The sequence below is a fragment of the Lynx canadensis genome, chromosome C2 (genome assembly GCF_007474595.2).
Source record: "Lynx canadensis isolate LIC74 chromosome C2, mLynCan4.pri.v2, whole genome shotgun sequence".
Lineage (NCBI taxonomy): Eukaryota > Metazoa > Chordata > Mammalia > Carnivora > Felidae > Lynx > Lynx canadensis.
In genome coordinates, this window is record NC_044311.2 from 7051570 (window position 1) to 7192764 (window position 141195).

The 141195-nt window shown below is 49.6% G+C and overlaps 4 protein-coding genes and 2 long non-coding RNA genes across 12 annotated transcripts; 2 read left to right on the forward strand and 4 right to left on the reverse strand.

Moving 5' to 3' along the window:
- Positions 1-1267: 1267 nt before the first annotated feature.
- On the reverse strand, positions 1268-10285 carry LOC115524004 (xin actin-binding repeat-containing protein 1-like). Its single transcript, XM_030330319.1, has 2 exons — positions 10237-10285; positions 1268-3691 (listed from the first exon to the last, which is right to left on the reverse strand). The coding sequence occupies exon 2, from the start codon at positions 3522-3524 to the stop codon at positions 1953-1955; it is 1572 nt and encodes a 523-aa protein (XP_030186179.1). The 5' UTR covers positions 3525-3691; positions 10237-10285; the 3' UTR covers positions 1268-1952.
- On the reverse strand, positions 3627-10290 carry LOC115524003 (xin actin-binding repeat-containing protein 1-like). Its single transcript, XM_030330318.1, has 3 exons — positions 10237-10290; positions 4107-7431; positions 3627-3691 (listed from the first exon to the last, which is right to left on the reverse strand). Exons 2-3 carry the CDS (start codon positions 7428-7430, stop codon positions 3683-3685), a joined length of 3333 nt encoding a protein of 1110 aa, XP_030186178.1. The 5' UTR covers position 7431; positions 10237-10290; the 3' UTR covers positions 3627-3682.
- A 15523-nt stretch (positions 10291-25813) lies between these two features.
- LOC115523944 (tubulin polyglutamylase complex subunit 2-like) lies at positions 25814-27239 on the reverse strand. Its single transcript, XM_032594645.1, is given in 2 exon segments — positions 25814-26911; positions 26913-27239. Coding segments are annotated over 2 exon segments (837 nt in total). The 5' UTR covers positions 27227-27239; the 3' UTR covers positions 25814-26388.
- A 26602-nt stretch (positions 27240-53841) lies between these two features.
- Positions 53842-58610, forward strand: LOC115524135. The gene is made up of 3 exons (XR_003971952.1): positions 53842-54742; positions 56325-56472; positions 56903-58610. It is a non-coding gene; the product is annotated as an uncharacterized LOC115524135 (long non-coding RNA).
- Positions 58611-81770: 23160 nt separating this feature from the next.
- Positions 81771-96866, reverse strand: CX3CR1 (C-X3-C motif chemokine receptor 1). Of its 7 annotated transcripts, none has more exons than XM_030329168.1 (4): positions 95714-95797; positions 88536-88761; positions 85027-85107; positions 81771-84455 (listed from the first exon to the last, which is right to left on the reverse strand). In XM_030329168.1, exons 2-4 carry the CDS (start codon positions 88578-88580, stop codon positions 83376-83378), a joined length of 1206 nt encoding a protein of 401 aa, XP_030185028.1. In that variant the 5' UTR covers positions 88581-88761; positions 95714-95797; the 3' UTR covers positions 81771-83375. The 7 variants fall into 7 exon arrangements, with proteins under 7 accessions (XP_030185028.1, XP_030185029.1, XP_030185030.1 ...); XM_030329169.1 differs by having other exon boundaries at positions 88536-88790; positions 95714-95785; XM_030329170.1 differs by lacking the exon at positions 95714-95797 and adding an exon at positions 95404-95706.
- Positions 88074-111460, forward strand: LOC115523291. The gene is made up of 3 exons (XR_003971695.1): positions 88074-88317; positions 96300-96314; positions 111450-111460. It is a non-coding gene; the product is annotated as an uncharacterized LOC115523291 (long non-coding RNA).
- Positions 111461-141195: the final 29735 nt, after the last annotated feature.

A 141195-nucleotide genomic window follows, 5' to 3' on the forward strand; every position in this document is an offset into this window, starting at 1 on the left:
TCACACCCACTTTTCAGATGAGAAAAATGAGAACGGTCCTGCTGTAAGCTGCTGTAATCAAGTGAGATTGCACAGAGGGCAGAGGAGAGGGACATGTGGCCAGGAACCCAGAGGGATGTAGCTTTTAGTCCCAAGTGGGTAGACCTGCTATCTTAATTGCTCCCACACACCACTGTCTTCCACGGGACTGGCTCTTTCCGGTTCAGAGCTCTGCTGCCCCAGGGGAACTCACCATATGAGAAGAGCAGGTAATACCGGAGCTGTGACAGGTGTAGAGGGCTGAATCCAGGGCTGGCGGGAGGCTAGGAGCCTACCTGCTCAACTGAAGCAACGTGTGGACAAGTTCCCACATAACCTTGTGGGGGGCAGGATGTAGGGGGAGGCAGGTGGATGGAGGGGTATCCAGGAAATTCAGGAGCTAAACTGATCCCCATCTCCGGATTTTTGTGTGTGCTCTTCCCTCTGCCTAGCGTGCACCTCCCCTGGATTTTCACATATGTGACTCTTTGTTATTTAGATCCTAGGTGAGTTTTTCCCCCTTAGAGAGGTTTACCTTGGCCACGTCCTCTAAGGCAATCACCTGTTATTGTCACATCACCATATTTTAAGACTCCTCCCCTAGAGTGGGAGAGTGGCCTAGTCAGGTGCATTGCCCTTACTCCTGATCGGGTTTTTCCTGTCTATTCGTGGTCTCTCTGTCTCCTCATTCTACAGGGTCAGTTCCCTGCGAGCATGACCCCATGAGACCTCACCTGAGTGCAACAGGTGCTCAGTACTTTTTGAAAGAGCACAAAGGGCCCTGCACTAAGCCATTCTGGTTTTCCAGGCCAATCTCCAGGCACTCCCCTTCCCAGGAGCCCCTGCTCTGCACACAGCACCTGGTCTGAGCAGGGGAGAGGGCCCAGCCATCTTGGCCGCTCGAGTTCTCCTGCGGTGAGACCCTCCCTCCTTCCCAGGCCTGACCGGGCTGCTTTCCCACTCTGGAGCAGGATTCTGGTCAGATTCCACTCGAGGATGATGTCCGAGAAAGATCAGAGGTAGAGGGGAAGCAGTGTCTGTATGGGCTGGGGAAGGGGGGAGGGGAGCCAGTGTGCGGGGCCTCTGTTTCCCAGCCAAGATGGTGGAAGAAGGGGTGGCTTTTCAGAGCCTTCCAACCCTGCTATTGCCAGGAAAATGGGGCATGCGGAGGTCGTGGCTGTTTTCCCCCCGCGGCGGGAACCCAGACTCCGGGGCAGACGCGCAAACCGTCAGATGGACGCACGCAGGCGACAGAATAAAACTTGCGTTTATTCCGACTGTATCGTTTCCGTCTGGGGTACAGAGTGAAGGGTGGTGGGGGCAGAGAGGCAGTACATTTGGTTTTACGGACGCGGCTGATTGCTGAGCCTCTTGTGTGTGATCTTTGGGCTGCCGGGATGAGCCGCTGACTGAGGGAGATAGTGACCAGAGGGCTGCAACAGGGCCCTTCTGGAGCCCTCAGGCCAATCCTGAACAGCAACCGGTCCTGTTGCCCAGCTGGCCCTGTCTTGTCCAAGAATCAAGGAGCAGAGGGCTGAGAACATTTTGGCTCCTAATAAAAGAAAGAACGGCCGAGGGGGGAGGATCACTCAGGGGCTCCGTGTCAGGCCTGCAGACTCATGCGGACGGGCGGGCCTGTGGGAGAAGCAGGTGCGTCTGTCCATGTTCCGTCCTCCAGAAGCAGCGACCGGCCCCCGTGCCACTCCCATGTCCGTGCCGCTTGGCGGGCCTCTTCCCAACCTTTCTTCCCTTTGCAAGAATTGGGCCTACTGATGGAGCTGAGGAAACGGAAAACCTCCCACAGGTCTCCGAAGATGCCCTTTCTTCTCGGTCCTGCCTCAGGTGTGCAAGGAGGTTGGCACCCGCCTCGGTCCTGGGGCCCCGGAGGGAAGCCCCCCAGTGCGGGTCGGAGGCTATGGTGGAGGCTCAGGGGCTCACTGGGCTTCGGGCTGGGAGTGGCCGCAGGGAGCACGCACCCTGCCAGCCTCTGCCAGGCCCCCGCTGAGCCTGGCTGGGCTGTGCAGAAACTGCCGGAGCAAGGGGGAAGCGTGGAGCTCGAGGTGGGGTCCTGGGGCCCTGGGCAGCTCTGCCTCCCCCGTGACCCTGGTGGAGGGCTGGAGGGCTGGGTTCCTGCACTGGTCCACCCCTTCGTACTGCTGGGTAGCCGTTCTTGTGGCTCCATAGCACTGGGGGCCGCCCGCTCCGGTCTGAAGCTCCACAATGCTTCTCTGCCCAGCGGGCAGGGGGCTTCCTAAGGAGGCAGGGGCGGGCTCCGGCTGCCCAGAGCACGGGGTGACCTCCTTCTTTCCAGCCTTGTCTTGGAAACCCTTCTGGTGGAGCTGGGCCTGGCCCACATCCTGTGCCAGGTGAGTGCCCCTGGGGCTGGGAGCCTCTGGAAGCTTCCTTGTGGCTGACTCAATGGAGATAAAGGTCGGGGAGCAAGATGAATCTCTGCTGGAAGGGAAGACCCCAGGGAGGCCCGAGTCTTCTCTCAATGTCTCTGGCCCCCTGGGGGAAGGAACCACTGGGGCTGATTGACCCCCGGCCTCTGCGTGATTTCTGACCTTGGCCTGACTCTGGACCTCAGAGTCCGGAGCATCTGGGTTTGGGCATGCATCCTGGGTTTGGTTCTTGACTGCAGTCTGCCCTCTGACCTCCTGGCCTGAGCAGTTAGGTCCGGCTTTCCTCCTGTCCGTGTTACCGATCTTGCGGGCACCGTGGTCCTTCAGGGGTCCTTGGGACTGGCCCTTGGTGTTTGTCTCAGGCTGGAGGCCAGACATGGAGCTCAGGGCCTTGTGTATAGCCTCCTCAATGTCCAGCAGCCTGGCCAGGGTCTGTTCCCTCAGCCGGGCCACCTCCGCGCCGACCTTTGTCAGTTCCCCAAAGGCCTGCACCACTGAGGCCTCAGGCTTTCGGGGGGCAGCACGAGCCTGAGGAGCCACTCCCAGCTGGGGCACGGTTTCAAAGAGCCTCCTCAGCGCCCGCACGTCCACACTGCTCGCCGCCTCCTTCTCCAGGGCTTGCACCTGGCTCAGGAGACCCTGGAGCTCTTGCTGGCTTCCCTGCAGAAGCCCCGCGTTCTCAGAGGCCCCTTGCTGGGAATCTGCCTCGGGCCTCTCTCCTGGGGGGCTGGGACCCTGCAGCGGTGAGGTGGGGTGACCGTGGAGAGCCGAGAGCTTGCGGGGCTCGGCGCTCTGGGCGTTGCTGCCTGCAGCCTGGCTCTCGGTGGATCTGGAAGCCGGGGCGCCGGGGCCGTGTTGGGGGCTGGGCCGGCTCTGTTCTCTGGAGCAGCAAGCCGGAGGCGTGCATCCCTGGCTGGCGGTGGTGGGGCCGTGGGCTGGCCCGCCGACGGCTGCGTCTCTCTCACCTGGCTTGTGGTCTCCTCGCCCGGCTTCTCTGGAGGAGCTGGGAGACAGAGCTGAGGGCTTGGGCAGCCACTGGGGAGGGGGGATCTGGCTTAGGTGTGCGGGCTTGGGAGGCAGCCGAGGTTTCTTCCTCGGGGGCATCTTGGGCTCCGGGTTTGGGGTCTTTGTCTGTGCGTCCCCAGGGCTTCTCTGGCTGGCGGGGCTGCTGTGGGAGTGGAGAAGGGGGGCGCTCAGGGCCTCGGAGTCCTGCTGGATAGAGTCCTCATCGCGGCGGGCTTGGGCTGCAAAGTCGGGTCCTGTCACAGCAGCTGAGAGAAGAGGAGGAGGAGGAACAGAGGCATTATGGGAGTGCAGGCTGGCACCTGCAGGCCGAGGCCCAGAGGCCAGAGTGCGGTGGGCTGAAGAGGCACCCTTTGCAGCTTGGAGGCCCCCTGGGCCGACTCTTGCCATTGCCTTCTCTGGAGATCCCCAGGCCGTCTGCGTGCAGCCCCCAGGCTCCTCCCACCCAGGCCCCCGACTCAGCCTTGGCCCTTCCTGGAGTGGGCTTGGAGCCTGGGCCCAGGGGGCAGCGTCCCCGCCCCTCTGTGGGAGCTCTCTTTCGGAAGGCTGGACACCCTTTGACGGGTCAAAGGTCCTCACGGGGTGAGCGGTGTAGACGCCATCCTGAATAGTCACCCACCCCCCCGGCAGCCCTCCGGGCAGTGCTTCCTGTTCCCCACTGACCTTTCTGGGGGCTGCTGGGATCCTGGGGTCACCTCCAGCCTTAGGCCCAGCGTTGCCCTGGGCAGCCACGGTGGCCGCAGCCGATGCCTGCCGCTGACCATCCTGACAGGGTGCGGAGGTGGCTCCAGGGGTGGAGGCTTGCTTGTGCTTGCTCAGAACGTGCCGGTGCAGGCTTTGGGCCTCGGCGGTGGCCACCGGCAGATTCTGCATGGCGGCCCGGAGGTCTGGGGTGCCAGGCCCCGGGGGCCTAGCTGTGGTTCCTTCCGACTCGCCCGCAGCTGCCATCCCTTTGTGTCCGGTGCGGCTATCTTCCCGCTTCCCTTCCCCAGCCAGAGGGACCGCCTTCCCCGGGCCCCTCAGATGCCCCATCGCCATGCTGGGGTCCAGAGGGGGCACGTGGATGATGTTCTCAGCTGGGGGCGGCTTCTGGGCCCCCTCGCTGGTGGGCACGGAACCTGGATCAGCTGGTGGTTCCCACCGCAGACTGTGCAGGCCGCTTAGGTCTCCTTTGTCGATGCAGCTGGCCAGCAGCTGCACGCTGCCCCTCTCAGGGGCCCTGCCGGTCAGCCGGGGCTGCAGGGAGTAGGCGGTCAGCGAGACCAGCCCCTGCTCCGTCTCCTGCATCACCAGCCCGGTCCTCGCGACTGAGGCCCCCAGGCCACAAGCCAGCAGCTGCTGGAACTCGGGATCCGCGTCTTCGACATCCCCGCTGCCGCCCGGAGCTGGCAGCCTCAGTGGCCTCAGATGGAGCTGGCCCGCCGGGTCCTCCTGAACGAGCAGCCCCCGCTGGTCCACATCTGGCCGGCGCAGCACCTGGCGCACAATCCTGGGAAGCTCGCCAGACACCAGCTCCTCCTTCCGGACGTGGGGTGCCCCCTGCCCTGGGCCTGGGAGCACGTACCTGGCCAGGCAGAGCTCCCCTGGCCCCCGGGCCTCCATGAGGATGCCTCCATGGTGCAGGATGCCAGGCACAGTGTGCAGAGCCCTCAGGGTGCCCTCGGCCGCAGTCTCCTGCCTCTCCAGCGCCTTGTTGCCCGAGGGGCCCGTGGGCTGCTCCTCCTGGAGGTTGCCCCCTCGGACGCTCTCGGCCGCCAGGGAGCCCATGGGACAGTTCTCAAAGAGCCAGGTGAACTTGTGCACAGAGCCCGCAGGGATGGGCTCGGGGAGTACTCTGGGCCCCTGGTCTTCCCCCTTGCCTGCCTCCAGGGCCTGGAAGACCTCCTTCTGCCGAGACACTTGCCCCGAAGGGATCTCCACGCGGCTGCAGTAGCGCACAGGCCCTCTTCCACAGGGACGGCCCGAGGCCTGCAGAGGCTCCGTTTCAAAGACATGCCCGTCTGTCTGTCCGGCCCCAGCCTGCATCTGGCTGACCTGCAGGTGCCGCTCCCTGGAGCCTTCTGGCCTGTCCAGGGGTTGGGGTGCAAACATCCAGGTGCAGGACCGAGCCTCGGCCTCCGTTGTGGGGTCTGTGACCTCTGACCCCTGCTTCTCTGCCAACTCACTCATCGGGCAGGTCTCAAACAACCACCGGATGGTCCGCACATCACCTTTTGGGAGTGCCTCAGGCCGGGGACCTGCCTGACTCTTTCCTTCTTCTTCCTGGCGTTCTTCCCGTTCCCGCTGGTGGATGACCTCCAGGGGCTGGGTCTCAAAGAGCCACCGGGCCGTGCCTACATCTCCGGCCACCACTTCCTGCCGGGTGATACCCCGCACCACGTCCACGGTCCTGGGGCTTCCGCCTAGCTGGTCCAGGGGCCGTGTCTCAAACATCCACCTGTAGCCCTGCACGTCGCCTCCAACTATCTGCTCTCTGCTGACAGAGGTCAGGGCATGGAGGTGGCCTTTGCCATCCTGCATGGCATACACCGGGGACCCCACGTCCTGGGACTGCCCAGCAGAATCCATTCCTTCGGCTCGGCTCACATTCCTATGGGCCGAAGTCTCACCTTGCCCAATGCTGTCCAGGGGAAGGGTCTCAAAAAGGTTCTTGAAGGCCTTCACGTCCCCCTTCACGCCATCCCTCTGGGGAGCACTCTGAGAGAGGGACAGAGCTGAGGAGCCATCACTGTACAGATGCTCAGACGTGAGCCCTTCCTGCTCCCGGGAACCCACTCGCTGCAGGTGACCCACTTGGACCTTGTCTCTAGGAGTGTCCAGGGGCTTCATCTCAAATAGCCACAGGGTAGAGCGGACATCGCCAGGGACTACTTCCTCTTTGGGTGGGAGCTGTGCCCCAGACTCCTCGTCCCCCTTGAGAGTGTCTAATGCTCGGGTCTCAAACAAATGCTTCTGTTGCTGGACGTCTGGACCAGGAGGCATAAGGTCTGGGGACGCCTGGAAGTCTTTCTCGTCCACCAAGATCTCCCGAATGGCGTCCAGGGGTTGTGTCTCAAAGATCCAGCGGGTTGCGCTGACGTCCGGCCGGGCCCCCTCCTCTAGGGAGATCCCCCGGATCACCCGCACCCGGCTGGGGTCCCTGTTGATGGCGTCCAGAGGCTGCGTTTCGAAGAGCCAGCGGGCAGACCTCACCGCGTTGCTTTGGATCTCCTCCCGGCACGCAGCCTTGACCTCGTGGATGGCACCCTCGGCGTCCCGGATGGCACACAGTGGCTCTGTCTGGAACAGCTTCACTGTCTTTTTCACATCGCCCTTCAGCTCCTGGATCTCTGAGCGCAGCTCCAGGGGGCTCTGCTCCTGGATGGAGGGGCGGGAGCCCAGGCGGTCCAGCGGCCGCGTCTCAAAGAGCATCCTGGTACCCTGGACATCCCCGCTGGCTTCGGGCTCCCTCACCGGGGCCTCCAGCGCCTCGGCCTGGCCGGTCAGCTCATCCAGCGGCTTTGTCTCAAACAGCCGGCGGGCCGCACGAACGTCCCCTCCGGATGGCGGGGGTCCTGCAGGCTCCCGGTCTGTGCTGTTGGCAAAGGAGCCTTCCTCAAATTTGCGGGAGGTACCCTGGACGTCCCCGCCCGACACGGGCTCCCTGGCAGGCGGCCTCTCGCGGTCCCCGATGGCATCCAGCCGCCAGTTCTCGAAGATCCAGCGCATGCACTGGACATCACCCTCGGTGGGCTCCTCAGAGTCCAGGACCTCGGCCAGGTCCTCAGCCACAGCCTCGGCCAGATTCTTGCGGAGCTCGGGGTGGATGTGCCTGTAGAGGCGGCGGAGCTCGCTGGCTTGCCTCTGCTGGTGGAACTTGGAGAAGGACTCCTTGGGGGGCGGTGGCGGCAGATCTTCCAGGCCTGGGGGTGCGGGGAGGGGCAGGTCTTCTGCAGCTGCCATCGGAGTGGCCGGCGTGGGGGCTGCCTGCGTCTGGGCTTTGACCATCCTTCGGAGGAGAAGGGGCAGAGATGAGGAAAGGGCCGGGAGCCGGGAGAAGTCACAGTGGGCGGGGCCAAGGGGCAGAGCAGTCCTGCGCTGACCCGTGTTTAGGGACCCCCCTCCTCTCCAGACCTCACCGGGGTATCGCCCCACCCCCTGCACGGCTGGCGTGTGACAAGGCTTGAACTTCGGGCAAAGCTTCTGCTTTCCCAGAATTACCCGGGCTGCTAGGAAGCAGGCGGGGCCCTAGTGGCCGTGAAACTCTTGTCCTGTAGCCCTGTAAGGGATGCAAACTGGACACGCCCCCTCCTCGCCTTCCTTTACCCTAGTCCGGTTTTCCCCCGTGAGCTGCCAGGTGAATCCTGACCTACAGGGTCCCAGTCCGGGAGAGGCAGGCAGGTCCCTAAACTGGGGACTCCTTTCCAGGGAGAAGAAATTCCCTTTCACAACACCAGAGGGCGCAGTCGCCACTCTCACGGGAGCCCTGCCCAGCCTTTAACCTCTTGGCTCTCCATTCACGCTCCGGCCCTTCCAGGCCCCACCTGGGGCCTGGGGCCTGCCAGGTAAGGGCTTTGTGTGCCATACCCCGAGACTCAGAAGGTCTGAGCTTAGGGGGACCTCAATCTCGAGGGTCTTCTAGCCCAGCCACTCACAATCAAAGACGAGGAAACTGAGGCATAGAGACAGTCAGAGCTTTGCTAATGAGTTCGGTGCTCCTAGACCCTTTTGGGGGCCTAGCTCCCAAGAAATAGGAGGGGAGGGGGCGCGAAGCTGTCTTCCTGGCTGTGGTCCCTCTGTTCCCCCACAGGCACCCCCAGGAGAGCATGGGGGTGACACCCACAGGGAGGGAGGGCAGCGGACTGAGGGCTAACTGCAGAGACAGCCTGCCCTTGCTCACGCAGACTCTTCCCCAGCTGCACACAGCCGGCCCCAAACTCCTGTACTTCTCTTTCTCCCCCTTTCACATCAGTCAGCTTCCCCCAAGGCACTGTTTCCCCCTAGCGCCGCCCCCCCTCCCCACGGCCTCCCACCCCTCCAGCCCTTCTCTGGTCTCTGTCCTCTGTGTGTCTTATCTGTCTTGTGACAGGTGTACTGACAGTCCTCATAGGCCAGTAGGGAAAGAATGAGAAGCACGTCCCCCCTCCCGCTGCCCCTGACCCACCGCTCAGCTCCACGCTCGTGCTAAATATAGCGGAGGTCCTGGCCTCGGCATGGCCCTGGGCTCTGGCGGGAGGCTCAGGCTCGCCACTGGGCCCCTGGGCTCCGTCACCCACCTCATCTTCTCTGCCCGGGGCTCCCTGATCCTGCCCCCTCCTCCTGAGGGGATATCAGGCCCCTGGCCTGCAGGATGACCAGGGCTGGGGCCTGGGGGTGGGGGGAGGGGCAAGGACACAGGCAGCGGGGGGGGGGGGGGGGCAGGACATCCTCTTCGTGGCTGCCTCAGAAGACGTGGTGGCCTGAGACCTGCCTGTCACCCTCCTTCTGAGGTAGCCATCCGGCACGCCCACCAGACATCAGAGCCCCGAGGAGGGAAACGTCGAACAAAACCTGTAGCCGGAGTCTCGGGGCACGCTCCGGGTGGTTCCTTTTGTTTCTGAGTTCTGATGGGAAAAAAGGCCACCCATGCTTCCCTGTCCTGTCACTACCCGTGCGGCCTGAGCAGATGGCACGTATAGGTCACCAATTCTGCCCCACCGCCGACCCCAGGAATCTGCAGAATCTCTGCTATGGTTACAAATTGTTAGAATCATCGGTCCAGGGATGTCAGAACTAAGGACACTCAGAGGTCAAGGAACCTAACCCCCTCATTGTTTAGCTGGGGAAACTGAGGCCCAAAGACAGGAAGGAGCTGTTCCAAGGGGCTCCATAAGACAAGATCTGAAGCAGGTTTTCTGACCCCTGGCCCTTTCACCCCTGCCCCTGCCTGGACTGAAACTCCTGGGGCTTAAGTTTCTAAAGGGCAGGGACAGGCGTGGGGTGTGGTTGGAATCAGAACCGGACTATCAGACTTAGGGTCAGACCTGAACCCCAGAGCCTGGCCTCCTAGGGCTGGGCCAGCCTCTCAGGGTGACCCCACCTTTTCTCTCAGGTCTGCTTGTCCTTGACTCAGCCGCCTCCACAGGCCTCAACATCTGGGAAGACTCAGATTTGGTCTCCCCCCCCTTGTGTCCCCAGATCTGCCCCAAGGGCTTTCCTACTGGGCAAGACCGTGGCCTGGGGCAAAGTCGGCCTCCCACCCCAGGCTTTAGGCCATGATATGTGGGGAGCTGGGCTCAGGCCAGCCCTGGGAAGATATTCTGGTGCCAGATATGCCAAGACTTTCGCCCACAACAGCTGGGCATGGGGTTTGTCCTCACTAGGTGGAATTGGGCCTACTTCCTACCCTCCAGCCCCCATGTCCTCTCACCTCTCTTGGGTCCCTCCTTCCTCCAGACTTTGGGCCTGCCTGGGGCTCCCCTGAGAGGAAACCCTGAAGCCTGAGGAGCTCCATACCTGTGTTTTAAAAATCGCAACTCCAGGCCACCTCCTCCTGAAAGCCTTTCTGGATTATGCCAGACTGGTAAGAACCTGTCTCTTCTGTGGGACTCAGGCCTGTGGCAGCCACTCTGAGACGGGCCATGGGGCTCATGCTAATTCTCCTTTAATTTCCTCATGGAATCTTTATATCAGAACCCCCCCCCCCCCCAATTCACCTACGACCTCCTTCCTCTGCCCAGAGCTACCCCTGATATACACTACCCTGAGAGCCATCCCAGAGGGGATCCCAGCCCAGAGAGCCAGCCTGCCATGGAAACACAGGGAAAAGACTCACCTGGAGATCCCACTTGGCTGAGGGGGTGCTTGGGGGTCTGTCTTTCCCGTCCGGCTTCTTGTTCACGGCCGGTCCTGTTCTGCTGGCCTCGTCCGATGCCGTCTCACTGCCCTGGCTCGGGTCTCTGTCCTCTGCCAGCCCTAGCCGCTGCCTTTATCTTGCTGGCGATGGGGTGGGCCAGGTGGGGGTGGGGGCGGGGGGGGGGCGGAGAGAGGCTAAGTTCAGAGTATGAAGTGGCTTAGTTATTTTTAGGGCTTGTGGAAGTTCCCCTTCCATCCCAGGGAATCAGTTACATGTCCTTTCTGCTGGGAGGGGAAGAAGAGTAGGGACAGCTTCATTCATTCAAATTGCATCTGAGGACTGGGGTCAGTGACTCAGCTCTGGGGCGGGGTGCAGGTGTCCCAGACTATTTTGAGGGAATGAATAAAGAGGGGCATCTGACACCTGGACGGCCCCTAATCCCATGTGCTGCCCCCCCCCCCCCCCGCTCCACACTGGCCTCTGACCACTGCTGATGTGTGTGTGTCCACTGTGCAGGGGACTGGAGGCCTCTTGCGGGCAGGCCTGTGCCCTCTCCTCCTCTGCTCCTGGCCTGGACACTTCTAGGGGTCAGCCCAGCTCTCCTTCTCCCCCATTCCCTCGGTGCCAAGGATCTCCTCTCTCTTCTCCTTCCTCTTCCTGCCCCACAGCACCCGTCTACACAGTCCGGAGTGCAGCTGGATTGGGGGAAAGACATCTGAATTTCCAGGCTTCGACTCTTCCCTGTGTCCCTGAATTATCAAAGAATTCCGCGGGATGGTTCTGTGGTTTTCATAGCAGATTATCTGGGTCCTTGTTTACTTTTGGGCTCTTCCCTCTGACTCAGGGCCCAGACTTTCTGGGAACGGAGGGGAAAGGGAGGGGTAGCACACGGCGAGCTGACTGTGGGGTTATTTCTGACCCTGGAGTCATCAGCTTCCCAGTCACAGACAGACTGGAGTGGGGTGAGGGGGTGGGGTGGGAGGGGGTGTCATGCCTCCCTCTTCTTGGCCTTCCAGAACCCGAGGTGCTTAGCAGGGTTCGGAGATCCTGACATTTAGACCAGGAAGGTGAGGGGTGTCAGGGGGACCATCCCGAGCACACAAGAAGGAAGCCTTTTGCCCAGGCTCTGGGTCTAAGGCCGTGCAGGTGCATTCTGTTACCTGGCAGAAAAGGTCTCCCTTCTGACATCCTGGATGCCCTCTGGTGCCAGGGAGCGATCCAGGCACTGCTCACTTTTTCCACCGTGTCAGCGTGAGTCATGCTGCACTAACCTGGGGGCAGAGAGAGGGGCATCTGGGGACCCCTTTTCTTACATCCACTCCCTCTTTTGGCCTCCCCTGTCCTTTTCTACCCCTCTGCCTGCTCCCCGGGCTTTTCCTGAGCCTCTGGTTTGTTCTTATCTAATACACCGTGCTTTTCAATGTAGTCACCACTAGCCATAGGGGATTCTTGCTTATGTTTAAATGGAGGGAAATGAAGTAAAATTAAAAATCCAGTTACACCATCACACGAGCCACATTTTGAGTGCTCTGTAGAAACATACTGGACACATCCTTGTGGAAAGTTCTTTTGCACTGCTACCGACACTGAAAATCTCATAACAGCGCATGTTCCCCTCTTTGCCTTGGCTGTTAGGAAGCTCCGAGCTACATCCAGAGTCTAGCATGGAGAGCTTGTGCGCTGCGTCCTGCGTCATGAGGGTCTGTCTCTGTGAGGTTCCCAGAATAAAGGACTTTCAGTTTTATTTTATTTACTTTTTATTTTTAATTTATTTTTAATTTTTTTTCAACGTTTATTTATTTTTGGGACAGAGAGAGACAGAGCATGAACAGGGGAGGGGCTGAGAGAGAGGGAGACACAGAATTGGAAACAGGCTCCAGGCTCTGAGCCGTCAGCCCAGAGCCTGACGCGGGGCTCGAACTCCCGGACCGCGAGATGGTGACCTGGCTGAAGTCGGACACTTAACCGACTGCGCCACCCAGGCGCCCCTTATTTACTTTTTAAAAAAATGTTTCTTTATTTTTGAGAGAGAGAGAGAGTGTGCACACAACGGGGGAAGGGCAGAGAGAGGGGGGACAGAGGATCTGAAGCAGGCTCTGTGCTGACAGCAGACAGCCCGGTGCAGGGCTCAACCTCACGAACCACAAGATCATGAGCTGAGTTGAAGGCAGACGCTTACCCGACTGAGCCACCCAGGCACCCCAAGAACTTTCAGTTTTAAAGCTGGGAGCCTCCAAGAACACCGTCACAAGCTGGTCACCCTATGTGTAATGATCCCACAGTGCCACATCATCAAGGTGTCAGTTACAAGGCCATCAAGTCACGATTTATCAGAGCATCTTTGGTGGCCACACTGCACGCCTTCCTCAAACCATCCGGGGAATGAGGCTGGAAATAAATAAATACACGGAGGTTGAATGTCTGTGCTGATTAATTGATCTTCGTCACAAGGGGGAGGGGCCTCGCGGGGAGGGTGGAGAGGGCAGGCTGTTTTCAGGGGCCAGTCCCTCCTTCCGGGGCGGGGGGGGGGGGGGGCGCTGCTCCTCCGTCAGCCCCTCCCTCCAAGCGGGATTGGCCGGAAGTTCATGGTCTCCCTGCAGAGCTGGCACGCGGTGGCAGAGCTCAGATGAGCGGCTGGTGGCAGACTTGGGGCAAGTTTCAGGAGGGGCGGCGTCCAGGAATGATTACAAGGCAGACTGCCTGAGTTCGAATCCTGCCCGTGACACCCACCAGCTGTGTGAGCTTGGCGAGTTACTTGTCCTTCTCTTCCTCAGTGTCGTCATTTACAAGGTGGGGATAATCATCGTGCAGGCCTCGAAGCGTTGCTGTGAAGAATATACACATTTCTCTCTCTCTCTCTCTCTCACGCGCGCGCGCGCACACACACACACACACAGTGCATTTAGAGCAGTGCCTGGCACACTAGAAACTCAATAAATGAGTAAGCTCATTAAGCTTTCCCCTGGATCCCTGTCACCCCAGCTTCTCCGGATCCCAGATCCCAGTGTGTCCTCCCTGTCTGAAGACGAGTGCCCTTCCAGGCACCGGCTGGCGGTGTGGCCTCCCTCTAGCCGGGAAGCACGCAGTGGTGCGAGGGACGGCTCCGAGCAGCCCCGGGTGGCTGTTCCAGAACTTCAGGAGACAGGTCCGCTCAGCCTCTTGATAAAACCGTCGGAACCCAGAACGGGGGTTTTCTGCTCTGGGGTCAGCCCCAGGGGAGGGCCGGCTTGAGGGGCGAGTGGCCACCCTCCTGCCCTAGGAATGCGGCTACCGCGTGAGAGGCAGCGGAGCGTGGTCTGGGGAGCGTGGGATCTGGTGTCACACAGCTGGGATCAAATCGCCAGCTTGTCGCTTCCTATTTACGTGACCTCTGAACGGTCTCTCGGTTCTCTGCACCCTAGCGTCTTAGTTGGGGATCTTCGTTCCGGACCATTCCCAGGACGCAGCAGCTCGTTGGCCGCGGAACCTGTCATGGGACCCACAGTGCGGTGGGAAATGGACCCGGTGAGGGCAGAGGTACCGGCTTGGTGTTGAGGGGCCCAGGGAGGGAGAAGCAAACTCCAAGTGGGAGTACCCAGGTGGCTTCACGGAGGAGGCGGCCTGTGAACCGACTCCCCCAAATAAGGAGGCACTTGACGGGAAGAGATGGGGGGTGTTAGAAGCTGCATGATGTCCCCCTCAGATTCATTATTGAAGCCTTAACCCCCAGACCTCAGAATGTGACCGTATTTGGAGACAGGACCTTTAAATTTTTTTTTTTTCAACGTTTATTTATTTTTGGGACAGAGAGAGACAGAGCATGAACGGGGGAGGGGCAGAGAGAGAGGGAGACACAGAATCGGAAACAGGCTCCAGGCTCCGAGCCATCAGCCCAGAGCCTGACGCGGGGCTCGAACTCACGGACCGCGAGATCGTGACCTGGCTGAAGTCGGACGCTTAACCGACTGCGCCACCCAGGCGCCCCCTTTTTTTTTTCTAAATTTTTTTTTTCAACGTTTATTTATTTTTGGGACAGAGAGAGACAGAGCATGAACGGGGGAGGGGCAGAGAGAGAGGGAGACACAGAATTGGAAACAGGCTCCAGGCTCTGAGCCATCAGCCCAGAGCCCGACGCGAGGCTCGAACTCACGGACCGCGAGATCGCGACCTGGCTGAAGTCGGACGCTCAACCGACTGCGCCACCCAGGCGCCCCGGAGACAGGACCTTTAAAGAAGTAACTGAGGTAAAATGAGGCCAATGAGGGTCCTGACCCAGTAGGACTAGTGTCCTCTGTAAGAAGAGAAAGAGACACCAGAAATGCACGAGCACAGAGGAAAGGCCCGGTGAGGGCACAGTGAGAAAATGGCCATCTGCAAGCAAGCCATGGAGAGAGGCCTCAGGAGAAACCAAACCGGCCATTGCCTGGATCTTGGATGCCCAGCCTCCGGAACTGTGACAAAATTAACTTCTGTTCTGTAAGCCACTCAGTCTGGTATTTTGTTCTGGCGGCCTGAGCTGACTGAGTTAGTGGGGAACAGCACAGTGTACTTGGCCGTGAGGAGAAGGGTCCTCAGGGGCGGTCAACAGCTGTCCGGCTTGGGGCAGCGGGTCGGCGATGGGAGTTGGGGGGAGGCCAGGGTGAATGGGGGACAGGGCGGGGGGGGGGCGGGCGGACAGGCTGACTTTGGACAAGATATGGCCTAATTGTAGTCAGGGAGCTGGGAAAATCTGACTAAGCCCAGGGTGGAGAGAGGGGTGTTGTTAAAGGAGTCCCCGAAATCACGGGGTCAAGTATAACCCATTTGTGCACCGTCTAGCTCTGCTGAGTACAGATTAATTTGAGCAGGTCTTATAGGATATAGTTGGTAGAATTCTTTAATATTTATTTATTTTTGAGAGACAGAGAGAGGCAGCATGAGGGGGGGAGGGACAGAGAGACAGAGACACAGAATCCGAAGCAGGCTCCAGGCTCTGAGCTGTCAGCACAGAGCTGGACGCGGGGCTCGAACTCATGAGCTGTGAGATCGTGACCTGAGCCAAAGTCAGATGCTTCACCGACTGAGCCACCCAGGCGTCCCTTAGTTCGCAGAATTCTAAAGATGGAATGGTGAGCCTGGGTGGCTCAGTCGGTGAAGCATCCGACTTCGGCTCAGGCCACGATCTCACACTTCGTGGGTTCGAGCCCTGCATGGGGCTCTCTGCTGTCAGCGTGGAGCCCACTTCGGATCCTCTGTTTCCCTCTTTCTTTGCCCCTACCCCTCTCCCCACTCATGCATGCTCTCTCTGTGTGTCAAAAGTAAACATTAAATAATAAATATGGCCCCCCAAGATTCCTGTCCCCTGGGATTCATTACACACTAAGCACTGCTGTGAAGGATTTTGCATGTGTGATTAAAGTCCCAAGTCAGTTGATCTTAAGATCATGATAAAGAGATCATCTGGGTGGGCCTGACCTAATCAGGGAAGGCTCTTCTTCGCGGAAAGTTTTCTTCAGCTGACTGCAGGCAAGGGGACATTTGACACACCTTCCCCGACTTGCAAATGGAGGGACCATCTGAGAAGGAATGTGGTGCCTTAAAGAACTGAGAGAGCCTCCTGGCTGACAGCAAGGAAATGGGGACCTCAGTCCAGTAATTATGGGAGCCGAATTCTGTCACCGTCTTGAATGAACTTGGAAGAGGAGTTTTCTTCAGTGTCCAGGCGAGTCTCAGCCTCGTTCCAGCCTTGCGATTCCCCGAGCAGAGAGCTCAACTCTGCCGTGCCGGACTTCTGTATTGGCTACAGAACTGTGAGCTAATAAAGGGTGTCACTTATCCTACAAAGTTTGCGATATTTGGCCTCACAGGAATAGAAAAGTAATCGAGGGCAAACTGGAGTACTTGAGGGAGGGCGGGAGGCCACGCCTGCCTACTTGGAAGAGGCACCGGGTCCGCCCAGAGGCTGGCTTAAGCATTCTCCACCGTGTGGCTGGCTGGGGGGGGGTCCTAGGAAGCTGTGCTCAGTACGGCTCAGGTCAGCAGGGAGCCTCAGAGCATCTCAGCCTCCAGAAATCCCGGTTAGGGGAAGTGACAGCAGGAAGAGCCCAGTCTTTCATCACCCCCCAAATCACACGTGGGGAGCTAGAGGCTTGCGGGAGAGCCGGGGCTCCGCGGAGCAGTGAAGGAGTGGGTTCAGAAAGCCCACCTCTGGAACCCCAGCTCCACACTTGCCAGCTCTACGGCCTCGGACAGGTCGTATCAGCTCTCTGAGCCTCAGTTTTCCTGTCTGTACAGTGGGGATGGGCTGGTGAGGGAAGGGCTTCCGGGCAGAGGGAAGAGAGTGGGCACAGACACAGGTGTGGATGGGCGTGACATGTGCCGTGTGAGTTGAGGGCAGGGTGGATGGCGGAATGGAGAGTGGTCTTGGGGGGTGGGCGGGGGCCGAGGGGTGAGTGTCAGCCAAGGAGGTTGGGCCCCATTGCGAAGGGTCTATTTCAGGGACAATTTGGATCACAGCAGGCGGGTGATGAGAGCTGGTGCCAGCAGCCCAAGTTCCAAGTGACGGAGATTTTGCTGGTGGCAGAGAAGAGGGGACAAAGGGGCTGCGTCAGCGTGGTGCTCAGGAAGTAAAACAGACGAAACGTGAAAGAACTTAAAGGTGCCTGAGTGTGCTAAAAGGTGTGCTGTCTAGGCAAAGCGACAACCGTTCGGTGTGCTTGGCCGTGAGAAGAAGGGTCCTCAGGGGCGGTCAACAGCTGTCCCGTCTGGGGCAGCGGGGAGGCGATGGGAGTCAGGGGGGAGGCCAGGGTGAAAGGGAGACGGAGGGGACCGGCTGACTTCGGACAAGATGAGGGCAGAGCCGGTCTTCAGGGGCCAGGTAGTGGGATCCGGACCTCTGGGCTGATGACAGGAGACCTGGCAGCCATTTGTGTGCAGAGGGGATGCAGGAGTGCTCCCCCAGGGCTCTGCGAGGAGCAGCAGGTTCGGGGACAGACCTGGGAGACGCTGCAGAGTGAGGCAGCAGCCAGGGAGGCAGGGCAGAAACCAGGAGAGGAGTTGGTCTTGGAAGACGCTGAGGGAGAAACGCATTTCAAGGAAGGAAGAGAGCAACGGTGTTCGGTGCTCCCAGGAGTAAGGAAAGGAGCCGGAAGGGGCTGCCGGATTCGCCAAGGATGCCCTTGAGGACGTTGGCCGGAAGCCGCCGCGAGCCAAGCCACGTGGAAGCACCCGGAGAAATGCTTCTGGTCCATAAGTCCTCTGGTCCTCACAATTCTCGCTGGTCAAGTAGGAGCCAATATAGGAGTCAGGGTTGTCGTTAAATCGGGGTCAGGAAAACACCTCTGGCAAGAGAGGCGCAGAGTTGCAAAGGCAGGTGGACAACCGGAGCTTTGGAAATGGCCGGCAATGCCTCCAGTGCCCAGAAGGTGGCAGCACCTCACCAAGTGACACATCGTCTCTCTCGGAAGACTGCATTTTATCATCTCATTGATTTATTCTGCAAGAATGCTTTGCCCTGCTGCTAGGTGCTGAGCTCTTGGCCAAGCACTGGAGATTTTATCTCTCTCTCCCCTCATGGAGCCTACATGAGGCAGATAAAACACACAAGTGATTTATCATCATAACTATCAATTCACCCTCTGACTTCAAAGCCTTATCTCAACCCTCAAAAAACTTCAAAGCTTTATCTTCTCCAAGTTACAGGGCAACCTTTCTAGAGTGTGACATATATCCCTTCCTCCTTGAACAGAAGGTACCAAAAGTCCCTTGACTCTCCCTCGAGTGCCTACTTCTGGTGCCCTCACCCCCAGTCACAGGGCGGCAAGAGAGGGGTCTGCCCCCCGTGCTCAGACCACCGCAAGGCTTCCCTCTTCGCCTGGGATGAGACGGAAGCCGGCCAGGCCTCCCAAGGCTCTGAGTGAAGCAGCCCCACCGGCGTCCCCAGCCCCGCCCCACAGCGCTCTCTCCCTCCTTCCCTTGCCTGCCCTCAGGACGCACAAAGCTCTCTCCCACTCAGGCTGGTAGGGCCTGCTGGTTCTGCCTGCTGAGCTGCTGAGCACACCTCAGCCTCCTCCACTCCCTCGCCTCCCTTAACATTTGCCTCAGGAGCAATATAAACGGACCCTGGCCTCACCTTTCTTCACCTCCTGTCCCTGTTCTGTCCTGCACCGCGAGGGGACTGTGGCTGTGTGAGGACACCCCAGACTGCAGGCCCACATGGCCTCCATAAACTCCCCTCTCCACGGCCACTCCCCAGGCCTCGCCATGTGGGCCCCGGCAGAAAAGTCTGGTCTCAGGCGGATGGACCTAGAAAAGAGGCTGGGATGATTGAGAATAGCGGGGTCCCGGGTACCTTGAGATGGAAAAAAAAAAAAAAGACCTCTTCGAATGAAAGACCCAAGGGGGCTGCCAGGAGCCCAGTGGGAACCCCAAAGAGAGAATATTTGTGGGGTAAACTTCTAGGTCCAGTGGCTAAAGGGGAATTATCCAGAGCAAGCTGAGAAGTACATCCACGTGTCAGTAACTGCAGGAGGTATGGAGTTTCGGGGAGTCCCCAAAGAACCTTCAAAACACCCCGTGATAGAAAGAGCCGGCCTTGAACATCTGCCAAGCTCAGGAATCAATGCTTTAGGAAAGTACCAGAACAGCAATCTCTCTCCTGCCCTTTTTCCTTGAAATTGGCCTCTGGAGGGGTCAGAACACCAAGGGCAAACTGGGCAGATGTGGGGGGCGGCAGGGAGGTGAGCAAGGCGGCACTGTGGAAGGCTGTCCCGATTCCGCTTAGAAACTCAGGTGGGGAAGTCAGGGAGGGATCGGTAGTGAGTTATTTCTCTTTCTTCTCCGGACTCAGCCTCTTTACCCTTTACCCAACCACTGTCACTCCAGGCTCACGGTGCGGGAAGGAGACGGAGGGAGAAGAAAAGCGTTGGCGGGGGCGCCTGGGTGGCGCAGTCGGTTAAGCGTCCGACTTCAGCCAGGTCACGATCTCGCGGTCTGTGAGTTCGAGCCCCGCGTCAGGCTCTGGGCTGATGGCTCGGAGCCTGGAGCCTGTTTCCGATTCTGTGTCTCCCTCTCTCTGCCCCTCCCCCGTTCATGCTCTGCCTCTCTCTCTCTGTCCCAAAAATAAATAAATGTTGAAAAAAAAAAAAAAAAAGAAAAGCGTTGGCGGATGCCCAAATGCTGGCCCTTCCTCTTGCGGACTGCCCTGTGGGTGCACTGGAGACACCACCCATGGGTGGGTCATTCCCTCACCAGGGCGACGTGACCTCAAGACAAGTGCTTACCCCTTCTTCGTGTCTGTACGCACGTCCTCCTGAGTGGGCTTGCACGCAGCCCAGGGACCGGGCTCTCCTGGCCGCCCTCTTTGAGGGCCCCCTATCGGACCCAGGGTAGGAGGAGGGACAAGTCTTGCTTCAAGAAACCCTCTTTCCAGTGTAACTTCCAGTCCCAAGCTTCTGCCTGGTGGCACGTGTTGGGCTAAAGGTGAAAAGCCAATTTGGTCGCCAACTTTCTGTAAGTCTCGGACTTCATTCCAGACTGGGGGTGGGAGAGGGAGGGGGCTCTTGGCGGCGTTTTTCTTACCTATGGAGCTCTGACTAAAATCTCTGAGCTAGGAAATGCCCTTTGAAAAAGTCTTGTTACATGAACGGTTTTGCATCTGGAGGCATTCAAAATGCACCTCCATGGCATCAAGATGATTTAAAAAACTTTTTTTTTAACATTTATTTATTTTGGAGAGACAGAGAGACAGAGTACATATGGGGGAGGGGCAGAGAGAGGGGGAGACACGGAATCCGAAGCAGGCTCCAGGCTCTGAGCTGTCAGCACAGAGCCCGATGCGGGGCTCGAACTCACGAACCGCGAGACCATGACCTGAGCCAAAGTCAGACGTTGAACCTTCTGAGCCATCCAGACGCCCCCATGTCTTCTCTCCTCTTAATCTGCTTGTTGTTAGTTAATGCACAGGCCCCAGCACTGACCCTCGGCCAGCAGAAGAAAATTGTTTTTGTCCCGATACACTCTACTCTTGACAGCAAATGTAGGGATGGGCGTCTAAGATTTTCTGTCCGGTGCTGGGTTGTATCTTCTGCTCTGCCGAAGTTCCTGCACAGCAGAGTTCACTCATTCTCTCCCGCTCATGCGTGGTAACTGGCTTAGAAGAAGAGACGAAGGAAAAGAGAGCATATGAGAGATTATTCTGGTAAATTTAGTACTTATTTATAGAAACCATGGTACCTCCCTCCACTTTAGCCACAGCCAAGGAAGGGCTCTCGGGCTGCCCGGGAGCAGCTGCGTAAAAGGAATGCGCTCTTGGTTCCAAAGCGATCACGGCCAGGAGAGTGGATGCATGAAGTTTGTTTTTGTTCAGTCTGGTCTAATTGCACTTGTGTGGAATGTAGAATGTCACCAGGTGGCTGATTACAAAGTGACTGGACCAAAAAAAAAAAAAAAAAAAAAGCAATAGCTTCTATATTAGTCAGGCATGACAAAATGCCATGGGCTGGATGGATAGCTTAGAGAACAGGACTTTTTTTTTTTTTTTCCTCACAGTTCTGGAGGCTGAGACGTCCAAAATCAAGGTACCTGCAGATTTGATTCTTTGGTGAGGACCTCCTACTAGCTTGCTGGGTCCCCACATGGCAGTGGAGGGGGGGGGGGGTGTAAGGAGAGTCCTAATCTCTCTTCCTCTTCTTAAAAGGGCACTAATCCTGTCAACGGGGGCCCCACTCTCATGACCTCATCCAACCCTAATTACTCTCCAAACACCATCGGGCTGGGAGGGTGGGGCTTTCGCATAGGAATTTGGGGCGGGGACCCAGATAGTCAGTCCCTGAAGTTTCTCTGTAAACAAAGAGCAGCCGGTTAAGAACTTCGTGAGAAATACAGCACAAAAGGTTTGTGTTACAATGTGTCACTGTTGTGTTTTCTTTGCGCCGTTCTTTGTTAGATCTTTGCCCGCTGACCTCGAGCCTACCTCCCCATTCCCCTCCTGCCGGAAACTTAACCGGCCCTCCCTGGGAATTGCCTGTTGAGTTCTGAGAGAGGGATCAGATGTGGAGGGGGGAATGTATCTCACAGACAATTATGCACCACCAACAACACGCCTTTCTGGGCCACTAGATTCTAGCCCTGTTCATTGTGTTGGAGTGACCTTGAAACCCTTCCTAACAGGTGAGTTACTGATACATAACTGCTGCCCTGGCCGGTAGTGATCTTAATCGACTTCCTCCCCGCCTTTCGTTCCTTTTGTAATTCATGTCGGAGTTCCTTCACTCCGGGTAAATTTGTGCCGTTTGGAGTTTTCCTTTGAATCAGTCATACCGTCTGCTTGATTCCGTCAGTTGATACGAATAAAATACATCCTTCAACACGTGTTCATTTGTTACAGCTGCATGAGTCATGAGACCTTACCGTGTCCTGAAAATTATCTTTTTATAAAAATGCTTATTTATTTTTGAGAGAGCACGAGCATGAGTGGGGGCCGGGGACAGAGGATCTAAAGTGGGCTCGGACAAAGCCCGATGTGGGGCTCGAACTCACAAACTGTGAGACCATGACCCGAACTGAAGTTGGACACTTAACCGACTGAGCCACCCAGGCGCCCTCCCCCGCAAAATTATCTTTGAACGCAAGGAAGCCTTCGGGAGAAGTGGCAAGATTCCACTTCCAGAGAAGGTCTGGCTGAATCTCTCAGCTCCTTGTCTTCTCCATCTCTGGTTATAGCCACTCATCCTTCCAGTTGCTCAGACTCCAAAACCTTGAGATCATTCTTGACCCTTTCTTTGCTTGTACCCCCTCGTCCAACCTTGTGGTGGGCTGAAAAATGGTCCACCTCCTAATCTCTGGAACCTGTGAATGTCTTACCTTATGTGGCAAGGGGAACATTGTAGATGTGAGTATATTAAGGATTCTGAAATGGGGAGATTATCCTGGATTATTTATTTATTTAAAAGCTTACTTTTGAGAGAGAGAGAGTATATGCAAGCAGGGGAGAAGAAGAGAGAGAGGGAGACAAAGGATCCTGAGCGGGCTCCGTGCTCACAGCAGAGAGTCCGATGCAGGACTTGAACTCATGAACCGCAAGACCATTACCTGAACCCAAGTCAGACGCTTAACCGACTGAGCCACCCAGGCGTCCCTATCCTGGATTACTTCAATGGGCCCAATCTAATCACAAGAAAGGCAAGAGGCTGCAAGTCAGAAAAAGGAGGTGTGGGCACAGAAGCAGAAGCCGGACTGATGGGCTCTGAAGACAGGAAGGGTGGGGCCATAAGCCAAAGAACACGCAGTGACCTTGAGAAGCAGACAAGGCAAGGGAATGGATTCTCCCCTCCGGAGCCTGTGGAAGGAACCAGCCCCAACGGTACCTTGATTCTAGCCCCAAAGACTCTCTTCAGACTTCTGAGCTTCAGAACTGGAGAAGAGTAAATTTGTGTTGTTCTAAGCCAGCAATAGGAAACTATTCCAGAGCCTTTTCTGCCCTCTGGATGCGGGAGATGAGAGTCCAAGGTCTGCCAAGGAGACCTTCTGGCTTTCACCCTTGGTATGCTTTAGAGGCTCCCGCCAGGATCAATTTCCATCGCATTACAGTTGCTACAGTTACTACTCCGAACCTCTAAAGGCCTGACACTCCACACCCATCAGGAGATCCCCTCCCTCCATCCACCATCCACCAGCTCAGCCCCCGGGACCGTTCAGACAATTGCACTGCCACAGCTCCTCAGGGGCCATCTGTACCTACAACCAGCAAGGTAATCAGCGCCAAAGTCCCATTTCAGGTTTGCTTTCTCAGGCTGCCCCCAGCAGGTCAGGTTCCCCCCACCCCCACCCCCCGGGGACTCAGACTCTGAGATGCAGATTTGCATACCGGAAGCCTTCTGGAGAGCTCCCCGAGCCCAAGAGGTGTGGGGAAAGGATGGGAAGAGAAAGACTCCTTGGGGGGGTGGGGGGGGGGGGAGACCGTGGAATTGCAATGCACAAGGCTCACAGCTGTCAATCCTGCAGAGGTTTGAAGCTGGGGTAGCCCTTCCGTGTTGTCTGCGCAGGGGCCCAGCTTTTCACGTTCTTTCATCGGTGGTGTTGCATGTACGTTGGCTCCAGGAAGGGGGGTGCAGCCTTGGGCAAGGTAGTTTTTCCCAGCCCCAGGCAATCCTTGGAAAGAGAGAGCCCAGCTCAGGTCAACCTTCTCAGCAGCTGGGTGAATGAGTTCTGGCAGGGGTGAAGGGGGCAGGTCCGGATGCCGTCTATCCCAGTGACCTTTTACTGTTATTATTTTAAGTGTATTTATTGATTTTGAGAGAGAGAGAGAGAGAGAGGGAGAGAGATAGCATGTGTGCAAGTGAGGGAGGGGCAGAGAGAGAGGGAAAGAGAGTATCCTGAGAAGGCTACACAAAGTTAGCACAGAGCCTGATGTGGGGCTCGAACCTGAGATCCGTGAGACAATGACCTGAGCCGAAGTCGGACACTTAACTGACTGAGCCCCCAGGTGCCCCTCAGTGACCTTTTATGGCCAGCTATCAGATTTTATCACTATCCTGCTTAAAACCCTCCAGTGACATACAATGAAATTCATGTGCAGTAGGCCCTACATTCTCTGGCCACTAATTACCTTCCTCATGAGCTTACCAGGCTCCCTTTGGCTCACGAGGCTCTGTCATATGAGCCTCCTTTCTATTCATTTGCTCAATATTTACTGAACATTTACTCTGGACTAAACAGTGCTCTAGGTCAGGGGTTCACAAACTGTGCCCTTAGGCCAGATTGTGACAGTTTGTTTTTATAAATAAAGTTTTATTGGAACGCAGCCATACCTATTTGTTTCAGTATTGTCTATGGCTGCTTTCATGCTACAACAGCAGGGGTGAACAGAGACCATCTGGCCCACGAAGCCTAAAATACTATTTGATCGTTTACAGAAAAAGTTTGCTCACATCTCTTCTTCGAGTTCAGTGCTGACATACATTGCAAGCCTCAAATTTGAGCCACATATGTAATGTTAAATTTTCTAGTAGCCACATTAAATGAGTTTATAAAAAAGGAACAGGCAAAATAAATTTCAATGATACATTTAAAAAAATTTTTTTAAACGTTTATTTATTTATTTATTTATTTATTTTAAAGTTTTTATTGTACTCATGTCATTAGCCATTTACTCACTTCATTAGCCATCCACTTATGCTGAGTATGATGACAAGAAAAAACGAAAACAAAAGGCAGCCCATAGTTCTTTCAGTCCTTCCTTACTCATTAGTAAGCTGAAAGAATAAGAATGTGTACATACGAAGAAGTGAATGATTGAGATAGGTTTTTTTGTTTTGTTTTGTTTTGGCAGTGTTTCCAGTGTTCTAGTAAGGACAAAATACATATACGTACAATATGTGCACATAAACTATGAAATGCAAATTATCTAATTTTGATGATTCTACACGAGTTCACTGCCCTTCTAGTTGTAGTTTAAAACTGGAGTTGCATAATACAAAGATGAATAAAGTTAATGCTAATAATTTAGAATTTAAATTTTTCGTTACTTAGAACAGTATTAAGTAGAAAATAAAAATCCACCATAACAAGATGTGAGAGACCATGGAAGAAAGGGAGAACATTTCAGTGCCTTTAATGGTACTATTTTCCTAATTTCTGGACATCTTCTGTGCTGGGTCCTACACATCAGCTAGCTGCCCGAGTCTTCATGCTCTCCTTTCCTCACCAGAACCCCCATCCTCTGCTATATCCTAAGAGGGCTCCTGCTGATGTGAAGGGCTCTGCTGCCCTCTTGGGTCTTCTGCTGCCTCACCTGTGGAAAGCAGAATGGGGCCAGGCCTGACTTCAAAGTATCTCAGGGGACTCAACAAGCACTAGAGGAAGGGTGCTTGCCACAGGAGAGGATGACAGGACTTCTCAATCCCCTTCTGACCCTGACTTGTTTTGGAGTAGCAGCCACAGGCTGGAATCACTTATCTGGTGCTATTGGTTCTCCCTTTGGTTTGATCGGTTTTGGAAGAAAAATATTTCTTTTTTTTTTTTTAATTTTTTTAACATTTTTTATTTATTTTTGAGACAGGGAGAGACAGAGCATGAACAGGGGAGGGTCAGAGAGAGGGAGACACAGAATCTGAAACAGGCTCCAGGCTCTGAGCTGTCAGCACAGAGCCCGACGCGGGGCTCGAACTCACGGACCGCGAGATCATGACCTGAGCCGGTCGGCCGCTCAACCGACTGAGCCACCCAGGCGCCCCTGGAAGAAAAATATTTCTAAAAGACTAAGACTTCAGCTCTCATCCTCGACAGCTTGGTCCCTCTTTGTCCCTTTCTGCCACTCCATGAATTGTTGGAAGCAGTTAGAAGGCAGAGCAGGTGGAAAGCTCTTGTCAACGGTGGTTTTACCAAAATTCTTTATGAAGAGTCCTGTAGACAATACTTGGGAGTTTTTGTTTTTAAACGGTTCAAGTACAGCAGATCACTTCCTCTTAAAAAAAAATTATAGCAATCTGAAAAGGGAGCAGAGAATTACTTATGAAAAATAAAAAGAACATGTACGATTGTATCCTCAAGAATTTTCATGGACCATTATGACCCATCAAATTAAGGTATCCACATTTTCTAACAAAAATGAATCAAGAAAGGGCAGCATGAAAATATTCTAACGCAGTGCTGCCCAACAGAACTTTCTGTGATGATGGAAATGTTCCATTATCTCTGTGTTGTCTAATACAGAATCTACTAGTCATATGAATACTCACAACATGGCTAATGCAATTGAGGAACTGAATTTTTCATATAAACAGCCACATGTGGCTAGCGGTTACTAACTGAAGAATACAGTTCTAATGTCTCATGGGTCAAAACCAGCGATTTCCTCAGGGGCCTTCTCTAATCACGGCTGAGGGATGCAGAGGAGTGGGGGTGGGGAGAGGGGAAAGCCCTGAACAGATTATTTAGCTACTTAGTAAGTTCTGAAGCTCTCCACAGCTTTTGGAGGCTGGGGGTGAGGAAAGGACTCTGGGGGAGACCTGAGAATGCCCTTGAACTCCTGGCTAACGCCAACAGGAGTAAAAGGACTAGGATTTGGCTCACTTAGACGGCAAAGAGGCCTGTGGTGCCACACACAGAATCGGAGGCTTGGGCCATCTGTGCATGGAAATCATCGCTGTGGGGCTGGCAGGGATGTGGAGGTGCTCATTTGCGGACAGGGTTTCCAGGACTGAAAGAGGATTTAGAGGTGGAAGGAGGACCTGAGGGCCCTTTCTGGCCACCTGCAGGCTGGACAGGCCCTTTCTCTTTGGGGCTTAAGGTCTTGTCCTTGCTCTTGAACACTCTGCTGGGATCCAGCTTGTTCACGAAGGAGTTGGTCTCTTCTGCGAGTAGGTTTGTGTTGTAGGTGATGGGTTTATACGTGTTGAACCATTGCTTGGCCTGCGGGCTAATGCCGTAGCTGGTGAAGGCGTACTGCCACTGTGGCAGGCCCAGGTGTGTGATGAGCAGGCGATAGTAAGCGGTAAAGGTATCTGTGGGAAAATGCCAGTATAACGCTCTGTCCAGGAACCAAATCTCGGCGTCTTGCGCCAATGCTGGCTTCCCTCTTTTGTAGACAGGGCAGACTTTCCCATTCCCGTCGCAAGGATCCAGCTCAAACATCACACTTCGAGAATCAAAGTGAGGCTTCTCTGGCTGGTTCTCGCTGGCTCCAAGTGCGTCATCCTGAAGACTGGCTGAGTTGAGTCAGTTCTGAGATGCTGTTAATAACCATACTGCCCAGCGGAATGGTGTGCTCATCCAGCTTTACGCTCCACGTCATGTGGAAGCCGTTGGTCGTCAGGTGAAAATTCTTCACATCCTCAGGTAGCGTGCAGTTATTTTTTTGTTCCCATGCGGAAATCATATGACGTTCAGCAGGAGGCTTTTCTATGATAGTCACGTCTGTCACACCTGGGGAAGATTCTAGAATGCGGGTGATGCCCAGGGTCAGCTTCTCCAGGTGCGGCTTGCTGCAGCCTGGGGGCGGCGTCTCCTCCATGACTCGCGTCCCTGGCTCCGCGCGCTGCGGGGGCAGCAGCGGGGACGGGGACGCAGCGGGCGAGCGGGGTGGGCAGGACGGCTGGACGCCGCGCCAGAAGCTCGGAGGCACGGCACGCCGCCTGGACAGAGCGACTCCTCCGCCCGGGCCCTTCCGCCCCGCCGGGGCCGGTCGCGCAAGCGGGGGCCAACGTTTATTTATTTTTGAGACCGAGAGAGACAGAGCATGAGCAGGGGAGGGGCAGAGAGAGAGGGAGGCACAGAATCGGAAGCAGGCTCCAGGCTCTGAGCCATCAGCCCAGAGCCCGATGCGGGGCCTGAACCCACGGACGGTGAGATCATGACCTGAGCCGAAGTCGGACGCTTAACCAACTGAGTCACCCAGGCGCCCCGCAATGATACATTTTATACAACCCGATATGTCCCAAATACCATTTCAACATATAACCAATATGACAAATTATCAGTGAGGAATGTTACATTCTTTGTAATACGAAGACTTGAAAATCCAGTGTGTATTTCACGCTCATTGCACGGCTCACTGTGGGCGAGCCACTATTCTGGTGCTTCTGGTGTTGGATGGTGCAGATGACACAGGGGTGAATAAAGCAGAGAGAATTAGGCTCACATTCCTAATGGAGAGTAGAAACCATAAGCAACCAGATAAAATCAGCAGATGAACAGAACAGATAAAATAGAGTTTACGCCTGATGGTGTGGGTGTTGGGGCAGACGTTGTCACAGGGAAGGTCACACTGAAAAGTCACTCACTGGTCTCTGTAAGGTGCGTAGTGAAGGAGTAACCTCACCCAAAGAGAGGTCTGGCCTTTGCCTCAGCTCCTAGGAGGGATCTCCAGTCCCCCAGGATGTCCTGCCTGTAGAAATGTCTTTGTTTGCCTGGGAGCTTTGGACAAGGGACAATCTGACAATATGACTTATGGTGGTGGCTTTGGGCCATGCTGTCAGCTCCGACCTCCAGAGGAACTGGAGTCTACAGTATTAGCTGACATCTGGAAAGGGCTGGGGACGGAAGGCCAGCAACCTGTGTGGTGTGGGACCAAGCTCCAATAAGTACTCTGGACACCAAAGACTAGGGTGACTTCCCTGGTTGGCATTAGCCTATGCCTATTGTCACGGTCTGTGGCTGGTAGGAGAGAAGGCCATTGCCTGTGGCTCCACAGGAGAGGACAACCAGAAGCTTCATGCGTGGCCTCTGCCCCGTGCATCCCTTCTCTAGGCTGACTTTCCCTGTGTCCTTTCCCTGTAATAAACCATAACCATGACAACGTTCAGTGAATTCTTCTAGCAAATTATCAAACCTGAGGGGGGTTTTAGACAGACGTTTGGACTTTCGCAAGTGAAGTGGTCTCTTGCGGGTATTGATTCCTATCACAAGTAAACGTGCCTGAAACAGTCAGCAAGCACAAAGGCAGTACCTTAGGCCAGAGGCATCCAGCAGCTTCGGTGAGTTTAGAAATTTTAAGTGCAAGGATCCTACTAGTTCCCTTGATGAGGCCTGATGACTGAGGGTGACAGGGACGGTGATAATTCCAAGACGTTTGCAAAGCTGTGCTTAAGGCTCGTGTGATTTTTCTTGTGAATGGGCGTCTTGGTTACTGGAGATGGTGGAAGGTGTGAAAAATGGACGTGACCGGAACCATTTTAGAACAGAGCCAGAGGGACCATTACGGAGAGACCGCCTTTCCTGTCTGTTTAAACTGGGCCAAAATCTTTGGACAGGGCAGAGCGGCAACTCTTCTACAAGCAATTGTTTGAGAAGTCAACAGGGCAAGGGGCATCCCGATCATGAAACCTGGGTTTGGACTTTCTGAGCGCAGACTGGCTAACTAATGCAGGCTGAGAACGTTTTCATTTGTTAATACTAATTAATAGCCCATCGATGTGTTAGTACCAACTGACAATTTCATTTTCTCTCTATTTTATGTTATGTTATGTTATGTTATGTTATGTTATCTTATTTTATTTTTTTTAAGCTAAAATAATATCTTTAGTTTTTAATTGTTTTAATTGCTTATTGTCAACTTGGCTAACATACAGTGGATACAGTGTGCTCTTGGCTTGAGGAGTAGATTCCCGTGGTTCATCGCTTCCATACAACACCCAGTGCTCATCGCACAGGTGCCCTCCTCAATGCCCATCACCCACTTTCCCCTCTCCACCCCCACCCCCCAATCAACCCTCAGTTTGTTCTCTGTACTTAAGAATCTCTTACGGTTTGCCTCCCTCTCTGTTTGAAACTGCATTTTTCCTCTTCCCTTCCCCCATGGTCTTCTGTCAAGTTTCTCAAATTCCACATATGAGTGAAAACATACGATCTCTGTCTTTCTCTGACTGATTTATTTCCCTTAGCATAGTACCCTCCAGTTCCATCCAGGTTGTTGCAAATGGCAGGATTCCGTTCTTTCTCATTGCCAAGTAGTATTCCATTGTATATATAAGCCATATCTTCTTTATCCATTCGTCGGTTGATGGACATTTAGGCTCTTTCCATCATTTGGCTGTTGTTGAAAGTGCTGCTATAAACATAGGGGACATGTGCCCCTATGCCTCAGCACTCCTGTATCTCTTGGGTAAATTCCTAGCAGTGCTATTGCTAGGTCGTAGAGTAATTCTATTTTTAACTTTTTGAAGAACCTCCACACTGTTTTCCAGAGCGGCTGCACCAGTTTGCATTCCCACCAACAGTGCAAGAGGGTTCCCGTTTCTTCACATCCTCCAGCATCTGCTGTCATCTGAGTCGTTAATTTTAGCCATTCTGACCGGTGTGAGGTGGTATCTCATTGTGGTTTGGATTTGTATTTCCCTGATGATGAGCCATGTTGAGCATCTTTTCATGTGTCTGTTGGCCATCTGGATGTCTCTGGAAGTTTCTATCCATGTCTTCTGCCCATTTCTTCACTGGATTATTTGCTTTTCAGGTGTTGACTTTGGAAAGTTCTTTATAGATTTTGGATACTAACCCTTTATCTGAGATGTCGTTTGTGAGTATCTTTTCCCATTCCGTCGGTTGCCTTTTAGTTCTGCTGATTGTTTCCTTGGCGGTGCAGAAGCTTTTTATCTTGATGAGGTCCCAATAGTTCATTTTTGCTTTTATTTCCCTTGCCTTCAGAGACATGTTGAATAAGAATTCGCTGCAGCTGGCTCTCTCTCTCTTTTTGTTTAAGTTTATTTACTTATTCTTGAGAGAGAGAATGAGAGAGAGAGAGTACATGAGTGGGCAGGGGAGGGGCAGAGAGAAAGAGGGAGAGAGAATCCCAAGCAGGCTCCACGCTGTCAGTGAGGAGCCTGATGAAAAGCTCGGACTCACGCATGAACCGTAAGATCACAACCCGGGCCAAAAGCAAGAGTCAGACCCTTGCTGACCGGTTGCTTTTATCCCACAGATGGCACACTTTTCTGACAATTGCCAAAATCTGTGCTTCTTGAACTTCAGTTCTTTGATCCCAAAGAAGCACTCATTTGCCTCTGACGGTGGCTCTTTGCTCTCAGGTTGGCAAAGGTACACCCCAAGCGGGAACCTCATCCTCCAACGGCTTTTCTCCCAGCGTGAGGGCAGGGGAAGTCTTCAAGCCGTCGGGAAAACAACAGACAGTAACAAGAACGTATCGATAACCCACTCTGAGTGGTGAGTGAATGGGGTCTGGCTGCAGGGGTTCAGTGGGAAAAGGTCTGTGGCCCCTGGAGACAAAAAACAGTTTTTCCAGAATCATGGACCTGACAGGCCAGACGTTGCCGATAGACCATGTCTGCCATTGTGTAGAAGTATCCCCACCGATGCCTATGCCTAAGTTGAGTCCTCTTAAATGCACTAGAGGGGGCGAATGAATCCAAAAACCAAAAAATGGGGTCTTCCCAGGGAGCCGGGAAGAACCACGCAGCCACCTTGGGTCTCCCAAAGCCCCAACTGTTCATCTAACGTGCAGCTGCTGTTTCCCAACTTAATTTCTCTGGTTCCGGAGAGGACTGTTGCCATGTTACAAGGACATCGGGGTGGCAAGAGTCTGGGAAAGAGGGGTCATTTTTCTGCGGAGGCAGAACGGACTTCCTGCACCTGTGCCGCAAGCTTTACAGAGTGTGTAGCTCGTGCTTTTGCAGAGAAGTCAGCCCGGGCGTTTTCCCAGTGCTCAGGTTTCGTCCTTCTAGAGGAGCCTCAATTGTGAGGACAACAGCTTCAGAATGTAAGAGAACAGAAGCAAGAAGATGGTGTCCTTGTGGCCCCCTTCTTAACTTTGAAGACTTCAGACCGTGTGTGAAGTTTGCAAATAAATGTCGTTGGCTAAGGTTCAGGGCGTGACTGTCCCTTTCGTGCACAAGGAAAGGAAAAGGTTTTGAACCCTCCGGTAGCTTGAAAGCAGGTGGTGCTTGCAAAGCTTATTGTAACCTTTCATTTCATTTTATTTTATTTTATTTGCTTTTTTAAAAGTTTATTTATTTACTGAGAGAGAGCACGCACCCACACAAGTTGGGGAGGGGCAGAGAGAAGGAGAAACAGAATCCCACACAGGCTCCACACCATCAGTACAGAACCTGATGCAGGGCTCGAACTCACGAACTCTGAGATCATGACCTGAGCTGAGATCCAGAGTTGGACACTCAACCGACTACACCACCCAGACACCGCTTGTTTTAGCCTTTTAAAAGCCTGCTCATGGGGGCACCTGGGTGGTTCAGTCGGTTAAGTGTCCAATTTCTGCTCCCGTCATGATCTCACAGTTTCGTGAGTTCTAGCCCCGCGTCGGGCTCTGTGCTGACAGCTCGGAGCCTGGAACCTGCTTTGAATTCTGTGTCTCCCTCTCTCTGTGTTTCTCCCCTGCTCGTACTCTGTCTCTCTCTCTCTCTCAAAAATAAATAAAGATTAAAAAACTTTTTTTTTTAAATATTTTTTTCAACGTTTATTTATTTTTGGGACAGAGAGAGACAGAGCATGAACGGGGGAGGGGCAGAGAGAGAGGGAGACACAGAATCGGAAACAGGCTCCAGGCTCTGAGCCATCAGCCCAGAGCCCGACTTGGGGCTCGAACTCACAGACCGCGAGATCGTGACCTGGCTGAAGTCGGACGCTTAACCGACTGTGCCACCCAGGCGCCCCTTTGGATGTAAATTTTAAAAAATAAAAAATAAAATTAAAAAAATGTAAAATAGTAAATGAGAAAAATGTAAAATAGTAAAAAAAATATTAAAAAAATTTTTTTTTAATTTTTTTTTTCAACGTTTATTTATTTTTGGGACAGAGAGAGACAGAGCATGAGCGGGGGAGGGGCAGAGAGAGAGGGAGACACAGAATCGGAAACAGGCTCCAGGCTCTGAGCCATCAGCCCAGAGCCTGACACGGGGCTCGAACTCCCGGACCGCGAGATCGTGACCTGGCTGAAGTCGGACGCTTAACCGACTGAGCCGCCCAGGCGCCCCTGGCATATGGATTATTTAAAATAAAAGTTACTTAAGAAACAGCCGGTGCAAGAACACTCAGACCCTCCTCTGTCCTCTGAAAAGCAGGAAACAAGTCTCTTATGTAAAAATTACCCTCCCTGTGCTAAGAAGTAAAAAGGCATCCTTATCCTCAGAGACGGGAACTTGAAAGCTGAGAAAACTGTAGAAACAAATCTTGTTACTTTTTTTTCTTAACCTACCACCTCAGCCTAACTTCTGCTTGGAATTCCCTACTAACTAACAGCCAAACACCTGTTTTCTTTATCCTGTCAATTCCTCACAAGTTTATTGTCTCTTTGTCTAAAATGTATGAAAACTGTCTGCCTTAGTTATTTCTTTGGGTCTCAAATTCATTACTGGGCCTCCGTGGGCGTATAATAAAACTCTGGGCTTTTTTTCTCTTATTAATCTGTCTCATGAAAATGTAATTCTGGGGGGCGCCTGGGTGGCTCAGTCGGTTAAGCGTCCGACTCTGGCTCAGGCCATGATCTCACGGTCTGTGAGTTCGAGCCCCGCGTCGGGCTCTGTGCTGACCGCTCAGAGCCTGGAGCCTGCTTCGGATTCTGTGTCTCCCTCTCTGTCTGTCCCTCCCCTGCTTACACTCTGTCTCTCTCTCTCTGTCTCTCAAAAATAAATAAACATGTAAACAACAAAAAAAAAAAAAAAAGAAGAAGAAGAGATACGTCACAGATTTTTGGGCACCTCAATTAAATTAGGGGAGTTTTGTTGGAATTCTTCCTCTTCTGTGTCAAGGACAGACCGTGAGGAACATAAAAGATCGGGTTCAAATTGGTCAGGAATTATAAGGCGAGGTCTCCATGGGAGGCAAAACACATTAGCCCTTTTAATTTAGACAGAAGATCTCTGCCTGGGGACCGGGACTGCACCGCAGTGGAGTGAAAGGTCCCAGAGCCATTTGTACTGGTTGTGATACAAAATCTCTCTGAACTTTGTGAGATACCCCCACCATGGAAACTTCCTTTTCACTCTGAGGGATTTGTTGTTTTATAAGGGTGGGGTTTAAATTAGAAAGCATAGCTCAGTAGAATTTGACAAGGCAGGGGCGCCTGGGAGGCTCAGTCGGTTAAGCGTCCGACTTCGGCTCAGGTCATGATCTCGCGGTCCGTGAGTTCGAGCCCCGCGTCGGGCTCTGTGCTGACGGCTCAGAGCCTGGAGCCTTTTTCCGATTCTGTGCCTCCCTCTCTCTGACCCTGCCCCGTTCATGCTCTGTCTCTCTCTGTCTCAAAAATAAAATAAACGTTAAAAAAAAAAATAAAAAAAAAAAAGAATTTGACAAGGCAGCCCATTAATTTTAATTTTAGGTTCCCCTCGGCTGTTTAGGGGAGTCATTGGTAATAGTTTCCCGGAGATCCCCTCAGAGCCGGTCACCTGTGGGTGAAGCACATACGGGGTCCTTCCTTTGAAGGTAGACGTGAGGACATTTGAGAAGAATTTACAGAGGACCTTCGAGGACAGTCTCTTTTCCAGAATCCCAGTCATTGTTTTGTAACTGAGGCATTATTCTTTGGACCAGCATTTTTTTCTGATGATGGACCCCTGGCTGGCAAGGGAGCAGGGTGGGGTGGGGGGTGGGGTAGAGGCAACGGGGGAGGCCCCAGGTATTATTTTGAGATTTTGGCCTTGATGCTGTTGTAGCTATTGGTGGATTTTTGCTTGTGATCTTGCCCAGGGTCCTTTCAAAACGCTCAGCTGTGGTGGTCTTGAACTCAGTCAGGCAGTGGTTTCCCACCTTATTTGCAAGCACTGATTTCAGGAGATAATCCATTTACAGGAAGAGCGGCTAGGGCAGGCCGGGTGAGTTTATTTATTGCACGGAGCCCCAAATGCCGTAGAAAAAGGCCTTCCGAACACGCTTTAAAATCTGCCACAGATTTCTTTATTTTGTCTGCATGTTTGTATAATAGACCAATCGGGGTGAGCAGGAAAGCCTCTAGGAATGGCTTGTAAAACTCCAGTTTCTATTTGGCCGGCCCTTTCTGGTTGAGGATCTCTCATTAATCACTCGTGGGGTTTTGCCATCTGCTTCCTGGACCCATCTGGGCTTCCCCAGCTCCTGCCACCAAGTGCACAAGCTGACAAAGATCTGGCCGCCCGGGGCCACAGGACTGGATAACGACTCTAAACTTTTCAAAAAACTTTTTTAAAAAAAATATTTACTTATTTATTTTGGGGGGGGAGAGCAAAAGCAAGGGAGGGACAGAGAGAGAGAGAGAGGGAGAGAGAATCCCAAGCAGGCTCCACACTGTTAGCACAGACCCTGATGCGGGGCTTGAACCCATGAACTGTGAGATCGCGACCTGAGCGGAAATCGAGAGTCGGTCGCTTAACCGACTGAGCCACCCACCCAGGCGCCCCGGGAGCAAAATCTTTTGAGTTTCCTCCATAGGTAGAGCAAATTCTGTAACCTTGGCCCTGGAGTTCAGTCTTTGACCAAAGAATGATGATGAAACCTGGGCGGGTTTGTCAGTGATGTTGGGCAATTCTACTTGAAAAGGTAGCGGTCTAATCTCTTGAAAAGGTAACGGGAGGGGCGGAGGAAGGCGGTTCAGACAAAGAATTAGTAAAATGTGAGCACTCAGGGAGGGCCTGGGGGGCAGTAGGAACCAGGCCAGTCCCAGCACCTTGCGTTTTAGATACCTCTTGCAACTTTTTCATTAGCCTTCTGTAATGAGTCTTTTAGTGAAGCTATTTTGGGATCTTCAAGCCAAGTTTCTGCGGACCAGTTAAAGTAGCTATCCCATTTGGTTTATTCAACGTGGGATCACCTTGTGCGTTTCTTCAATGAGCGATCGTGTTTAACTGGAATGTAGCCCATCATGGCCGCCGCAACACTACATTACTTTCAGTAAAATTTTGCCATTTTGCCAGATAACTGCAGCTTCCGGGACTGTAGTTCCCGAACACAAAGTAAGCCCAAGTGTCAGAGGGTGGCACGCACGCTTAAGTCTTCAGATATAAGGAACCCTGCTTAAACAAGTTTTGTTCACCTGAGGTCTCCTGCTGGACCCAGTCCAGTTCTTCAGTTGGACCCAGACTAACTCCCACCAGAGCCTCAAACCATTCTTAATTGGCGAGCGCTGGAATTTTCCACTCAGAAACCTGGGGATTGAGATCTGAAAGGCTAGGAGCTTGGTTCTGGGCGGAGCTGTGTGCCCGCTCCCTTGGCACCGGGAAGAACCCTCTGCCAGCTCAATGTGCCCTACAAGGGAAAGCCAGTTCCATCGGGACCTTGACGTGGATGGCAGAGCTCAGAACTGAGAGGAGCTTACCCACCACAACCCCCAGAAATGGCGAGAAAGATGGCGAACTCAAAGGCCTTGAAGGGGCCCATGTCTGCGTTTCTCAGTGACCCCCAAACTCTGCCGGCAGTCCCCCTCAGGTCTTGTCGCTGTTATCAGATCTGTCAAAGAACAAAAATTCAGGGTCACCCGGAGCTTGAATTGCTGCTTGAGGGTATGGAAGACAATGGCCGAGAACAAGCGAAGGGGCAGAAGTGAAGGATGCGTTTCATATAGGCAGACAAAAAACCCTTTAAGACTAAAAGCAAAGCCAAGCCAGTTACCAGACATCTTGAGAAGATAAACACTGTGAACGATGAAAAAGTTAAGGGAGCGAAGAAAGCTTTTGTAGATACACGAAAGGAACTCATTTCTCAACAGCCGATTCCTCACGAACACAAACCAGTTCATACTGGTCACGAACACAAACCAGTTCATGCTGATGAGGCAATTAATGGTTCAGTTGGAATACGCCAGTGGTACATCCCATGTCCCCCAGAGGCCCCGATACATTAAATGTTTTCTATGGTTTTGTTTTTAAAAGTCTTGTGAATGTACAGGCAATGGCACATTTTAAAAATAAACTACATAAGCAGATCTTTGCTATAATCTAGGAGAGGGGAATGTCGGAGGTCCAAACGTGATAAACTTCAAGCCGGAAAACAGAAGGCACTTCACAGAATCTGTTCATTGCATCAGGTGATAGATCCTTGTTTATATCCTTCACTTTCTGAGTGGCAGTGAGTATATGTTTTAAGGGGAGCATGGAAATATGGACAGTTTCGTGGCAGTAAAAAATGTAAGACAGCGCCTGGGGGGCTCAGTCGGTTATGTGTCTGACTTTGGCTCAGGTCGTGATCTCACGGATCATGGGTTCGAGCTCTGCCTTGAGCTCACGCTCAATGTTCTCTCTCTCTCTCAAAATAAAACACATAAAAAAGTAAGGCAAACAAGTAATGAGCCCTTGGCCAACTTTTTTTTTGTTTTTCATGTTTAATGACCTGAAGTCCACTTTAACATTCCTCTCATAAGAGGAAAAAAACCCGAAGGATTCAGAATCGGAAGGAACAGTGAAAACACAGAATGTGATTACTTGAGGGTGGGGGTTTGGTGGGTATTAAATCACTTTCTCCCCCGAAAAAAAAATTCAACTGAGTAACCCTGAGACCTCATCAGCTTTATCCAACAGTCCATGAATACAGCAGTATCCCACCTGATAAATAAGCTCTCCGAGGAGCTGTACAAAGTGCAAGGCTTTTATAGGAAGGAGGGCAAGATAAGGAGGTTATTAGCGAAAGAAAAAGAAAAAAGGGATTATTTCAGGCAGGGTTACCCTCCCTTAGGGGAAGGCAGAGGTCTTACCGGGCAGATGACCTCACTAATGTTAACCAGGAAATGCCAGACTGATTGGTTTAAAATTCCACTGCTGGGAGAGGTTGAAACTACAATTAAGTCTTGGTTTGTTGTCCTGTGGGCAAATGACTCTAGCTTTGGGTCTATTATTTCTTCTGCTTTTTAACAGTTGTAAGAATGATCAATGCACAAGGCAGATGTTCAAATCTAAGGTGAAGTATTCAACCAGGGGTAATTAAAAGTAAACCTCTCTCGGGGCGCCTGGGTGGCGCAGTTGGTTAAGCGTCCGACTTCAGCCAGGTCACGATCTCGCGGTCCGTGAGTTCGAGCCCCGCGTCAGGCTCTGGGCTGATGGCTCAGAGCCTGGAGCCTGTTTCCGATTCTGTGTCTCCCTCTCTCTCTGCCCCTCCCCCGTTCATGCTCTGTCTCTCTCTGTCCCCCCCCAAAAAATAAATAAACGTTGAAAAAAAAAAATTAAAAGTAAACCTCTCTCCTAGAATTTCCTTTCATCTCTCTCCTGAGATGGACTCATTATTTCTTGCCCTTTTCTTGCTTCGTTTTTTCCCTTATTTTGTTGGCATACATCCCAAGTACTATGACAGGTGTGTTTATGCTACCCTCACGTTGTGTTGGTAGTTGAGCTGGGTCTAGAATTCTAGAATTTTGAAGGCTTGGGGTTTGGCTTCTAGGCCCCAAGGTTACTGATGAGTCTGATACTCCTTTGCAGGTGACATTTACTGCTGTTACAATATATAGTTTCATTCCAGAAGCTTTTTAGATTGCGTCTGAATTCCTAGTTCTGAAACCTGACCATTTGTGTCTGGTTGTGGGTCTTCCATTTGGTCTATTCAGCACTTGGAGGGTCTTTCCATCTGATGAAGACTGTATCTCCAGCTACCTACATGAATTAACCTAGCCCTTCATTCCAGCCATGAGTGGGTAACCACCAGCTGCCAGACATCTGTGTAAAATCAACAAACTGAGGAAGGACCAAGATGAACAAAACAAAAAACAAACAAAAACAAAAACAAAAAACAGATATAATTCGGGAAACCAGAAATTTTAAACTGCTGTCTGCTTCCTAAGTTCATGACTATCCAAAGCTCAAGTGGCCCAGTGTGCGATTCAGTAACTGTCCTTCTTTTCCTTATTCTATTCACTTTCTTCCTCTAGACAATGATTTTATAACTTTGCCTCTCTTTTCAGACCTCCAGTGTGGCCTCCCAAATCCTCATCCGCAAATGATTACCTTGATTTCCCTAAGAATTAGAAGAGTCAGGAGAGAATTCCCATGAACTCCCAACACTGCATCTACCCAATTACCTGGTCCGGTGCCTGCCCTCTGCCTTTCTCTTACTATGGAGTAATTGTCCCTGCTCTCAGTTGAGCCCAGCTGCTTCCCCATGCCCTAGATCCCATCCCTTCTCTTCATCGTAGGGACGTAGATTCACCACTGTCTCCCTCTCTCCTGCCTCCTGGTTTCTCTCTCTCTACAGTATCATTCCCATCAGCATGCAAACATGCAGGTGTTTCCACATATTAAAACACAACAAACGATCCTCCACAACCCTCGTCTAGCTACTGCCTTTCTTTCATCTTCCCTTTGCAGGGAAACTCGAAAAACTTGTCTAAACTAGTTGCCTCTGATTCCTTATCTCCCATTCTCTCTTTAATCAAAGATTTTGCCCCCATCATTCTACCAAAATAAATCTTGTTGAGATCAACAATGGTGTCCTTACACTTATTTTTAAAGTTTATTTAGTTATTTTGAGAAGGGGGGGGGCATGAGAAAGGGAAGGGCAGAGAGAGAGGGGGAGAGAGAGAGAGAGAGAGAGAGAGAGAGAATCCCAAGCAGGCTCTGCACTGTCAGCTGGAAGCTTGACGCGGGGCTCCAACTCACAGACTGCAAGATCACGTCCTGAGCTGAAACCAAGAGTCAGATGTTTAACCAACTGAGCCACCCAGGTGCCCCGACAATGGTGTCCTTATAACTAAATCCATTGGTTGATCTTCAGGTCCCATCTGACGTTGGGCTCAGGCAATCACTCCTTTGAACACTGTCTTCACTTGGCTTCCAGCACTCCACATCCTCCCAGTTGACCTCCGACCTCACTGGCAGAACCTCCTCTCTCTCTGTTGCTGGTTTATCCTCTCTTAACATTGGAATCTCCAGGACTAAGTCCTTGAACTCTTATCTACACTCTTCATTAACTTCTTCTTCTTCTTTTTTTTTTTTTTTTTAACATTTATTTATTTTTGAGAGACAGGGCATGAACAGGGGAGGGGCAGAAAGAGAGGGCGACCCAGAATCTGAAGCAGGCTCCAGGCTCTGGGCTGTCAGCACAGAGCCCAGTGTGGGGCTTGAACTCACAAACTGTGAGATCATGACCTGAGCTGAAGTTGGAGACTTAACCAACTGAGCCACCCAGGAGCTCCTTAAACTTCTTTGTAAAGACCATTTATATACAATATCTACAGCCCTAACTTCTCTAATCTCAAGACTTGTGCATTTAACTGCCTATTTAACATATGCTTTTAGATGTCAAATAGACACCTCATGCTTAGCAAGTCCAACACTGAGCTCCCGATCTCATCGTCTCTCCTCCCAAATGGCTCCTCCCATAGTCCCCCCTCCTCTAGAAGAAAATGGTAATCAGGTCTCCTAGTACTCTACCTAAGAACATGAGAATCCTCTCTTCTCACACAACACATCTCATGCATTATACATTATACATTATATACTATACCCATTTTATATCCAGAACCTGACGTCTTGTAATCTCCTCCCCCTGGGCCATATTACCTAGAAGACACCTGGACCTTCTGGAATAACATCCTAACTAGAATAACCACTTCTTTCTAGTTTGTCGGGTACTTTTCTGATTTTCTCATTGCAAGTTCAGTCTCAAGAAACCCCCTCAGCCCCAGGGCAAGCCGGGATAATTTTTCATTCTACTTCTACCTGGGCTCTGCTTCTTCAATAGCACCCCTATAGTCTATTCTCCATGCAAATAGGGTGATTCTACTGAGAAGCAAATTTTGTCGTCTCACTTCTCTTCTCAAAACCTTTCAGTGGCTTCCCACACCACTCAGAGAGAAAGTGGTTGTTTTCAGTGGCCTCTGAGACTGCGGGATCCACAGGCTTAAAGGCAAAGATGGAGAGTTCCATTTTGAGCAAGTCGATAGTCAGGTACTTGCGGCATGTGGCCATTGGCACTGTCCAGAACCGAAGGAAGAATTGAGAACATATTCTGTTTCGAAAACAAGGCAGATGGTTATGGAAAAAGTTGTAAGTAAGATTTCTAGGTAATTAGAAATATTTGTTAAATTGAAAAACAAAATTATAGTAGGACTGAAAGACAAAATTACATAATCTGTCTTTGGGGATACTCATGATAAATAAATGTCATACACATATAATTCGCTTACATATTATTTCAAATACAAAACATAGAAGTTATAAAAATATGTATCTTTGTAACACAATGCCCTGAACTCCCGGAATCTTCAGTGCACCTCTTCCCAAACCAAGGACACACAAGCCTCCAACTCGGAAATCAGAAATCAGCATTGAGACAACACTGACGTCCTATTCAAGGACCATTCAAATTTCACCCACTATTCAACACTGTCTCTTTCCTGTTTGGTTCATGCTTTTCACTTGATAATCACATGTCTTTGTCTTCTTTAATCTAGAACAGTTCCTTTGTCTCTCCCTGTCCTCACAACCTTGCACTTTTAAAGACTACCAACCTTTCAATCTGCACGATGTAGCTCGACCTGGTCTCCTCAGGACAGGACTCAGACATGCATTCTTGGGAGGAATATACAGAAGTGATGCCGTTCCCTTCCCGCTGCATCACATCAGGAGGCTCCTGACATTGACCTGTTCTACCGCTAGTGACATTAATCTTGATCCCCTGGTCAGTTTGGTGTCTGCTAGGTTTCTCCACATTGCATCATCGTTTCCCTCTTTGTGATTGAGAAGTATTTTGTGAAAAGATGCTCTCAAACTATGCCAATATCCTCATCTCACTAAACCTCCATTCATTTGATTGATACCCATTGATGGTTCTTGCCTGAATTAATCACCCATGTGGTCGGTGGTTGTCAAGTGGCCATTTTCTGTTACCATCATTCCTACTGCATTTATCAGTTGTCAATTCTACTATAAGGAAGAGATTTCCCTTTTCCTTCGCTTATTTATATCAGTGTAGGATCGTGGATTCTTATTTTATTCAATGGATTTAACTCATCAGTATCATTATTTTTATATCAAATCATTCCAGATTTGGACGGCAAGGGAGCCTCGTCAGAATCAGCTTCTATGTCCTTTGGATATGTATCCATAATTTTTTTTTCGTTACTCTTTGCTTTCTCACAAGAAAGTTTTCCAAGCTCATCTTATGAATTCCCCACCTAAGACTTGGAATCCACTGTTTCTCCAAGAAGTCCTGGAGTGAAGAGTATTTGGAAACTGAAATCCGGATACTTGGATGCTTATGATTCTAGGAGATCATCAATTATAGGCCTTCTCAGTGTACAGAGTGGGAACATATAGGCATATACACATACATGTGTGTGTGTACCTTACACACCACTATAAGTATTTCTACATCTATCTATCTATCTATCTATCTATCATCTTAAAGGCCCATGAGTTTGCATTGGTATCTCCAATTCTAATCTAATACCTCAAGATCATTTTTAGCCTTTCTCCTTTCCTTATCTGTAAATCTTTTCTCTATCAGCAAGGAAGCTGTCTCTCACTTTCTTCAATATGGTTATTTATATACTTAGTCTCTTTGTAAGTAATATCTGTACCACGTTGGCCACCTCCTTGGCTCCCAAGCCCCTCTGCTGCTACCTCTGTGGTCAATATCACCTCAACAGAAGGAGAAGGAAGGGAAGGGAAGAGAAGACTAAATTATATAGAAAGGAGGAAAGGAAGGAATATACATTTTTAGGATTGTTTGTTCTAGCTCTGTGAAAAATGTTGGCGGTGTTTCGATAGGGATTGCATTAAATGTGTAGATTGCTTTGGGGAGTATGGACAATTTGACAGTATATGTTCCCCCAATCCATGAGCATGGAATGTTTTTCCATTTCTTTGCATCATCTTCAATTTCTTTCATCGATGTTTTAAAGTTTTCAGAGTACAGATCTTTTACCTCTTCGGTTAGGTTTATTCCTAGGTATCTTATGGGTTTCGGTGTCATTGTAAATGGGATTGATTTCTTGATTTCTCTTTCTGCTGCTTCATTATTGGTGTATAGAAATGCAACAGATTTCTGTACATTGATTTCGTACCCTGCAACTCCGTGTCTCAATTCTAGCAATTTTTTGGTGGAGCCTTTCAAGTTTTTCTACATAGGGTATTGTATCATCCAAAAATAATGAAAGTTTGACTTCTTTCTTGCCAATTTGGATGCCTTTTATTTCTTTTTGTTGTCTGCTGAGGCTAGGACTTGCAATTCTGTGTTAAATAACCGTGGTGAGGGTGGCCATCCCTGTTTTGCTCCTCACCATTTCCCCACTGAAGATGATATTAGCTGTGGGTTTTTTCATAAATGGCCTTTTTTATGATGTTGAGGTATGTTCCCTCTAACCTTACTTGGCTGAGGGTTTTCATCACGATTGGATGTTATACTTTGTCAAAAGCTTTTTCTGCATCTATTGAAAGGATCATATGGTTCTTATCCTTTCTTTTACTACTGTGGTGTATTGTGTTGATTGATTTGCAAATATTGAACCACCCTGGCAACCCGGGAATAAATCCCACTTGACTTTGGTGGGTGATTCTTTCCATATACTGTTGGGTTTGATTTGCTAGTATTTTATTGACAATTCTTGCATCCATGTTTATCAGGGATATTGGCCTATAGTTCCCTTTTTTATTGGAGTCTTTGTCTAGTTTTGTTATCAAGGTAATGCTGGCCTCAGAGAATGAATTTGGGAGTTTTCTTCCCATTTCTATTTTTTGAAAGTTTGAGAAGAATAGGTATTTGCTCTTCTTTAAATGTTTGGTAGAATTCACCTGTGAATTTTCGTTTTTTGGGAGATTTAAAAAAAAATTTTATTTTAGAGAGAGAGAGAGCATGAGTTGGGGAGAGAGGCAGGGGAGAGAGAGGGAGAGAGAGCGAGAGAATCTTAAGCAGGTTATGCCTTGTGTGTGGGCTCAGCGCTTGATCCCATGATCCTGGGATCATGACCTGCCTGAGCCAAAGTCAAGAGTCAGACACTCAACTGACTGAGGCACACAGATGCCTCTGTTAGGAGATTTTTGATTACTGATTCAATTTCTTTGCTGGGTATCAGTCTGTTCAAGTTTCTATTTTCCTTTTTCAGTTTTGGTAGTTTATATGTTTCTAGGAATTCATCCATTTCTTCCAGGTTGTTTGCATTTCTGTAAGGTTGGTTGTTCTTTCTCCTCTCTCATTTGTGATTCTATTTATTTGGGTCCTTTCTTTTTTCTTTTTGATAAGTCTGGCTAGGGGGTTGTCAATTTTATTAATTTTTTTTAAAGAACCAGCTCCTGGTTTCATTGATGTGTTCTACTGATTTTTTAGTTTCTATATCATTTATTTCTGCTCTAATCTTCATTATTTCCTTCCTTCTTCTGGCTTCAGGCTTCATTTGTTTTTCTTTTTCTAACTCCTTTCCGTGTAAAGCTAAGCTGTTTATTTGCAATTTTTCTTGCTTCTTGAGGTAGACCTATATTGCTACAAACTTCCCTCTTACAACCGCTTCTGCTACATCCCAAAGGTTTTGGACCACTGGGTTTTCATTTTCATTTGTTTCTATGTATTTTTTAATTTTTTTGATTACCTGATTGAGCCATTTATTTTTTAGTAGCATGTTGTTTAGCATCCATGTCTTTGTGGACTTTCCAAATTTTTTTCTGGTGGTTGACTTCTAGTTTCATAGCGTTGTGGCCAGAAAACATGCAGGGTATGATCTCACCCTTTTTGTATTTGTTGAGGCTTGATTTGTGACCCAGTGCATGATTTATTTTGGAGAATGTTCATGTGCATCTGAAAAGAATGTGAATTTTGCTGCTTTAGGATATTCTGAATATATCTGTTAAGTCCATCTGGTCCAGTGTGTCATCCAAAGCCATTGTTTCCTTGTTGATTTTCTGTTAGATGATTTGTCCATTGTTGTGAGTGGGGTGTTAAAGTCCCCTGCTATTTTTATATTATTAATAATGAGTTCCTTTATGTTTGTTATTAATTTTTTATATATTTGGATGCTTTCATGTTGGGTACATCAACTTTTGGGGGAGGCATGCATAAATATTTACAGTTGGTAGATCTTATTGGATTGTCCTCATTATTATGATATAGTGCCCTTCTTCTCATGTTACAGTCTTTGGTTTAAAGTCAAGTTTGTCTGACACAAGTATTGTTACTCTGGCTTTGTAAAAAAAAAATTTTTTTTACTGTTTATTTTTGAGAGATAGAGACAGACAGAGAGAGAGACAGAATGTGAGCAGGGGAGGGGCAGAGAGAGGGAGACACAGAATCCAAAGCAGGCTCCAGGCTCTGAGCTGTCAGCACAGAGCCCGACATGGGACTTGAACTCATGAGCTGTGAGATCATGACCTGAGCCAAAGTCGGATGCTTAACCAACTGAGCCCCCCACGTGCCCCCACTCTGGCTTTTTTTTTTTTGACATCCATTTGCATGATAAGTATTTCTCCCCCTTACTTTCAACTCTGCCTGTGCCTTTAGGGTTAAAATGAGTCTCTTGTACGCAGCATATAGATGGGCTTGTTTGAGAACATGCTTTTTAAAAATTCTCTTTTTTAACATTATTTTTTAATTCTTCTGGAATTTTTTCTTTACAGTATGAGGCAGGAATCTTTTCCAAAACAGAGCAATCAATCATATTGTTGAAGAGTGTGTCCTTTCCTCTGCTTTAATCACAATTCCTCTGGCTGCGGTTTGTGTAAGGACTTGACTCGAGAATGCAAGGACAGCTCATGAATCATGTTGGCACCAGAACTAGAAAGTCAGGAACTGAGGATCCTCTCTATCTTTCAAGAGCCAAGTAGTTTGTCATCTTTCATGGGCCGCAGGACTTACTCATCATTGCTTCTCTCTGTCTCCTCCTCCTTACAAGCAGCTTCTTCTTCTAGTACATGTACCCTATGACCACCAGCCTCAATCTGTCTGAATTGGCCACTGGACTGCACACCATTATTGACTATAAGGTCTCTACAATGCTCATATTGTTAGACTAGTTTCCTGGGGACACCCCTACAGGGCTGTAGATAATATGAAGCAGTTTCTTTAAGAAGGATTAGTCATATGGGGGACACTGAGCATAGTCATACATTAAGTTCTCATAAGGAAGGCTTGTGTGTGTGTGTTTTAAAATCAATTTATAGATTTTAAGAAGTGAGGACATTTGGTAAAGGTCTTGTGAATCTGAAAATTAAGGATCAATTTGGGTTCGTGGATCATTTTTGAGAAACACTGATTTCAGTTCAGCATTTCAGCTCCTTAGATGAGTAAACTGAGGCCCAGAGAGGTCAAGGGATTTGTCCTGGTCCACGTGGTCTGTCAGTGGCAGAGCTGGTATGAGAACCAGGGTTGGCGATGGAGTAGGGCAAGCAAAACACCCAGGATGTGCAATTTAAGGAGGTTCTCACTCTCAGAGTCATGCCAGGGCCCCAGGTGCCTCCTGGCCTCACCCTAGGCCTAGCCCTGATTAACACTCTTAGGGTCCTGCTTACCAGGAGGGACATATCAAGCATATCTGGTTTGAAGGGTTTCAGTGAGGGGGGCTTATGGAGAATTTTCCTGCATTGCTACCTCCAAGGAGAAGTTCCTGAGGAATACAGGTCAAACTGGTTTTCCCAACATGAAGAATCTGATCGTTTGGATGGCTGCTCACTGAAGAAGCCTGAATTATCCTCTGTACTCAGAGTATGGAGGGCCCCCAGATCTGGGTACAGAGTTCCTGGCCTGGGCTATCTTTAGCAGGTTGCTGAGGGTTGCAGTATTTCTGAGACCTGGTGATGGATGCTTCTCTGTTCCCTCTTTCATAAAAATAGGCTTTCAGTCCAACCAGTCTTGTAGACTCTGTTCTTGCAAAAATGGAACCTGTTGAGTTATGGTTTCTCTTGTCTCCTGTCTGGTGTCTGCTTCCTTCATGCAGAACTGCTTACTAAGGGTCTTACCACTGGAGGATTTTAAGAAAGTTAGTGCTGGCTTTGTTGTTGGTTGAGACAAAAAAAAATCACCAAGATGGTCCGTAAGACAAGGAAGAAATAAGAGAGAGAGGAACAAAAGAGAAATACCCCGAACCACTTTGTGACCCTTCTTCTGCTCCCACCTGGTCCCACGCACAATCTTTCCCGCCTGGACTTCTCTCTTCTCTCATCCTAAAGTGGCGTATTCCCAACAGGGCAGCTGGAGTGATTTGTTAAAATATAAATCAGACAAGGAGATGAAATACAAGGCATTCAGATCGAAAAGGAAATGAAACGATCTCTATTTGCAGATGACATGATCTTATATTTAGAAAATCCTGAGAAATCCACTAAAAAACTATGAGAACTAATTAATGAGTTCACCAAAATTAGATCAGCTATAAAATCAATTGCATTTCTATGCACTTGTAGTGAACAATCCAAAGATGAAATTAAGAAAATAATTTCAGTTATAGTAGCATGAACAAGAAGTAAACACTTAGGAATAAATTTAACAGAGGAAATGCAAAATTTATAATCTGAAAAACTACAAAACATAGTTGAAAGAAATAGAGAAGATCAACATAAGTGGAAAACATCCCATGTTCATAATTCAGAAGACTGAATATTATTGAGATCATAATATGCTCCGAATTCTTCTATAGATTTAGTGCAACCCCTGTCAAAATCCCAACTGGCTTCTTTGCGTAAATTGACAATTGATCCTAAAGTTCATGTGCAAATTCAAGAGACCTAGAATAACTAAAACAATCTTGAAAAAGAAAAAGTTGGAGGACTCTCACTTTCCCATTTCAAAACTAATGACAAAGGAACATTAATCAAGACAATGTGGGACTGACAGAAGGATCTATATAGAAGAGAAGTGGGAATTCAGAAATAAATCCATGTATCTAAGGTTCATTGATTAAGGATGCCAAGATCATTCAACGAGGAAGGAATAGTCTTTTCCACAAACGGTACGGTATTGGGACAACTGGATAGCCACATGTCAAGGAATGAAGCCAGGCCCTCTACCTTGCACCATGCACAGAAATTAAATCAAAATGAATTAACGACTTACATGTAAAAGGCAAAACTCTTTTTTTTTTATTGCTTGCCAAGACAAGTCTTCCCCAAATTGGTTTAAGACTCATAGGTGTTCCTCTCCACAGAAATCTTTAGTAAAAAAAAAAAAAAAAAAAAAGGCAAAACTCTTTAAAAACATAGTTGTAAATCTTCATGACCTTGAATTTGGCAACACATTCTTTGCTATGACACCACAGGCATCAGCAACGAAAGAAAAAGATAGATAAATTGCGCTTTCAAAATTAAAAACTTCTGTGCTTCAAATGACACCATCCAGAAAGCCAAAAGACAATCCACAGAATGGGAGAAAATATTTGCAGATCTAGGATATATAAAGCACACTTACAACTCAAGACAAAAACAGATGGCCCAATTAAAAAATAGGTGAAGGAGGTGCCTGGGTGGTTCAGTCAGTGGAGCACCCAGCCCTTGGTTTCAGCTCGGGTCATGATCTCATGGTTCGTGGGTTCAACCCCATATCGTCCTCTGCTCTGACAGCGTGGATCCTGCTTGGGATTCTCTCTCCCTCTCTCTCTGCCCTTCCCCCGTTCTCTCTCTTCTCTCTCAAATAAATAATAAACTTTTTTAAAATAAGAAGTGTTAGCAAGAATGTGAAGGAACAACCGTCCTACATTGCTGGTGGGTGTGTAAAATGCAGCCACTTTAGGAAACAGTCTGGCGGTTTCACAGAAAGTTAAACATGGTTACCACTTGACCCAGCAATTCCGCTCCCAGGTATACACCAAAGAGAAATAAAATCACGAGCCCAAGTAAAAACTTGCATACGAATGTTCCTAGCACCATTACGCATCATAGCCAAAAAGTGGAAAACAACCGTGAACTCCATAACAGATGAATGGATAAACGAGATGTGGTATACATAGGCAATGAAATATTATTTGGCCCTACAAAGGAATGAAGGACTGACGCGTGCTGTAACATGGACAAATCTTGTAACATTACGCTGTAAGTGAAGGAGACCAGTCACACAAGAGCACATCTTATGCGATCCCATTTGTATGAAATGTCCCGAACGAGAAAATATACAGACACAGAAAGTAGATTGGCGTTCCTAAGGTCTGGGGTGAGGGGTGGCGAAAAGATTAGGGGGCGACATCTGAAGGGACAGGTTTGCTTTTGGGGGGTGATGAAGGGGTTCTAAAGCCCACTGCGGTGATGGCCGCACAAGTCTGAATATCCTGTGAAGCAGTGAGCCGTGCCCTTTACTGAGTCAGTGATATGGTATATAAATTCTGTCTCATTAAACTCACCCACGCCTACATCCATATCTATATCTATGATCACGTCCTGCCTCTGCCAAGCACTCTCCAAGGGCTCCCATCTCACCCAGAAGAGTCCGTTTCAAAGCCCTGACGATGACCTACAGGGTCCACTAGGATCTGGTACCCCACTACCTCTCTGCGTTTACCTTCTCCCTTTGCCGTTCCTGTACCTAGACTGCTTTTCTCCCAGATAACTGCAAGGCTCATTCCCTTCCTCCCTTCAGACCTCTTCTCAAATTGATGAGATTTCCTCCCACCGTCCAATTAAAAATCACAGTTCTTGGGGCACCCGAGTGGCTCAGTCAGTTAAGCGGCTGACTTTTGGTCTTGGCTCCGGTCACGATCTCGCCGTCCCTGGGATCAAGCCCCCATGGCGGGCTCTGCGCTGACAGCAAGGAGCCTGCTTGGGAATCAATCTCTCCCCCTCTCCTGCTCTCTCTCTCAAAATAAACAAACATTTGTAAACAATCACAATTCTTGCCCCATTGCCTTGCTCTATTTTTCACTTCTATGGCACCTACCGCCTTCCTAGCGGGGATGATATTCGAAATATTTAACGACCCACACTATAGGTATAGAAATACAGAGTGTGGGATTGAGCGTATAGATCCTAGAGACCCCTGCTGGGCTGCCTATCAACTCCCTAGGATCACAAGGAGCTGGGGGCAGGTGGTGTTCCTGGAAAGAGTCCGGGAAGCTAGGGGGCACTTAGCCTTAGGGCAGATGTACGGAACTATCTCAACTACTCTGCCTCACTGCGACATTCCTGATGAGTATCAGCTGTTTGCACCATGTTACATCAGTTTATTATTATTATTATTATTATTATATTTATTATCAAACTCTCCTGTGGGGGCCCAGGGCAGGCCACCCCAAGATGGACCATCTTTACATATGGACTATTTTGAATTAAAGCTACTTAAGAAACGGCAAGGGCAGGAAGAACACCCCGACCCCGGTTTGGTCGATAAATCTCCCGAGTGAAAGGTACCCTCCCTTCACCAGCCGGTGAAGAGACATGCTCATCATCAGAGACAGAGAATTTAGGACTGAAGAAGCCCATGGAAACAAACCTTGTTACTTTTACTAATTTATTACCCCAGCCCAGATTGTCCTCAAAATTCCCCGGGAATTAAAACTTCCAAACAGAAGTTTTCTGTGTCCTGTCGATTCCTCTCTACACTCAGGTTCCTTTGTCTGAAAATTATAAAAGCTGCCTGCCTGGGTCATTTCTTGGGGTCTCAGTTTCGTGACTGGGCCTCCATGTGCACACAGTTCTACTTTGTTCTTTTTTCCTGTTCATCAGACTCGTGGTGATTTAATTCCTAGAGCGGCTAGAAGACGCTTGAAGGGGGGAGTAAATGACCTTGGTCGGAGTGATATTGGCGAAACCATGTGGGCAAAAGTTCGCCTGGAGTGCATTTAAGAGAGAATGGAAGGAGAGAATATGGAGTCAGGAAACAGGAAAGAAAACATTTATTTGTTTTATTATTATTATTATTATTATTATTTAAAGAAGGAGAACACAAGGTAATTGGGTTTCCATCTTCCTGCGAGACAGGGATCTGTCTGAATTCCAGGTTCGAGCCTGGGGTCTCTTTTCTGCTCCTGGGTCCTCAGTGGCTTCCGTCGCCAGGACCTCCCTACGTGGCTGTCTACCTCCCATGGTCCCCTCCCCCTCTGTTCTTTGGGCTTTAGAGATGGGTTGTAGTATGGAAGGGGAAGTGGTGTGAAGAGGTGTTTTTAAAATTAATGCTTTATCATTTTTTTCTGTCAGTTTAATATTACTTTATTTTATTTTGTATTATTTTATTTTTAGTACGCTTCACACCCAGCGTGAAGCCCAACGCAGGGCTTGAACTCACGACCCTGACATCAAGATCTGAGCCGAGATCAAGAGTCAGACGTCTAACCTGCTGAGCCACCCAGATGCCCCAATGTTTTTTATTTTTTGATTAACGCTTTTGTTTGGAGATAATAGCAGATTGACACGCAGTCGTGAAGAACAACACAGAAAGACTCCACGTACCCTTTCCCCAGTTTCCCCTAATGGTAACATCTTATCTCCCGGGGAACAGTATCTCCACCAGATGGTCGCCATTGGCCCACCCTCAGGATACAAAGCATTTTCACCACCACGAAGATCCCCGGCGTTGCCTTTAAGAGCCTTACCCCATCCTTAACCTCCGGCAACCACCAATCTGTTATCCATTTCTACCATTTTGTCATTTCAAGAAGGTTAAATGAATGGAATCGTGGAGTGATGTGACCTTTGGGGATTGGCTTTTTTTCCCACTCTGCATAATTCTCTGGAGATTCGTCTGGCTTCTTGTATCAATAGCTCATTGGTTTTTGTTGTGGCTTGACTTCGTATACTCTTTGCGGTCTTTTGCAGAGCCAAGATTTTATAATTTGACGATGCCCAGCATCTTGACTTTTTTACTTTATGGATTATACTTTTGGTGTCAAGTCTGAGAACTCTTTGCCTAGCCCTTGATCCTGAAGATATTTTTTTTTCCAACTATTTTACAGCTTTATGTTTTACATTTAGGTTTGAGATCCATTCTGAGTTAATGTTTCCAGAAGATGTGACACCTAGGTTATATTTGGTTAGTGCAATTCTGGGTAACTCACTAGGTTAAGTGTCTGACTTCGGCTCAGGCCATGATCTCATGGTTTGTGGGTTCGAGCCCCGCACTGGACTCTGCCCTGTCGGTGCAGAGCCTGCTTGGGATTCTCTCTCTCCCTCCTCCTCTCTCTCTTCCCCTCCCCCACATGTGCTGTTCTCTCTCTCTCTCACTAAATAAATAAATAAACTTAAAAAAAATGAAGTGCGTCTCTTCTAGGTAGCATATTGTTCAGGTATGTTCTTAAATCCCCCTGCAATTTCTATATTTTAATTCATGTATTTAGATTGTCTTCATTTGATGTAATTATTGATGTGTCAGGACTTAGGTCCGCTATTGTAGCTCTTGTTCTCTCTCTCCCTCTGTTTCTGCTTTTTTTTTTTTTTTTTTTTTACTGTCTTCCTGTGGGTTGTTTGAGCATTTTCTAGAAATCAATTTTGATTTATCTGTAATGTTTTTGAGGTTATCTTTCTGAATAGCTTTTTTAGTAATAGCTTTTGGTGTTACCTTATATATATGTCACTCATCACAGTGCACTGATGACATTTTACCAGCTTGAGTGACAGGGGACAACTTTGCCTTCCTTTATATCCCCCATTTAAATATTTCTTCCATACACATTGAGAACCACATGGAGGGTGTTATAATTTTGTTTTTATTAGCAAACATAACTTAGAAAACTCAAGAAGACACAAAAAAAAGAAAACTCAAGAGGATAGGCAAAGCGTATTTACCCGTATTTTTGTTTACCACATTCTTCCGTCCTGCTGTTGCTCCCAAGTTCCTTTTTTTCTTGTTTCTTTTGTTTCGAGAATGTCCTTTAGGGTAGGTCTGCAGGCAACGTGTTCTCTTAGGTTTATCTTCCTTGGACAATGTCTTGATTTCCTCTTCATTTCAGAAGGATAACGTTTTCAGTGGTATATGATTCTGAATCAAACGTTCTTTCCTTTCAGCGTTTTCCTTCTGACTTTCCGTTTCTGATGAGAAATCTGTTGTCAGCTGAATTGTTTTTGCTCTTATCTGTGAATTGTCACCTTTCCTTTGCCTTTTCAAGATCCTATCTTTGTTTTGAGATTTCAGAAGTGTGACTATTGTGTCTCGGTGTGAATTTCTTCGGGGTTTCTTTCCCATTTGGGGTTTTCTCAGCTTGTTGAATCTGTAGGTTTATGTCTTGGGCCATTATTTCTTCAAGTGCTTTTTCAGGCTGGCCGTCTTTCTTCTTTCCTTCCAGGGCTTTGATGATGTGAACGTTAGCTCTCTTGTACTCTTGCATGTCGCTGAATGTCGGTTTTTTTTTTTTTTTCTATTTTCTCTCCATTGTCCTATTGTTAAGTTCATGAATTCTTTACTTTGTCTCCTCCATTCTGATGCTGAGCTCATCCACTGTTTATTTATTTGTTTATTTTTATTTCAGAGGGAGAAAGAGAGAGAACAAGCAGGAGAGAGAGGCAGTGGGAGAGTGAGATTCTTAAGCAGGCTCTATGCTCAGCACAGAGCCTGATGTGGGTGGGGCTCGATCCCACGACCCTGGCATCATGACCTGCACTGAAATCAAGAGTCAAATGCTCAACTGACTGAGCTACCCTGGCGCCCCTGTTTTTGTTTTTGTTTTGTTTTGTTTTGTTTTAAATTTTGGTTATTACGTTTCCCAGTTGGAAAATTTCCATTTTGTTCTTTTTAATTACCAAGACTTTATATTTCCTGGCTGAGAACTTCTATTTTTTTTTTTCATTTGTTTCAAGCGCATTTGTCCGAGAATTCTAACATCCTTGACATCTTGGTGTTGCCCTATTGACCGTCTTTTGATTCAGTTGGAGACTTTTGGGGTTTGATATGGTAGATGATCTTTTATTGAAATCTGAACATTTGGGGCACTATGTTATGAGACTCTATTTAAACCTTCAATTTCAGCTAGCTTCCGCTTGCTACCCCACATTCAGGGGAAGGGGTGGTGTTATAGCTCGCGGAGGCAGAAAGTCCAGATTCCCTACTTGGCCTTTGTCGGCACCTTTGTTGGCCTTTGTTGGCAACGAAGGAGGGAAACCCTTGGTTGCTGTTTGCCGTGTGTGTCGCGTTCGGACTCCCATCGGGCGTCCGCTGATACTTCTTTGGCCACAGGGGGTGGGAGGGCCTTGTTACTGTTCCCCACATGAACTCCGGTGACACCGCAGCGAGTGGCAGCCTCATTATCGCCTGGCGATGGCCAAAGTCCTGCCTCCCCAGTAGACCTCCACCAATACCGCCCCAGCAGGGAAAGGGAGGGGTGCCTCGTTACTTCTCGGTGGGGGAGGCAGTCCAGCTCCCAGTTGGTCTCCGCTAACACCGCCCAGTGTGGGGGTTGGAGGGTAGGTCAAAGTCTGGGTGCCCCCACCATTGGCTGACATGAGTATTGGTGGAGCCTGAGTGTTTTCTGTGGTGTGGCCTTAGAGTAGAGTGGTTATTACTTACAAGTGTCTGCCTTGTGAGGCTGCCTCTTTCCCGGTCCTTAGGTTAGACAAAGGGGCCTTGTCTTGGTGTTGTTTGTTTTGGTTTTGTGTCTGTGCCCATTGGTATTTTGAGTTTTCCGTGTTTTCAGCTCTTGGTGAGGATATATGAGGCAAAAAACAAACCTAGGGAACTCACCACCATGTCGTCCCTCGGGCCCCGAGGTCTCTAAGCAGTCTGCCTTATTCTTTCGCCATTTAGAGTTTCTTGTATTTGTCTTATATGTAATGGGATTTTTTTTATCGTACTTAGCGGAAAGCATAGATAAATGTATGTCTACTCCATCTTCCTAGAAATGGGAGGGTTTCAGGGGGGTTAAAAATCTTCTTGAGATGTGAAATAATACCAACATGTCTGCATGCTGGTGGGAACGGTAGAGAAACCATGAATGACATAGGGAATGAGGAGATAATTGCTGGTAAGATATCCTGGAGGAGGGGGGAGGCATGACATCTAGTATACAAGGGTTAGCTTCAAAGGGGAGCATGGACAGTTCATCGAGTAAGAAATGTGAAGGCAGGGAACACAGGCACCTGTGCAGGTAGTTGGGTCTGCGGAAGAATAATACAAGAAGGTAAAAGGAGGAAGTGTGGTGGTGAAGGATGTTATCTTACACGGACCATTTCTCTCAGCAGATGATCGTTGACCACAGACTTGTATGAAGCCAGGGAATGAACCAGATAAAATCTGGGGGGAAAGCGGTCCACTCTGGGGGAAGAGGCACCACCAGTCTGAAGTGAGTTTGTCCTGTTCCAGAAACAGGAAGAAGACCTCCTTTTCTGTGCAGCAGTCCCAGACCTAATGTACCTTCCTTGTGGACCACTTGGCTCCTCTCTGTTACGTGGGTAGGCGATTCTCTCCTTATTGCCATACTTTTCTGTCCGCAGTCTAATGTCTGTCCCATTAGGAAGTGGACCGTGTCTGCTTCATCCGTGTAACCTCAGCACTTGCTGAACACAGTGGAGGCACTTTGAAACATTCAGTGGACAACCGCTGAAAAGGTTGCTCACTTCTAAAAAAAATTTTTTTTAACGTTTATTTTTGAGACGGAGACAGGGCGTGAGCGGGGGGAGGGGCAGAGAGAGAGGGAGACACAGAATTCGAAGCAGGCTCCAGGCTCTGAGCCGTCAGCACAGAGCCCGACGCGGGGCTCGAACTCACGAACTGAGAGATCGTGACCTGAGCTGAAGGTGGACGCTTAACCGATGGAGCCACCCAGGCACCCCAAAAGTTGCTCACTTCTAGAAGGTGGTGAAGCAGGTGTAGTGGAGAGAGCAGGGACGTCGGTGGTGCACTGAACTGTACTGGAGTGTGGGCCGGAGCCAGGAGATTATGAGGTGTGTGAGGATGGGCTGCTTTTCTGTCTCTGCCTGGAGCACACATGCACAGGACCACGGGTGTTTATTTGTTTTTATTCCAGATCCCCAGCAATAGAATGGAAACCGTGTGGAGTGAGAATCGTCTCCTGGTTTGATTTCTCCTGGTCCTCACTGCTCAGATCTTCATGATCACCATGTGGACCAATAAGTGTCTTTAACTGGTGTAGATGGTCCCACCTCACCTGTTTTCCCACTACCACTTTCTCCCTACCTTCCAAGGTCCTTTCAAATCCTCTCCCCAAAGTGCCCGGATCCCTTCCTCTCCTGGGTCGTGATGCTTCCTAAAGATCATCAGACTCCTTTTCCTTCTTTGGAAATCGACACAGCCTTTGACGGGTCCCACCCCTTTGGGTGGCGGTGGAGGGGGAAGGGAAGGGCAAGAAGGAGGAAAGATCTTCCCTTTCTGCATTCTACCCTGTTATCTTTAAGCTTTGGGTATCTATCCCTACTTGGGTTGATCTGCCGCCACGATTCCTCAAAAAGATTCATGTGTGGTTGTGGGGCGCCAGGCTGGCTCAGTTAGTAGAACGTGTGACTCTTGATCTCAGGGTTGTGAGTTCAAGCCCCGTGCTGGGAGTGCAGCCTGTTTTTTTTTTTTTTTTTTTTAAATCAGCTGAAAAAGATTCACACGAGGTAGATAATCCCCTGGCTAGTATAATTTTTAGTCCTTACGCTAAACTCTGTCTCCTGTGCCCACTTGGATTCATCTTATCCCCTCTGTTAATTCTTCTTGGTGTTGTCCCGTGCAGGATCCCTTCCTAACCCTGTGTCCTCCCACCCTCGCCAATAGGAGAGGCCAAGAGCCTTCCACTGTGCACAACCTGTTCCCTTGGACTCAGATGCTCGCTTTATTTCCCTTCCCAACTTCCATTCAGCCTTGAATTTAGCTCTAGGGTCCAGCTCCTGAAGGTCAGTGCCTCTTTCCCTCCTGCTCTACAGCCTTCTTCCCAGAGAGGCCGGAAGCCTGGTCTCCTGTGCTCACTCCGATGTAAACAGGGATGAGGTTTTTGCGGATGACAGTGGGGTTGGTGGGGTCCAGAGCCGACGGCCCCGAAAGAATCCTCGAAGACGTCTTCGGTGCAAAAAGGTGATTTTATTGAAGCGTGGGGACGGGACCCGGGGGCGGGAAGAGCCACCCGGGGCCCATGAGGAGAGACTGGTTTTATACTACGGAGTCGGGGGGAGGTAAAGTCCAGGGGAAGTTTCCAGTGAGATTGTCCTATGCTAAAGAAGACTGCTAGGATGTTGCAGGCCTAGCTATGGTCGAGCTAAGGTGGTTTCCCTTCTAGCAAAGCATTAGCATTCAGACAGTAAGGAGTTCCTGGAGAAACATTTTACTCTGCGGGCCTCACGTATTTGCCAACGAGCGGCAGGTTATAAGGAAACTTAGTTCTATCTGCCTTTGTTTCCCACATCCACCCTGGAGGGGTGATGGAGACTCGGGGCCTGCGGGACTACTGCGATCTCCATCGGTTAACCACTTGTTTTTCCCTTTTCCTTTGTTCTTGGGCCCTCAGGAGTGTCACACTTGTCCCACACTGTCCGCCTGTCCGCCTGTCTTCTGCAGCTTCGTCGTCGTCAAGCATCACCACACCAGGTGTAATCAGGCCATTTCTCGCGCTGGTTTTCCCCCACAGATGGCGGAGTCACTGGGACAGAGTCTTTGGCTAGCTGTGCCTCCAGGCCTCGTCAAACTGTGTGGGAGGCATATGCACGATTACGTAAGACAAGTGCTTTTTCTCCTCCACGGAGGGCGGTTCACAGGTGGAGGCTGGGAACTGTGATCTAGGATTTGGAGAATGAGCAGAGCAGCGCCCGCAAGGAGGGGGACACCTGTGTTCTGGGTGTGCCTTTGTCTCGGGGCAGGAGCGTGACCCGTGCAGAAGGGAGCGGTTCTATTTCCTGCCAAGAGCTGTGTGCCTCCCAAGACCCCAGCAACTCGTGGGTGTCTCCTTCAGCCGAGAAGTGAGAAGAACACACCCCATGGCAGGTGGGGGGGGGGGGACTTCAGAGTTGCTGCGTGCCCCTCCCCTGCCGGGTGGCTGTGGCTGGCTGGGTGAGGTGTCCTCCTGGCTGGAGGGACTGGAACTGCGGCTCAGCTCGTGGCCGTGGCCGGACCTTTCTGGGTGAAGTTCCACAACTGGGGAAAAAAGCCACCCACAGGGACCAATGCATTAGAGAACAGGAACATGTAAGGATGTTCTCAGCAGACAACTACAGGCGCGTAGACTCAGGGCATTAAAGACGTTGCTCACCCCAGAAAGGAAAGCAAGGGCTGGTAAGGAGGGAGGACGGGGGTCATCGTGATGAGGGAGCATAGGGCGAGCTGACACCCCACAAGCCGCTCCCCCCCCAAATGGGACATGTGTGATGTTCCTCAGGCACTCCTGGCTGCCCAAGAGCGAAGGAAAGAACAGAAAACAAATGGTTCACTCGTAGACCTCACAGTCCTACAAGACCTGAGTCTCCATCAGTTTACAAATATCTTAGTAGGTTACAAAAAAAAAAAAAAGGCAATCTAATCAAATCTTATCAATAGTTGAATCGCTAGGAACTCCCGACTGTCTTAATGCTAATGCTTTGCCAGAGGGAAAAACGACCTCAGCTTGACAATAGCTAGGCCTCCAGTATCCTGGGAGTCTTCTTTAAGAAACTTCCTCTCGACTTTATCTCCCCGAACTCCCCAGTATATAAACGGTCACCCCTCACGCTTAGAATGCAGCTCTTTCTGCCCACGGGTCCTGTCCTCCGCTTTAATAACATCACCTTGTTTGCACCACAGATGTCTCAAGACAGATCTTGGGAGGAGAGTGGAAGACAAGGATCTGTTTATAAAAATCCATATCCATCTTGAGGGGTTAAGGAAGAGTCTGAGAGATTTTGTAATTTCTTCCTGTCTGTAGAGGGGAGCCAGATAAGAGGTGTCTCTTGTGTTTTCAGCAAAATCGAGGAAGAAGCTAATGGAGCTTTCAGCTGGCAGATTATTAGAAAACATTTTGACGGTGGTGGGCTAGATGTTGCCCAAGGGAGGTATTTTTTTTTTTGCATGTTATTAACATGTAAACCAGTAGACTTTGAATAAAGCAGATTACCCTCCAAATGTAGGTGGGCCTCATCCAATCAGTTCAAGGCCTTAAGAGAGAAGACTAAGGTTCCCTGAGAAAAAAGAATTTTGTCTCCAGACTGCCCTGCAGATTTCAGACTTGCCAGTTCCTAAAATAAATCTCTCTCTCATATAAAACCCATAGGATAGGGGCGCCTGGGTGGCTCAGTCGGTTGGGCGTCCGACTTCGGCCCAGGTCATGATCTCGCGGTTCATGGGTTGGAGCCCCGCATCGGGCTCTGTGCTGATGGCTCAGAGCCTGGATCCTGCTTCAGATTCTGTGTCTCCCTCTCTCTCTGCCCCTTCCCTACTCACACTCTGTCTCTCTCTGTCTTTCAAAAATAAGTAAACATTGAAAAAAAATTAAAAAAAATTAAACCCATAGGATGTACATCTTATGTCTAATATGTACAGTCTAGTGATCCTGTTTCTCTGGAGAACTCTGACTAATACAAGTCTCAAGCTAATGCATGCTCTCACCTAACCTAATTTAACTCATTTGGTGTTCATGGCATTCTATCAGAAGTGAGTATTGTTGAGGGGCAGCTGGGTGGCTCAGTTGGTTAAGCGTCCCACTCTTGATCTCAGCTCAGGTCTTGATCTCAGGGTGTGAAGTCTACTTAAGAATGAAAAGAAAAGAAAAGGAAGAAGAAAAGAAAAGAAAAGGAAAGGAAAGGAAAGGAAAGGAAAGGAAAGAAAAGAAAAGAAAAAAGTATTGTTGAGACAAGACCAAGGTATGAGTAGAAGCGGGTACCTTTACTCCTCTGATCCTTCCATCCTGTCCTCTCTGTCATGCTGTCCTTGTTTATTACCCTCTAAGTAACAATCATCTAGAGACCATCAGGGAGTCAAGATGAATGGGACAATGGCAGTGTCCCAGGCTGACAGAGCCCCTCTAGGTGGGATATGTGGATAGCTTGGACAAAGGTGTTTGGAGGCAGAGGTGGCTGGGAAATTCCTAGTCTTTAAAAGAACTATCTGGGGGCGCCTGGGTGGCTCAGTCGGTTAAGCGGCCGACTTCGGCTCAGGTCATGATCTCGAGGTCCGTGAGTTCAAGCCCCGTGTCGGGCTCTGTGCTGACAGCTCAGAGCCTGGAGCCTGTTTCAGATTCTGTGTCTCCCTCTCTCTCTGCCCCTCCCCCGTTCATGCTCTGTCTCTCTCTGTCTCAGAAATAAACATAAAAAAAATAAATAAATAAAACAGAGGCGGAGGGGGAATAATTCCTGGGAAGATAGCCACAAAATACACAAGTCAATATCATCATCGTCTCCAAACGTGCCTCTTTCCTTATATGCTCCTTATCTCTCTGCACTTCAGCCGGAGTTATCTTTCTAACTCTCGCATCATCACCTCACTTAAACTTTTTTAGTTGTCCCATGCTACCTGTCTGATGCAGTCCCATTTCTTCACTATGGCTTACAAAGTCCTCTAAGACCTCTTCCAAGGTCTTGCCTTCCAAGTCTGTCTAAGCCACTAACCCCTTGCCCGGTGCTGTCCCCAACTCTCACCCTCTCCATCTGCTTTCCAGGTACATCGATCTGTTTCTTTTCTTGATTTCTTCTTTCTTCTTTCCTCCAGAGCTCGATGCAAATGGTTTCTCTTACCTGGGGCACTCTTCCATCATATCTTCACCTCAGAAAACTTATTTTTACCTCTTGCTGCTCAGGTTAGTTGTCCCCTTCTCCTGGGAAGGCTATATGGATCTCTTCTGTTCCGAGGCCAGGTTAGGTGTCTCCGTGCTCACATGTGTCATCTGTCTGCTTGTCAGCTGTGATGACAGAAATGAGTTTGTCCTGTTCATGACTGTACCCCCAGGGCCTTCCACTGTGTTTTGACTCACAGAGCATGTACAATAAGTATTTGCTGAATACATAAATGAAATGACAAAGAAGAAAGTATGTAATAGTTAATAAACCTCCGTAAAATATTTATCTCTGGAAAGTGGCCTCAAGGGTAATCTTTTTTATAGCTTTCTGGAATGTTCCAGATTTTCTTCCATAAGTCTTTGTTGCCCGTGTGACAAACGTTGTTTGGAGAGTTGATTTCTGGTAACCTCCTCCATTGATCCTGGCCCTGACCCTGGGAACCCCAGAGGGCGTAGCTGTGCCTTTTGGTAAAGACTTCCACGTTGTCGTAGGTCTTGGGGAGAAACACAAACAAAAAGGAACAAGAGTGGTTCCCTTTTTTTTTTTTTTCTCACTCAGACATCCCTGGGCTGATAGGAAAGGACAAGAGTGCAGAGCTGATTTTAGAAAAAAAAAAAAATTCAGATCTTTTAAAAATTGTGAAACATACCCTACATGCAGAAGAGTATACAAAGACATATTCGAGTTTATGAAAGACAGTACAAGGAACACCTGGGTAGTCATTACCCAGGCTGAGAGAGGAAACGTTACCTTATGTCAGAAGCCCCTGTGTATATGCTCTGATTCCAGAGGCAATGGCATCCTGAATTCTATACGAATCATTCCTTTGTTTGGCTTTATTCTTTTTTTTTTTTTTTTTTTAACCACTTAGGTATGTGTCCCCAAACAAGGTTTATTCCAATTACTGGCATTTTGACTAATGTTTGTTAACATATTTTAAGCTTTTAGATTTTTTATATCTGTTATGTTTCTTGTTATTTTTTCTTTGCCTTTTTCTAGATTGAATTTTTAATCACTCAGTTACCCCTCTTTACTAATTTGGAGCCCACTTACATATACATTAGACAATTTGATGAGATTACATAGGTTGCTGAGGGTCTCTCATTTTTCCTCGTTATTTTATTCTCCTCTCTCAGATTGGATAATTTCTATTGGTTTGCCTTCAAAGTCACTGTTTTTTTCTTCTGACACCTCCAACCTACTGTTCATGTCATCAAATGAATTTTAAGAATTCAGTTATTGTAATTTTCATACTCTTTTCTTAAAATGTTTATTTATTTATTTTGAGAGAGAGAGAGAGAGAGAGAGAGAGCAGGGGCAGGAGAGAGAGAGAGAGAGAGAGAGAGAGAGAGAGAGAGAGAGAGAATCCCAGGCAGGCTCCAGCTGTCAATGCAGAGCCTGACACAGGGTTCAATTCCACAAACTGTGAGATCATGACCTGAGCCAAAATCAAGAGTCAGACACTTAACCAACTGAGCCACCCTGCTCCCCACTGTAATTTTCAATTTTAGAATATCCATGTCTCTGTTTTTGTAGTTTCTATTTCTCTGTTGGTATTCCTTATCGGTTCATTCATTAAAACCAAATATTCTTTTAATTCTTTGAACATAATTTTTCCACCCAAATTTTGAAATATATTTTTATCTAGGTTTAGAAATAGTTGACAGTTATTTTCCCTTAATGCATTAAAGATCCATTCAGGCATTTATTCTTTCAACAAAGATTTGCTGTTCTTGTTAAGTACTGGTATAAATCAATAAAATATATATTACCTTTGTATGGGCAATATATTCTGCCTTTGTATGGGCACAGTCTGGGCCAAGTGAACAAATTATTGCAAAATAGTACAATAAGTTCAAAGATAGAGTCATGAAAAGGTATATTAGTGACATCAATCTGTCCTTCAGGGAAGACTTCCCAGAGAAAGGTAACATTGAGTTGGGTCTTCTAGTATAAGTACAAGTGTACTAGGTAGATAAGAACTGGGGAAAATTCTGGGCATACAGGATGGCACGTGCAAAGGCACAAAAACATGAAACACCATGTCGCACTGCTTAAAATTGTACAATGTATTACTCTTTCAGATGAGGCTGGAGAGTAAGTTTCATCCTTCTTGCACTCTCCTTTTTAAATTTTTTTTTAAGTTTATTTATTTGTTACTGAGAGAGAGAGAGAGCGCACAAACTGGGGAGAGACAGAGAGAGAAGGAGACACAGAATCTGAAGCAGGCTCCAGGCTCTGAGCTGCCAGCCTAGAGGCCGACGTGGGGCTCGAACCCACGAACCGTGAGATCATGACCTGAGCCCAAGTCAGACGCTTAACCGACTGAGCCACCCGGGCGCCCCTCCTTCTTTAAGTAAGTGGGGTCTGCAGAAGTGAGCCTCAGTCACAAACCAGTGTTTCAAATGATCTTATTATCCTTATTTTCTTAAATCTCTCCTTAATGTTTTCAAGCTCTGTGTCTCTGCGGCATGCATTTTGGTTAAGTTCTATCTTCTACTTTTCTAATCCTCTCTTTAGTTGTATTTATTCTACTGCTAACCTTGTCCTTTGAAATTTTAGTTAATTTTTTTTTCATTTCATTTATTTTAGAGAGAGAGAGAGAGAAAGAGAGAGAGAGAGAGAGAAAGAGAACATGAGCAGAGGAGGGGCAGAGGGACAGAGAGAGAATCTTAAGCAGGCTCCATGCTCAGTGCAAAGCCCGACATGGGGCTCAATCCTACGACCCTGGGATCATGACCTGAGCCGAAACCAAAAGTCAGATGCTCAGCTGACTGAACCACCGAGGTGCCCCTCCAAAACCACTTTAAATTAAGTTATTATCTGAGGTTTTGCTGACCACTGGGAAAGAGTAAATCAGGTCTTCAATTTCATGTGAGGTAATGGCATGTGGTTAAAAAATTATAAGGGAGATAGTTCCTTTCTCTGTTCCACACTAAGGATCAAGACTTTCACTTTCCTGAGTTAAGAGTATAGGCATGTCCCTATTAGTCATGGTTTTACTACGGATGCAGTCCTTTGGGGATCTAGCTTTAGGGTCATTATCCTCTTAGACTGTCTTGGGCAAGTTATCAGTTTCTCTTCTGTCTCTTTGCTCCTTGAGTAGAACAAGCCATATTCAATTTCACAAAGTTTTATAAATGCTGTTAAGACTAAAGCTGGCACTGGCATTCTAATTAGTCCCTGCATGAGTATTCCTCTTTTTTCAGATCGTATATGCCTTCAAGAAGGTGGATTTTGTATTTTCAGACTGGAGGACGGAGACTTGGGTGCAGAAAGGCTTCCAGGATCAACATGCTGGGAGATAGGAAAGCAGGACTGGACAGATTGGGGATGTAAACTGTGATGTCACCACAGCTGAGCAGTAGCTGTTTTCAGTGGGGAGCTCTGGAGTTGGGATGACTCATCAGAGTTGTCCTAAGTTGGGGCAACTTGCACCTTTGTATTCCCTTCCAGTACATTATCAGAGATGAGGATCGTCCTCAAGGAGCAGCACTAACCTTGGAGAAGGCAGTTTCTTTCCAGTGTGGGTGATTCTTGGGGAGGGTCTTAGCAGAGAGCCCTGAGCCACCCAGTCCTGAAGGGGGAACCAGTAAAACAAACCACTGCATCCACTACAAGGCCAGAAAGCAAAGGTAGAGGAACGTTAGAACTAGCAAATTACAATTTTGCAAATTTCAATGGAATCGTTGATCCAGGCAAGGATTATCAATGGCTGGACCATCAATGTCAAAAGGATTTGGTGAAAAGTTTTGAGACAGAATATTCACATGGTTCTAAAGGTTCTCCTCACTTTTTAATTACTTCAATTTAATTACTTTTTAATTACAAAGAGGGAAAAAGTGCCTTTATAATGGAGAGATCGGACAGATGCCACTTTCACTAAGAGATCAAACTTAATCTTACCAATAGTGGGAGAAACTGACCTCGTGTGCCTCCTGGTGTGGTGTCCACAGTTTTATCTGTCTTAGATTTCTGCCCAGCATTCTAACCTTATCTAATCATGAAGAAACAATCAGACAGACTTAGTTCATGGGATATTCTACAAGACAACAGGCTTAGATTCATCAAAAATATCAATGTCTTTATTGACAAAAAAGATGGGAGGAATGTCTTAGACGAGGGTTTGACAAACTCTGGCCCACATCCTATCTTTGTAAGTAAAGTTTTATTGGGACACATCCATACCCATTTGTTTACATATAATCAATCTATGGCTGCTTTTGTGCTACAAAGAGCTGAGGTGAATAGTTGAAACAGACACTTATCTGGCCCCTCACAAAAAAGTTTGTCAACTCCTGCCTTGGATTAACAATGACTAGAAACATGACCGTCAACCAGAAAATATAATGCTGAATCTCGATTGGATTTTGGATTTCTAAAAAAGCTGTAAAAGAAAATTTGGGGGAAATCGGAGAAAATTTGAATATGGGCTATATTATTATATATTGTATATTAAATTAAATTATTGAAGCTATGTTACTTTTCTTGGGTGTGAAAATGGTTTTGTGGTTATGTGGGAGGAGTCCTTCCTCTTAGAAGATATATGCTGACATAATTAGGAGTTCACTATCAAGATGCCTGTAATGTATTCTTTTTCTCTGTGTGTGCATGTCTCCATAAAAAGAGATCAAACAAATGTAGAAGATTATTAAAATTGGTGAATCCAGATAAAGGTTATATGGTGTTTGTTACAATTACTCGTTGACTTCTCAGCTTTCAAATTTTTCCAAGTGAAAAGTTGGGGAAAGTGGAAACAAAAAAAACCCACCTTTCTTAATCTTAATCCTTAATCTGGTTAAATCTTCTAGAAGTCCGTTTTCAGACTGCTTAAAATGGCTGGTTTAATTTTTTCGAAATCTAAAGATGAAAAAATTTGAAGTGAGTCTCCCCAGAGTCCCTCTGACATTCTCTTCCCATTCTCATGGTTAGAATGATGATTTCTGTCTGAGAGGAGGAGAGCTGAGTGCTTTTAGCCGATGGGAGGCCCAGGCAACGCTGGGCCGTAAGGGAAAAGCCACAGTGACTTAAAAACCTCTGGTTACATAGCCGTTAGCAGAGACAGCAGGCGGCCTCTCCTTTCAGTTCCTGCTGTTTAGTTTTGAACCTTAAGGAATGGAAATTTCTAAACTAAAAGCATCTTCACGTGAAAAGCGTGGCTAAGTGGTAACATGGTCCTGCGTTCGAATCCCAGCGAGGCCACTTTCTGCTAGCGGGGCATGTCCAAAAAAGATAACCATCAGCACCATAGATACTATGCAAGAGATGTTAGCTACGTGCCAGTCCTGGGCCTGAAAACTTCACAAATGTTCATTTAATTCTTGTCGTAGACTCTAAGTCTAAAGTTCTCTCTTGTCTGGCAAAAGAGCGGACGCAGGACTGAAGCGAGAGATGGCTAATGTCCGGGAAAAGATGAGAGCCCCGAATAAGGGTCCTCGCCCCGTATTTATTCAGATCAGAAGGCTGGCGAACCTGATGGGCGTGTACAAGGAGACAAAGAAACTGGGAACATCAACTTGTGGGTGTGAGGGGGAAAGGGGGGCTTTGAAGATATACAGTGTTTGGGATTTGGGTCAATATAAGACAAAATCCAGGCGCCGGGCAGATGGGTAGATGGTTGTTAACAGCAGACAGGAGGCGCCGTGCCTGTTTACCTTTGCCAGCCCAGGGGATGAGACAGACAGGGGAATAACCTCAGGGTTAATAAGGCACCTTTTCTTTTGTTAACCATCTCCGCTCCGGGCTGCTTTGCCTGCAGCCCAGCGGTCCAAAGTCCAATCCACCAATTTACCTAACCTGGCCCTGTGCTCCTATGAAAGCTGTTTTCTGCTATAGGACTGAATTTGGGGTGCTTTCACCCTGAATATCTAGTCTTGTGATTCCTGTGTATTGGGCACCTTTGTGCCATTTCTATTTCAGGCCTTTGCCCCTCTCTCTCTCTCTATTTTTGGGGGTTCAGCACCCCCTCCCTACTTTGAGTGCCTTTTTACCTCCCTATTCTTGGCACCTTTGTGCCTCCCTATTCTCGGGGTGTCTTTGCACCCCCCTATTCTTGGAGTGCCAATCTGGTTTACCCAAACTCGGGTGTGAACATTTTATTGACTGTATTTCTTTGTGTCTTCTTAACCCATTGATGTAAGCCCAGGGGGATTCCTAAGCTTATTCCCCACAAATTCTTACAGCCTTGGTGACTCAGTCGGATGTGCGACCGACTGTTGGTTTCGGCTCAGGTCAGGATCTCACGGTTCGTGGGTTCGAACCCTGCATCGGGCTCTGTGCGGGCAGCGCGGAGCCTGCTTGGGATTCTCTCTCCCTCTCTCTCTGCCCCTCCCCCACTGGCTCTCTATCTCTGTCTTTCAGAAGTAAATCAATAAATACTAAAAAAATTTCTTACAACACTCTGAGGTAAGCTGTTGCTGTCATTCTCATTTTAGAGGATGAAACTGAGTCCAAATGTGTTAAAAGCTGGCTCAAAGTCTCCCAGCTGGGATTCGCACCAGGCTGTGTCCCTCTGGAGGTCCTGCCTGTCACCCTGACACCATACAGCCTTCCAGATATGGCTTTGGGGAGAAGAGTCATGGTAAAAGGTAACCGGCTGGTGGCTTGGCTTTGATGAGGGGCCAGTCCAGGTGCATAACTTTTAACACCTTCAGGCAGAACGTGCACCAGATCGAGCACAGAGGTCACCCTCACGACTGGGCCATTCCAGGCGAGGTCCCTGCAAGACAGCCTTTCGGGGATCCAACCCCAATCCACGAAATGGGAGATCCTTGATGTGGAATGAAGTAAAAGTCCATCACATTCAGTTCTGGGTGGCAGGTGGGTTGGCTAGAAAGTTCTAGAAGGCCAGCCTTTCCGCTGAAGATATGTGCCTGCACGTCCTCTTCCTGGAAATCTGAATGCTTACTCTGCATTGCCACACACTCTTCCACTGGGAGCAGGGCTTCCGATCAGCTCAGCCAGAGAGGCTCTCTCGTGGGGGCCGGGGCAGGAACCAGGCACAGATGTTCTCAGGGGATGGAAGCATGAGCTCAGGGGAAGATCATGCACTTGATCTTGTCACCTTGAAGCTGTACCCCAAACTTCCTTACTTGTTGCGGGTGGGCAATGGTGGGACTGACTCGGAGGGACTGAGTTCTCAGGCTTTGGGAGCTGCCCTGTGGCTGGGTAACGATCAGGCCAGGGGCTTTGGAGGCTGCAGGCGCCCTTGGCATGGTTCCCTAGCTCGGTGCCTCTGTGTGGCACACACTCACAAAAGATACTTCCTTTCTGTGAGTCAGTTTGTCCTGGGATATTGGCCTTTCCCTGGACGGCACGAGGCCACCCTTTTGGGTGTGCGTGATTCCCAGACTACCGCACCCTGGCCAGGTTCCTTGACTTGCAAACACAAGACAGGGAGTCATCCTGCAGAGGGCCTCCTGGCACCTCTCCTGTCCCATCAAACCCAGAGGCGTCCCAGCTGGAATAGAGGACTCTTCCTAGGGCCTTGGATTCATTTCCAGATAAGTCGGAGCTCCTTCTGTCGATTTTTAGACAGACACTATTTGGATTTTGCACGTGGCTGTGAAAGCAAAACAGGATTTCGAATGCTGGGGATTGAAGAGAAGTTTTGCAACTCACAGCCCAAAGGAGAAGTATGGGCCTCCTCGGCTTCCTCCTGGCAGTGGACATCAATGTCCTCGCACCAGTGACCGGCAGGCAGTGGGCAGTAAAATAGAACTGCGCCACGCCAGCGGGAGAGCGAGGGTACGGAAGGCTCCCAGCTCCCCTCCCTCTTCAGCGGAGGGTCTGAGCTGTGAGGGCCGGGCCTCTCTGGCTGAGAGACCCAGGAGCTCAGCCCGCAAGCAGGAAGCAGGCCTGCAGTTCCCGAGGCGGCCTCCGGCCGGGACCACACTGTGCATGGGGAGGAGGGGACATGTGGGACAGCAGGTGCTACCCTCCTCTCCTCTCACTAGGCCGCCCCAAGCCCTTCCTGTGGTTCCTCACCCGCTGCCCCTCTGTGGCCCGCCTTTCTGGCTGGGGATTGTGGCTGGAGGGCAGACCTGGGAAAGGACTTTATTTATTTATTTATTTATTTCGAGAGCACAGGAGGGGCAGAGAGAGGGGGAGAGAGAGAGGACCCCAAGCAGGCTCCATGCGGTCAGCACAGAGCCCAGCGCGGGACTCAGTGTCATGAAACCGTGAGATCGTGACCTGAGCCGAAACCAAGAGTCGGACGCTTAACTGACCGAGCCACCCAGGTGTCCCTGGGAAGAGCCTTTAAAGAGAAAGGGAGAAGGAAAAGGAAAGGGGGCCCAGAGGGCTGGAGGTTGGGGACAGCTGTGGAGGCCTGATCCAACTCTACGCTGAGCGCCTTCTGCCAGAACTAAGCAAATCCTTACAATCTCATGATGGCGGTGCTGTGGGAAGGCGCCCCCAGACCCCCTCAGGCCTCCGACGGTTGGGGGTGCAACGGGCCGCCGGGCCCCGAGTGGCACCCTGTCCAGGGATGAATGTGGTAGGAACACCAGGACAGATCCACCCTGGGGAGCCGTGGGGCTCTTCTGGTGGCGACTTGGGCTCCTGACACCCCAGCGGCCTCGTCCAAGCTGTCCTCCCTCTGCCCAGCAGGGGACACATCTACATGGTGGTCTGAGGAATCCCCCAGCTCCCCATGCCTCCCCACTTCCCCGCACGTGTCTCTCTGCGTCTCAGCCCCTCCCCGCCCGGCTCTGCCTCTCTGATGGCCTGAAGTGGCAGAAACCCCAACTAGGAACGAATGTTACATCTATTGGAAAACCCAGGGACGGAGAGATACGGTGAATCGCTTCGAGTTTTGCGGCCAGTACGTGGCCACGCTGAGACTCGAACTTGCCCGTCATCTGCTCTCGGTGCCCTTTCACGCCTGGGGCAACTGAGTCTGAGACAAGTTCGAGGGTGAGCACTGAGTCTGAGTCATGTGGTTCTTGTGGCCCAGACGCCCCAGGGTGCATATGAGGCCCAGTGAGCACCGCCCCTCAGTGGTCTGGGGCCCGGGGCTCCCCTGGGTGGGGATGACCTCTCCCTGTGCCTTTCTGGAGTCACAGGGGCAGCTCACGGGTCACTTGTCAGGGACAAGTCTATGTGTCTGATGGCACCCCCCATTTGCCTGGCATCCGTGTCTCCTGGGAGCTGGGTGCGGTGCACCCTGGAGCCCCCAAGCTGCTGTGGGCTTGCTGGCTTCCACGTGGATCTGGGGAGACGGTCTTGCTCCCCAAAGGGTCTGACAAAGTCCCGGGAAGGGCTGGGGCCGATGCCTCCTGCTTCTCCTCCTTTTGCGTTGCCGGGTGCAAATACCTCTGCACAGAAGCAGCTCCCTTAGCTACACGCCAGTCACCCCAAAAAGACAGCTTCCTGCTGGCCGGCGAACGGCTCCTGTCTGGGTCCTGGGAGGGCTCGGACGACAGGTCCCGCCTCAGCTGAGATTCAAACTTGTGTCCGCCTTGGTGAAGGGACGTCCTGCTCTTCTTGGAGTCGGTGCTGGAAGGACCTGGAAGAAAGGGAAGCAACAGAAGCTGTGATGAGAAGCGATGAGTGGACAAGGGGGACAGCAACGGAAGAGGGAGGGTGCGTCTCCAGAGACATCAGGCCCCCACCGGGAGCAGGTCTTTTGGGCGGGCGTGCTTGCTTGGCTCGTCCGGACTGTGAGGGCGGCTGGACAGTCTGTCAACAGGACCTCCTGAGCCCCCAGGATCACTGCTCTTTGAAGCCATCAGCTGGCTGCAAGCTCCTCAGTGGTCCCCTGGGTTCTCACGGGGCTGCCTTCTTCCTCCTCTGCACACAGAAAATCCCACCTCCAGGTTGTAAAGCCACCGGCACTACCTTGTACCAACTTGCCCCCCTTTGCCGTCCCTGGAAGGGGTGTGTGTGTGTGTGTGTGTGCGCGCGCGCGCGTGTAAGCAGATACACGTGTGTGCCCGACCCGGGGCTCTGTCTCTGCCCCACTCACCCCTGGCTGCACGGCCCCAGGACGGAAGAGCGACAGTATCGCAGTGGTGATGGGTTGGGGGGGTTGGGGCAAGACCACCAATCAGGGCCGGGGGTGGGGGGGCTTTTGTAGAGATGACACAGAAAAAGGGTCCCCTGTGAAGGCGAGCCCCGTGTCCTCCCTCAGGCGGTGGCCTCCGATTGGAGTGGCCCCGGGGAGGAGTGGCCTGGACCAGGAGCTCAGCTTTGCGGAGGTCAGAGGCAGCGCTGGGGAGGGGCAGGCAGTTGGAGGGGCCGGCAGATGGGGGTGACAGCAGGGAGGGGCTGTTTGGCGGAGGGGCCTGGGGTGTGGACAGCGGGAGCCGGCCACTGGGAGCGTAGGCTGTGGGGGGCGGGGCAGGACCCGAGGGGCCCCTGCAGCCGCCTGTGTCCCACGTCTCCGCGGGCGTCTCCTCCCACGCGGGGACCACACTTAGCCCGCCAGCCTCTTCCTCACCAGGCTGAAGAATGTCCCACCTCGTCGGTTTCTAAGGTTGCCACCACAGCGCCCACATTACCTAACTCCTCTGCCTACAGCCTTCCTCCTCCGACCTTGGATGGCCCTGAGGTTCTACCACCCCCTCCCCCTGGGCACACGGTCTTTCATTTCTCTCCCTCCTTCTCTCCGGATCCATTCAGATCTGCCCCATTCGGTTGGGTGCCAGGCCCTATGGGGCAGGAAAAGGCAAGGGGATTTTCACCTAATATTTTTCTGGTTACTTTTCAAACGTCTAAATTGCTTAGGCAATGGTAGAGAGGGGGGGGTTCCTCTTTTCCTTCCTTCTAGGCTCTGAGAAGTTTCCTCGGGCAGGAGGGGACTGGGAATGTATAGAGGCTGGTCCCGGAGAGCAAGGCCCCGTCCCCGCCTCCCGGCAGAGGTCTGGAGATGCCCTCCATGCCTTGGGTCCCTGTGAGGTCCAGGGGCAAAGGGGATCCGTGCCCTGCTTCCTGGGCAGGGTCTTGGAAAGGAGCAGACCCCGAGAGAGGGATCAGATCTAGGCAGACGGGGCCATCACCTGCACACCCCGTGCTGGGCTGGGGCACAGAAGCAGCGGAGTGAACTCTGGGCCCACGGGGTGGCGCAGAGAAGCGAGGATGTGAGTTTGACCTGAGGGCTAAGACCCACCGGAAGGGGAGACGGTCCTCTTGCATGGCTCGGTGGCTGGCGTGGAGAGGGGAAGGAGGCTGTCTGGCGGGCATGTGCATGGAGAGAGGGGATGAAGGGAAGGGTAGCTACTAGGTAGGATTGCACAGAGCTACAAGCAGCAGAGAAACCCAGGGATACAGCGGGAGGTTCTGTGACTTCCGCACTAGGGCGGCCCAAAGTGGATACAGCACTGTAACAACATCACCCAGGTCGTGTTCGCCTGATGCCTTCCTTCCTTTTTTTAAAATGTTTATTTGTTTTTGAAAGAGAGACACAGAGTGCAAGTGGGGAGGGGCAGGGACAGAGGGAGGCCCAGAATCCCAAGCAGGCTCCAGGCTCCGAGCTGTCAGCACAGAGCCCGACGCGGGCCTCGAACTCACAGACCGGGAGATCGTGGCCGACTGAGCCAGCCAGGTGCCCCACACCCTCCTTCTTTATCATCCTGTTACTGGGAAAAAGAAGGAGCAAGTTGTGGGTTTTGATTTGGGAAATAAATTTGGCTCATGCAAATGACCCATCCTTAAAAATGAATCATAATTATAGAAGTGCCTTCTTCTTTAGTTATATTTAAATACTGCTCACAAATCTCAGTGGGCTAACTATAGCTGACTCCTGTAACTTCAAGTCGCCTCCTACTCAAATGGTAAGATTTTATCAGGGGAAACTTAGTCACTATTTGTCTTCCCCCCCACCCCCAGCTCTCTGGAAATATAATTCACACGCAACACCGTACACATTTAGGACGCACAGCCTGATGATTTGACCCACACACATGTTGCAAGTTGACTATCACGGTAACTTTAGTTAACACATCCATCGCCCCACATAATTACCTTTCTCTGTGTTTGGTGAGAACATTTAAGATCGCCTCTCTTGGCAAAGTCCAACACGGTACTGGGAACTATAGTTGCCGTGCTGCTCATTGGATCCTCAACTTCTTCGTCTTGTAACTGGGAGTTTGTATTCTTTCACCAGTATCTCTCCATTCCCTCCAACCCCCAGCCTCTGGCAATCATTCTACTCTCTGTTTCTATGAGTCTGGCTGTTTTAGACTTCATACAGAACTGAGATCACCCAACACTGGTCTTTGTCTGACTTGTTTCATTTAGCATAATGACCTCAAGTTTTATCCATAGCGTCTCAGATGTCTGGATTTCCTTCTTTTTTATGGTTGGATAATATTCCATTGAATATATCCATCATCTATCTATCTATCATCTAACATGGTAGTTCTTCTTAATTTTTTCGGTAGAACTTGCATACTGTCCTCCATAGTGACTGCACTGATTTACATTCCCACCAACAGTGCACACAGAAGGGTTTCCTTTTCCCCACCTCCTTGCTAACACTTACCTCTTATCTTTTGAGACTAGCTGTTCAAATGGGTGTGATGCGGCAGAGTCGTTTGATTCGCATTTTCCTGATGACGAGTGGCGTGGAGCGCCTTTTCGTGTTGGCCATCCGTAGGTCTTCTTTGGAAAAATGTCTGTTCGGGTCCTCTGTCCATTTTGTAATCGGAGAATGACTATTTCCCCCCGAATAATATTACCCCCAGTGAATCTTTACTACTTTATCAGTATCTTGCACATTCTAAACAGCAGCTGCTGACTTTACCCAGCAGATGTCAGTAAACACAGAAGGTGTATGTTTCCAAGGGCCCACTCGGGTTAACTGCAAACCAGATTAACACCTCTTGTATCTCCACCCTTCATATTCAAAATTGAAAGCAAAATTGTGTTCATGAAAATGCAGGCAAAACTTCGGGTCCTGCTTGGGACCCGTGGTGGGTCCAAATCTGCGAATGCAACTCAAGCATTTTGGGATAGCACCATCGGTTACTTGGGATACCTGTGTGTATGAGGTCCCAAGCTGCACATCTTCACCCCCGCTCTGCTCCCGAAGAGGGAAGAGGCCTGAGATGCCCATGGAAGGTTCTTAGACACTGGAATTAAGGCCATTAGGGCCTGAGGTAAAGATGGCCGGACTGTGCCCTCTGGGGCAGCAGACAGAGGAAAAGGGATAGGGGCTAACACAGGCTGCTTGCGCTGTGATCTCTCGTTTTCTCCTCCAAATATAGCATCAACATCCCGTCGTTCTGATGAGTAAACTCAGACCCAAGGCAGTTAAATAACTTCCAAAGCCCGACACTGTCCAAGCAGTGATGCTTAACTTCCAAGTCCAGGCTCATTGGGAGGGATAAGGGTAAATCCTCGTGGACAAGAGAGTAGCAAGATGGCCCTGGGGTCCGTCTGAACTCGCTGAAGGCTCTGTGGAGCAGAGATGCTGGTCCTGGGGCCAGTACATCTGGAACACATGGAAAGAGGAGAGAGTCTGTGGGGCGGGTATTGCCTTAGCCTGGGAGTGGCCAAAAGTGATCAGGGTGAGTGGATTAGAACTTCCTGGAAGACTAAGGTTGATTACCTGGGCTCCTTATATCTCCTCGGGTTGCTCTGACAATACATTTAGGGTCTGCACAAGGCGCTCTCGCTGTCCTCTGTGGCCAGTAAAGGTACAGAAGATTTCAGACATAGTCTCAAGTCTTCACTGTTGGAATTGCACCATCCCTACACAGAGCATTTTCAAAAATCCTCCCTCCCGTGAGATTCTGCTGCATTTTACTGGTTCGTGCCTCTTCAAGTCAAATACCTGGATGCCCTTAGGAAGTAACCAAACCAAGTGTGATAAATACTCCAAAGAACTGGAGTTGACGTCCCATGCCCGTCATTCCCCAGCCTGCGTGTATCCGCCCATGCTTTGCGTAGCGATGAATTAATGCAGCGTCATTTCTGCGGCCTCTGATCAACTTACATTAATAACCACGAGAACCATGCTGTAGCCGAGAGTCATTTTAGGGTTCAATGGCGTCTGGCTAGCAGCCTCTGGGGCGGCCCCTTGAAATATTCCGTTAAAATGCGACCGAATGCATAGGAAGAGGTCAAAATGCCAAATAACACCACAGACGAAGCAGGACTCAACACAGCCTTGACAGAATGGGGGGAGGGATCTCCATCAACTACAAGGCAGGGTCACCTGAAAAGAGAAACCACTGTGAGTTTTGACGTTTGAAGTAGAAAAATAGTAGGTGACATCGGGGAGCAATATTTGTAACATCAATGACAGACAAAAGATGATTCTATTTCCTCCATAACAAGCTCTTCAATTCTTTTTTAATGTTTATTTATTTTTGAGAGAGAGAGACAGAGCATGAGTTGGAGAGGGGCAGAAAGAGAGGGAGACACAGAATGCAAAGCAGGGCCCAGGCTCCGGCTGTCAGCACAGAGCGCGACGCGGGGCTCGAACTCACAAACTGTAGAGATCATGACCTGAGCTGAAGTCGGATGCTTAACCGACTGAACCACCCAGGTGTCCCTGTACTCCCTGTCTTAAAAATAAATAAAATTTGAAGAAAAAAAAAAAAAGAAATAGGCAAATATCTAATATAGTGTCAGGGAGAGATAAGGGTAAGAAAACAAAGAAATTCAGGAATAGGGATAGTGTGAAAATGCATGTGCGGCTCTGTTTTAAATGGGGAGATTTGTGGAGGCCTCTCTGTGGAGGTGATACTGAAGCAGAGGCTGAGTGAAGCCAGGCAGTGAGCCCTGCACAGATCTGATAAAAGAGGCTACCCACCGGCTCCCCCCAGAAGAGTCTCCCAGGCAGAGAAAGGGGCAAGTGCAAATGGCCTGTGGTAGGGAAGAGCTCTGCCTGTTTCCGGAAGAGCTCGGGGGCCCGTGTGACTCAACAGAGTGTGGGAGGAAAGTCTTGGGCTACGAGACTGGAAAGGAGGCTAGGGCTAGGTCCTGCAGGTCTCCTAGATCTCAGAAGAGGGTTTGGGTTCATCCTAGGGGAGGAGGGAGCCGTTGGGTGATGTCGAGTAGAGGAGTGACGTGATCCGACTGAAACATTAAGGTGACCCCCGGGGCCAGGGCAGAGAATGGACTGTGGAGTGGGAGCAGAGACAGGGGAGCCTGTGGAGTCGTCTAGGGGAGAGACGGTGGCATGTGGGATGATGGGGCAGTGGCAGAAAATCTGATACGGAACCGATTTGAAAAAAAAGAAAAAAAAGTGCGGGCTGGAATCTTCTGGTGTGTTGGGAATGGAGGCTCAGGGAAAGAGGGGCGTCCAGGAGAACGCCAAGGTTTTTGGCCAGAGCAACCGGAAGAATGGACTTGTCGTTTACAGAGCCAGCGAAGACTGCAGCGTTCTGTGATGAGTGCCAGGAGACGCTTGTGGTCTATCCGGGGGACGTGGTCAGGGAACTGAACATACACGTCTGGGCTTCAGAGCAGTCTGGGCTGGAGAAAACCATCTGGATGTTGTCAGGGCAGAGAGAAGGTGGTTACAGCTTTGCAGCTGGCGGAGCTCTCCGGGGGAGCGAGCGTAGACAGAAGTCATCCCAAGGCCCTTGATGCTTGGAGGTCAGGGAGGCAGAAAGGAACCAGAGAAGAAGACTGGAAGGGCAGCCCGTGAGGGATAAGCAGCAGAGAGAGTGGCATCTCCAGGACCAAATGGAAAGGGCGCTTCAAGGAGGAGGGAGGGCTGAGCTTTGTAAATTCTGCCGCTAGGTCAGTGGGGTGGGCCCGATCGTGGACCCGCTGGCCTAGCCACGCGGACAGCATCCAGGACTTTGCCAGGAGTGTCTGGGTGGGTGACGGGGAAGAAGCGCAAGGCAGGCTGGGGGCCCAGGGGCTGGAGATGCCCCTTGGGTGTCTCTAAGTGGAGAAGAGATCAGAACAAGAACAGAAGCGGGGAGGAAACGGAGTCCGGAGGAGGGTCTAAAAACGCGAGGCATTCTGGCCTGTTCCTCTGCTCACTGGGAATCCCGCGGCCGGGAAGGAAGCAGAAATCCAACCCTCGAGGAGGTAGGAGGGAACGGATCTCGTGCACAAGTGGAGGGTTTGGCTTTAGGCCAGCGCAGAGAAAATCCTTCCACGGAGCCCGGAGAGGAAGAAACGCAAGTGGGAAACGGCTGCATGTAGGCAGGAGGGGGGGCGGTTTGGGGAGCCTGTGGGAATTCTCTTCCGCTTCCCCCTACTTCTCAGCGAAATAAGGTGCCTTGAAATGGGCACTTTTCCCTTCCCGATAAAGGTGTCAATCAGCCTTTTTGGTACCGGGCTTCCCAGCTTCCCAGCTGGGCATCCTCCAGCCCCCGAAGAGGGCTACCTGGATTCACCAGAGGGTTCTTGGAGTTGGCATCGATGGATTTCCCCGGCCGACTTGAGCGTTGCGCCACTACGCCTTGGATTTCTAAGAAATTCACTGCTGGGTAAGGTAGACACAGTTTGCGAAATGCATCCTGGAGAGAAGTCACTAGAGATGGAAATAAAGTCGTGGGTGCTTTGTTTTTTGGTTTTGTTTTCGTTTTTTGCCTTTTCTCCTTTTGCAGGTTAACGAGCTCTCCCTGACACTGACACAGCTACTTCGAAGTCTATCCAAAATGGCAGGGGATGCGTTGAAAATAGACTTCCCTGCCACCAACTAGGCTAAATCTGGAATAAATTCTCCCTTCGGTTGCCTTTTGCAGATTGTTTACCTTGGACAGACCTGACTCTTTCGGGGGCGCCTGGGGGGCTCAGTCGGTTGAACGTCCTACTCTTGATTTCGGTTCATCCCACGATCTCACAGTTCGTGGGATCGAGCCCTGAGTGAGGCTCTGCACCTACAGTGTGGAGCCTGCTTGGGATTCTCTCTCCCTCTCTCTCTGCTCCTCCCACACTCATGTGCATGCTCGCTCTGTCTCTCTGTCTCAAAATAAAGAAACATTGAAAAAAGATGTGAATTTTGTAAACCCTCAAGTTGCACCGGGATTCTCTGGGTGCCCTCTTCAGACCTACTTCTCCCCCTAAGACCCTTCCCCGCCCTCACCCCCAGAAGCGGTGTCACCACCTCCTTCCTCCTCGATTCTGCTGGAGTTTTTCTCTCCCACATTTTCTTGTGCTAAAGTACCCATAAGATGTACCGTCTCAGCCATTTTCAAGTGTGCAGATCGGTGGTATTGAGTGCGCTCCCTCATGATATGCGACCATCACCACCCTCCGTCTCTACAGCTCTTTCATTCTGTAAAACCGAAACTCTAGTCCTTGATTATGAAACGGTGACTCTCCACTCCTCCTTCCCCCAGATGTTTTACGACTCAGATGGCCTCTCCTGTGCCCCCTTAATCCAAGCACTACACAGTCTTTCCTTAAAACAACGGATTTTGTGATGTTGTCGGTCACTTTTAAAAAGCCCCTGTCTTGGGGCGCCTGGGTGGCTCAGTCGGTGGAGCATCTGACTCTTGATCTCGACTCAGGTCATGATCTCCCAGGTTGCGAGATCGAGCTCCACCTCGGGCTCTGTGCTGACAGCCCGGAGCCTGCTTGCGGTTCTCTCCCCCCACCCCTCTCTCTCTCTGCCCCTTTCCCTGCTCATGTGCATGCTTTTTCTCTCCCTCAAAATAAATAAACTTAAAAAGTAACAAATAAAAATAAACCCCCCGGTCTCTTTTTCCTTTTCTCTCTCCTAAATAACAGTCTTATTACCTTCTCTCAGGAATGGCAGCACTTTTTTTTAATGTTTATTTTTATTATTTTTGAGAGAGAGCAAAACAGAGTGCAAGTAGGGGAGGGACAGAGAGAGGGAGAGGAGACCCAGTTTCGGAAGCAGGCTCCAGGCTCTGAGCTGACAGCACAGAGCCCGATGCGGGGCTCGAACCCATGAACAGTGAGATCATGACCTGAGCTGAAGTTGGACACTTAACCAACTGAGCCACCCAGGCACCCCAGAAATGGAGGTCTTTTTTTTTCTCTCTCTCTCTCTCTGATTTTTGAAGTCAGTAGCTACTATTTTCTAAAATAACAAAAGCCTGTAATGTCCTGACCCCAAAGCTTGGGAAGGTCGGGGGTGCACTAAGAAGTCAGGGAGGGGCACCTGGGGGGCTCAGTCGGTTGAGCGTCCGACTTTGGCTCAGGTCACCATCTCGCGGTCTGTGAGTTCGACCCCCCCCCGTCGGGCTCTGTGCTGACCGCTCAGAGCCCGGAGCCTGCTTTGGATCCCGTGTCTCCCTCTCTCTCTGCCCCTCCCCTGCTCACGCTCTGTCTCTCTCTGTCTTTCAATAATAAACATTAAAAAGTCATGGAGCATTAGCTACATGGTGTCATCATTCTGAAAAGCAGTGTTGCAGTAGCTAGCAAAAGACCCACAGACGCTTTAATCCGTTGATCCAATAATTCCTCTTATACAAACATACGCACAAAGATTTATGTTTAGCACAGTGTTGTACATAATAATGAAAATTGGATGTTGCCTCTGTGTCCATCGGTAGGGGCTTGGCTAAAGTCTGAATGGACTCATGTGTAATCACTGAAAACCATGTTTGAGGTTAATACATGGGAAAATGTTTATGCTATAATGTTAAATGAAAAATGTAAGATAAACTCTATGTATGTTATGATCTCAAATCTTTTCTTAAATTTATATCTGCAGAGAATAACATGGCAGAAAACCATGTCTGTGTTAAACAATTCTTAGAGAGATGAAATATTGTGTAATTCTTAAAAAAATTTATTTTAATCTTTACTTTTGAGAGAGAGAGAGAGAGACAGAGTGCAAGTGGGGGAGGAACAGAGAGAGAGAGGGACACACAGAATCGGAAGCAGGCTCCAGGCTCTGAGCTGTCAGCACAGAGATCGACTTGGGGCTTGAACTCACGAACCGTGAGATCTTGACCTGAGCCGAGGTCGGACGCTTAACCGACTGAGCCACCCAGGCGCCCCGCAAATATTGTGTAATTCTAACTTTTTGTTCATTTATTGTTTTGTATTTTCTGTGGCCAGGCATTTCTTTTACGTCCAGAGAAAAGTCATAAAGAATATAAAACAAACACATTGAAAATGGAACACTCTTAAAACCGAGTACTCAAATGCAAATTAAAATGTGTTTTTGTTCCTACCTAAATAAAGGAGGAAATACGGAGTCAAAGAGTAATTTTCCTGCTGAGCATGTTTTGTGGTTTCTCGAGCGTCTGGGTGTGTCTGTGGAGGAACAACTGTGGCTGTTGCCTAACAGCTGTCTTATTCAACAGAAATGGAAACGTGGCACCCGTATCCTTGAGAAAACGACTTGGCCCTCCTATGGATGGAGGGTGTCTTGAAGAGAAACTGGGTATGTCCTCATTTGCTAAGAAATACTTTTGTCACCCGCTCTCCCATAATACCACTTGCGGGTGGCCCACCATAGGGTTGCCAACTTAGCTAGTCAAGCAAACGACATTGCAAGTCATGTTGAAACCAAAGTGCTCCCTGTGGGCCAGGGGAGTGGGGTGTGGGTGGAGAAGAGAGTTAACTTCTCAGTTGGGACAGACTACCCTAACTTGGAGGGATCTCTCAGTCAAGTTGCCATGTCCCCGTGTGCAGTTGTTGGCCTCGCGGGGCCAGAGGTGAATTCTCCCCCTGGGTGTTCAGGGGTAGACTCTCAGAGAGAGACGATGGGAAGCTCACCTGACCTGTATATACTGCAGACACAGTGGATTGCCATCCCTGGACGGTGGCCCTTCTCAGTGGAGGCTCTGTCTACCACCCAGATTCTGCTGTTAGATTCGCCCCTGGGGATCCTGGCTGATAAGCCTCCGTCTGGTGACCATTGTCATTAGAGATACTGATGTCACAGAACAGCTGTCACCAAAAGCTGCCCCACCCAGGCTGCACCGGTCATTGTGAGTGGGTTGATTCTGTTAAACTCAGCATCCTGGAGGGCAGATCTCCCCTCCCTGCCTCAGTCATCCACCTGTAGACCTTCCTTCTGGATTTTTCTTTTTTTTTCTTTTGCATGCCCACCTGTGTTCTCTGCTCTTGGAGGCAGGGTTGGTCTGTATCTTTTTCCAGCTTTATTGAGGTATAATTGATACATGGCATTCTGTAAGTTTAAGGTGTGCAAAATAGTGATTTTGTACACGAATATATTCCAGAGTGATTACCACAATAAAGTTAGTGAAGACATTTATCACCTCACACAGTTATTACGTTGTGCGTGTGATCAGAACTTTAAAAATCTTATTAGCAACTAAATCTCTCGTAGCAACTTTCAAATATGCAACACAGTATTGTTAACTACAGTTATCATAGGATTGGTCCGTATTGTTCTTGAGATGGGGAAAAAAATCCATAGACTTGGATTCAAGAGATCTACCTCTTGGACCAGCCCCTGGCCCTCTCTGGGTCTCCTGCCCCTTACCTGCACCTAAAATTCTGTGATTCTGGGACTCAGGAGAGCAAGGAGGCACGGACAAGATAGCATGAGTTTCTTCACTGGGAAAGGTTCAACCTAATAAGAAGAAGAAGGTAAAAAATAACAATAGTCACCACCATTTCTTTGAGTTTGCTCTGCTAGGCACGCACTGTGTGCGTTGTGGAGGCAATCCTACGAAATCCTCATGATAATCTGAGGAGGTGAGCCCCACTTTTATTCTTCTCTTTCAGATGAGGAAGCTGAGCCTCAGAGATGTCAAGTAACTTGCCCAAGGTGACAGAGTTAATACGTTGGGACTCAGTCACAGATGTCTCTCTGCCTTTGGGGTCCACCATTTCCCTCCACTTTGGGGAAGCCCAGAGCTCAGAAGCAGTCGTGGGTTTGCCGCAGCTGTGCTGTTAGGGCCAACTGTCTTTTTCAAATGTGCTATCCTTTATTTAGACACCAACATCACTGCTATTTAGGGTTTTCAGTGAACTTCCCTATTTTCTCCCTATTCTGTCTTATTCAGCAAAATGGATGAGCGACCGTTTCTTAGGATACTAATTGAATGTTCATTTAGACGTGAAAGTGTTTGTCTCTCCACTTTTACTTCTCAAGCCAGAAGAATGTTTCCCTCTTTTCGTGGGAGTCCAGAAACGAGTTAAAGTTTCATTGAAAGTTTTATGACCCGAAGGTTGCAATGAGGTTCAAGTAATAGTAGAGAAAACTTGTGGCAGCCTGGGGAGAATATGCCCTCTGGTTAGTTGTTTGAGCCAATGTTCCAGAAGACTCTCCCCACCCACTCTGCTCCGAATGCCTTTCGAAATTCACATGCTTTTCTCATGTTAAGATCCCCATGCCCTCACACACCTCCTTTCCATATGCCATTCACTGAGCCTAGAATGCCATCCCCTCCGTCGCCTGGAGAGCTCCTCACCCGTAAAGACTCAGGTCAGACGGCTCTCGTGTTACCAATTCATGCAAAGTGTTTTTTCTTGTTCACTTCTCTGTTCTGCACTTGAATGTTAAATCACGAAGGGCAGTGGCCTGGTCTCACTTACCTTTGGGGCCGCTCAGGATCCGAGCTTACATGTTGCGTGCCATATATGCTCAATTAAGATTTTGTAATAAACCGATTTCCCGTGTTATGGGTCAAAAGCCAAAACCTTAAAAAAATAAATTAAAAAAAAAAAAAAAGCCAAAACCTTGCTGTGTCCTTCGACCCAGTTATCCCCATGATGGAGGAATCCATCCAAAGGAAATAACTGAAGAGGAGAAAGGAAATTACGCGGACCAAAGTGCTGTGAAATATATATTTGCTAAATACTGGCAACAAGCGGAATGTTTATCAACAGGACAATGGTGAGCAAAGCAGGAGACGTGATCTTGCTGCAACACGATTCATTCTATCACCAACTGAACCAACATGATGACTCCCAAGGATGTGTCAGAAATACAGAGATGAGTCAGTTGCCTTCGACCAGTGCACAGCCTGGCAGAGCCTTCTAAAGCAAACGGTACAAAACTACGTAGAAACCGAGAACCGTTTGGGGTCTGATGTTAAGAGACAAATAGATTACGAAAGGGTCTGCACGTGATGCTTTCAACTCTAAACACGTGAAAGTGTCTGTGACCTTGGCTCTCCAAGTTGGCATGAAGGATGGGGGTTCTCTCCGGATGGGCAGGGGTTTGCCGCGAGGCCACTGGAAAGGGATATTCAAGGCAGGTCTGCCGTGTAAGCGCTGCACCAGGTGGGGGGGAAAGCCGAGGTCTGGAAACCAGAGAAGAGGGGTGGCACTTGCCAGGGCTGGTGGCTGGTTTCTCATGCCGGGAAGGAGGCTCCCTATGAGAAAAGTACCATGGTTTCCATTCTACAGATAAGGAGCTGAAGCTGGGCTGGCCCCGAGCTACCCAGCTGGCGAGTGATGAAGGTGGGATTGGAAACCATCCCTTGTCAGTTTGGGTCAGGGTTCCTTCTCTTCATCTCCCTGCACCCAGGAGCAGGTGATGATGCGTGATGGAAGAGATCCGGTTGGCCGAGAGGCTGGATTCTTTGGGGAAGGGGACGAAATGGAGAACCTGTTGGTGCGACCACGTGATGGAGGGTCTCGGACTGGATGCAGGGGGCACTGGACTGCCTTCGCGGGTCGGGAGGCATGACAGAGAAGGATTTAAGGAAGCAGGCTGGCAGTGCGTGCTGGCTGGTGTGATCGGTGAGGAGGCTGGGCCAGATACATGGGAAGGTAGGTGGGCAGCTCTTGTTCTATTGGGTCAAAATAGCAACCCCCCTCCTGCCCCCGGCTGCTTGGACATATGTCTTCCTGCACCTCTAACCATGAGATTGGAATGGACGCCTCCATTTTATCTATTCTCCCCCGCGTAAATACCACAACCTGGTCCAGGGAGGGGCATCTGATTCAAACTCGGCCAATGAGAGCCCTTCCCTGGGAATTTTAACCTTGGGAGCAGAGAGGAGTTGTTCTCAGTCCCACTCTGTTGGCTAAGCTGTGTCTGGGAGCTCTGTCACCACTCAGAGATTTGAGAGCCCTAGAGAGGAAAATTCTAGCTGGACTCAAGCCCTAGTTTCTACATACTCTGAGGGCTCAGCCACTCTCTTGCTCACACTACCATGTGAATAAGACGCCCCGCCTCCTCTTTAGCTAAGCTACAGCGAGTTGAATTTTTGTCCTTTGTGAACAGAAAGCTCTGACATTTGCAGTTAGAGACGTGCCTACCCCTCATCCCTCACATTTTGCTCAGAAACGCGTCAGGGTTGTTTTGGAGGATTCGGTCCGTCGTGTCTTGCACGTAAGACACAGACAAACAAAAAATCTGTCTTCGTTATTCAGTGGCAGGCTTGGGAACTCCGGGCTCTCTAGAGGGGCAAGGCTTTGGGGATCCCCTCAGAGAAGGATGGACGCATCTCCATCACTGGTGTGGTGAGTAAAATTACTGCTCAGAATGCTTTCCCGCTTGCTCGTTTGTGATTCAGATGGGGAGAAACTGACGTGGACAGGACGACCACACAGGACGGCCAGGCATTTCCTATACAGGTGGTAAAGGTATCTTCTGAACTTCTCTCCAGCAAACGCATAGATAAAGGGGTTGAGGCAACAGTGGGTGAATGCAATTGTCTCAGTCACACTGAGGGCCAACCTCAGATCCTTCTTCATGTCACAATTGGGAAAGAAGTCATAGAGATTAAGCGTCTCTAAAAAAATCATGATGTTGTAGGGTGTCCAGAAGAGAAAAAACACGACGACCACCAGGAAGATCAGCTTAATGGCTTTGGCTTTCTTGTGGTTCTTGCAGGAAAACAGTGTCCGCATGATTCTGAAGTAACAGTAGCTCATAACGAGCAGGGGGAGCAGGAAACCAAGCAAATTTGCCTCCACGTTGCGGAGAACGGGCCAGAGGTCCTGCAGGACCTCAGGGTAGTCACCAAGGCACTCGTTTCCTTTTTGTTTTGTGAACATGAACTGAGGTGCTGCCACCAAGATGGCTGCCGCCCAGACGCCCAGGCTGATGGTGACGCCATGCTGCACGGTCCGGGTGTTCATGGAGTTGGCGGCCAGGACAATGGCCCGGTACCTGTCGATGCTGATGATGGTGATGAAGAATATGCCTCCAAAAAAGCCGATGAAGAAGAAGGCCGTAGACAGTTTGCACACGGCGTTGTGAAGGCCTTGCTCGTTCATCAGGTAGTGAGTCCAGAAAGGCAATGTGGCTACAAAGAGCAGATCCGACAAGGCCAGGTTCAGGAGGTAGACGTCGGTGATACTCTTGGGCTTCCGGCTGTTGGTGAGGGCAAACACCACCAGCAAATTTCCCACCAGGCCAAAGGCAAAAACAAGGGAGTAAAGTATGGACAGGAAGACGGTCCCGAAGGCCACAACGTCCCCCATATCACAGGCTTCGGCCGACTCATCGTACTCAAAGAATTCCAAAGTTGATTTGGGGGAGTGGGTGGGCATGGCGACGGCCTGGATCAGAGAGGAAAACAAATAACAGTATTAGTTCTCAGAGAAACAGTTGGGATTCTAGCTGGCCCCACACATGGGCAGGCTGAAAGAAACAAGTATCGGTCGGGCGCCTAACTGATACACTTCCCAGTGTCACACGTCATCTTGTTTAATCCCCAAGACGGACAGACTCCTGACAGAGGCCATAGAGGATTCCCCTGACGGAAGAGGAAGTCAGGTCTCTGAGAGGTTCAGGGACTTGTTCAGAGCTGTGCAGCGAACGGCTCAGCTAACGTTTGAATCCAGACCTTTTAAAGCTCGAGGCAGATCTTTTCTTCTTGGATCTTCAAACGTCTACCCAAAAGGTTGACCAGGGTGTCAATAGTGGGAGAGAGGACTATGGGTGTGGAGAACAGGGGGGAGGATGGTGGGGGTGCAGCCATAATTCACACTTGTAGTCCAAACTTCCCCGAAGCGATTCTCCGCTTCCTTCCTTATCCCCACCCCTCCACCCTCTGGACCCCAATTTGTCCCATAGGAAGCCAAGACTGAAGAGAGAGGTCTCAGATACTCTCCAGAGCCTCGAGCAGACCTGTACGCGGAGCCCCTCATCTTCGTTTTTGAGATCCCTTTCTCTTCCCCTTCCTTTTGGAACCAACAGGTCCTTCTCTTCCTGAAGGGATAAGACAGAGTCATACACTCTAGAGTGACCACCTCGTCTCCGTTTGCCCAGGACTTTTCTGGGGTTAGCACCAAAAGCCGGAAATGCCTTAGTTCTAAGCAGACAGCCACAGACGGCCACCCCTCAAGGTCAAGTGAAGAGGGTGTCACCACTGCCATCACAGGGTCATGAAAGGGGTGCGGAGCCCGTCTGGGGGACCGTGCTCCAGTAGCCTACTGTGCTGGGCCCGGGTGGTGAATTCAGCCCATAATTACCAGCCCTGCCCTCACTTTGGCCTGGCCTTCCCCCGTGATTCTTAATCCCCGCTTCCTTCAGAACAAAAATTGAAGGGGAAGACGTTTCTGCACGGGTTGGGAAGTCACACTTCGCATTCCTCCCCCTCCTCCCTAGCCAGGGCTCGCTTGTTCTTCACTCCAGAGGCTGCAAGGGCTCCCCTTTCCCCCTGGCCCTCGGAAGCCTCCTCCTCTTCCTTGTGATGCCACAGACGGGCCCCTGAGAAACCCTAAGCATGTTCACAGCACGCCTCCTGGTTGTCACTGCCTCCCTCCCCACCACAACCAAAAGCAAAGTTCGCACTTTTTAACCAAGGGAGTGTCCACACCCTGCTGCCTCCTTTTCACACTGGTTTTGCCCAGACTGTGTCTCTTTCAAAGTGAGGGCCCGCCCTCGCAGCCTCCGCTTTGTGTTCTGGCCCATCTTTGCATCTTATCCAGATTCTTCTGGGACGAAGTGGGTTAAGCCTTTCTGCCCTGGGCCCTCTCAGCCTGGGCTGACGTTCCCAGCATCTCCAGGGAGAGTGTATGCGTTCCTGGCTTTCAGCAGCCAATACCCTTTTCTCAGAGACAAATCTCTGGCTGTGACCTTAATCAATAACGTTTAAATTTAGCAGTGATTGGGCGGCTCAGTCAGTCGAGCATCTCTCTCTCTTTTTTTAAAGTTTTTATTCATTTATTTTGAGAGGGGGCGTGAGCGAGCGAGCACGGGAGAGGCAAAGAGAAAGGGAGAGAGAATCCCAAGCCGGCTCTGTACTGTCAGCGCAGAGCCTGGTGTGAGGCTCGGACTCAGGGACTGCAAGATCATGACCTGAGCTGGAACCAAGAGTCAGACTCCCAACCGACCGGGCCACCCAGGCGCCGTGAGCGTCTGAATCTTGATTTCGACTCAGGTCATGAGCTCATGGGTTTGTGGGATCGAGCCCCACGCTGTCAGCACAGAGCCCACTGGGGATTGTCTCTCTCCCTCTGTCTCTGCCCCTCCTGCATGCGCCCTCTCACTCTCTCGCTCTCTCAAAATAAATAAACTTAAACAAAAATAATGTTTAAGTTCAACCACAGAAAATGGCTGAGATGCTACCCTTTGCGAGCTACACAAATGTCAGGTTGAAATGGCTCGAGCGGAGATATGGGGAGACGGGGAAATTCCTACCTGCGTGCAGGTGGCTTGCTGAACGTCTTTCCAGACGCACAGCCGTGTAGGAGCGAATGAGTCAAGCCCTCAGTGGTCGTAAGTCAGGGATCCTGGAGCTACGACCCTCTCCCTTCCCCCTTCTCCCCCAGGGAAAGGAGCTGGCGAAGCTGGCCTTGACAGGAGGCCAAGGACAATGAGACTGTGTGGCATCTCTTCGTGCCTGTGCTGGGGCCAGCAGCCCAGAAACTGTGCTGGTGGGTTGGCTTGATTTTGCCAAATCTGCATGAAATAGGCTTAATTTCCACCCTCGGCACTGTGCCCTACCCACAGGGATCTCCTCTAAATCGAGCAGGAGTCCCTGGGTCACTGAGGAGGGACAGCGGGGAGGTGGGCAGGCTCGGGCTCTCCCTTGGCTGAATCTCACGTCTGCCCTCTGGCCAAGTGACCTCGGGTGAACTTGGAACCTCTGAGTCTGACGTCCCTCATCGCAAGACTGGGACTCATTCTCACGTCTGCCCACAGCACCATTCTGAGGAATGCGCCCGGCACGGTGTGTTGCATACAGCAGGCACTCAAATAAATGCATTTGGTGAGGAAACAGAAGCACTTTGGACCTCTGCAACCATCCGGGTCTCCCGTGAACTGTTGTGCTGTTCGCTCCCACCCTAGGCGTTGTGGATATCCCATCTGTAAAGTTCTTTTTATTTTTTTTCCCCTGAAATAACAGGTATTTTCTTTTCAGATTTTCTGGGGGGAGAGGGCAAAGGGGAGAGTCAACAAACCTTTACTGAATTTTTACTCAGTTCTCAGGCTCATTGCTAAACACATATTACCTGTGTGTGTGGGGGGGGAATTTTCATTTAATTCACTTGACATTTTAAAAATGAACAAAAATACGAGTTACATGGAAAATGAAATAAGTAAGCAGACAGTCTAATATGGAAGCCTGTGGTTCATGCTCAATAAACGGGAGCCGACACGTAAAAGGACAACGATCTCTATGGACAAGTAGATGTACTCAGAGAAGGCAAGTAACTTGCTCAAGGCCGCACAGCTGGCCTGTGGCACGGCTGCAGTGGGGGCTCACACGCGGCCAGCCTGTGTGTCCTGCCCGAGACTGGGAGTTCCAGAGCGAGGACCGGTGTCTCCTTCAGCTCTGTGGACCAGTGTTCAACAGAGGGAGGGGCCTGGCACAGAGCCAATGCCCCAGGAATACTTGTAGGAATACAAGTATTGTATCCTAGACCTTCATTCCAAATTGCCCTGTGGGACTGGTAATGACGGTGGCCTTTTAATTGTCCGGTTCCCAGACGTGCCAACGGGGCACACAAGTGTCTTTCCTGATCCCAGGCCAGCGGCCCTTGCTTGAACCCTGAGCGCTTAGTGGATGCCTCGTGCGTTGAATGTTCCTCTGAATTTCGTAGCCTTATCAAGGGAGGGAACTTTTTGGGAAAGGTGGATCCTCTAATTCCTGGAGCTTCTGAGATGTCCCAGGACTGGGGGATGAGCTTAAAGCTGGGGACAGTCCTCGAGGGTGGTCTCCGGGGCAGGTTGAAGGGCCGCCGGGGGTCTGATGGGCCGGACACGGGCTTTCCAGGCCCCCGAGGCCACCAGGAACCGAGTGAGGGATCCAAGCAGATAAGCTTTCTCTGCGGGGCCTCATCAGCCTGGTGTCATACAGATGGGGGTGCGAGAGGAAGGATAGGTGTTGGGGTGAACCACCCGCTGAGGGCTGTGGCCAGCAATCACACAACCCCTCCCGGCCGTTCTCAGGCCTCCTCGCCCTCTCTTCCCGTAAGTCAAGGTTTTGCTAAATGCCGTCCAGCTGCAAGAGTCTGTGCTGAACCCAGAAGCAGAGCTTTGAGTGCACATGCGTTTCCCACCCAAGTATAAACTCACTCCCTCTCCGATCCTGCCCTGCTGCCCGCCCCCACCCCCCCTCCAACTCTGGCCCACTTCCTTTTCTCAGGCCTGCTCATTTATTTTTTAACTTTTTTGGGGTCATCATTTACCCAGTGTTTCCAATCAGCTTCCCTGTTCTCTACTTCCCTTTTCATTTAAGTGGCCCAAGTCCACTTTCCTCTTCAGTCCCACATCCTTTTCGGGCCGCTTCCCCCATCTTTTGCCTTCACATCCTGCTCACTGCCTGCTGGATCCTGTGTGTCTTCTTGTGTTTGATGTTCCTTGGCCGGTTGGTGGTTTTCCCTCTGGGGTCTCCGCTGATGGCTTTTTAGGCCCCTGAGTGAAGACCGGGTTAGAGGCTCCGTCTAAATGCCGATAGAATTGTGGTTTAATTTTCTTTTTTAATGTTTGTTTACTTTTTTGAGAGAGAGAGAGAGAGAGAGAGACAGTGAGAGCTGGGGAGGGGCAGACAGAGAGGGAGACACAGAATGGGAAGCAGGCTCCAGGCCCTGCGCTGTCAGCACAGAGCCCGACTCGGGGCTCGAGCCCGCGGACCGTGAGACCATGACCTGAGTCGAAGCGGGACACTTAACCGACTGAGCCGCCCAGGTGCCCCATCATTTTTGTTCTTTTGAACCAAAGGGAATTAGAGGAAAGTACAGACTGCTAGAGCCCTGACCCCATCGTTCTTTGTGGGGGTGCCACTGAGCCCGAGAATGTTCCAGAGCCTAAAGTTATCCTCGGAGAGCCCGCTGTGGAAGGAGAGGAGGCTGCCCTTCTTCGGTGCCCACGGACTAGCACACTCCATACACAAGCCCCTCTTCGATTCTGTCTACAGGCCCGCATGCGATGGTTGTCCCTCCCGTACAAATGAGCCAGCGGACGCTCCGGGAGATCGGGGAAGCTTGTCCAGGGAACAGCAGAACCAGGTGTATCTCTCCACAGAGCCATGCTCCCGCCTCGCCCCCAGGCTTCCCCTCTTGGAGGAGGAGTGTGCAGGCTATTGTGGACCACTTCTCTAGAGTTGGAACGAGAAATAGTAGTCACAGCCCCCTCCCTCCCCCGCCAAAGAAGATGGTCCACGATGCGAGCCTGACCACTTTCCCCGGGTCTCTCCCCTCGGGACTCAGAACCCGGTAGTCTGACCGTCAGGCAAAAGGCAGGCAGTCAGGAAATGAACAAGGCGGGGACATTTCCTCTCCAGCCACAACTAGGGAGTCCTCACGGCCAGACCCCCGAATCTAGCTCTCATCAATGGTGGCAAGGAAATTTGGAGTCCTTTTCTCTGGAGAAGAAGAGGCTGAAGGCTGTAGGCTCAGCTCATTGCCTGCCTTCAAACACACGGTGACACGGATGTCGTTGGCGTGTTTTAATTTTTCGACAAGGACCAAACAGAAGGAAATAGTCTTTAAGCACGACATGCGTCCTGGGGCGGTAAAAGCACGGCTTAGTGTCACGAGAAGTGACTCTTCAGTGGCCTGCCCAGGGAACATGACGCTTCTGGGCTCACAGCCTGCCCGAGTTCAGATGAGGTTCCATCTGGAGGCAGAGAGCTGGATTTCAGCCCTGACAAGTCTTCACCTTGGCCTACAGAGGAAGGTTTCCAGTGTGGCCCCCAAGCCCACACCCCTGGCCGCTTGGGCACAGGGTTTTCCCAGGTCCTGATGGTTTTCCCACTTACAAGGACAGCTGATTTTATAAGAGACACCCCGGGGGATGCAGGGAGAGGTAAGGATGAGAGGGCAAAAGAAGGGCAGGTGGAAGGGCCTTGAACTGCACGCCAAGGAGCTAGAAGGGCACATTCTGCACCTCGCAGCCCGTCCCCCGTGCAAGTAAACGGAGCGGCTGTCTACACCTCGGCAACCAATCTACCTGCGACCACAGGGCCTCACCCCCCCCCCCCCCCCCCGTTTCCACGGGCCAAACACCCCAAGCCAGAAGCAGCAACAGGAGAAAGCCAGACCGGAGGTGAGAGCCTCCTGGGTGAGCCAGCCCTTTCCGGAAGCTGCTTTTGCTCTGGGTTGGACACACCGCCCTCTCCTTTCGTCTTCCGAGCACATTGTGGTGTTTATCCGTCCCTGCCAAACTGTGAAATTCTGAAAGGAAATGTTTTAGGGCTTTTTTTCTGGCAATTGAGGAAGAGATGGATTTTAAATAAATTATTAACTAAGCTAATTATGTATCTTTGTAAGGACAAATAACAATTCAAAATAAGAGGCTTAATTCTCCCTGCTGAAAATAAGGGAAGAGATTGTCCTCTGCCTCCTCATTCCTAGGGCATTTGCTTTAGGAAATTCGTCGCTGGGGGCGCCTGGGGGGCTCAGTCGCTTAGGCGTCTGCCTTGGGCTCAGGTCATGATCTCACCCGATCGTGAGTTTGAGCCCCGAGTCGGGTTCTGTGCTGACAGCTCGGAGCCTGGGGCCTGCTTCGGATTCCGTTTCTGTCTCTCTGCCCCTCCCCTGCTCATGCTCGCTCTCTCTCTCAAATATAAAATAAAACACAAAAAACATTAAAAAGAAAAACAAAACAAAAGGGAACTCATCACTGGAGTGTTTTCTCCTCTCTTTGAAATGACGACACGCGTCCTTTTGGGAACGCGATCACGTCTTTTGTCTGCTTTATGTCCCAGGAATCTTTCTCAGGGGCCTGGGGCTCCTTTCTTTGAAATATAAACATCAAGGGGCACCTGGGTGGCTCAGTCTGTAGAGCCCTGACTCCTGGTTTCGGCCCAGGTCATGATCTCGTGGTTCCATGGGTTCAAGCCCTGCATCCGGCCCCGCGCTGACAGCTTGGGCCTCTCTCTCTCCCTCGCTCTGCCCCTCCCCCGCTCGCGCCGTCTCTGTCTCTCTCAAAATAAATAAACTTAAAAAAAAAAAAAAAGGAAATATAAACATCAAGAATTAGCACCTGTGTCTCCCAGTTTCTGTGGAAGGGTAGGAGCCTAACTTGGGCGGGTGTCCTTCTGCTTCAAATTGCAAAAATCCTCCCGTCTTAAAGACAGGAGTCTATTTCTTCTCTGAAAGAAGCCAGCCAGCTATCACAGACGGTCCCTTCAGTTATCACGGCAGAGTTAGGATGACAGTGTGTGGCTGAGAACTAGGTGTGCTCTCTCACGGCACGGATCCTAACCGCTGGGCCCTGTGAAAGGGTGAGATTCCATCTCCCCCCATCTCTGCCGTCTCTCAGCGGATTGTCCGTGATGCCCATCACATTCTGGTGGCCTGTCTGTTTAACAGTAACCGTGTTTTCCCTGTTATCTCGGTGAGAGGTTTTTTCTGGGTTGGAGATCTTAGTTTTTATTTGACTTCCCCAACAGTAGGTGCTGTGCTAAATTCTATGGAGGTAAACGTGGCTAAGATAGAGTCTCTGGGAATTGTGGTTACTGTTCAGTAGCAGACTATCAGGGGAAAAGCTAGGGGGAGACCCAGGGGCTGGATCATTTCAGCTGAGTCTTGAAGCCGGGGCAATCTTCCAGGTAAACGAAGGTGGAGGTGGGGAGCGGGGGTGGGTGGGGGGGGGCACTGAAGCCGAAGGCACTGAGCATAGGCATGTTCCCTAGGGTCAAGCCCGCTCATTGCCATTGCTGTATAGGCAGGCAGTGTGCGAGCGGTCCACGATTATCTACCTCACCGTCGTACTCCTGGCTGGCTTGCAGGGCGAGGTCTCTGTGGACAACGCCCCCGCGAACATTTGCGCGCGTTCATCCACATCTCCCACGGCACGGATGCATTTTAAAAATGCAGACTCCAGAGCAGACCGACTGTGTGAATCCGTGCATATAAAGGTCAGGAGCGGGCAACGGCAATGCGTATTGTGCAGGGATGCATATCTAGGTGGGTAAAGCCCTAAGGACGAGTGAGGGAGCAATGGCCATCACGATCAGGGTTGTGGGGATTTCGGGGAGGGCAGGGTGGCAGTCAGGAAGGGAAGTGAGGGGGGCCGGCCGCTGGATGGGGGCCGGCCTGGGTCTCTCCTGCTGCCTGGCTGCTGGTTGGGTGCGAGACTGATCTGTAAGTCGTGAGCCTGCACACTGTTCTTTGAGCGTGCTGCATTTGACGTGGAACTTAGGTTTAAGGAAAAGGACAAAGAGGGCCTGCAAAAATACTTTAGAAAAACATTTAAAGAGACGCGAGCTAGGTTTCCTTCCCTACAAAGGTTCATAATCCGAAATAGTTGCTCTTTGGCCAGACCGGAGGAGGAGGTGTGGCTGCAGGGCCGAGAGAATTCCAGCCCTCGGCAGCCAGCGCGTTTCTGAGCCCCTAGGGAGGGCGGGCGGGATCACGACTCGGCCGGAAGCGCCAGCATTGGCCCTCCTGGGCAGAGCCAGTGTTGCAAGCCCTTGGAATCCCTAGACTGTGCTGCTGGGAATGAGAGCAAGTTCCCGGAAAAGGCAGCGGAGACCTGGCCTGTGCCACCGTGGCTGTGCCTCTTCGTAACTGTGACCCGTTGTTGGACGGCAGGAGTCCGCCTCCCTGTCTGGCTCGTGCACGGGGGGCGCTGGCTCTGAACACCTTCGGCGGGAAATATTTGAGCCTGAACAAAACGGGTAGCCGAGGCCTCTGTTCCAGGTCAGAGGTTGAGCCGGGGAGGGGGTAGCTGAATGGCCCAGACCCTGAGATGGACGGTCTCTGAGGCCAGGGTCTCTGGTGTGGGGCCCTCCCCAATACTGCTGCCTTTCTACAACCCGGCCCGGGGCGGGAGGGGGGCGGGGGTGCGCGATGAGGTGTCTCCTGGGGGAGGATGGGCTGGGGAGTGGATGCCGGTTCTGACCTGATGGGCTCTGGCATACGTCCTCCTCCCGGCCCCTCGTAACCGCATTTGAACGTGGTTAGTGGTCTTAAGGCGCACAAACTTTCCGATCCGCGGCTTCCCACAATGACAACCCATATTGTTTCTTGAGCACCAAATACGGGCCAGACGGTGTGGCCAGAACTGGATATACCTTGCCCTTGATACAGATATTCGACCTCCACCCGTCACTCGCCTTCAGCGATTCTCAGCTCACGGCTGGTATTCATTTTAAAGCAGGACTCGAGGCTTAGCAAGGTCAGGTGCAGAGTCAGGGCTTCCAAAGCCCAACTGCCTCTCCTACCCACTGTGACGCAGAGAGTGACGGCCGTGGAGCCCGGCTAGGGTATGGCTGGGCGTGTGGCTGACACACAGTCGGTGCCCCCTTCCCTGGCGGGCGGGCAAGAGCCACGTCCTGCCCTGATTCCCTGCGTGAAAATGAAGCCAAGCAAAGAGGCAGGCAAAAGACGCGGAACCATACTTGCGTGCATACACACAGACGGACATGCAGACAGACAGGCAGACAAACAGTGGTGTCCAAGGCTCAGCAGCCCAGTTCCTGCCTGCGTCCTCTTACAGGGCCCAGTCCCCTCCCAGGCAACCCCGGGCATGGGCTGACCTGCCCCGCAGAAGCTTCCCCAGGGAACTTTCTCGTCTGCTTCTCACACAATCCAACCTTCTTCTTTCTTTTGGGGTCAGGTTGTTTTCTACCTTGAGTTTTCTGTGTAAAGCATTTCAGGGGGCGCCTGGGTGGCTCAGCCGCTCGAGCGTCTGACTTCGGCTCAGGTCATGACCTCGCGGTTCGTGAGTTTGAGCCCCCGCTGTCTGCTGTCAGCGCAGAGCCTGCTTGGGATCCTCTGTCTGTCCTCTGTCTCTGCCCCTCCCCTGCTTGCGCACGTGCCCTCTCTCTCTCTCAAAAATAAATAAAATTTTAAAACGGGAAGAAAGTACTTGGAAAAAGGGGGGCGCCTGCGCAGCTGAGTCCATTAAGCGTCGGACTCTTGACTTCGGCTCAGGTCATGATCTCCGAGTTTGTGGGTTCGAGGCCTTGGTGGGGCTCCCGTGCTGGCGGTGCAGAGTCTGCTTGGAGTTTGGTCTCTCTCCCTCGCTTTCTGCCCCTCCCCTGCTCATTCGCGCACCCTCTGTCTCTCTAAACACACAAATAAACTTTAACGCATTTGAAAAAGAAAATGAACTTTTCTGGAGGAGGGGAAATCCTAGAGCTCCCTGGCCTTTCTCTGAGCTCGGCTGTCAACCTACAGAGCGCAGACTACAGAACCTGTGAGATAAAGGTCAAGTAATGAGAAGTGACGGGTCCGGCCAGTCGTCAACCGGACCTCAACGTGTTTCCTCCTGTCTTGCACCCATGTGTGTGTCCGCTCATAATTCCTGAGACGGTTTTCCCACGGCACGAACCTTCTGAGGCCGTGTCCTCAGAGTGATTACAACAGCATTGGACATCGAATTTGTGTCAGCGATTTATTCATTAAAATGGTTGTCGCTGGAAATGCAGTGGTGCGCTTTATAAAAAAACGTAGGAGGCACCGCAAAAGCACGGGAAGAAAAGGAAAAACAAGACAGAACCAAACTTTCCACCATCCAACTTCCCGGAATCAACCACAGCTAGCTTTTTGCCCTTTCCCATCCAATGTCCATGCATATTCTTATATCCGTATTAAGCATAGTTATATTTACATTTAAAATGCAAGGTGGCTCAGTCGGTTAAGCATCTGACTCGGGCTCAGGTCATGAGCTCGTGGCTCATGAGTTCGAGCCCCGCATCGGGTTCTGTGCTGACAGCTCAGGGCCCGGAGCCTGCTTCGGATTCTGTGTCTCCCTCTCTCTCTGCCCCCCATCCCCCCGCTTGCGCTTTGTCTCTCTCTAAAAATAAATAAACATTGAAAAAAAATTAAAAAAATAAATAAAAACTAAAATGCAGATTCTACATTAAACATTTTTTCTTACAAAATTTTCTAACCTACATAAAGGCAGAGAGAGCCCCCAGGCTCATCACGTAGCTTCAATTAGCAACTCATGGTCACTGTCCCATGCAATTCTACTTCATACCCTATTACATTAATTAAAAACAGATCCAGGAATCATAGCATTTCACCCATAAACAGGTAAGTATGAGTCTCTAAAAGAATAAGAACTCTTTTTATACAAAATAACAACTTCCTTACTATTTACCTTAAAAAGCGCCTAATACTTCCTCACTCTCATCCAGATGCCATTTGTTTTCAGGGAATGTCTACTCGTCCCCTGGCATGTAAGTGCTGATGCTTCTAATCGCACCCCGCGTTGAGCGCGTCCCAAATGGTCTGATCACACGCTGCCCGCCACCCCTCGAGCCCCTTGGCCCTTCGGCAGCAACATCTTCCGGAAAGTGGTCCCTCTTAGCACGTAAAGCGAAAACCAGCATCTGTAACCCACGGTGACCTCTGACCACCGTGCCCCACCCCGCGAGCCCACAGGTGCTGGCCAGTTCTCTGTTTCCTACCTGGGCTGGGCCTGGGAAGGGAACTTCTGGACTTGACAATTGTGACAATCAGCCACCCCGTCCCTCTGTCTGTCTGTCACGGAGTATTTCCCTTCCCACCCCACCCCCCCCCCGAGGGCATCTTTATTCGCAAAGTTAGCCAATAGTCTCTGGTTTCCTGTGAGGTTCACTCCAAGGCCTGCCTGGTTTCTTTAGATACCGCCGCAGGCGAGCTCAGAAGCTCCAGGCTGGAGGCCAGCTGATGGCAGGAGGGTCTGAATTCACAAACCTGGGGGACTGAGTCTGGGGGACACACAAAGCAGGGGACTGGAGGACGTGACGGTGTGGGGGCTGTGTTATTTGCCCCCATTGTGGCGGGCAGGACAGGAAACAGTGTAGGTCTCGTGAGCCACCAAAAGCCACTGTACCTCAGTTTCCTTGCGTGTGAAAAGAGAGCCCACGGTACTCACCCGGCTGCCCTGGGGTGTGGATGAAATGAAGTACAGCTTCTCTCTCCAAAGCGAGGCCCCAGGCACCGGGAGCTTACAGACATGTGGCACCTCGGGCCCCGCCACTGAATCAGGCTGCATTTTGATGAAATTCTTAGGAGATTGGCAAGTGCGTGGCTTCTGAGAGGCATTGGCACAAAAGGCACTTAGTGAGTGCCTGGCACTTGGTAGGGGCTTCTGATTTATTTTCCCCTCGCCTCCCTCCATCAAGGCACTCAGGGCCTCCCTAGGCCCTCCGGTCAAGCCGGAGGCACATGTGTGCCGGGCACAAGCTTCACCCACAAACCAGGGCAGGCTCTGTCCCCACCGTCTCCCACAGCCCGCCCCGGTCCGCCAGACGGGGAACAGCTGGGCCTGACTCTCCGGGCTACTCTCCCGCTGCCTGCCCTGGCTCGAAGCCGGTGCCTGCCCGGACCCACCTGCCTGGCTCACCTACCAGGCAAATTCTACTGCCGATCCCTCCCTCCCCTGGGGCCTGGCTGGGGTCTGGCACCTGTGGGCCACGTTTATTAAAGGATCAGGGGACTCCTCCGAGGCCTGCCTGGCTCCTCACGGCCCATCCTGCAGCCTGCGCCCCTGCACTGCTGTGGCCGTCGGAGCTGTGTCTTTCTGCGGGCAGGGCTGTGCTGTGCGCTCCCCACCCGGCCTCCTCGGTCCCGGCCGCCAGGACCCCAGGACCGAGCTATGGGTGGGACGGTGGTGCTGCCGGCTGGGCGACCGACCTGCTGGCATTTGAGGAAGTCTGCGGCCTCGGTTTCCCTTCCTCCTTTCCCTCTGGCCAGGATGCTGCGGCACCCCACCCCCACGCCTGCCCTTCCTCATCCCCACCCCAGAGCCACCTGTCTCAGGGGCCACCCGGCGGGGCCAGCTGCTTCGGCCTCCCTTCGCCTGCCTGTGACTCCCCTCCTGCTTCTCCGAGAGCGCCTCTCTGGGATCCTGCCAAGACTCTCTCTCTCTCTCTCTCTCTCTCGCAGTCACACAGTCTTCCCGGACAACCTCACCCACTGCACCGTTATCCTCATCAGCTGTCCCGTCTTCCTGGACAGCCTCTCCCGCCGCCCGTCAGCGACCGCCTCTGCGATCTGATGCTCTGCGTCTTTGTCCCCAGCCAGGGTCTGCATCGCCTCCCCTGCCCATCCGTGGCCCTCACACCTCTTGCCATTTGCCCCCGTTGACCATTCTCCTCCAAAATGCAAACTGCGCACCTGACCCCTCTGTGGGTTCTGCTCACTGGGAGTTTCAGCCCCAGGCCAGTAAGCACGGCCCGGGCAAGATCCTGCCCCTGCCCCTTCCCCTCCGGGGGTCCCACCCTGCTCTAACCACCTCCCCACCAGTGCCTGTGGGGGCTGCGCTCCCCTTCGCACCTCACCCGGCTGGCGGGCCCGGCTGCCAGCCCACCTCTTAGATGCTAACACAGCAGCTTTCGCTGTCCCATAGGAGCTGGCAGCAGACCGGACCGTGAGTCACGGCCCAGCAAGTGGGATGCTTTTTTGTGCCGGTTCCCTCGCCTCCCCAATCCTACAGGGTGACGCACGTGGCAGGCCCGCACGCACAGCTTGCACACGAAGGAGGTTGCACCAGGGGAGAGGAACCCTGGGCTTGAGGAACGTGCCGTTTTATGGCCAGTGGCGAGCGAGCCTGTCCGGCGGCCCTGAGGGAGACGTGACCTCATCCCTGAGGCCGGCAGCACCACCCTGAGAAACGGGCCAAGGAAAGTGCAGCTGGGGCTTTGCCTTCTCTGTCCACTCCGAGCCACGGGAGAGCCCCAGCGGCCTTCCCGCACGGGCCACGCCTCCACAGACCTCGGTAAAGGCTGGACAGGTTCTCCCTGGGCCCCTGCTCACCCCTCCCCAGGGCTCCCCCACTGTGCTGCCCCATTCCTTGGGTCTTCACCCCTCCCTCTCACAGACCCTTTGGCTTCTCCCCCTCGCCTGAGCTGTTCCTTGTGAAGAGCAGCAGAATGTGCCACTTTGATATGTTGATCATTTTGGGCTCGAGAAAGAGCAGATACGGGGGAGGCTGTCTCTGACCCTCCCGATCTGCCTGAACTCAGAGTCCCCAAAAGGAGCTCGGGTGCCGTAGATCCTCTCCCCTGGAGTTTCTACCACCCACCGGGGAGCACGGACACTTGTCACAGGAGAGGAGACTAGAAGTCGCCACCACATCCGGACACACTGGGTCACAAACTGTCACCCTTCCCATCTCTTCTTCCAAAGACCCTTCCATCTTTCCTCCAAATCACTGACTGTCTCCCGAGAAGAACGCATAGCCCTGCCTTCTCCTTATTAAGCGGGTGTTTAAGCCTGAATTCTAAGCCAACGTGAGGAGACACTCATTTTTCCTGCCTACCCCCCAGGCATATACGATGCATACATGTTAATAACCTATTTGCGTTTCTTTTGGTAGTCGTTTGTTACAGAGGCCTCAGCCAAGAACTCAGAAGGGTAGAGGGGAAATTATTTTTCCTCCACAACAGTTTTGGGTGACTTGGATGGGACCTCTGAGACACCTTACAGATGGGACCCTGGGAAGACTGGTAGAATCCAGTGAAGGATAAGAATTATTTGTCCTTTTGGGAAACCTGGGTGGCTCAGTCAGTTGAGTGTCCGACTCTTGATTTTGGCTCAGGTCGTGATCTCACAATTTGGTTCTTGAAATCGAGCCCCACGTCGGGCTCTGTACTGACAGTATGGAGCCTGCTTGGGAAATTCTCTCTGCCCCTCCCCCTCCTTAAAATAAATAAATAAACTAAGGGGAAAAAAAAAAGAGATTTGTCTTCCCTACACTCGCTTGCAAGTCCTTATCACCCTCAGTTTCTCTTCCAGTGGAGACGGTAACTGACAACAGTAGCCTGCTTTCTGTTGGGTGGAGGGATAAGGGTGCTGGGCGGGCTTCCAGGCAAGAGCCATAGTGGAGACGCCGTGAGGCTGGCGGGAACAGCGTGGCAGTGATAGGCACAGACACACAAGACAGGTGAGGACTGGAGACTTGGTCTGAATAAAGCTTTGTGGGAGAGACCCAGCAAAAGGAGGTAAGGATATGCTTATGCCTTGAATGCTAGCCTAGGATATTCCCACTTTCTGCTACGGGCTGGTGGCGGTGGCGGGGAGGGGGGGGTAGGAGGAGGGGGGGCTTGGGCATAACCACAGCAAACCTTTATGCAGCACAGCAGATGTGAACTCATGTAACCCAGTGACCCCAGAATCAGCTGTAACGCTAACAGGTGAGGACACTGAGGGGAGGAGAGGTTATGTAACTTGCTCAAGGCCATCCAGCTCGTATGTGGCAAAGACAGGATTTGAATTTAGCATTTAGATTTCCTGGTCTATGCCACACATTCTCAGTGGGGGTGACGATGTCTCCAGGGGGGTGACGATTCTACGGTGTGGACACACACACAGTACATAAACTGATAGCATATCTATGTTGAAAAAATTTCATGAAAGGAGATTAAGAATACAATGTCGGGGTCCCCGGGGGGCTTAGTCGGTTGAGCATCTGACTCTTGATTTCAGCTCAGGTCATGACCCCAGGATCGTGGGATCCAGCCCTGCATCAGGCTCTGCACTGTGTGTGGAGCCTGCTGGCGATTCTCTCTTTCTCCCTCTGCCCCTCTCCCCCATTTGCTCTGTCTCTTTCTCTTTCTCTCAAATAAAAAAAAAAAAATTTTTTTTTAAAAGAGAATAAGATGTTTAAGAAGACCCACGTGGGGAATGATCAAGGTTGAGAAACCATCGTCTCTGCTCTTAATCAGACCACGGAGCTGAGTCTCATGCTTAAAGCCCGGGTTAGGCAACAGGATGAAAATGACATCTTCAGAAAAATAAAGCAGCGGTGGAGTGGAGGGGAGGGGGAGCTGCCGGAGTAGGAGGGAAGGAACAGACGTGGGCCACGTGCTTCTCCGTGCCAGGTACGTGGCCTGTAAGGTCTCCTTTTGATCTTCCCCTTTGCGTTAGGTACCGTTATTTCCATTTTCAGATGATGAAATGAAGAGACAGGAGCAAGGGGGCCACAGCCAGCAGCTGGAAAAGGGCCGGGGCAGGACTTGAACTTCCTGATTCTGAATGCAGGCAGGGAGAAGGTCACGGAGGGAGTGGACAGCAGAAGAGAGAGGGTGATTTGGCTAATGGAGACGGCACAGAACTGGTGAAAGACTGGGCCTGTTTCGGAACGAGCAAGGAGCCTTGCCACCAACAATTCAACCCCAACACGCCAAAGACCCAGAGGCAGAAGTCCCTCACTCGTTCCTCTTCTCTGAAGAGAAGATCAGACACAGAAAATTGGGAAGTTGGAAAGGAGTCAACCTAGACAACACAAATGCTATTTACTTGTTCTTACTTCTCCCCTCTGCCCTAATGTTTACATCTTAACACCACCGGTTGCAATTTCCTAGCTTATTTCATAATTTCTGCTCAACAGGGATAAAAAGCATTCCTCTTTGGTACGAAGTTAACAGGACCCGGCAAAGATCTCCAGGAGTAGTTTTGGACACAATATTTTTAGGCACCATTAAACTATTTTCTTTGAAATAATGAAACATTCCACTCTCCTCCCCCCAAACTCGGCGTGTGTTCCCAATCACGTACAACTCAGTGGAAAATGAACAAATTAGCTGCAACCTTGAGTTACAGAAATATTTCCATCTTAGCCCTTTGAACTGCATAAGTAATTCAGATGACTTCTTAGAATGTCTTTCTATCGCTCTCTGAGGCTCTGGAGGGTCTGTGTTAGGACAAAATAAAATAATAGTTGTCTTTTACGAGCAACACCCTTAAAGGAGTTCTTCTATTGCTGCTGTAGAGAGGATGTAGTGCTCAATACCCAGGAGCGATAAAATAGAGCTCTTGGGTCCCTCTCGCTGATCAGCTGTTGAAAACAAGCTGCCGGCGGGGCGCCTGGGTGGCTCAGTCGGTTAAGCACCCGACTCTGGATCTGGTCATGATCTCACGGTTTGTGAGTTCGAGCTCCGCGGCCGGCTGTGCGCTGACAGTGCGGATTCTCTCTCTGCTGGGGATTCTCTCTCCCTGCCCCTTGCTTGCTTGCTCTCTCTCTCTCTCAAAAATAAATACCTAAATATTTAAAAAAAAAAACAAAGAAAAGAAGCTGTCAGACCAGCCAGTTGCCCTGTATATGCTCACCTGCAAGGTAACCTCGCGTGTGGCCTCAGTGACTAGACTAGTGGCGGACAGGCTCATATTTCCAAGAAAATCTTCTTTAATTTGAACGCTATCGTTGGAAACATAGACAAAACTTCATAGTGAAGTACAAATGTAGAGAAGCAAATCCAGCGGTGCCTGGTCCTAGCTTGTGCACCTGCATCAGGTCCCCTTGACCCCAAGAAGCTCACGCCAGGGTCTGACATGGTCATATTGTGCTTTGAGGGCTGTAGCAGGTCCCTGTTTCATATACGATTGGACCAGGTTACCTCCTGATGAACCTCCTCCATTGGATGCAGCTGAACCAAGAATTGGGGCACCTCGGGTACACTTTTGAATCCTTCAGGACCAGTAATGTCATCTGAAGTGACTGACGCTTGTCTCAAAAGTACACTATAAGGTACAAAGTTAGCAAAGGCTGGGAAAGAGACATTTGACCGTCTACTTTCTCAGCACGCAGAGTATCTGAGATGAGCGGCTGTTGGCCTACCCTTCACTGCAAACTTGGACCGTGTGAACTTGTAGTTGTGGCTGCAGGTGAACACAGGCAAAGCAGACTGGAGAGTTTCTGCACGACGAACCTCTTATTACAGTGAGAAGTTTTCTTCGTAGGTACTTTCACAGACTTTGCCCCTCTTATGGCAAAAAAACCCCCCCAAACGCAACAGAACACAATAGATCGATCTGTATTTTATTCAGAGCCAGCTTCTAATCTCAGTTCTAAACCAGAATATCAATATTTATTTCTGCTTGGACCAGCCACCCCAACAATCAATTCTGAGCAAATTCCAGTTACGTTTCTAGCCACGCTTGCAGGTAACGAAGGTTTGGGTAGAGGACATTTGTCTGACTGTTTACTATCCTGTAGACGTGTTGATAGGTCCTCAAGCGACAGTTGGCAAGAAGGGCATGCTTGGTGTCCAGGGAGTAGTGCTGAGTCATTTTACGGAGTTGGTACGCTTCTTGGAGATGGAACCTGCGGGAACACCTCGGTTTAAAAAGAGCCACGTGCTGATGCCAGGCTTCCTCCAGAGGCTCCAGCATTCTGCTTAGCGAATAGACTGCAGGCTGCTTCAGTACCGTGAGCGCGTGCACCTCCGACAAATTTGGAGTATCCTCAAATCTGAATTGGGCACAAGGAGGCATCCCTTTCAAATACCTTGAATGGCTTAAATGGAAAATCGACTTAACACTTCTTCTGCGGGGCGCCTGGGTGGCTCAGTCGGTGAAGCACCGGGCCCTTGATCCGGTCATGATCTCACGGTCTGTGAGTTCGAGCCGCGTGTCGGGCTCCATGCTGACAGCTCAGAGCCTGGAGCCTGCTTGGGATTCTGTGTCTCCCTCTTGCTCTGTCCCTCCCTTGCTGGCACTCCTTCTCTCTCTCTCTCTCTCTCAAAAATAAATAAACATTAAAAAAAAAAGATGAATGCATCCACAGCATAGTGACAGCAGTTAACAATACTGTATCCTGTACTTGAAAGTCGCTGATGTTTCATCATCACAACAACAAAATGGCAATTATGTGAGACATATGTGTATCCAATCATCACATCGTACACTGGAGATTGATATCGTCTTGCACGTCGATTATATCTCAATAAAGCTGGAAAACACACTGGAAATGTCTTTAAAAAGAAAACGCGTCTGTCGTTCTCCAGGAGTCTCATTTGGATTGAAAGTTTTTCTTTTTTTAAAGTGGTTTTGTTTTTTTTTTTTAATTTTTAAAAATACTTACTTTTGAGAGAGAGGGGAGGAGACAGAGCATGAGTGCGGGAGGGGCAGAGAGCGAGGGAGACACAGACTCCGGGCTCTGAGCTCCAAACTGTCAGTACAGAGCCTGACGCGGGACCCGAACTCATGAGCCGTGAGATCGTGACCCGAGCTGCAGTCGGATGCTTAACCGACTGAGCCACCCAGGCGCCCTGGGGATTGAAATTTTTTCTAAATCCCAGTAGATGGAGGCAGAGGTCTTAAAGGCTCATTGCAAACTAAAGCCAAAGCACCCCTTTATTCCGAACCAAAGTAATCATTTGCACGTTCACTATTAAGCAGTTGCTGGTAACCGGGGCTCTTCTGCGTTACGCTTTTGTCCGTTAGGCCGTTAGGCCGGGCAACATCTCCGATTCTGGTCACGCGTCCGGTCATCAGGTGTTTATCGATGCCCTGCCCTGTGCTCGGGGCTGCTTGCTTGAGACACAAAGAGGAACAGGGCAGGGTTTCTGCCGGAGCCCCTGCCCCTCCACGGTCTCGGCCTGGCACTCCTTGCGGTTGCAAAAAGAGACAGCTCAGGGAGCGTGAGGTAACAGGCAGGTATCAGAAGGAGACGGGAGCGATCTGCCTTGCCTCTGTCCACCCAGCCCTGTCTCCCCCCCCCCCCCCCCCCGGTGTCTCCGCCTCCCTGCAGCACTCCCCAGGGTCAGGAGCATCAGGCCATCAGTGGACGTGGCCCGGCCGCTCAGACGACTTTTGTCTGCGGGACTCTTCCAAAGCTCATGGCTTTGCTGCACAGAACGCCTGTGGCGGCCGCGTCTCCCAGGAAGCAAGGAGTGAGTGGTAGGTGCCGGGGACGTTGGCAAGCCTTTGGAGTACAGTTTTGTGAGCAACCTGCAGACCTGCCGTTATTGGGAGTCACGTTGTGCCGGTTCCAATCGCGAGCCGCCGCTCTCAAGCCGTGCGGCCTCGGTCAAGTTACTTCTCCGAGCCGGGCTTGCCCTACTCTGAAAATCAAGGTAATGAACCCCGCGTGGCAGGGCGGTAGGAGAATTAGCAACAGTGCACGTCAAGTACCTTGCGTGGGGCCTGGAAATGATGAGTGACTATTCAAAGCAAGAGGGCCCCAAACAAGGTCATGAGGAATATGAATCTGCACGCTGGGGCCAATGGAGGAAGGAGCCCTCTCTTCCTAAGGAGTCTGGGTGGATGCGTTCACCCGGGGAGGACATGCCGGGAGAAGGACCAAGCCGTATAGACGGTCAAGAGGGTTAAAGGCCTCACGCGTGGGGAGTCGTTTCAACGTGGCCCCCTTCTCCCGGAGTCTCCGGGACTTTGTCGGTGTGCAGCTGTCTGTCCCCTTAGAAGTCCTGTCGATCCCATGCTGTTCCTTTGGCAAGGATTTCTGAGGGACAGTGACGTCTCTGCTTCAGACTCTCAGGCAGTCTTCTGGTCCTCCCCCAAATGACCTTTGTACTGTGCTTAGAGAAAAATTACAATCCAAGTGTCATGGACTGAATGCTTGTGTGCCCCGCCCCCTCCAATCCATGTAAAAGCCCCAACTTGTAAAGGGAGTGCGTTTGGAGATATAATCTTTAAGGAGGTAATTGAGGTTAAATTAAGTCACAGGAGTGGGGCCCAGATCCTATAAGACTGGCATCCATACAGGACGAGGAAGAGATACCGAGACATGCACGCGCACAGAGGAAAGGCCACACAAGGACACAGCAAGATGGCGGCCGTCTACAACCTGAAGACAGAGGCCTCAGGAGAAACCCGCCGCGCCGACACCTTGATCTTGGGCTTCTGACCTGCAGAACCGCAAGAAATAAATGCTGTTGTTCAAGCCACTTGGTCTATGGTGTTTTGTCACGGCAGCACTAGCAAACAAATACCTCAGGGTTGATGTCAATGAATCAGAAGGGGATTCTTTCTCCAAGTTTACAGACGGAAGATCATTAGAAACAACCGTGGTCAAAACTAGGTTCGTGTGGCTCGCCATGGCAAGGGAGGGCACAGGCCAGAGGAACCGGGCAGCACCTCTGTGCGGGGGACTGGGAAGGACATATAGGATCCAGGCTCGCGTGGAGGAGTGTCAGGAGGGGTATGGGAGACACGTCAGTTCTGGACAGATGCCGTGAGGAAGCAGAATCACTCAGTAGCTGGGTATCTCAGTAAATTGTCCCTGGGAGATGGCGGGGGGCGGGGGGCGGGGGGAGTGGATTGGAGTTGGGTAGAGTCTCCACTGGTAAAGAGGTAGCAATTACTGACGTTGGTCAGGGACGAGGGGTGTTTTAGTAATTTTGCGGTTACGGCGTGAACTTGTCCGAGCATCTGTGACCTTCAGGCGGGGCCTTCATGGTGCGGCTGCTGACAGCAGAGTTTTCGCCCTCTTTCCTTCTACGAGGGAATCCCACACAGCACATACAGCCCACGGATGGGAACAGTGAACAGGCCCCCCCACGACGTGCATGTTCGCTAAGACCACGGTTCACAAAGCAGGCCCACAGGCACCGGCCCCCTTTCAGGCCAGGAGGCGAGGAGAGTAACTCGGGGCCGCTTGGCTGGTAGGTCGGTGGGTGGGCAGGGAGTCCTCCACCCCGGTCAGAAATTTACCTGCAAGCAGTGTCCGGCTGTTTCTCTTCGGGTTACGGAACTCAGAGCAGATGCCTTCCAGGCACGCTCAGGGGGGGCAACCACGGCTCCTTCCTCCAGGTCCTGGGAGAGCAGCCCGGCCTGGCACAACGGGGAATGGCAGGTGGAAGCGTTTTCTGAACGGAAGGCTCGGGGCTCCCCCTAGTGGCTGTCACCTGAACCGCCGGCCAAGGCCTGGGCTGAGACCACTGAGGGCGGCAAGGTCCCCCCCCCCTCCCCCCGCACGGCCACAAGGGCTCCCGGCCTCAGTCAGGCCCTCTGCCAGGCACGCCACAGTCAGGGGCTCATTGGAGCCTCAGCCTGTGGACCTGCGAGCGGGGTGTTCTTAGCCCATCACAGAAATGAGAAAACAGAACTGAAGTCAGAGTTTACTTAGGAAAGGGGTGCTGAAGCTCGGGCTTCCGGCCTCGTGCAGGGGCCAGAGCTACCGGGATCGCACAGACTCCCCGTCCCAACTGTGAACTTTAATGGTTTTTTAGAGTCAGACCCTGGACGAGGCCGTGGAACCGAGGAGCCGTTTCCAGGCTTTCGAAAGGGCGTCCCAGGTTTACAGCGTGTTTTCACATTTGTCATTTCTTGTAGGCCTCACAGATAATAACAGGTAAAGCGTAATAATAATCACTATTTACCAACGTCTGGTAAAAGATGGGCAGGGCCTGGGACCTATCTTCTCTGACCCCCTGGATACTGTTCTTTCTACCCCCTCACGCTCGCTGCCTCTGCTGTCCCGTCCTAATGGCTGCAGGGAGCAATGCACACGAAAGCTCCGAGAGAAAACCCACAAAAACCAAAACAGTGATAGCCAGTTCTTGGGGGAGAAAAAACAAGTTGGAAAGATTAATGAGGGCAGACTCGGGGCCCCTGGGGAGGGGTGCCTGCAAGAGGGGGCTGAGTTCCGGGCAGCTCTCCGGGCCTGGCTGCGGGTCCCGAGGGGAGGAAATTCCCTGTAATTCCACACCAGTCGCTATACGTGCTGGCTGCCTCCCCGAGTCTGGTTCGGGAGCACCTCCAGCAGGGGACCAAGGCCGGTGCTGACGGACCAGGGTCTCCCGGAAGTCATGCTTTTAGTCTTACCACGTCGGAGAAGCACTGTCCAATATACTGGTCACTGGCCACGTGTGAGCCACCAAGTACTTGAAATTTGGCTAGTCTCAGTGTGAAATCAATGTAAAATATTTACCAGATTTTTTTGAAGACTAAGTATGAAGAAGAACGTAATGATAGGTAATACGCAATATATACAGTATAATACGATGTATAATATAATATATGTATCATGTATAATATAATAGAACATGTTATATTTTATAGAATACAATGTAATATAATACGTAGAATGTATTACATTTAATATGTAGGTAATCATTTTATGGTAGCTGCATGCTAAAATGATACTTTTTGCAGGCATTTGGCTTAAAAAATATTTATAAAAATTAATTTTAGCTGTTTCTCTTTACTTTTAAACTTACTACCCAGAAAATTTTAAATTCTCTACATCGCTTGCCTTACATTACTGTTGGATAACACTGATCTAGAGCTCTTGGTCCTGGTGAATTTGCTTATATGTGAAAGGGTGAGGTAAAATGAGGTCATTTGTGTCCAAGGGTTTTGAAGAATTTTTTTTTTAATGCTTATTTATTTTGGGGAGACAGAGAGACAGAGTGGGGGAGGGGCAGAGAGAGAGAGGGAGACACAGAATCTGAAGCAGGTTCCAGGCCCTGAGCTGTCAGCACAGAGCCTGACACAGGGCTTGAAGCCACGAAGCACGAGAACATGACCTGGGCCTAAATCCGACACTCAACCGACTGAGCCATCCAGGCGCCCCTGTGTCCAAGCGTTTTAAAATGGAACCAGAAGCAAGGAAGAAGTCAAATTTTCACTCTTCACAAATGACATGATGCTGTATGTGTAAAACCCGAAAGACTCCACCAAAAAGCCTCTAGAATTGGGGCGCCTGGGTGGCTTAGTTGGTTAAGTGTCCCACTTCAGCTCAGGTCATGATCTTGAGGTTCACAAGTTTGAGCCCCCCCCCTCCCCATCCCCATCGCCCCCCCCCCCCGCCCCGTCAGGCTCTCTGTTGTCAGTGCAGAGCCTGCTTCAGATCCTCTGTCCCTTATTTGTGCTCTTTTTCTCTCTCAAAAATAAATAAACATTTAAAAAAAAATCGCTAGAACTGATACATGAATTCAGCAAAGTTGCAGGATATAAAATCAATGTACAGAAATCAGTTGCATTTGTATACACCAATAATGAAGCAGCAGAAAGAGAAATCAGGGAATCGATCCCATTGACCATTGCACCCCAAAACCACAAAATACCTACGAATAAACCTAACCAAAGAGGTAAAAGATCTGTATGCTGAAAACTATAGAAAGCTTATGAAGGAAATTGAAGAAGATATAAAGAAATGGAAAAACATTCCACGCTCATGGACTGGAAGAATAAATATGGTTAAAATGTCAATACTACTCTTTACTTCTAAAGTTATTACCCACAAAACTTAAATTCTGCACATGACTTGCATTACATTACTATTGGATATCACTGATGTAGAGCTTTTGGTCCTGGTGAAAGCAATGTACACATTCAAGGCAACCCCTATCAAAACAACACCAGCATTCTTCACAGAGCTAGAACAAATACTCCTAAAATGTGTATGGAACCACAAAAGACCCCGAATAGCCAGAGTAACGTTGAAAAAGAAAACCAAAGTTGGAGGCATCACAATCTCAGACTTCAAAATGTATTACAAAGCTGTAATCATCAAGACAGTATGGTACTGGCACAAAAACAGACATTCACATCAATGGAACAGAATAGAGAACCCAGAAATGGACCCACATCTATACGGCGAACTACTCTTCAACAAAGCAGGAAAGAGTATCCAATGGAAAAAAGACCGTCTCTTTACCAAATGGTGCTGGGAAAACTGGATAGCAACATGCCGAAGAATGAATCTGGACCCCTTTCTTTTTTTTTATTTTTTATTTTTTTTATTTTTTTATTTAAAAAAAATTTTTTTTCAACGTTTTTTATTTATTTTGGGACAGAGAGAGACAGAGCATGAACGGGGGAGGGGCAGAGAGAGAGGGAGACACAGAATCGGAAACAGGCTCCAGGCTCCGAGCCATCAGCCCAGAGCCCGACGCGGGGCTCGAACTCACGGACCGCGAGATCGTGACCTGGCTGAAGTCGGACGCTTAACCGACTGCGCCACCCAGGCGCCCCTGGACCCCTTTCTTACACCATACACAAAAATAAATTCAAAATGGATGAAAGACCTAAACATAAGACAGGAAACCATCAAAATCCTAGAGAAGAAAACCTCAGCAGCAGCAACTTCTTACTCGACACGTCTCAGGAGGCAAGGGATCCATACAGCAAAGGAAACAATTAATAAAACTAAAAGGCAAACAACAGAATGGGAGGAGATATTTGCAAATGATATAGAAGATGAAGGAATTAGTATCCAAAATCTTTTTTAAACATAATTTTTTGAATGTTTATTTATTTTTGAGAGAGAGACGGAAATAGAGAACGAGTAGGGGAGGGGCAGAGAGAGGGAGAAACAGAATCTGAAGCAGGCTCCAGGTTCTGAGCTGTCAACACAGAGCCCAGTGAGGGGCTCAAACTCATGAACAGCGAGCCAAAGTCAGAGGCATAACCGACCAAGCCACCCAGGCACCCCAGGATCCAAAATCTGTAAACTTATCAAACTCAACACCCCCCAAAAAATAACTCAGTGAAGAAATGGGCAAAAGACATGAACACTTTTTCAAAGAAGACATCCAGATGGCCAACAGACACATGAAAAGATGCTCAACGTCGCTCCTCATCAGGGAAATACAAATCAAAACCACACTGAGATACCACCTCACGCTGGTCAGAGTGGCCAAAAGGAACAAATCAGGAGACTATAGATGCTGGAGGGGCTGTGGAGAAACGGGAACCCTCTTGCACTGCTGGTGGGAATGCAAACTGGTGCAGCCACTCTGGAAAACAGTGTGGAGGTTCCTCGAAAAAAAAAAAAAGATTAAAATTAGAACTACCCTACAACCCAGCAATTGCCCTATAGGTGTTTATCCAAAGGATACAAAAATGCTGATTATAAGGGACACGTGCACCCCCACGTTGATAGCAGCACTATCGACAATGGCCAAAGTATGGAAAGAGCCCAAATGTCCATCGACTGATGAATGGATACAGAAGATGTGATGTAGATATAGATATAATGGAATATTACTCTGCGATCAATAAGGATGAAATCTTGCCATCTGCAACAACGTGGATGGAACGAGAATGTATTATGCTAAGCGAAGTAAGTCAGTGAGAGAAAGATAAAATCGTATGATTTCACTCCTATGTGGAGTTTAGGAAAACAACACAGATGAACGTAGGGGAAGGGAAGGAAAAATAAGATAAAAACAGAGAGGGAGGCAAACCATAAGAGAGACTTAAATGCAGAGAACAAACTGAGGGTTGCTGGCGGGGTGTTGGGTGGGGGGGGGGGGTGGGCTAAATGGGCCAGGGGCCTTAAGGAGGGCACTTGTTGGGTTGAGCACTGAGCTTTCTATGTAAGTGATGAGTCACTAAATTCTACTCCTGAAATCATTAGTACACTATATGTTAACGAACTTGGATCTAAATAAAATTTGAAAACATAAATAAATACAATAGATGGCCAGGAGGCCAGGAGGCCATCAAGGAGATGGGCCACGTGCCCATCCTGATCAGGTAGAAGCGTGAACTTTTGAACTGCTCGAAACCACAAATACCACAAATACTCTCTGAGCCCCTGCGGCTTGTTACAATGTGGGCTTTTGCTTGCTGAGGGCTGACCCGGCCACCAGCCCCAATCACAATTCTTTGTAAACAAACATATACAAGCAATTCCCTTTTGCTCCCCCAAACCCGGGATATTTGCTCCCCAAGGGGGACACAATTTGGTTGCTGCCTAAACCTCTGCACCCGGAATTGCGATTCTTTGATCCCAGATCAATGCTTTTGCTTAATTATTGCCTCCTGACAAATGTAGGCTGATCCTTATTAAAAGCGAAATTCAACCAAGTAAATCCGAAGCTCCAATTGGCTTTATTAAGTGATTCGTGAATGGGGCCTGTCTGGGAAATAGAGAGATGCTCTGAGGAGTTGTACAAAGTGGAAGGTTTTTATAGGAAGGAGGGTGGGGCGAGGTGTTATTAGGAAAAGGAAAGAAGGGACTGTCCCAGGCAAGGCCACCTTCACTTAGGGAGAAGGGCAGAGGGTCTTACCATGCAGATTATGTTATCTTCCTTTAAGGGATGGAGAGTCCATGTGACCGATGACCTCACTGGTGCTGACCAGAAAATTCCTGACTGACCGGTTCAGCCTGCATTTCTCAGGGAGGTTGAAACTGTAATTAGGTTAGGCACTAAGACCCAGTCTGGTAACTTGCCTAGCCCACGTAACTCCATCTTGGGCCTGCGGTTTTCTTTTTTTCTTTTTTTTTTTTTTCAACGTTTATTTATTTTTTGGGGGACAGAGAGAGACAGAGCATGAACGGGGGAGGGGCAGAGAGAGAGGGAGACGCAGAATCAGAAACAGGCTCCAGGCTCCGAGCCGTCAGCCCAGAGCCCGACGCGGGGCTCGAACTCCCGGACCGCGAGATCGTGACCCGGCTGGAGTCGGACGCTTAACCGACTGCGCCACCCAGGCGCCCTATGCGGTTTTCTTTTTAATGCACTTAAGACACGTCGGAAGCCCCGGAACTATCCCCCAACACAGGCTTGCTTGCTTCCCTCTCTGCTGAAGTATTTGGGGGTGGCCAGTGGGAGTGGAGGCAGAAGAGTGGCGACCTGGTCTCTGGCAGGTGGGCAAACTGAAAAGTTCCTGGAGTCAGGGAACAGCATGCATATCACTTCTTGCTTTGTCACTACCCCTGGGCTTAAACTCCACTTACCCTATACTCCAGCCCCTAGAACTCATTTCAGGTCCTAAGACTCTAAGCTTTCCCCAGCCTAGGCCCCTTCCCTCTGGAGTATTTTCCCTCCCCTCCCCTCCCCTCCCCTCGCCCTCCTTCCCCACCTCTCTCTCTCTCCAGATGGCAAGTCGGTTCCGTACACAGAACCCTCGGTCCCTCTAAGCTGTATTAGGTCTCCCACCCCGTCGATTCTCTCAGTCCATCATTTCCCCTCGACAGAGTGACACTGCATCACTCCCCTCTTGTGTCTGGGGTGTGCCTAACGTCTGCCCACTAAACGGGAGCGTCATGCGGGTGGGGACTGTGTCTGTCCACTGCCGTAGGCAGGCACCAGCACGGTCAACTCCGGGCGAGGATTTGTCCTTGGCTCCAGGCGCAATTAGGGGGCAAGTGGTTCTTTGGCCGGCACCCACTCTGTGCTAGGCACTGGGTCACCTTGTCGTCACTTTCCATGGCAACCCCCAGAAGGAGCTACGGTCACACTTAAGTTGGGGAGGGGAAGCCGCCTGCCTGCCCAAGGTCACCCGTGGTGTGAGTGCGTGGGCAGGACTAGAAGCCAGGCCTGGTCAGTTCCCACACCGGTGCCTTCCACCCCACCGAGGGGTGGGGGGGTCCCTGCTTTCAGTTTCCATCTCAGAGGGACCGCGGTCATCCGGTCAAGCTCGGCCCTACTCTGTTCTGTGGGAGATCCCGTGCTTCCCAAGGTGGGCAGTGTCCAAGCCCTGAAATCTCAGAGGGCTCGTGCTGGTCTTGGTGACCCACACAGACAGAGCCAAGGGGAGGAGACTACAAGGTCCAGATGGCCCGTGGGTGCCCGCAAAAGGGAGCAGAATTTGCCAACCCCAAATATGGATTATGTTAGGCTGATTATTTTTAAGAACCTGCAAACACTGGAGAAGCTCTAAAACCAGATAGAAGTTTCCCTTTTGTGAGAGACACTGACATAGAAGTTACCCTTTTGTGAGACATTGACCTTTATACGGGAAATCTCAATTTGAACGCGCATCTCCCTGGGGCGCCTGGGTGGCTCAGTTGATTACAGCTCAGGTCTTGATTCAAGCCACTGTCAGTGCATCTCAGGTCTTGATTCAAGCCACTGTCAGTGCGGAGCCCGCTGGGGATTCTCTCCCCCACTCTCTCTGCCCCTCTCCTGTTCAATCTCTCTCTCTCTCTCTGTGTCTCTCTCTGTCTCAAAATAAGTAAATACACATTAATAAAAAAGAAAGAAACAAAAGAAAGGGCATCTCCCTCACTGTACCATGAAGAGGAGGGTGACTTTAAATCTCTGGAACTCTTGTCAATGGAGAAGCAAGGACTGAAATCTACATAACAACCTTACCCATGTTCACTGTGCTTTTCCCAGTAACTTCCCAAGACTGGCCTCCCTGGCCCCCAACATCTTCCTTTGTCCTTAGCTAAAAATGGCGTTTAAGGTGATGGTTTCTACCATTCTGGGGAGTTACTAGTTTTTTCTGCATACAGGAGGTATACAGGTTACTAAACTTTTGTTTGTTTCTCTCCTGTTAATCTATGTCCTATCAATTTAATCATTAGACCAGCCAAAGAGCATAGAAGTGAAGAGGCGACAAATTTTCTTCCTCTACAGAGGCAATGATTTGACGGTGATGTGATTTGAAGTTTCGGTCCCAGTATGAATGGTCGAGAAAGAATTCTTGAGATGTTTTTGGTACAGAAGGGTGTTTTTAGTACAGCCCCGGGGGCAGAAAGAGCCACACGGACATTATGAGGAGTGACTGATTGTATACTTTTAAGTTTGTGGAGGGCGGGGAGGTACAGACAATGTCAGTTTCTAAGGAATTTCTGTATGCAGACAGCGGGGTCTACAGAACCTTGGAGGTCTGGCTGTTGTCCAGATAAGGTTGTTTTTAGTCTCTAGTAAAACATCGACATTAAGGCAGCCATGAGTTTCTTGAAAGACATCAGCTCTGCGTGTCTCAAGTATTTATCAGTGGGCTGCAGGTTGTTAGGAGATTTAATGGAAGCTGCAGTGCTCTTGCCTTTGTTCTCATCAGTGGGGTTCAGGGCAGGCCACCGGAGTATGCCACTTTGGTGTATTGATTATTTTGAATCAAAGTTCCTTGAGAAATAGCTGATGCAAGAAGGACACTCTTTGTCCCCCCGAAAGCGGGAAGTGCATTTCCCATATGAAAGGCACCACGCGGTAGAAAGACACTCTTATGACCAGAGTCCGGGAATTCAGGGCCAAGAAGGCTATGTAAACACCTTGCTTAGTTTCTTCACTGATTAGCACCCAAAACTAAGTTTCTTTGTCTTGTCCGTTCTTCATAAATGTATTGTTTCTTCGTCTAAAGGGTATTCAAAGCTGCCTGCTTTGGTGTCTCCTTTGAGTCTCATTTTCTGAGGGGCCCCCCCTATATTCTTAATGACATGTTTTTGCTCCTATCAATCTGTCCTATGTCAATTTAATTATTAGGCCGGCCGAAGAACTAAGGGGAGTAGGGGAAATGTTCTCCCCGACAGAGAACAGGGGCAAGGGGGCACAGAACCTCAAGCAGCTGTGCTCAGAAGAGCCAGCCAGCTGGGCAAGGCCAGGCAGACTCCATAAGGCAGGTGTCGTCCCTTCTGTCCAGGCTGAAGACACTGTGGGGGGGCCCCACATAGCATTCTGAGGTGCCCACTATCCCCTTTCCCTCTCCCAGGCGGATTGAACCGGCAAGAGAGTTCTCAGGTACATAGACAGACGGAGCCGAGCTCCCAGACTCAGGAGGGAGTAGCCTAGTCAGAAGGACTGCTGTGAGAGAGGGCTGAGGCTGCGCTCTGAGGGGGTAGTGCGGCAAGGCAGCCAGACAAGGGGGCCGAGGGTTGAGCCCGTCCCGTGTGGAGCTTTCACTGGAGGTCCGGGTGGAAAAACTTCTTGAACCATCTTGAGACTTCCTTTAATTGGGCTCTGCATGGAAGGTCCCCATTCCAAAGGCAGGCTTTGCCTCCAAAGGCTTGGGCTGCACTATGGGTGGCCAGGCCACAGAGAAATGCCCACTGGTGACATCTGGAGGTCATCTTGAGCTGGTGACATCTTGAGCTGGAGGAACAGTCAGGAAGATCTTCAGGAATCCTCCCCCACCCCCCAAACCCCAGTAGTACCTGCTCTTTTCTTGACCCTCCATTTGTTAAGCATAATTGATTCTGAAGTATAGGTATTGGAGGGCACACAGGTTGATGCTGGGTCCCGTTGGATGACCTCATGTGGAGTTTCACGATGAGCAAACGACTCAGTATGCCTTCTCTCCGCCGTGAATAAGCCATACCTAGATTGACTGGTAGTGGTTGCTGACAGCTATTTAAAACATGTGTTTCAGTCATTCTTTCCACCCTCGCTACAGTTGTGTGTGAGAAGAAGGTGCTGGCTGTCTGGATTCTGAGCCCACACGCTGTGCCTCAGTTTCCGATGCTGCACGATAAGGAAGAGCGACCGTGTCCTCCCCTAAGACCTTCCCAGCTCTGTACTAGCGTCCTTGCCATTCTTTGCCAGTTCCAACAGAGCGATTAAATTCTCTTGGAGATACACTACCCGGAACCCTGAGCTGGGACTGGGGTGGGGGTGGCAGAGATTTGAATCCCAGAGGTTTAGGCTGGAAACTTCCCAGAGACGCACCTACGTCATATCCTGGGAGGGATGTGAGGGAAAAACAAAGAGGGAGAGAGAAAAATTGAAGGAGACAAGAAGCGATTTCTAGGCATTATAGGCAGCAAGAATGGCTAGAGGCAAGCTCTTGGTACAGAACACCTAAGACGCTGGATAATTATTTGAAAGCATCTTTTGAAATAAGTGGCTTTGGCAGAAAGGCAAGAGGAATCCTCTGAGCTCAGAAGGCAAATCTGGAGAGGTGAGGGAAGCTGGAGCCCACGCGGCTTTAGAACTGTCGGCAGCAGGGACGAAGAGCAAGCAATTCCATCTCAGCTCTTTCTCTCCTCTTGGGTCAACGCGTCCTCCGTGGGGCATTCACTTCCTTGCACTCCCAGCTTGTGTCACCTGGGCTCTCTGGGGAGCTGCTGGGAAAGCCCGAGTCTCCACGGGTGCAAGCAGGTCACACTTAGACCCAGAGCTGCTGTGTCTCCTGGTGCTGTGGGCCTGATGCCCTGAAGCCTTCCTGTCGTCCCTGGGGAGGCCGACGCGGGCAGTATTAGGGGCAGAGGTTGGGCTGGAGGCCTGCGGGTCGCAATGGTGGTGAGTGCATGAACCGGCACCGGGCACTCTGGCTGAGAAGGAGGGAAGCAATGGGCGCCTGTGTGTAATGAGGGTCTCAGAGGTGACAGTCCGGCTGACAGACTCGAAGATGGTCCCCGTGAGCCCCTCGCTGTGATCCCCTGCCCTCGAGTGTGAGCAGAACCTGGGAGATGCTTCTCACCAGCAGTAAGTGGATGTGGCAAAGGTGATGGAATGTCGTCTCCGTGAATTATGCCACTTTAGATTGTCACATCTGCCAGCCGACTCTGGGTAGGCTCCCCACAGGGTCTGATCAGGGATGGCAGCTGGGGCATCTTGGAAACTCAGCAGATCCTGTGCTTGCGAGGCGTCCTCAGACAGGAGGAGGTGACAACTGCCTCTGTTTCAAGTAGTGAGAAGCTGCTGTTGCCCGTGGGAAGACGAGGCAAGAAACGGGCCAGACGTCCGGTGGCATCTCTAGTGTTTGGGGCCGTGAAACACAGGCCAGGCTGAAAAGGATCTCAAAGAGGGTCTGAAGAGAGCCATGAGATTTCCGAGGTCGGGCGCGCACGCGAACTTTTGCTCCCTGGTATGAAAAACTCATCGCGGAGCTGGCGTCTCAACAGATGGGATCCCGCTTCCACCCAGAGGCAACCCCTGACGCCATTTTGGCAGAGCGCCCCTGTTGGGGAAGGGTAGTTTAAAAAAGCAAAATCTTCTCCTGACCCCAAGAATCTCTCTGCAGAGGTAGTGAAGAATGGAAAGAATGGAAGCAGTTTCATTATTGAATAAGCATGACACCAGGATGTGTTGTGCCTCAATGCATTCAAGAGATTGCAAAGGCAGTGATCTCGCCCCGTTTACACAGCCCGGCAGATACAACCCATTACACAGATGTGCTGGAGGTAAACAGTAACGAGTCCTCCAGTAAGAGGTACCTTTTGTCACACGTAGTTCATTCTAATTTCATCAAACTAACTGGGGAGACCCCTTATGTTGGCTTTATCCAGAGGAAAACTCATTTTATTTTTATTTATTTATTTAAAAACAATTTTTTTAAGTTTATTTATTTTGAGAGAGAGAGAGAGAGAGAGAGCACGAGATGGGGAGGGGCGGAGAGAGGGGGGAGGAGGATCTGAAGCAGGCTCTGTGTTATCAGCGCAGAGCCCGTTGCGGAGCTCGATCTCATGGAGCTCGATCTCATGAACCTCGAGATCACGACCTGAGCAGAAAACAAGAGTTGGACACTCAACCGACTGAGCTACCCAGGCGCCCCCGAACTGCTCATTTTAAATTGGAACAAGGGGCCCAACAGCGATAGGTTCTCAGCCTCCCAAAGTTAGGAGCTATCTCCCTTGATGACGTGAGCATTTCCAAAAGATGGCTCTCAGGTCCTGGAGGAAATGTGTCCTCAGTTGTGAGACCGGTCATTACGAAGATTTACATATATTTGAAAAAGACAAATTCTGAAACAAAAGGCAGAGAGGAGTCTCTTCCCTTATTTGCAATTGAGAATTTCCTCATAAATGCCATTTCAGCACATAACAGTTCATCATACAGAACCTCTAACTGTATTTAACTGCTTCCTTAATTTGGAATTTGGGTTACTTCAATGTTTTTCCATTGTAAATTGTATTGCAAAAATAGTCTTGAACATACATTTTTTACAACATGTTTTGACATCTCCTGGAGATTAGACATGGAATTAATAAATCAAAGTACATATGTGTTTCGAAAATCTTTAATACCACCAGACAAACTGTTTTCAGAAAGGTTGCAACAGATTTGTTCCCACTGGAAGATCTAGGGCATTGACAGGGGACCTTCAACAGGGGAGATTCAACTTCTGATTAATAAGGGGTTCCAGAAAGGAAAAGGGAAAACAGAGGGAGGAAAATCATCAAAGATATTGGCTTGAAAAATACGAAATTGCCATTTTTATAGGTTCAACAAAGGTTAGACATAAGCAATTTCATATGATTCAACCTACTACATTACAGAAAAGTTTTCTCAGAACCGAAAGCCTTGACTCTCAAGACTGAAAATGCCAAATGAATACAAGAGTAAAGGGGCATCTGGGTGACTCAGTTGGTTGGGCGACCGACTCTTGGTTTCAGCTTAGGTCATGATGCCAAGGTTGTGAGACTGAGTCCCAAGTTGGGCTCCAAGCTGGGTGTGAAGCCTGATTGACATTCTCTCTCCCTCTCCCTCTGCCCTTCCCTGCCTTTCTCCCTCTCTCTCAAAATAAATAAATAAATAAATAAATAGACTTAAAAAAGAGTATGAATAAAAAAAAAAAAAAGAATCACACATCACAAAATTTCAAACCTTTAAAGATAAAGGAAAAATCCCAGAGAAGGGGGATAGAGGGGTGGAGAGAGAGAGAGGGAGAAAGGCGGCAAGGGAAGGAGAGGTCATTTCAAAAAGGACGAAGGATCCTAATGCCTTCAGACTTCTCAACAGCAGAAGTAAATGCTTGAAGACACTGGAGCCATGTCTTTAAATTCTAAAAGAAAATGAGATTCAGCTCAGACTTCCTTACCCACCAAATGATCAAGCAAGTGTAGGAGTAGAGTGAAGACTTTTCAGACACGCAAGAACTAAAAGACCTCCCCTCCCAAGCATCCTTTCGTAGAAAGTTACTGCAGGGTATGCTTTAGCAAAACAGAGGAAACTAAGAAACTATGACGTGGGGTCCACGAAGTAAGAGTTCCTTTCAGGAGGGTAGAAAAGGGAAATCCAAGGATAATGACTTTTGCCTAAAGAGCAGATTGGGGCAGGAAGAATGAGGGTGCAGCAGGGCTAGTCTGGGGTAGGATAAAATGGGAGAAGAAACCAATGGCACAGTGGGGATTCGGGAAAGTCCCTGGGAAGATCCATAGGGACATTTGGAAAAATGCAACTATAGGCACATTGAAGAGTAAGCAAATACAGCATATAAAGGAAAACACCCAAGAAAGAGAAAAGACAGTTCAAGGAAAGAAACATACAACACTTTTTATGTTACAATTGTTTTGAGAGGAATGGGGGAGGGATAAGAGAACTAAATCCCCAACCATCTCAACAGGAAGTTAATCACAAATAAAATTCGCGAGTTGATAAATAGCAGAAGAAGCATACTATTTAGAATTTTGGATGATAAATGCCAGAGGGGAAAAGCAACAAAAGTATTTCCGGTGATCTTTTCTGGAATGTGGGACTGATACGAGGGTTGGGGATAAGGAACAGCTATATTTTGTTATAAACTTTTAGCACTGTTCTAAATTTTTATTTGTATTACTGAGGTTAAAAAAATTCATTACAAATTTTGTTTGAGAGAGTGAGAGAGTTTGAACCAGGGAGAGGGGCAGAGGGAGAGAGAGAGAACCTCAAGCAGGGTCATGCTCAACGCAGAGCCCGACATAGGACTCAAGAGTCAGATGCCTGTGTGCCTCAGTCGGTTAAGCATCTGACTTTTGATTTCAGCTGGGGTCATGATCCCGGTTCGTGAGTTTGGGCCCCACTGACAGTGTGGAGCCCGCTCGGAATTCTCTCTCTCCCTCTCTCTCTGCCCCTCCCCTACTTGCTCTCTCTTTCTCTCTGTGTGAAAATAAAGAAATAAACATTAAAAAAAAAAAAAAGAGTCGGATGCTAAACCAGCTGGACCACCCAGGCACCCCCAAATTAATCACAATTTTAAAACGCCTTCCTGCATACTTTCCACACACACACAGAAAAAGTATATGAACTCGCTTTTATGTGTTTCATAGGTCAGATAACTATATTTTCTTCTGCTCTGGTGTTTATCCAGAAATAAATCTATTCTGATGTTCTCAATGAACCCTCTGACTCATACCTGGAGAGGTATTTGCATATATGACCTCAGAGATTTCTAGATCTCTCTTGCTCACGTGAAGGAATTTGTGATTTTTCTCTTCCTTCTTTGAATTTCCCGTCTCCTGACAGTTATCAGGGGCTGGAGAGAATGCCCATTCCACACCAGAGAGTGGGCATTCTGTTTTGGCAAGTGTTGAGACATGACTTGGACGCACAAGGGTTGGCTTGGGTGAGGGATCTGATTTACAGCAGGTCTCCTAGTGGTACCTGGAACCCAACACTTTCTTAGCGCTTTGGTGCCTGGGCAGCTGGGTTTGAGTTGAGCTCACCATTTGTTAGTTCTGTGGCCTCGGACAAGTTACTTAACTGATTTAAGGTTCTGATTCTTCGGGGTGCCTGGGTGGCTCAGTTGGTTGAGCGTCTGACTCTTGATTTCGGCTCAGGTCATGATCCCAGGGCCGTGGGAATGAGCCCTGCATCAGACTCCACTCTGGGTATGGAGCCTGCTGGAGATTCTCTGTCTCTCTCCTTTTGCCCCTCTCCCCAATTCGTGCTCTGTCTCTCTCTAAAATAAAATTTAAAAAATTTTAAAAAGAAGAATCTGATTTCTCAATTAACAAAATGGAAATAATAACAAAGTTTTGGTGAGGATTACACATGACAACATATGCAGTTTACTTAGTTGGCACGTCAATAAATTCGCTATGATCAGTATTATTTTTGACAACAATGTTGACCTATGCAAATCACCTGTATATGCAGTTAGCCATAAGTGGCAATGAGAATAATATAACATAGTAAAAAAAAAAAAAAAAATCATGGGGTTGGTATCAGATAGACTGGAATTCTGACCCGGGCTCAGTTACTCGCCTTCTACATGGATGGAGTGGAATGATCAAACAAGATCGAGGTGCTCAGTGCCTCCCACTGGGGCTCACGTCAGTGAAGATCTCACACAACTGTGTCTAGAATGACCAGGCCCAAACTGACTTGTTAACATTTTTGGAACTTGATGAACAGAACTCAACTCTCGCCTTAGAGCCATATACATAATATGTACAATGTGATAGACACCTATAGTATATAAAGAGTTCTTACATGTTGGTAAGAAAAAGGCAACTACATAGAAACACAGGCAAAGGATATACCAGAAAAAATAGAACAGAATGATACCAATATGAAAAGATCCCCAACCTGCAACATTCAAATAAATGCAAAATACGGGACGCCTGGGTGGCTCAGTCGGTTAAGCACCTGACTTTGGATTTCAGCTCAGGTCATGATCTCACGGTACATGAGATGGAACCCTCGTTGACTTCTGTGCTGACGGTGCGAAGCCTGCTTGGGATTCTCTCTCCCTCTCTCTCTGCCCCTTCCCCACTCACGCACATGCGCTGGTGCACGCACTTGCCCCCCCCCAAAAAAAGAAATAAATGTTAAAATAACCCCAAATAAATGCAAAATAAAACAATGATATAACTTGTGGATTCTGGGATACAGGAAACAAATCGATATCAGTGTTAGTTTTTTCTTAACCTTTTTATTTTTTTTTTTAAATTTTATTTTTTTCAATGTTTATTTATTTTTGGGACAGAGAGAGACAGAGCATGAACGGGGGAGGGGCAGAGAGAGAGGGAGACACAGAATCGGAAACAGGCTCCAGGCTCCGAGCCATCAGCCCAGAGCCCGACGCGGGGCTCGAACTCACGGACCGCGAGATCGTGACCTGGCTGAAGTCGGACGCTTAACCGACTGCGCCACCCAGGCGCCCCTTAACCTTTTTATTTTGAGATAATCATAGATACACATGGAGTTGTGAGTAATAGTAAAAAGAGATCCCATGTACCCTTTACGTAGTTTTCCTCAATAGTAATCTCTTGGAAAACTGTAGTACAATATCACAACCAGGGTATTGACACTGATACAGTCAAGACGTAGAACAATTCTATCACTCCAAGGATCCCTCATGTTGCCTTTCTATAGCCACAGCCAAGAATGTTATATACATGGGGGCGCCTGGGTGGCTCAGTCGGTTAAGCGTCCGACTTCGGCTCAGGTCACGATCTCGTGGTTTGTGAGCTGGAGCCCCACATCAGGCTCTGTGCTGACAGCTTGAAGCCTGGAGTCTGCTTCGGATTCTGTGTCTCCCCACGTTTTTCTTTCTCTGGGATAAATGTCAAGGAGAGCAGTGGATGGGTGGTGTGGTAGGTGCATGCCTCAAGTTTTACGAGAAACTACAAATCGTGTTTCCGAACAGCTGTGCCATTTGACATTCCTACCGGCAGTGTATAAAACATCCACATCCTTAGCAGCACTTTTTCCTTTTAGATATTCTGCTGGGCATGTCGTGGTATCACACTGGAGCTTCAATTAGCATCTCCCACTTGACTAGTGACGCCGATCATCTTTTCACGTGCTTGGTGGCCGTCCATTTACTCTCTTCGGTGAAATGTCTCGTCATGTCTCTTGTCCAGCTTCTAATTGGATTGTTTGCCTTGAGAGTTCTTTATTTATATTTTCCGGATACTAGTCCGTTGTTGGTTGTGTGGTTTGCAAAGATCTTCTCACCCTCTGTGGCTTGTTTTTCCCTCCTTGTTTCTTGGTCTTTCGTAGACCAAAAGCTTGTTATCGGATTAAGTGCCTTGTTTCCATTTTCTCTGTTTGGAATTGTGCTTTTGGTGTCAAGTCTGAGAGCTCCTTGCCTAGCCCTGCCTACCTCCTGAGGTTTTTCTCTTGGTTTTTTCTTTTTTTTTAAGGTTTTATTGTTTTGAGTTTTACATTTCAGTGTGTCCTGCATTTTGAGTTAATTTTGCATAAAGTGTAAGATGTAGGTTGGGGTTCACGTTTTTGCCTAGGAATACCCGATTGCTGCAGCACCCTTCGTTGAAAAGGTTATCCTTTCTTCACGGAATTGCTTGTGCACCTTTGTCAACAGTCACTCAGGCACGTTTGTGTGGGTCTGTTTCTCTGTTCTCTGATCTGTCCCATTTCTTCACCAATATCACGCCGTTTTTATTACTGTGGCTCTCTCTGAAGCCCTGGAATCCATTTATTCCTCTGGTTCCGACGTTGTTCTTCTTTTTCAAATTAGGTAACCTATTTGGTTCCTTGGCCTCTCTGTACAAAGTTTAGAATATCGGAGGCGCCTGGGTGGCTCAGTCGGTTAAGCGTCCAACTTCGGCTCAGGTCATGATCTCGCGGTTTGTGGGCTTGAGTCCCGCGTCGGGCTCTGTGCTGACAGCTCAGAGCTTGGAGCGTGCTTTGGATTCTGTGTTTCCCTCTCTCTGTGCCCCTCCCCTACTTGTGCTCTGTCTCTCAGAAAAAAATAAATGTAAAAAAATAAAAAAATAAAATAAAGTTTAGAATATCAGAGTTGCACAAGCTTTATTGAATGAATTGGGAAAGTATTCCTTCCTGTGTTCTGGAAGATATTGTCTAGAATTGCTGTTAAATCTTCTTTAAACGTTTGGGAGAATTCTGCAGTGAAACCATCATAGTCGGATGTGAAAGTCAATGAAGGTAATCATGGTCCCAATTCCTTATTTGAGAATTTTAAAATTATGAATTCCATTTGCTGAATAGGTTTAGGGATATTTCATATTGGGTAAGCTGCCATTTGTGCTTTTTGAGAAATTCAAAATTCATCTAAGCTGTCAAATGTATATGTGTAGCATTGTTTGTAATACTGATTCATTAATCTATTATGTCTTCAGAATCTGTAATAATGTCCTATTTCATTCCTGATATTGGCGATTTGTGTTTTCTCCTTTTTTGCTCTGGTTAGCCCGGATAGAGGGTTGTCAATTTCATCCACCTTTTCAAAGAACCATGTTTTCCCCTTGATTTTCTCTACTGTTTTGTTTTTTTTTTCAATTTCACTGATATCTGTTCTTATCTTTATTGTTTCCTTCCTTCTGTTTTGCTTTAAGTTTATTTTTCTCTAGGTTCTTGAGATGGGAACTTAGATTATTGATGTGAAATTTTTCCTCTTTTCTAATGTAAACATTTAGTGCTTTAAATTTTCCTTTCAGCAGTGCTTTAGTGTGTCCCACAAACTTTGATGATTGCACTTTCATTCTCACTCAATTCAATGTGTTCTTAAAAAATTTCCCTTAAGACTTCTTCTTTGACCCACAAGTTATTTAGAAATGTGTTGTTTAGTTTCCAAGTGCTTGGAGCTGTTTCCATTTTTTGTTACTGATTTCTAGTTAGATTCCATTGTGGTCAGAGAATATACTCTGTATGATTTAAATTCTTTTACATTTGTTGAGGCTTATTTTATGGCTCAGAATAGGATCTCTATTAGTATTTGATCTTTGCATATTTAAAAAGAGTGGGTATTCTGCTCTCATTGAGTATTCTATAATTGTCGGTTAGATGCTATTAATTGATGGTGTTGTTGAGTTCTTTTATATCTTTATTTTTTGCCTAGTTGTTTTACCTGTTGTTGGGGAGGGATGTTAGAGTTTATTATAATTATAACTGGTGATGTGTCTTTTTCTCCTTTAGTTCCATGAGGTTTTGCTTTACATATTTCGCAGCTATGTTGACTGGTGCATACACATTTACAACTGCTATGTCTTCTTGGTAGGATGAACTCTTTTTTAATATAAAGTCCCTCTAGGTCTCTAGTAATTTTCTTCACTCAGAAGTCTACTTTATCTGATATTAATATGGTCTCTCTGCTTTCTTTTGATTAATGTTTGCCTTAATCAACTTTATTATTAATTTTCTTTATCCATCTTTTTATTTTCAACTTACTTATATCATTATATTTGAAGTAAGGTTCTTATAGACAGCATATAGTTGGATCATGTTTTCTAGTTTGTCTTTTAATTGGTGTACATATATATTGTTAAGTAAGCTCTGTGCCCAAACTGGGGCTTGAACTCACAACCCTGAGATCAAGAGTCACGTGTTCTACTGACTAAGCCAGCCAGTACCCCTTACTTAGTGTTTTTAAACCATTGACATTTAATGAAATTGTTCATATCTTAAGGGTTAAGTGTTTATTTTTTATTAAACACTTGATTTTTGTTTTCTGTTTGTTTTCCTACTTTTGGTTTCTGTGTTCTTTTTCCTACCTTCATGTGGGCTAATTGAGCATTTTTTAGAATTCTGTTTTGATTTCTCTGTAGAGTTTTTGAGTGTGTCTCTTGGTATCTCTTGATATAGTTTATTTAGTGTTTGCTTATTTAGTGTTTGTTTAATATTACATTATGTATCTGTAACATCACAAGCTACTGGTATTGACATTTTGTTGGTTCAAGTGAAGTGTAGGAGTCTTAATTTTTTTTTTTACTATCCCTGTTTATAATATAATTGTCTTAAATAATCCTTTTATATGCGTTTCTAACCACATTGCACTGTGTTATAATTTTGGTTCAATCATCAAACACCTTAGAAAACTCAACAAGAGAAGGAAAACTTACTGATCCATATTTTTACTCTCTTTCTTTTGTTTCTTCCTTCTGGATGTCTCAAGGTTTCCCCTTTTAGAGACCTTCCATAAAACAGACTTTACGGTAGTTCTGCTGATGACAAATCTCCTTAGTTTTTCTTCTTCTAAAAATGTGTTGGGGCACTTGGGTGGCTCAGTCGGTTGAGCGTCTGACTCCTAATTCTGGCTCAGGTCGTGATCCCAGAGTCATGGCATCTGGCCCCATGTCAGGATCCACAGTGAGCAAGGAGCCTACTTGAGATTCACTCTCCCTTTCTCTTTCTCTCTCTCTCTCTCTCTCTCTCTCTCAAAAAACAAACAAAAAAAAAACAACAAAAAACCAAAAATAACAAAAAAACAAAAACCAACAAAAAACAAAACCCAAAAAACTGTAGAGACTGAATAATAAAGATTCAAAAACTAAATAAATAAATAAAAGAAAAACAAAAATGTCTTGACTTTAGCACTTGAAAAATGTTGTGCCAATTCTTTCTGGCCTGCACGGTTTGTGATGAGAAATTCGCTGTTATTTGAATTGCTTTTCCACTGTAGATAAGGTGTTGTTTTTCTCTTAGGGTATTTAGGACTTTTTTTTTCTTTGTATTTAGTTTTTTAGAAGTACGACTATGATGTGTCATTTTGGTTTGGGCTCTTTGATTTTATCCTGTTTGAGATTTACTCAGCTTCTTGAACCTGTGGGTTTATTTTTTTCTTGCTAATTTCGGAAGTTCTCAGATGTTATGAGTTCCAATACATTTTCAGCTTCCTCCTCTCCCTCAGCTTTCCACTCTTTTCAAGGCTCTGATGTCACAAATGTTCAATATCTTGTTATAGTCTGACAAGGGCCTGAAGTTCTGTTCTTTTTTTGCTTCTATTTTCTCTCTGTTTTAAGATGGGGCTTTCCCGAATCTCCTCAATATTCCTGTTGAGTTCATCCCGTGAGTTTTTTATTTTGTTATTGTAGTTTTTCATTCTAAATTTTCCACTTGGTTCTTTTTTATATCCTCTACTTCTTTGATGAGACCTGCTATTTTTTCATTTGTTTCAAGTAATTGCTCATTAAGCATCTTTATGACAGGTGCTTTAAAATTTTAGTCAGCTAATTCGGATAGCTCCATCATCCTGATGTTGGTTTCTTTTCATTGTTGTTGTTGTTGTTTCATTCAAGTTGAAATTTTCCTGGTTTTTGTCAGGAGGAGTGATTTTCCATGGAAACGTGGACATTTTGGATATTATATTATGAGAAGCTGGATCTTACTGAAGCCTTCTGTTTCAGCTGGTTTTCTTCACAAACCGTTCCGTCAGGGGGAGAGAGAATGCTGCCTTATTATTGCCCAGTGAGGGTAGGGGTCCGGGTTTCCTACTTGCCTTCTTTTGACATGGAAAGGGGAGGGGGTCCTCATTAGTTCTGGCTTTCCTTGAGTTCCCCGCTGAGACCCCTCTGTCTTGTAGGGTCAAGGATGCCTAGATACTGCTGCCCATGTGGCCTCCACTGACACCCCAGGTATTGGCCTCATTACTGCTAGGCAATAATGAAAGTCCTGACTCTCCACAAGGCCTTCTCCGACATCCCCCTGGGTAAAGTGAGTCAGAAGGAGGTTGGGGTGCCTCATGACAGCCTTGAATGTGCAGACGTTTGGGCTCCCCTCAACGTTTAGCTGGAATGGGTGGAGATGGGGCCACAGTGTTTTCTGCAGTTATTGGCCAGGAAAGGGAGGTTATTATCGAAACATTTTCGGTCTTGCTATGCATGCTGCCTTTTTCCTGGTCCTCTGGCTAGAAAGAATGGGTGTTTTAGGGGGCTTTTGACAAAATCTGCTTGTCTTAGGAGCTGCTTCTTCTCACTGCTCTGTTATGCTTTGGCTCCCAAGGGCCTGCCTGGTCCATCTTTTCCACTCCACCTTTTAGATGTTACAGATATAATGTCCAGGGGTTTTCACTGCGTTTAGCGGGAGGAATAAGGAAAAGTACATTTACACCATCGTCCCCGAGGCAGAAGCCTAGGTGTATTTGTTTTCAAATAGTCACTTTGTTTACCTCCTCGATGATAACAGGAAGAAGACCCTAAAGAAAGGGAAGAATGTTTAATAAGCAGTGGGCGCTCTTTCTGTACCAGACAGCCTGAGATATAGGTTTGAGCTCTTTTTGCAGATGAACGACACACGTGCAGGTTTCAAGTTCACACAGGTAGTCAGTGGCAGAGCTGGGATCCAAGCCCAGGTTGAGAGCACACAAAACCATGATTTTTTTTTTTTAAGTGTTTATTTATTTATTTATCAGAGAGAGAGAGAGAGAGAGAGAGAGAGAGAGACAGCATCCGGGGCCCTGAGCTGTCAGCCCAGAACCCAACACGGGGCTCGAACTCACGAACCGTGAGATCGTGACCTGAGCCGAAGTCGGACGCTTAACCGACTGAGCCACCCGGGCGCCCCGACAGCCATGATTTTCTAATCGCCATCTATTTTCTCATCCGTTCATTCTTTTCCAGCCGCTCATTTCTGGCGAAAGCTGTGTCCTCTCAGGGCTGCCCTCTGGCGGCCATTTCATAGAGAAGCTCCGTAAAGCAGGGGTGACAGGAAAGCACACCGGAGCCACACTGCCCGATTCCAAATCCGACCGTGAGGAGCCAGATGCCCTTAAGCAAGTTGCACAACCTCCTCTCCCTCACACTCCTCACTTGCAAAGTGGGAAGAAAGTGAGTTGCCTCATAGAGCTGTTGGAAGAGTTAAATAAATGAGGGGCTCCTGGGCGGCTCAGTCGGGCGGGCGTCTGACTCTTGATTTCAGCTCGGGTCACGATCTCGGAGTTCGTGAGATCGAGCCCCGCGTTGGGCTCTGCCCCGACAATGCTTGGGACTCCCTGTCTCTCTCCCTATCTCTCTCGGCCCCTCCCCGCTCTCCTCTTTCCCTCTCTCAAAATAAATAATAAGACACGCCTTTAAAAAAGAAATTGAATACATTGATATTTGTGAAGTGCCTTGGAGAATGCCCGGCATGGAAAGTACGAATTCAGTCCTGGCTAGTCTTCTTGACAGGCCGTGAAACAAATGGTCCCTCTTCCCGGAAACATCTTTCCCCACTGTCAACCCTATTCGAAATATTGTCTTGTATTTATCTTGTGGCTCCGAGCGCCCCTGCCCCCTGCCACTTGTCACCAGGGACGTATGAGTATCCAATGTGAGACACGAGAACGTGTCGTGTGCTGGGTAGGTGTCTCACAGGTGCTTAGTACAAGATTGCACTTTCAAGCTCCCAGCGACAAGGATTCCCTTTCATTCTCAATCCCCATCGGCTCAGGGCACATGGCCAACAATAGGTGGCTTTTGAAGGTGTGTGTCGCCCTGACCCCCGCCTGCCACTGTCCCCCCCTCCCCCCTACGAAACAGCCTGTACGGGGCAGATCTAAAAGTTGACAGTGTTACTCGCTGGCGATCGTCAAGCTATGGGTGACTGGGAAGAGTGAGGAAGCTATCCCAACGGTTTGAGGGAGACAGGCTGGTGAATTGGGATGCGCTCTGCAGGTAGAAGCAACCCGATGCGCCACTGGCTTGGATGTGTGGTGTCCCAAATGGAATTGTCGCCGTATGTGTGACTCGAGTTTAAGGAAGACACGCAGGTGAGACTAGGGAAATCGATGAGCACCCGAACCGTACTGCTGATGGCACTGGAACATGAGAATGGGTGACGGTACCTCGTTGGGTCGACAGAGAGGGGAAGAGGAGAAGTGGGTACACATGCGAAGCAGGTAGACGTGGGTTTAGGGGAGTCAGGGTTGGTTGGGCAAGTGTGAGGGGAAAAGACGGCGGGAGATTTGAGGCTGCCTTGAATCACAGTCTCCTTTGTGCCGCCCCAGACCCCGGTCCTGTTCTCAAGGCTGGTTGAGTCCTCACTGGCACCTTCCCTCTCTGTGCGCCTCGAGAGTCTCCCTGCCCTGCTCGCTGCATTCACCGCTTTGGGCCTCAGCCTTCTTCCCGCCTCCTGCCTCCTCCTTCCATTTCTCATCCTGCCCACAAGCCAGCTTGGCCAGAAGAACGAACCAGACTTCAAAGGCACGGTAATGGTGATGTTCTCTATTTAACAAAGACTCCCCCCTGCATGCCAGCGCCAGCCCTGATTTTCTTAGAATGCGGCCTCGTCGAAGTCAGACAAAATTCTGTTCAGCACTTAGTCCGTCCGTCACCGAATGTGCTCTCAGGCCCTCCTATCTGTTAGATCCATTGTGAGATGTGGAGGTCGGCTCCCACTGTCTTCCGCCCTAAGGAGCTTGGGTCCAGCAGGGAGAGGCTGACCCAGGTGAAAAAGATGGGGGGGGCATTGGTGCGTACCCCTCGGTCTCCACTCAGACTGAAGGACTTATTCCCCAGCTTCTGGGAGATGCCCCCACCGTCAGCCTTCCTGGGAATCACTCTGGCTAAAAACAGCCCCGTAGCCAAAGGTCAAGCTGGTCAACGCCAGGTTATAAAGGCCCGGCTTCCTCAACCCAAATTGAGACATCTCAGAAGGGTCATCCCAGCGTCTGAGCTCCAAGTGGGGTGAGCTGAGGCCTTCACTGAGAAGACCTCACAGCTCACCTTCTCTGCCTCCTCAGTTCTCGCCTCCTTCCCTCCCTTCCACAGATGTTGACCCCTTAATCAACTCCCTGCACCCTAATCTTACCTCAGGGTCTGCTTCCCAGGGAACCTGGCTTGCAACAGCACCAGGAGTGACTCAAGAAAGCAGATGTGGGGCGCCTGGGCGGCTCAATCGGTTGAGCGTCCGACTTCCGCTCAGGTCACGATCACGCGGTTTTGTGAGTTCGAGCCCCGCGTCGGGCTCTGTGCTGACAGCTCGGAGCCTGGAGCCTGCTTCGGATTCTGGGCCTCCCCCTCTGCCCCTTCCCCGTTCATGCTCTGTCTCTGTCTCTGTCTCTCTCAAAAATAAACAAATGTTAAAAAAAAAAAGATGTGAGAAACCATTAGATGGTACACTTCAAAGCGGTGAGTTACACACGGATTGTTATGTTAATAAAGCTGTTTAACAGAACTGGAAGAAGCAAGGGGTGAACCCAGGGGCCCCTGGCAGCAAGGGACTTGTGTCCCCAGGGCTCTTCATCTGTCCAGTTTGCTCCCGCTGCTGCCGAATGACAGCCTGGGGGGGGGGGGGCCCTCAGCAGCCACAGGCTGCCACCAAGGAAAAGCCAGTTTCCGGTCTGAGATGGTCCCTAAACGCAGGACTTGGTGAAACACCCACCCAGTTCTGTGAACTTCCTCCCCGCCCACCGTGACGGTAGATGAGATAAGGCCCGCAGCTGATAAGGAGAGACGGGAAAGGGTCTTAGTCTGGGTTCCGAGGAGCAGAGCCTGAGATGGGCTGTGGGTGCAGGTCGTTTATTTGGGAGGCGATCCCAGGCATCGGGACCGAGGAAGCAAGGAGGTGGCACGGGGAAGGGAAGGGAAGCCAGCCCAGGACGGGACTGAGTGGCTTCTGATGTGAGCGCCAGGGACCTAATCCCGCCGGGGACCCTCTAAGCCAGGGCCAAGGCTTGGGGGAGGCACTCGGGACTGCCACATTCAAGGGGGCACCTGTTCCCAGGGGCCTGGCCGGTTCTGGTGCCACCTGACGGTAAGGGCTGCCTGAACCTTTGCCTTGCCCTCGTCCTCACCCTGCTGTGAGAAACTCAGTGGCACTCACTTCACGACGGCCCACCGAGCCACGAGAAGCTGAGGCATCTCGTCCCTGGCCCTGTCCCCGCTGACTGTCACTACATCCTGGCACTCAGCTAAAAGGCCGACCGTTGGGGAGGAAGCTGCTGGCCTCCCAGGAGGCACCCGCCACAGAGGAGGCGAACTCAGAGCCCAGGCGAGGGCACGCAGCCTGGGATGTCAGTAGAAAGAGAGCATTTAGGGGCACCCGGGTGGCTCAGTGGGTGAAGCGCCCAGCTTTAGCTCAGGTCACGATCTCTCTCGGTTCGCGAGTTCAAGCCTCACGTTGTCCACTTCAGATCCTCTGTCCCCCTCTCTCTGCCCCTCCCCTGCTCTCCTGCATGCATGTGTTCTCTCTGTCTCTCTCAAAAATAAATAAACATTTGACAAAAGAAAAAAGAGAGCATTGGTTCAAAAGCAGCGTTCAGGGAAGGCTTTTGCATTTTCCTCCTGGAGGAAGATTTTGAAGACGCGCTTAGAGCACCTGACTACGTCTCCTGGCATCTGGGGGATGCCAGGACTGGTGGCCAACCTCAGCCTGGGAAACCCTCCAGGGGAAGTGGCTTATCTGAGAGAGGCGGGCAATTGCAGTCTGCGGGGGCAGGGGGCAAGATCTTCTCACAGGCCAGAGGTGAACCCCAGGACAGGGAGCTGGAGTTCACTCCCCTTGAAAGCATCCCACTCAAGAAGACCATTGCGGGGGGGTCTGGGAGATACGCTGTCAGAAGCCTGGGCCCCGGGGTGGGGGGGGGGGGGGGAGGCAGCCAGACGTACAAGGTCTCACCCAGTCCATGATGGGGGCTCCTGAAAACCCCGCACCAGTGCTCCACGGGAAAGAGGCGGCCTTGGGCATGCACGTCACAGGGCATCGGTGCCAGGCTGTGACCGGAGCAGTTCCGATAGACCCTCTCTGGTCCCTCCCTTCCTCCCTCTCCCAATGCACCCCTGAAGGAGAGAAAGGCAGCAGAGGGGGTAGGGAGGAGAAGCCGGAGGAAGCCAACCTCTCCTTCCTCCCCAAGCAAGGCCCAGGCTGGAGGAGGGGAAGGTGCTAAGTGGGCAAGAGAGCACCACCGTGATGGGTGACTGGGTCGGGCTTTTTAAATACCTGATAGAAGCAGAGTTTTAACAGCCAAGTATGAGTCAGGAAGGTAGGGGTCTGCCTGAGCACTCAAACGCCTGGGGAAGAATGAGTCAACATGTCTGCAGGGGCAGTGGTGAGAGAAAAAAAGCACCATTTTCTGCCACAGCCCTCCTGGGTGCAGTCATCCAGTAAACCTATGCCGTGCTTCCTAGCTTTGCCCAAATGTGCCAGAGTGGCACTCCTTGAAATTCTGTATGCGAATTCTACTATTTGCTCAGAACCTGGAAGAGAGGAGAGGTGGGGGGGGGGGGGGGCCTGGCACCCTCAAGATGCCCATGAGCCGGTGAGCGCTGTCCCCACACCATTTCCAAAGCCAAGAGAATGGTCGGGGGCTGAGCAGTCACCCCAACGTGCCTGCCGCAGCCACTCCCCGTCAGGGGGACTGCAGAGGTTGAGATATAATCACACATCCGAGACAGGAAGCTCTAAGAACTAGAATATTTATAGTAAGGCCGGAATTGGCAATCGGCCAGGGCACAGTGGTACTGCGATCCCAGAGGTCTATGGCTGGCACGGTTATTAAACAGCTTGCACATCATCTCCGAGAAAAGCTGCACCCTGCATGCTTATTGGTGGCTCAGCGATGGGTGGCACAGGGATTCGCCTTCGAACCTGAGGCAATTCTATTGAAGGGACGTCTAGCTTACAGTTTGCAAAGTCGTGTGCACAGATCACTTGGGCTGCCGTTAAGATGCTGAGTTAGCTTCACCAGGTCCAGAGTGGGGCCAGGATTACGCATTTTTTTTAAATTTTTTTAATGTTTATTTATATTTGGGGGGGCAGTGCATAAGCGGGGGAGGGGCAGAGAGCGACAGAGACAGAATCCTAAGTTGGCTCCAGGCTCCAAGCTATCAGCCCAGAGCCCCATGCGGGGCTCGAACTCACGAACTGCGAGATCATGACCTGAGCTGAATCAGACGCTTAACCGACTGAACCACCCAGGCGCCCCAGGACGATGCATTTCTAACGAGCTCCTAGGTGACGTCAGTGCATGGTTGTGGTCCATGAACAGTGGTTCTCGGTCTTAGTGGCACATTAGAATCACATGAGGGGATTTGCAAAACACGGAGATTCAGATTCATCAGTCTGGTGTGGACCCTGACACCGATATTTTTTAAACTCTCCCGTAATTCTATGAACTGCCAAGATTGAGAAATACCGATTTTGACTGTGTGAGAGTGGTAACTGTTGGTTATTTATTTCGTAGCTGTTCTTTATTTATGAAAGATAAACATGGTTGAAGAGTTAATGCCTGTTCGCGAGATCAAGCCCCACGTCGGGCTCTGCGCTGACAGAGAGGAGGCTTCTTGGGACTCTTCCCCTCTGTCTGCCTCTCTCGCTCTCAAAATAAATAAACTGGGGCGCCTGGGTGGCTCAGTCGGTTAAGCGTCCAACTTCAGCTCAGGTCATGATCTCACACTCCATGAGTTCGAGCCCCACGTCAGGCTCTGTGCTGACGGCTCAGAGCCTGGAGCCCGCTTCAGATTCTGTGCCTCCCCCTCTCTCTGCCCCTCCCCTACTCATGCTCTGTCTCTCTCTGTCTCAAAAATAAATAAAAACATTTAAAAATAAATAACTAAATAAACTAAAAAAAAAAAGAGTTAATGCCTGCATGGCCCAAGGACGAAATCGATCTATTTCTCTCCAGATGCAGTTGCAAACGCCCAGAAAGTTCCATCCCATCCTCAGCTGGCACCTCACACTGGTGCCTGAGAAGGTTGCTAACCAAAGCCCCCTTCCACCCCGACCACCATCCGGGGGCAGACAGCGCTGCACCAGAGGCTGGGAACGACCCCACCGAGTAGACTGTGGCTGCTCTGAGCTGCCTGTGCAGGAGGGGAGGCAGCATGTGTGGGAACCGTCTACACAGCCGTGACGGGAATTCTGCACGACCGCGTCGGCTGGCGCGCCCCTGCCCCCGGTGAAGCCCTCCTCCCCCAGTCTCACAGCCGGACAGCAGTTTCTTCATTGGATACAAGGCGATGACAGCAATGCTTTGAGGTCACTCTGTGAAGTTCTCAAGTGCTTTTTGTATCCATTTCCTAGGGCGGCAGTAATGAGTCACCAACAACTGGGTGACTTCAAACGACAGAAATTTACCCCTCTCGTGGTTCCGGCGCCCAAAGCCCCAAACCAAGATGCTGGCAGGGCCGTGGCAATCCTATCAGATTAAAGGCCCACCCTACTCAAGTATTACCTCGTCTTAACTAACATCCACAAGGATCCTATATCTAAATAAGGTCACATCTGAGATTCCAGGAAGAACGTGAATTTGGGGAGGATATGATCCAACTCAGTACGCTCTTCTTACCAGCAAATGGAAAGGTTCCTAAGGCCATCATAGGTATATATTAGAAATTCGTTGCTCAAATACCTTCCAAAATGACTCATAAATGGGAGTCTTCCATCTAACACTTGAGCCCAGCCCATTCCCTTTCCAGCGACATCTTAAGCTGCTCGGTGCACTGGAGAGAAGGCAGAACGAGGAGCCTAGGGGACCTGGCATTGAGTCTCCACTTAGCTACGTGACTTTGGTTAAGTTGCTTCTACTCTCGGGATCTGTAAAATGGGCCAATGGGGGAGATAACCAAACATCTGTTGGACACTTTCTTTTGTGTGACACCCCATCTAAGAACCTTTAGAGTCGTTATTTGAGAAGTAAAATATCATCCTCATGAAGCTGTGAGGATAAGTTAGTTAACATAGCCTGATGCCTTGTTGGTGATGAACAAATATTAGTTATTTTTACTCTACCTGCCCCCCACTCCGCTGCCAAGGTGCTGGCAATTCCTGGTACTCCTGCCCACTCCCTAAGCAGAGTCACCTGAATTACCTGCCTGTGTATTTCTTTCTTTTTTTAAAAAAAAAAATTAAATTAAATTACATTGAATCTATTTTTTAAGTAACCTCTACCCACAACGTGGGGCTCAAACTCACAACCCTGAGATCAAGAGGCTCATGCTCTACTGACTGAACCAGCCAGGGGCCCCCGTCGCTCATGGGCAACACGGAGCAGGAGACTGGGGTGGGGGGTCAGCTCTGCCAATAACTCCACTGGGACTTGGGCAAGTCATTTTAAAGTCCTTCCATCTGGCGGCCACCTCAAGCATGAGAAGCATCTGAGAGCAACATGCCAGGGTGGAAAGTGCACCCCCAGGGCCTGGGAGGTGCAGAGACCGTCAGATGCTGGGCCATGTGGGTGTGGAGCGTCCCTGTCCCGAGTTCAACACCAAAGTGGCCCTGAGCTCACCTGCTCCACCCCACCGTCTGCCCCAGTCTTCACTGGGTTTTGTTCAACGCTCCCTACGGAGCTTCCAAGAGTTCATTGGTTTGTAGCCTTAAAAGAAAATGTGAAACCAGCAGAAGGGCCCCTCTCTGGGTTTGGACAGTGTGTGTGTGTGTGTGTGTGTGTGTACTTCCTTTGCTGTTTTGCAGGACTTCCTGTTTCTGTAGAAATTTCTTCCCCCACCTTATTAGCTCTGGAAGTCACTGGGCACTCACAAATCTGTCAGCTGCTGCAACACATCCTTGCTTTGTTCTCTACTCTTTCTTCTCTAGAGACGGCCCTGCTGAGCTGCTGCTGCGCCCTCTTACTACCACCGACACTTCTGATGGGCTGAGCTTGGGTGGGGCCACTTCAGGTGTCCAGAAGATACAGGGGTCCCACTCCACTCGACTGGACAAACCTTCGAACATCCCATCTCTACCACTGGAACAGCCCATTTCTATAATCCGTTACATTTTTAAGGAGCCCAGCTTTTTCCTAGGAGTATCGTCTGAAGTCCCAACCTCCTCATGGAGGCTTTATGCCCATTTTGCAGGCCAAGAGCCTAACCCCTTGTCAAACGTGATCTGCAGACCAGTCAGCGTTGGTGTGGCCCGGGAGCTGGTTAGACATGCAGAATCTGGGGCCCTGCTACAGCATGATCTGCAATTTAAAACGTTTTTTAATGTTTATTTATTTTTGAGAGAGACAGAGACGGAATGTGAGTGGGGGAGGGGCAGAGAGAGAGGGAGACAAGGAATCGGAAGCAGGCTCCAGGCTCTGAGCTGTCAGCCCAGAGCCCGACGCGGGGCCAGAACCCATGAACCGTGAGATCGGGCGTGACCTGAGCTGATGTCAGACGCTTAATCAACGGAGCCACCCAGGCGCCCCAAGATCCGCATTTGAAGAGGATTCCCAGGCGATTTGTTTACACAGTGAAGTGTCCAAGCACTGGATTAACGTTCTGGAAGGGGCAGTGGCTTTCCCAGAGTTTCAGGGCAACATGGCAGCTCAGCTGGGACAAGAACCCAGGCTCTGAGACTCCTAGAGAAACACTTTTCTGGCAAGAATGCTTTATTCTCTGCTTGGGGGCACACCCAGCCTTGAAGGTCAGCTCCCGGGTCACCTCCGCATTCTCACCTGGAAGGCCCAGCACTCGGGCACCCCTGCTTTTGCTCCTCAGCCCTTGATGTGCTCCTCTGTGAATGCACTGGGTCTTGTCACACGGCGGAGAAAAGGGAGTCACCAAGCCTCTTCCTGGGATGCACGGGACTTGTCTGAAAGAGCTCTATCACTTGGAGTGGACATATCTGAGCGGTGGGGAAACAAAGGGAAACGAACTGCTGTGTGAAAGGAGGAACTTAGGGTGATCCCGAGAGTGAAAACGACCAAGGCGGACAGAGAAAATGGGAAGGGGAAAAAAGAGGAGAAAGTACCAGGACTTCTTGCGAGAGGCCGTGCAGTCGAGTGTCTAACTTCTTGGTGGAAGTGGACTGCTTTTCGTTTTGGTTCCGATTTTGGTGGATAGTGGCGAATGGGCTGTGTTTTGCACACAGCGGATACCTGGGGCGACACGCCGAAGCTGGGGGGTGGCGCGGGCCAAGGGGCGAGAGGCCTCAGCAGGTCGTGGACCGCACCGCGGCCGTGGGCCAGGTTCTCTCGTCCTCAGAATCCCCGGGATCTAGTCCGTGTTCCCCAAATGCTTCTTGTACAAATGAATGAGAGCTGTAGAAATCCGTCAATATTGGGGCGCCTGGGTGGCTCAGTCGGTTAAGCGTCCGACTTCGGCTCAGGGTCATGATCTCACGGTTGGCGGGTTCGAGCCCCGTGTGGGTCTCTGTGCTGACAGCTCAGGGCCTGGAGTCTGTCTTCGGATTCTGTGTCTCCCTCTCTCTCTGCGCCCCCCTCCGCTCGCGCTGTCTCACTCTGTCTCTCAAAAATAAATAAATGTAAAAAAAAAAAAAATTTTGTTTAAAGAAATCTGTATTATCTAGTCCAGTTCCCTCTCTTTTTTTGTTTCTGCTTATGTGTTGATTTTTTAAATTGTTTAAATTATCCAGGACACTAAATATTCCAACATGAAAACATAAATGTACAGTTTAGAAATAATAACGAAGTCCCTCAAAAATAAAACGTTAAAAAAATTTTTTTAAGGGGCACCTGGGTGGCTCAGTTGGTTGCTCTTAGGACTTTGGCTCAGGTCATGATCTTCCGGTTTCTGAGTTTGAGCCCCACATCTGCGGCTGTCAGCGTGGAGCCTGCTTTGGATCCTCTGTCCCCCTCTGTCTCTCTGCCCCTGTCCTGCTCACAGTCTCTTCTTCAAAAATAAATAAAACATCTAAAGGTTAACAAATTTATAATATGATAGCACCTCAGTACATTTAAATTTTTAATTTCCTTAACTACTAATGAGATCAAGCATCTTTTCCTGTCTATTGGCCATTTGGATTTTCTTTTTTGTGAAGAGGCTATTCAAGTCTTTGTTTTTAAATAATGTTGCGTCTATTTCTTATAGATCTCAGAATGTCTTTATATATAATTTTAGATAAAAGTCTGAAGTTATAGGTGTTGCAAAATTTTTGGATTTGGGAAAATTGTTTTCTCTTTTAAAATTGTTTTTGCTTTATTTATTTTGTTCTATTTATTTTTGAGACAGAGAGAGAGAGAGAGACAGAGCGCGAACAGGGGAGGGGCAGAGAGAGAGAGGGGGAGACACAGAATCTGAAGCAGGCTCCAGGCTCTGAGCTGTTAGCACGGAGCCTGATGCGGGACTCAAACTCGTGAACCATGAGATCATGACTTGAGCCGAAGTCAGACACTTAACCGCCACCCAGGCACCCCTTTTTCTCTTTCTTTATGTGTCTTCCGGTAAGAAGTTCATTTTAATCTATTCGGATTTGCCAATGCTTTTCTTAAAGACTAACAATCTGTGTCTGACTTAAGACATCAGCTCTGGACTGAAGTGGGCAACCCTGTTCCCAAATTCATATGATAAAGCTCTAACTTCCAAGATGACTGTATTTGGAGCTGGGGCCTATAGGGAGGGAATGAAGGTTAAGTGAGAAAATGAAGAAGGGCTGATCCAATAGGACTAGTGTCCTTGTAAGAAGAGACACCAGAGAACTCTCCATCTCTGTGGAAAGACTGTGTGAAGACATAGGAAGAAGGTGGAAAGAGACCTCTCACCAGAAAAGGGATTGGCTGGCACCTTGATCTTGGACTTCCAGCCTCTAGAACGGTGGGAAATAAATCTCTGTTGCTTAAACCACCCAGTCTGTGGCATTTTGTTCTGGTGGTCCCAGCAGAATAATACAATACCCTTTCCTATCAGGAGATTATGAAAACGTTCTCCTATATTAACTCCTATAAACTTCCAAGATTTTATTTAAATTCAGGCTAGTTAACATGTAGTATAGTTTTGGTTTTAGAAGTAGAATTTAGTCATTCATCAGTCCCATATGACACCCAGTGCTCATCCCAACAAGTGCCCTCCTTATGCCCATCCCCCATTTAGCCCCACCCCCCCTCCTTTCCAGGAACCTTCAGTTTGTTCTCTGTATTTAAGAGTCTCTTGGGGCGCCTGGGTGGCGCAGTCGGTTAAGCGTCCGACTTCAGCCAGGTCACGATCTCGCGGTCCGTGAGTTCGGGCCCCGCGTCAGGCTCTGGGCTGATGGCTCAGAGCCTGGAGCCTGTTTCCGATTCTGTATCTCCCTCTCTCTCTGCCCCTCCCCCGTTCATGCTCTGTCTCTCTCTGTCCCAAAAATAAATAAACGTTGAAAAAAAAAAAAATTAAAGAGTCTCTTATGGTTTGCCTCCCTCTCTGCTTTTATCTTATTTTATTTTCCTTTTCTTCCCCTATGTTCAACTGTTTTGTTTCTTAAATTCCACAGATGAGTGAAATCGTACGGCATTTGAGTGATTTGAGTGATTAATTTGAGTGATTTATTTTGTCCTACATTAACTTTTTAAGGTTTTATAGCTTTTCCTCTCATGTTTACATCTTTAATACACCTGGAAATATCTTTTTTGTGAGGTGTGAGGTAGGTGGTTAAGTATTTTTCATATGGCTAATCAATTGATTGGGCATTTGTTGAAAATTTTTTCTTTTTCTCACTGAGCTGCAATGCCTCTTGGGTCATAAAATAAATTCCAACCACAAACCTGTTTGTTTCCAGACCCCATCTTTGGTCCTTTGATGTATCATTCTCTGTGTAAACTTATTTGGTCTTAACCTACCAAAGTTGTATAATAATTACTGATATCTCACATGGTGAGACCCCACATCATTCTTCTTTAGTAGTATCTTGGCTGTTTATAGGCATTTGTATTTCTAAATAAACATTAGAACCCGTTTTTCAACCACAGACAAATATTGTGAAGGTTTTTTGAGAATTATATGAAATCCTTAAATCAGTTTGGGGAGAACTGACATCTTTTGTTATTTATTTAGTCTTCTAAACTATGAACATGACCTATTTCTGCACCTATTTAGGAGTTCTTTTGTGTCTTTTAATAAAGTTTTATAATTTTCTCTATAAAAGTTCCTGTTCTGTTTTTATGAGGTCTTTACTTTGATACTTCATATTTATGGATGCCAGAATAAAAGAAATCATTTATAAAATTACATTTTATGTCTGTTGCTGAGATACAGAAATCCAACGGAGAATTTAGTACTATCACTATCAACTTTTCATTGAGGAATCTTACAAAATCGTCTCGCTAACTTTAATGTTTCATCTATGGACTCTCTTTTGTTTCCTTTTACATCTACCTTTGTAGATACATTTGGGGTTTTTTCCCCACATCCTCTGTAAGTAATGACATCTTTGTTTCTTCTTTTTTAGTCCCAATGCCATTTAGCTCCTTAGTGTCTCTCATACCAGGTAGAAGTGGTGATAGAGTAGACATATTTTTCTTTTATTTATTTATTTATTTATTTATTTTTCAACGTTTATTTATTTTTGGGACAGAGAGAGACAGAGCATGAACGGGGGAGGGGCAGAGAGAGAGGGAGACACAGAATCGGAAACAGGCTCCAGGCTCTGAGCCATCAGCCCAGAGCCCGACGCGGGGCTCGAACTCACGGACCGCGAGATCGTGACCCGGCTGAAGTCGGACGCTTAACGACTGTGCCACCCAGGCGCCCCTAGACATATTTTTCTTATTCCTAATTTCAAAGAGATTACTTCCAACATTTCCTCATTGATAATGGTATTTGGTACAGGTTTTTGAAGCTATATACATATATTTTTTAATCTTTATTTATTTTTGAGAGAGACAGAGACAAAGCGAGAGCAGGGAGGAGCAGAGAGAGAGGGAGACACCGAATCTGAAGTAGGCTCCAGGCTCTGAGCTGTCAGCACAGAGCCCGATGCGGAGCTCGAACCCACGAACCGTGAGATCATGACCTGAAAGGAAGTCGGACGTTTAACCGACAGAGCCACCCAGGTGCCCCTGAAGCTATATTTTTAAGTCAAAAAAGTTTTAAGACTGGTTTCATGAAGATTGTTTTTCTCTTAAAATTTTTAATGATGTGCAACATACATGTGGAACAGACCTATATCATCAATGCATGGATTTCTACACGTTGGACTCGTATTTATGGTCAGCACCCAGATCAGGAGACAGAATATTACTAGCTCCTGGGAGGCCCCTTTCCATCTTATCAGTTACCTCACAGAGGGAACAGTTTTACCTGTTTTTTGGTCCCTAGATAAGTGGAATCTTATAGCATGCCGTCCTTGTGTCTGGCTTCTTTTGTGCAACATTGTCTGTGGAATCCATCCCCACTATTTTGTATAATTGTAGATCATTCATTCTCGCTGCTGCAGTGTATTCCATTGTGTGACTCTACCAGAATCTATCTGTCCTACTGTCGATGGGTGCTTGGGTGGTTTCTGATAGTCTATTATGAAAAGTGCTATGAATATTCCAATCCATGCGTTATGTGAAATATACATGTGTGAGGAATACATATCTCTGAGTA

Excerpts from the sequence above, each read along its gene's own strand:
- CX3CR1 (XM_030329166.2), bottom strand. The coding sequence starts at position 96,408 with ATGGAGGGAGGCGAGGGGAAAATAAATCAGAAGCCCCTACCAAGTGCC. Across the intron at positions 84,456-96,162 it reads CCACACCCCAGGGCAGCCGG|GCCGTCGCCATGCCCACCCA; the intron begins GTGAGTACCGTG and ends TCTCTGATCCAG.
- LOC115524004 (XM_030330319.1), bottom strand. The coding sequence starts at position 3,524 with ATGCCCCCGAGGAAGAAACCTCGGCTGCCTCCCAAGCCCGCACACCTA.
- LOC115524003 (XM_030330318.1), bottom strand. The coding sequence starts at position 7,430 with ATGGTCAAAGCCCAGACGCAGGCAGCCCCCACGCCGGCCACTCCGATG.